Genomic DNA, 143,294 nt, shown 5'->3' with positions numbered 1-143,294 from the left:
CAGATTTGTGTGCTCATTGGAATACACACATGCAGTCTATGCAACTGAAGGTCTGAGCGGAAGACAAAGCTGCTCAGATGAGGTAAGAGTGTTGTTGATTGGAGGGAGGAGAGCGGTGTGGATGGGGGAACAGAAGTGTGTGGATAGAGGGAACACTAAGCAGCACTAATGGGGGGGACAGAGAAACACAGGGGGTAATTCAGACCGCAGCAGCAGCAGCGATTGCAGTCTGAATTAGTTTGTGAGGTGCGCACGTGCAATGGCCGCACTGCGCGTGCGTACCCCAGGAGCCCAGTGAGATGCTATCACCCTGCCTGATTGATAGGCAGAGGTGGTTGCGGGGAAGGAGGGGGGCGTGCAAACAGCGTTAGAATGCCATTGGCAGGGCATGGTCTGCACAACGGAGGCGTTTCCGGACCACTGGGGGGTGGGCTGTGGCGGTTATCCCCCTGCCAAGAGCGCAGGATCCACTAAATTTACCTTCAGGATGTCAGCTACATGAATAGGGTAAGAGTGGTGTGGATAGGGGGTAGATTAAGCAGCAAGTATGGGAAGGGAGACAGAGCGGTGCAGATGGGGGAAATGGTGCAGATGGGTTGAAAACACTGGCATGGATGGGTAGAAAACTGGTGCAGATGGGAGAGAAGACAGTGTGCCATGTACTGGAGGAGGCGGAGTGACGTTGAAGAAGGAAACACTGAGCAGCACAGAGAGAAGGAAACGGTGGTACAGACAATGCACAGGTGGGGAAAGACAGATGGTACAGATAAGTTAGTACAGACTAGCACAGATGGGAGAACACAGCAGTAGGGATTGGGGAAGACCGGGCAGCATGGGGGTGTATAGGGGAAGTAAGTGTAGATGCATAGACCGTAGATGGGGTATTATAGTTTAGCAATTAACCAAGATGTTTGAGGGAGCTAAATGTGTATACTAAGTGAGATGGATGTATGGAGTTAGAAGGATGTTGTAACAAGGTGGCTTTGTTGTGTTGGCTGAATGGGATGGTTGTGGGCACTGTGTGGGATGGGAGCACCACAAAACTGCTCAGACCTTCAGTTGCATAGACTGCATGTGTGTATTCCAATGAGCACACAAATCTGTGAATTAGCAGCTCCACCATTGTGTGAGTGACAGCAATCTCACTCTGTGAGAGTGCTGAATCTGCACTTACCCACAGGCTGTGATGGCATACCATATCTGTATTGCGCAAGGAACACGTCCATTAAGGCGTCAGCCTTAATGATCGGAATTTCATTGCTTTTTGGAGTTTGAGTGGAAGAGTTACAACAGGCTTCTGAAATTTCGATCATGTCTAAGAAGCCTTAATGGGACATGTGAAACCGTAAGGTTTTTTGTCTATGGAATATAAATATATATATATATATATATATATATATATCACAAACATATATGATTCATACATATATCATACATACATATATCACACATACATGATACATACATGAGAAAGACCTGGGATGGTGATGAGGCCAGGGCCCCCTGCTGATGTTGCGTTGAGGTTCAATCCCACCCAGGGACCTAATTGACCTTGTTATCAGATTTTGGTGATCTTTAAGTAGACAAGTCAAATTTCATACCCCCTGTTATGGTGTAGGGTACCTGGCCTTCTCTGATGTAATCAGAGTTAGATTTGATTCAGTGATTTTATAAAAACATCTAGGAAGCACAATTTAGCAGTGGGTTGCAGAGAAAAAGAAATATGCTGGCAAAAAAATCAAATTGCGTGATTAAACAGCTCTTCATTTTCTGGCTTTATTTTTATGCTAACAAATTTGTTCTCTGAAAAGTGTCCACAAAGCCAAGTCTCTGATTAACACCTTTGTAGGGATGGTTTTTCACCTATTACTAAATTAAACTTGCTTCATTGGAAAGGCAGCAAGATGCATCCTCATTTCAATGTCTACTGAAATAATACAGGTTGACACCAGGAAACATTAACGCCACTGCATCCTTGCTGCTTTCTCATGTGGAAGTCTGTTTAATGTGAAAACAAGGTGATATCTAATTAGCACACAGGTAAGGAATTAAGAAAATCTTTATTTAAGGGTGAAGATGTTTCTCACAAAATCGTTGCCCCAATGCATCATTGAAATTCAAGCTGGAAAGATGATTTTAATATATCACTTGTACATTTTGTATTGCTCTTCTGGTGACAATGTAGTTTGTTTTTGTCAATTACCATTTTAATAATAGGGTAAAGAAAATGAAGTGGATTTTTAAAAGAAAACAATACTGTCAATATACTATTAAAACAAATTAAAATGGTAAAAGTTATTGTACTTTAAGTAAAAATAAAAGAGCCAAAATATCAATCCCAGTTTTGGATTACTTTAATTAACAAAAAAAAAATGCATATAGCAGAGGATAGTTTCAATCTGCCTACCTCTGGGTTATGGGCCCAGCATGCTTCCATTGCAGTACTCTGCTGCACATGTAAGTGCAAGAGATCCTGAAGCACTCACTCATCATGGGAAAGTACCAATGTGTTTCTTCGTTGGTTGATGGAAGAAACATCTTACAAAAACTCTCCAGATTATTGACTTTTTAAAGTTTTTCTAGGAAACGTTTTAGATGAATGCTTATTAGCCTTTGTCAGTATGAACTTTTGCAAAGTGTCTCTGTGGCGCAATCAGTTAGTATGTACGGCTATTAACCAAAAGGTTGGTGGTTCAATCCCACCCAGGGACCTAATTGACCTTGTTATCAGATTTTGGTGATCTTTAAGTAGACAAGTCAAATTTCATACCCCCTGTTATGGTGTAGGGTACCTGGCCTTCTCTGATGTAATCAGAGTTAGATTTGATTCAGTGATTTTATAAAAACATCTAGGAAGCACAATTTAGCAGTGGGTTGCAGAGAAAAAGAAATATGCTGGCAAAAAAATCAAATTGCGTGATTAAACAGCTCTTCATTTTCTGGCTTTATTTTTATGCTAACAAATTTGTTCTCTGAAAAGTGTCCACAAAGCCAAGTCTCTGATTAACACCTTTGTAGGGATGGTTTTTCACTTATTACTAAATTAAACTTGCTTCATTGGAAAGGCAGCAAGATGCATCCTCATTTCAATGTCTACTGAAATAATACAGGTTGACACCAGGAAACATTAACGCCACTGCATCCTTGCTGCTTTCTCATGTGGAAGTCTGTTTAATGTGAAAACAAGGTGATATCTAATTAGCACACAGGTAAGAAATTACGAAAATCTTTATTTAAGGGTGAAGATGTTTCTCACAAAATTGTTGCCCCAATGCATCATTGAAATTCAAGCTGGAAAGATGATTTTAATATATCACTTGTACATTTTGTATTGCTCTTCTGTTGACAATGTCGTTTTTTTTTGTCAATTACCATTTTAATAATAGGGTAAAGAAAATTAAGTGGATTTTTGAAAGAAAACTATACTGTCAATATACTATTAAAACAAATTAAAATGGTAAAAGTTATTGTACTTTAAGTAAAAATAAAAGAGCAAAAATATCAATCCCAGTTTTGATTACTTAAATTAACAAAAAAAAATGCATATAGCAAAGGATAGTTTCAAACTGCCTACCTCTGGGTTATGGGTCCAGCATGCTTCCATTGCAGTACTCTGCTGCACACGTAAGTGCAAGAGATCCTGAAGCACTCACTCATCATGGGAAAGTACCAATGTGTTTCTTCATTGGTTGATGGAAGAAACATCTTACAAAAACTCTCCAGATTATTGATTTTTTAATGTTTTTCTAGGAAACGTTCTAGATGTATGCATATTAGCCTTTGTCAGTATGTACTTTTTGCAAAGTGTCTCTGTGGCGCAATCGGTTAGTGTGTTTGACTATTAACCAAAAGGTTGGTGGTTCAATCCCACCCAGGGACGTAATTAACCTTGTGATCAGATTTTGGTGATATTTAAGTAGACAAGTCAAAATTTCAAACCTCCTCTTATGGTGTAGGGTACATGGCCTTCTCTGATGTAATCAGAGTTAGATTTGATTCAGTGATTTTATAAAAAACAGCTAGGTAGCACAATTTAGCAGTGGGTTGCAGAGAAAAAAAATATGCTGGCAGAAAAATCCAATCGAGTGATTAAACAGCTCTTCATTTTCTGGCTTTATTTTTATGCTAACAAATTTGTTCTCTGAAAAGTGTCCACAAAGCCAAGTCTCTGATTAACACCTTTGTAAGGATGGTTTTTCACCTATTACTAAATTAAACTTGCTTCATTGGAAAGGCAGCAAGATGCATCCTCATTTCAATGTCTACTGAAATAATACAAGTTGACACCAGGAAACATTAACGCCACTGCATCCTTGCTGCTTTCTCATGTGGAAGTCTGTTTAATGTGAAAACAAGGTGATATCTAATTAGCACACAGGTAAGGAATTAAGAAAATCTTTATTTAAGGGTGAAGATGTTTCTCACAAAATTGTTGACCCAATGCATCATTGAAATTCAAGCTGGAAAGATGATTTTAATATATCACTTGTACATTTTGTATTGCTCTCCTGGTGACAATGTAGTTTGTTTTTGTCAATTACCATTTTAATAATAGGGTAAAGAAAATGAAGTGGATTTTTAAAAGAAAACAATACTGTCAATATACTATTAAAACAAATTAAAATGGTAAAAGTTATTGTACTTTAAGTAAAAATAAAAGAGACAAAATATCAATCCCAGTTTTGGATTACTTTAATTAACAAAAAAAAAATGCATATAGCAGAGGATAGTTTCAATCTGCCTACCTCTGGGTTATGGGCCCAGCATGCTTCCATTGCAGTACTCTGCTGCACATGTAAGTTCAAGAGATCCTGAAGCACTCACTCATCATGGGAAAGTACCAATGTGTTTCTTCGTTGGTTGATGGAAGAAACATCTTACAAAAACTCTCCAGATTATTGACTTTTTAAAGCAGGGCTGGCCAAACCAGTCCTCGAGATCTACTAACAGTTCACATTTTCTAGACTACCTAGCTGGTGCACAGGTGTAGTCATTACTAATTAAGATGTGCTGCATTCATTCCTAACTGACCATTCTACAGATCTCCAGGAGGCCTGGAAAACATGAACTGTTTGAAGATCTCGAGGACCGGTTTGGCCAGCCCTGTTTTTAAGTTTTTCTAGGAAACGTTTTAGATGAATGCTTATTAGCATTTGTCAGTATGTTCTTTTGCAAAGTGTCTCTGTGGCGCAATCAGTTAGTGTGTACGGCTATTAACCATAAGGTTGGTGGTTCAATCCCACCCAGGGACGTAATTGACCTTGTTATCAGATTTTGGTGATCTTTAAGTAGACAAGTCAAATTTCATACCCCCTGTTATGGTGTAGGGTACCTGGCCTTCTCTGATGTAATCAGAGTTAGATTTGATTCAGTGATTTTATAAAAACATCTAGGAAGCACAATTTAGCAGTGGGTTGCAGAGAAAAAGAAATATGCTGGCAAAAAAATCAAATTGCGTGATTAAACAGCTCTTCATTTTCTGGCTTTATTTTTATGCTAACAAATTTGTTCTCTGAAAAGTGTCCACAAAGCCAAGTCTCTGATTAACACCTTTGTAGGGATGGTTTTTCACCTATTACTAAATTAAACTTGCTTCATTGGAAAGGCAGCAAGATGTATCCTCATTTCAATGTCTACTGAAATAATACAGGTTGACACCAGGAAACATTAACGCCACTGCATCCTTGCTGCTTTCTCATGTGGAAGTCTGTTTAATGTGAAAACAAGGTGATATCTAATTAGCACACAGGTAAGGAATTAAGAAAATCTTTATTTAAGGGTGAAGATGTTTCTCACAAAATCGTTGCCCCAATGCATCATTGAAATTCAAGCTGGAAAGATGATTTTAATATATCACTTGTACATTTTGTATTGCTCTTCTGGTGACAATGTAGTTTGTTTTTGTCAATTACCATTTTAATAATAGGGTAAAGAAAATGAAGTGGATTTTTGAAAGAAAACAATACTGTCAATATACTATTAAAACAAATTAAAATGGTAAAAGTTATTGTACTTTAAGTAAAAATAAAAGAGACAAAATATCAATCCCAGTTTTGGATTACTTTAATTAACAAAAAAAATGCATATAGCAGAGGATAGTTTCAATCTGCCTACCTCTGGGTTATGGGCCCAGCATGCTTCCATTGCAGTACTCTGCTGCACATGTAAGTGCAAGAGATCCTGAAGCACTCACTCATCATGGGAAGGTACCAATGTGTTTCTTCGTTGGTTGATGGAAGAAACATCTTACAAAAACTCTCCAGATTATTGACTTTTTAAAGTTTTTCTAGGAAACGTTTTAGATGAATGCTTATTAGCCTTTGTCAGTGTCTCTGTGGCGCAATCGGTTAGTGTGTTTGGCTATTAACCAAAAGGTTGGTGGTTCAATCCCACCCAGGGACGTAATGAAGAACAAATTTGTTAGCATAAAATTAAAGCCAGAAAATGAAGAGCTGTTTAATCACGCAATTTGATTTTTTTGCCAGCATATTTCTTTTTCTCTGCAACCCACTGCTAAATTGTGCTTCCTAGATGTTTTTATAAAATCACTGAATCAAATCTAACTCTGATTACATCAGAGAAGGCCTGGTACCCTACACCATAACAGGGGGTATGAAATTTGACTTGTCTACTTAAAGATCACCAAAATCTGATAACAAGGTCAATTACGTCCCTGGGTGGGATTAAACCACCAACCTTTTGGTTAATAGCCAAACACACTAACCGATTGCACCACAGAGACACTTTGCAAAAGTCCATACTGACAAAGGCTAATAAGCATTCATCTAAAACGTTTCCTAGAAAACTTTAAAAAGTCAATAATCTGGAGAGTTTTTGTAAGATGTTTCTTCCATCAACCAACGAAGAAACACATTGATACTTTCCCATGATGAGTGAGTGCTTCAGGATCTCTTGAACTTACATGTGCAGCAGAGTACTGCAATGGAAGCATGCTGGGCCCATAACCCAGAGGTAGGCAGATTGAAACTATCCTCTGCTATATGCATTTTTTTTTTGTTAATTAAAGTAATCCAAAACTGGGATTGATATTTTGTCTCTTTTATTTTTACTTAAAGTACAATAACTTTTACCATTTTAATTTGTTTTAATAGTATATTGACAGTATTGTTTTCTTTCAAAAATCCACTTAATTTTCTTTACCCTATTATTAAAATGGTAATTGACAAAAACAAACTACATTGTCACCAGAAGAGCAATACAAAATGTACAAGTGATATATTAAAATCATCTTTCCAGCTTGAATTTCAATGATGCATTGGGGCAACGATTTTGTGAGAAACATCTTCACCCTTAAATAAAGATTTTCTTAATTCCTTACCTGTGTGCTAATTAGATATCACCTTGTTTTCACATTAAACAGACTTCCACATGAGAAAGCAGCAAGGATGCAGTGGCGTTAATGTTTCCTGGTGTCAACCTGTATTATTTCAGTAGACATTGAAATGAGGATACATCTTGCTGCCTTTCCAATGAAGCAAGTTTAATTTAGTAATAGGTGAAAAACCATCCCTACAAAGGTGTTAATCAGAGACTTGGCTTTGTGGACACTTTTCAGAGAACAAATTTGTTAGCATAAAAATAAAGCCAGAAAATAAAGAGCTGTTTAATCACTCAATTGGATTTTTCTGCCAGCATATTTTTTTTCTCTGCAACCCACTGCTAAATTGTGCTTCCTAGCTGTTTTTATAAAATCACTGAATCAAATCTAACTCTGATTACATCAGAGAAGGCCAGGTACCCTACACCATAACAGGGGGTTTGAAATTTTGACTTGTCTACTTAAAGATCACCAAAATCTGATAAGGTCAATTAGGTCCCTGGGTGGGATTGAACCACCAACCTTTTGGTTAATAGCCGTACATACTAACTGATTGTGCCACAGAGACACTTTGCAAAAGTCCATACTGACAAAGGCTAATAAGCATTCATCTAAAACGTTTCCTAGAAAAACTTTAAAACAGGGCTGGCCAAACCGGTCCTCGAGATCTTCCAACAGTTCATGTTTTCCAGGCCTCCTGGAGATCTGTAGAATGGTCAGTTAGGAATGAATGCAGCACATCTTAATTAGTAATGACTACACCTGTGCACCAGCTAGGTAGTCTAGAAAATGTGAACTGTTAGTAGATCTCGAGGACTGGTTTGGCCAGCCCTGCTTTAAAAAGTCAATAATCTGGAGAGTTTTTGTAAGATGTTTCTTCCATCAACCAACGAAGAAACACATTGGTACTTTCCCATGATGAGTGAGTGCTTCAGGATCTCTTGAACTTACATGTGCAGCAGAGTACTGCAATGGAAGCATGCTGGGCCCATAACCCAGAGGTAGGCAGATTGAAACTATCCTCTGCTATATGCATTTTTTTTTTGTTAATTAAAGTAATCCAAAACTGGGATTGATATTTTGTCTCTTTTATTTTTACTTAAAGTACAATAACTTTTACCATTTTAATTTGTTTTAATAGTATATTGACAGTATTGTTTTCTTTCAAAAATCCACTTCATTTTCTTTACCCTATTATTAAAATGGTAATTGACAAAAACAAACTACATTGTCACCAGAAGAGCAATACAAAATGTACAAGTGATATTTTAAAATCATCTTTCCAGCTTGAATTTCAATGATGCATTGGGGCAACGATTTTGTGAGAAACATCTTCACCCTTAAATAAAGATTTTCTTAATTCCTTACCTGTGTGCTAATTAGATATCACCTTGTTTTCACATTAAACAGACTTCCACATGAGAAAGCAGCAAGGATGCAGTGGCGTTAATGTTTCCTGGTGTCAACCTGTATTATTTCAGTAGACATTGAAATGAGGATGCATCTTGCTGCCTTTCCAATGAAGCAAGTTTAATTTAGTAATAGGTGAAAAACCATCCCTACAAAGGTGTTAATCAGAGACTTGGCTTTGTGGACACTTTTCAGAGAACAAATTTGTTAGCATAAAAATAAAGCCAGAAAATGAAGAGCTGTTTAATCACGCAATTTGATTTTTTTGCCAGCATATTTCTTTTTCTCTGCAACCCACTGCTAAATTGTGCTTCCTAGATGTTTTTATAAAATCACTGAATCAAATCTAACTCTGATTACATCAGAGAAGGCCAGGTACCCTACACCATAACAGGGGGTATGAAATTTGACTTGTCTACTTAAAGATCACCAAAATCTGATAACAAGGTCAATTAGGTCCCTGGGTGGGATTGAACCTCAACGCAACATCAGCAGGGGGCCCTGGCCTCATCACCATCCCAGGTCTTTCTCATGTATGTATCATGTATGTGTGTGTGATATATGTATGAATCATATATGTTTGTGATATATATATATATATATATATATATATATTCCATAGACAAAAAACCTTACGGTTTCACATGTCCCATTAAGGCTTCTTAGACATGATCGAAATTTCAGAAGCCTGTTGTAACTCTTCCACTCAAACTCCAAAAAGCAATGAAATTCCGATCATTAAGGCTGACGCCTTAATGGACGTGTTCCTTGCGCAATACAGATATGGTATGCCATCACAGCCTGTGGGTAAGTGCAGATTCAGCACTCTCACAGAGTGAGATTGCTGTCACTCACACAATGGTGGAGCTGCTAATTCACAGATTTGTGTGCTCATTGGAATACACACATGCAGTCTATGCAACTGAAGGTCTGAGCAGTTTTGTGGTGCTCCCATCCCACACAGTGCCCACAACCATCCCATTCAGTCAACACAACAAAGCCACCTTGTTACAACATCCTTCTAACTCCATACATCCATCTCACTTAGTATACACATTTAGCTCCCTCAAACATCTTGGTTAATTGCTAAACTATAATACCCCATCTACGGTCTATGCATCTACACTTACTTCCCCTATACACCCCCATGCTGCCCGGTCTTCCCCAATCCCTACTGCTGTGTTCTCCCATCTGTGCTAGTCTGTACTAACTTATCTGTACCATCTGTCTTTCCCCACCTGTGCATTGTCTGTACTACCGTTTCCTTCTCTCTGTGCTGCTCAGTGTTTCCTTCTTCAACGTCACTCCGCCTCCTCCAGTACATGGCACACTGTCTTCTCTCCCATCTGCACCAGTTTTCTACCCATCCATGCCAGTGTTTTCAACCCATCTGCACCATTTCCCCCATCTGCACCGCTCTGTCTCCCTTCCCATACTTGCTGCTTAATCTACCCCCTATCCACACCACTCTTACCCTATTCATGTAGCTGACATCCTGAAGGTAAATTTAGTGGATCCTGCGCTCTTGGCAGGGGGATAACCGCCACAGCCCACCCCCCAGTGGTCCGGAAACGCCTCCGTTGTGCAGACCATGCCCTGCCAATGGCATTCTAACGCTGTTTGCACGCCCCCCTCCTTCCCCGCAACCACCTCTGCCTATCAATCAGGCAGGGTGATAGCATCTCACTGGGCTCCTGGGGTACGCACGCGCAGTGCGGCCATTGCACGTGCGCACCTCACAAACTAATTCAGACTGCAATCGCTGCTGCTGCTGCGGTCTGAATTACCCCCTGTGTTTCTCTGTCCCCCCCATTAGTGCTGCTTAGTGTTCCCCCATCCACACCTCTCTCCTCCCTCCAATCAACAACACTCTTACCTCATCTGAGCAGCTTTGTCTTCCGCTCAGACCTTCAGTTGCATAGACTGCATGTGTGTATTCCAATGAGCACACAAATCTGTGAATTAGCAGCTCCACCATTGTGTGAGTGACAGCAATCTCACTCTGTGAGAGTGCTGAATCTGCACTTACCCACAGGCTGTGATGGCATACCATATCTGTATTGCGCAAGGAACACGTCCATTAAGGCGTCAGCCTTAATGATTGGAATTTCATTGCTTTTTGGAGTTTGAGTGGAAGAGTTACAACAGGTTTCTGAAATTTCGATCATGTCTAAGAAGCCTTAATGGGACATGTGAAACCGTAAGGTTTTTTGTCTATAGAATTTCATCGCTTTTTTTAAATTTATTTTTTTTATTCAGAAATGTAAAATTTCACTTAAAGAATAAACATTTGATTTTTTAAATGTTTAATGAAAATGTTCGTATAACATCACTGTTCTGTGCAAAATTATTTTATTAACCAAACCAAATTGTTTAAGGTCCGTACACACTTAACGATTTAATGAGCGACGTCGCTCATTTTATCGTTAAGTGTGTATGCAGCCAGCGACAAACGATGCGCGGCCCCGCGGGTCGGCAACAATCTTCGCTGTCGGTAGGGCATGCAGGAAGGATGTGGACTGTCGTCCACGACCTTCATGCAGGGCTGGCGGGGGCGTGACGTCACTGAGCGATATGAGCGGTCATATCGCTCAGTGTGTACAGTCGGCCGCCGGCCGGCCCGGGAGGGGAAACATTAGACGATGTAGCTCACAGAGCGACATCGTTTAATGTGTACGGGCCTTTAGACTTTGGTCAAAATATTTTGCTGCCTTTGCAGCTGATGCAGGGAGGGGGGTAGGCGGCAGCAGCCTGTAACTGAGGCTGGAGGTAGGCGTGAAATGCATTGCTTGTACGTGTGAGTGCGTGGTGTCAGGTGCTGCGCGTGTATATGTGTGTGTGTGTCAGGTGCTGCCTGTGTATGTGTGTGTCAGCTCCTGTGTGTATGTGTGTGTCAGGTGCTGCGTGTATATATGAGTGTGTCTGATGGTGCGTGTGTATGCGTCAGCTGCCGCACGTGTGTGTGTGTGTGTGTGTGTCAGGTGTTGCGGGTGTATATGTGTGTGAGTATCAGGTGCTCCGCGTGTGTACAAGTGTATGTCTGGTGCTGTGCATGAATACGTATGTCTGTGTCAGGTGATGCGCGTGTACATGAGTGTGCGTCAGGTGCTGCGCGTGTACATGAGTGTGCATTAGGTGCTGCGCGTGTACATGAGTGTGCGTCAGGTGCTGCGTGTGTACATGAGTGTGCATCAGGTGCTGCGCGTGTACATGTGTGTGCGTCAGGTGCTGCGCGTGTACATGTGTGTGCCTCAGGTGCTGCACGTGTCTATGTGTGTGTGAGTAAGGCACTGCGTGTGTATGTGTGTGTCTGATGGTGTGCGTGTATATGTATGTGTCAGGTGCTGCGTGTATATGCATGTGTCAGGTGCTGCGTGTATATGCATGTGTCAGGTGCTGCGTGTATATGCATGTGTCAGGTGCTGCGTGTATATGCATGTGTCAGGTGCTGCATGTTTATTTTATTGTGTCTGATGGTACGTGTGTGTGTGTCAGGTGCCGCACGTGTATGTGTGTGTGTGTCAGGTGTTGCGCGTGTATGTGTGGGTCAGGTGCTGCATGTTTATTTTATTGTGTCTGATGCTACGTGTGTGTGTGTCAGGTGCCGCACGTGTATGTGTGTGTGTCAGGTGTTGCGCGTGTATGTGTGGGTCAGGTGCTGCATGTTTATTTTATTGTGTCTGATGCTACGTGTGTGTGTGTCAGGTGCCGCACGTGTATGTGTGTGTGTCAGGTGTTGCGCGTGTATGTGTGTGTCAGGTGCCGCGCGTGTATGTGTGTGTCAGGTGCCGTTCCCCTTCTTCCCATCCCAGCTCTCTCTGTAGAATACAGCTCTGCACCCAGAGAGAGGGAAAGACTAGGGGGCTGATCACTGCACTGCTCACTTTTTGGTCATGAGTTCGGCCTCCTGTTTCTTCCAGTGCTGTGTTCCTGCAGCCTAGCCCTCCCTGTTGTGCCTGAGAATCAGCCCTTCCTTCCCCTGACAGAGAGAGAGAGCCCGAGGCAGATACACTCTTCCCGTAGCTGGCCTACCCCCAGTACTTCAGCACTGGCCATGCGGCAGTCAACAAAGGAGACCAGCAGGGGGTTCTGGCAGCATCAACTGTGGCCGCAGCTGGATCGGGGAGGCCTGCAGTGTCTGAGGTGGGCAACACTTCCTCCGCCGCTGTCACCTTCCCCTGCCGGAGAGAAAGCCAGAGACATACCCTTCCCGCAGCTGGGATACCCCTAGTACCTCAGCGCTGGACAGGCAGAAGTCTATGGAGGGGACCGGCAGGGGTTTCGGGCCGCAGCAGTAGCAGCGGCCGCAGTCAGATCAGGGAGGCCTGCAGGGTCAGAACTGGGCAGCACTTCCACCAACACTGTCACCTCTGTGCTGGGCATGTACACCAGTCCGTATGGACGGAGGTGTCCACAACAGGCAGCAGTATAATGAGTCAGACAAACTCATTACACGCTGCCCACTGCTGCGCCGCATGCCCTCGATGGAGGAAGCCTAGATGCGGTCCCCAGCGGCAGCGAGGGAGAAGGGTGATCACATCACCCTTCAACCCGGCACCTCACAATCAGCTGGGGATCTGCAGTAGCTTCATCTCTCTCTTCCTCTCCCTCTCTGACAGCACAGCAGCCCCTCTGGGTCCCATGTAGCTCTGCCCCCCTGCTCACAGTTCACTCGGCCTCTCCTGATTAAAAAGAAAATAAGAGCCTGACCTGCTGCTCAGATGCGAGGAGGGGACGGGCGGTAGGTCCTCTGTGAGTACACTACACAGTCAAAATTAACTCTGACTCCTCACAACAGTGTGGACTGCAGGCGACGTCAGATGCCAATTTGGGTGTGCTTGCCGCACTACCTGCCCATCAAGCCCAACGTGGCATTTTGTATTAGGAACCCTATAACAGCATTCCGACATCCCTCCCTATGACGCTGCCATCCATACACTGCCGCTCTCATACATCCGTACACCGCCACTCTCATACATCCGCACACTGCCGCTCTCACACAACTGTACACTGTTGCTCTCATACATCCATACACTGCCGCTCTCATACATCCGTACAACCCCGCTCTCATACATCCGTACAACCCCGCTCTCATACATCCGTACAACCCCGCACTCTTACAGCCGCACTCTTACAGCCGCACTCTTACAGCCGCACTCTTACAGCCGTACTCTTACAGCCGCACACTGCCGCACTCTTACAGCCGCACACCGCCGCACGCATACAGCCGCACACCATCGCACTCATACAGCCGCACACCGACGCATTTATACAGCCGTACATTGCCGCTCTCATACATCCGCACACTGCCGCTCTCATACATCCGCACACTTCCGCTCACATCTATACATACATAGCCTCCATACATCTACACATCCAATCCCCGCGCAAGGGAACACTGAAATCACTATCACTTTTCCCCGGGGTGTGACCACAGCCAGCCACTACTCCGGCCACCTTCTTGTGACACCAAAATGCATCTTACCTATCATCAGGGTGGTGCTGCTGCTGGGGGCAGGTTGCTGCCTCAGTCTCCTAGTTGGTGCTGCGATTGGAGGGGGTACTGCTTCCCTGTGCTGCCACTGTCTCCCGGATCATCGTGCCGCTGGCTGAATTGCAGCTTGACGCTACTGCTGCCGGGAGTAACAGCTTCCTGACTGTTGTTGCTGGTGGCTGCCTACTGCTCATTGCCGCCGGAACACTGACCGGCTCGGCAGTGATGCTGGCGGAGGAGTAGTGGCGGTGGGGTGGTGCCTGCTCCCTTCCCTCGAGCATGCCGCAGTGTAAAAAAATAAATAATAGAGAGCATACCAGGGTGAGAGTCTGTATGGATCACAGTGATTACACGGGGCACAGCATAAGGACACCTTGCTGTGAGGGGCTCTGCCCACACAGATTGCTGCACCCTCTCTGATGTCAGCCGCTGCCCTCTCGTTCTCTGGGCGGCCAGTTCCAGAGTGAGGTAGGAGAGGAAGAGAACACACAGGTGTTAGGCGCCGTGGTCCGCGATGTCCTCGCGGCCCGGCGCCTAGCAACTAGGGACGCCGAGTGTGCTAGCCGCCGGCTCCCTAGCAACGCTAGGACGCCGGGCGCGCTGAGCCGCCTGGACCCTAGCAACGGGGACGCCACGGACGGACTGCGCTCCCCTTGCAGGGTCAATCAAGTAAACTACACACACACACTTGCCTTCTGGTCGTGCAGCAAGGCAGCTGCACGGCATTGTGCTAATCAGGCTCTGAACTTCTGATTGAAGGACTCCCTGCTAAATACCTTCTCAGTGCTTCACACAGACGCCGGTAATAGCTTGTCAACCTTCTTGCCCTATGTTCCCTGTCAACGGATGAAGACGCATCATTATCTACCGCAGTCATTTTGGCCCAATAGATATGCAAGAAGTTTAGATTCCCCTTTCTTTGCAGGTAAAGGAAGGAAAAGGAAGAGGTCTGTAGCCTCTTCAAGATCGCATGACCAGAGATTGTCCTCTGCTTCTGCCAAATCCACTGCATGACACTGGGGCTTTCTTGCAGGAGCCCACACCAGTGGGGGCACGTCTAAAACTCTTCAGTCAGTTCTGGATTCATTCGGACCTGGACTCGTGGGTTTTACAAATAGTGTCCCAAGGGTACAAACTGGGGTTTCAAGACGTTCCCCCTCACCGATTGTTCAAATTGGCCTTAGTCAGCAGGGAGAAGGTTTTTATTCAAGCCTCTTCGTGGTCCCGAAGCCGGACGGCTCAGTCAGACCAATCTTAAATCTGAAATCCCTCAATTTCTTCCTAAAGAAATTCAATTTCAAGATGGAATTTCTCAGGGCAGTGATCTCCAGTCCGGAGGACGGAGATTTCATGGTTTTGGTAGACATAAAGGATGCCTACTTACATGTTCCCATTTAGCCACTGCCTCAAGCTACCTAAGGTTTGCAATTCAGGATTGTCATTACCAATTTCAGACATTGCCGTTTGGTCTGTCCACGGCTCTGAGGATTTTCACCAGGGTGATGGCGGAAATTATGGTTCTCCTTCGCAAGCAAGAAGTCACAATTATCCCGTACTTGGATGATCTCCTGATAAAGGCGAGATCCAGGGACCAGTTGGTGCAAAACATTGCACTCTCCCTGACAGTTCTTCAACAACATGGTTGGCTCCTAAACTTGCCAAAATCGCAGTTGGTCCCAATGACGCGGTTGTTGTTTTTGGGAGTCATACTGTTAGGCGCCGGGGTCCACTTGATGGTCTGCGCGGCCCGGCGCCTAGCAACTAGAGACGCCGTGCACGTACAGCCGCCGGCTCCCTAGCAACGCTAGACGCCGGGCGCGCTGAGCCGCACGGACCCTAGCAACGGGGACGCCACTGGCGGACCGCGTTCCCCGTTGCTAGGCTTTAGGAAATTAAGATATTCACCTGCTCTCTGGCATTTATTCTAATCAGCCTTTAGCAGCTGATTGGAGGACTCCTTGTTAAATACACTCCCAGGGCTTCTCACAGACGCCGGTAATAGCTTCCTGCATGCTGCCTTTGTTTGCTGAGAGTCTGTTTCCAGTCCTGCTGTATCCGGTCATTCCAGTCCGCAGAAGTCCGGTATTCGGGAGTTATCATCTCATCCCAAGAGGTCGTTTGGTTCCCTGGAGTCCTGACTGATCACCGTTTTATATCCAGTGGTGTTCGTGAGTTGCGGCTCTGCCGTGTGTTGCGGCTCAGCCGCTTTACCTTTTATATTTTGTGTTTGGAGCATTTGCGGAGGGTTCCGCTTCCACAAGTCCTCTCTGGTACTTGGCGGTGCCGGGTAGGAGAATTGGACAAGTGGATATTTTGGTTGTCCTTTTTCCTGGCGGTTTCTCCGCACATATTATAGTTTTGAGTTTGCTTAGCCCCTGGCCTGGTTGTTTAGTTAGAGGGCCTCTTGTTATCACCCTGTCTCAGGTTTCCCTTTGTCTCTCATTAAGACCGGGGGGCATCGAAGTTGGGCAGACATAATCCGCCCTTCAAACACGGCTGCCAAGGGCTCAAGAAACCATAGTCTCGCAGGGGATTTCTGACAACACGGGTGAGACAACAGAGTTAGGGCGCCAGGGGCTATTTTCCTGTCCTGCTCCCTTCCCCAGCATTCCGTTCCAGTGCTCCAGTCCTTGCCATAAGATCTTCTCTGACCAGAGTGCTGGAATCATAACATTATTACCGGCCATACCAAAACTTAAAATTAAACAGGGTTTAATTTTTTCTCATTCAGTTTTGTGAGAGTTTATCGGCCTCATGAATCCAACAGGTTTAGGGCCAAATCCTGGTCAGCTCTTAGTCAGCCAGATTCTAGAACTTACTCAGATGGTTCAGGATCTTTCTCTTCGGGTGAAGTCGCAGGAAGATCTTTTGCGAGCTTCCCCAAGGGTAGTCCCTGAACCAAAGATGCATTTGCCTGACCGTTTTTCTGGTGATAGAAAAGAGTTTTTTTAATTTTAAAGAATCCTGTAAACTTTATTTTCGTTTAAGACCGACTTCCTCGGGTACTGAATCTCAGCGGGTCGGGTTTATTATTTCTTTGCTCCAGGGGGATCCTCAGACCTGGGCATTTGGTTTAAGAGCAGAGGATCCGGCATTGTTGTCAATTGACGCTTTTTTTGAGTCTTTAGGGCTCTTGTATGATGACCCTGATAGAGAGGCGTCCGCTGAAAGTCAGTTGCGCGCTCTCAGACAGGGTAGAAATCCTGCAGAGGTTTATTGTACGGAGTTTCGCCGTTGGTCGAACGACTGTGGCTGGAATGACCCAGCCCTGCGCAGTCAGTTTCGCCTCGGCTTATCAGAGTCTATAAAAGACAGTCTCCTTCAGTACCCCGCTCCTGAGACTCTCGATAAACTCATGGAGCTTTCTATTAAGATTGATCGTCGTCTCAGAGAGCGGAGGGCTGAAAAAGGAGCACCTGTAAGGTCAAGTCCGTGTGTATATTCCATTCCTGAAGACGTAGAGGAGACCATGCAGATGGGTCTCTTCCGGCTGTCTCCTGAAGAAAGAGCCAGAAGGCAAAATTCTGGTCTTTGTCTGTACTGTGGGGGTAAGGGACATTTTGCTCGTAATTGTCCGAACAAGTCGGGAAACGCTTTGACCAGGTGAATTGTGAGGGGGTTCACCTAGGTCTGCAGCTTATCTCCTCGAATAACTCCCTTTTAGTCCCAGTTAAAGTTTCCTTTGGCAGCCTCAGTTCTTTGGTGTCGGCTTTTGTTGACAGTGGAGCTGCAGGAAACTTTATGGATTTAACTTTGGCTAAGGCCTTAGGCATTCCTCAGTTACCTTTGGGTAGGTGTGTCACCATGCATGGCTTAGATGGGAGTCCGCTGTCTAATGGGATTATTTCTCTCTGTACACCCCCTGTACTACTTACAGTAGGAGCTCTACATTCCGAGAAAATCGAGTTCTTTCTTACACATTGCCCAGCAGTTCCAGTTGTTCTGGGTCACCCTTGGCTGGCCTTTCATAATCCCACCATTGATTGGCGGTCGGGGGAGATTTCACATTGGGGTACTTTTTGTGATAAGGAATGTATCACGTTTCCAGTCAGAGTAGCAGCTATCATTCCAGAACTCATTCCGGTGGAATACCAGGAGTTTGCTGATGTTTTCTCCAAAGGCAATGCGGACATTCTGCCTCCCCATCGGCCTTATGATTGTGCTATTGAGTTAATTCCTGGTGCCGCATTGCCAAAGGGAAGATTATATGCATTATCCGGGCCAGAAACTGCGGCTATGAATGATTATGTAAAGGAGAGCCTTGAGAAAGGATTTATTAGACCATCAAAATCTCCTTTAAGTGCAGGCTTCTTCTTTGTGGAGAAAAAGGATGGCTCGCTTAGACCTTGCATTGATTTTAGAGCCCTGAATAAGATCTCAGTTAAAAACACCTATCCTTTGCCGTTGATTTCTGTACTCTTTGATCAGTTACGTTCTGCTGTGATTTTTTCTAAAATTGACCTTAGAGGAGCGTACAACCTCATCCGAATTAAATCTGGAGATGAGTGGAAAACGGCCTTCAGTACTCAGTCGGGTCACTACGAATACCTGGTGATGCCGTTCGGCCTGTCCAATGCTCCGGCAGTTTTTCAAGACCTCATTAACGATGTGCTCCGTGACTTCCTAGGGAAATTCGTGGTCGTTTACTTAGACGACATCCTGATTTTTTCTAAATCAATGGAACAACATGTTACCCAGGTGCGTCTGGTTCTTCAAAAGTTATGTGAGAATCATTTATATGCCAAGCTGGAGAAGTGTGAGTTTCATGTCACGGAAGTATCTTTTTTAGGGTACATAATTTCCCCTCAGGGATTTTCCATGGAACCAAAGAAACTCCAGGCCATCCTTAGTTGGGCGCAACCCACCAATTTAAAAGCAATTAAGCGTTTTTTAGGGTTTGCGAATTATTATAGGAGGTTCATTCATTCTTTTTCTGACCTGGTTGCTCCCATTGTAGCTCTGACAAAGAAAGGAGCGGATCCTACCAACTGGTCGCGTGAAGCTGAGTTGTCCTTCCGGGCCTAGAAACAAGCCTTTGTCTCGGCTCCAGTCCTCAGACATCCTAATCCGGAATTGCCCTTTGTGGTGGAGGTTGATGCCTCGGAGGTTGGAGTGGGGGCTATCCTTTCTCAAAAGGATCCGGAGTCTCTGGAGTTATATCCTTGTGCCTTTATGTCCAGGAAATTCTCCTCCGCTGAATCCAACTATGACGTTGGTAATCGGGAGTTACTGGCGGTAAAATGGGCTTTCGAGGAGTGGAGGCATTGGCTGGAGGGAGCAAAACATACTATTTCGGTATTGACTGACCATAAGAACCTGCAATAGATTGAATCGGCTAAGCGGCTTAATGCCCGGCAGGCACGTTGGGCATTATTTTTTATGCGTTTCAAATTTATAATCACTTTCAGGCCTGGTTCCAAGAATACTAAGGCTGATGCCCTGTCACATAGCTTTCTTCCGGTTCACAATAACAATCCTGTTACCCCCATACTTCCATCTTCGGTCATCTGGGCGGGCCTCACACAAGATTTATTTACCCAGTTAAAACAGCTTCAACACCAAGCTCCTAGAATTACTCCTGCTGGTCGTCTTTACGTCCCTGAGTTTTTGAGAGTTACTGTTTTAACGGAATTCCATGATAACAAAGTTTCAGGGCATCCAGGAGTCTCTAAGACATTGGAGTTAGTCTCTCGCTCAGTATGGTGGCCTGGTCTTTCTAAAGACGTCAAGGAATTTGTTTATTCATGTCAGGTTTGTGCACAGCATAAGGTTCCCCGTTCCTTGCCCATCGGGCAACTTATGCCCTTAAATGTTCCTCTCAGGCCGTGGTCTCATATTTCCATGGATTTTGTGGTTGACCTTCCCCTTTCAGCCGGATTCCGAGTCATATGGGTGGTAGTGGACCGTTTTAGTAAAATGGCTCATTTTATTGCTCTTCCCCGATTGCCTTCTGCCCAAGGGTTGGCAGTTTTGTTTCTCCGCCATGTATTCAGGCTTCATGGGTTACCTACTGATATTGTTTCTGATCGGGGTCCACAATTCATCGCACAATTCTGGAAATGTTTTTGTGCCTCATTGAAGATGAAATTGTCGTTAACATCCGGTTACCACCCACAATCCAACGGGCAAACCGAACGAGTTAACCAATCATTGAAACAATATTTGCGCTTGTATTCAGCCAAACTCCAGAATGATTGGTCCGAGTTTCTTCCGTTGGCTGAATTTGCTTACAATAATTCTTGTCATTCCTCCACTAAAGAGTCTCCATTCTTTTCAGTTTTTGGTTTTCACCCCAGAGCTAATTCTTTTTTTCATCATTCCTCAGTCTCCTCGCTTACCTTAACCTCCCATCTCAGAGCCATTTGGAAAAAGGTGCACCTTGCTCTCAGAAAAGCGGCCTTTCGAGAGAAGAAATTTTCTGACAGGCTCCGACGTCCTTGCACTTTTAAGGTGGGAGATAGGGTGTGGTTGTCGACTCGCAACATCAGGCTTCGACAATCCTCAGCTAGACTGGGACCCAAATTTATTGGGCCATTTCTTATTATTAAAAGAGTCAACCCAGTTGCCTTTCGGTTACGTTTACCAAAGGTGGGCAGGGAGGGAGGTCAGTGTGATGTGGATGGGGGTGTGGGGAGGTGACAGGGAAGGGAGAGAGGGAGCAGGGCTGAGTTGTGGGGTAGCAGGACCATGGGGCAGAGGTGAATGAAAGTGGGGTAACAGGAAAGGTGGGGGAAGGAAACAGAGGGATGGAGGGGAGACAGAGGAGGGGAGAGAGGAGGAGGTGGAGGAGACTAGTGGGGAAGGATAAAGATACATTATTAGGTAGACACTGAGTGATGTGGGGAGTATAAGAAAACCTTGACATAGTGTTAAGTAGGTAAATAGGTTGAAGTAGTGGAAGTAGGAGAGGAGACTGTAAGGCAATCCGAGCAGAAGAATTGCAGAAATGCAGGTGAGAAAAGCAGTGTAGGCTCAAGGGGTGTAGATTTAGTATGAAATGAGTCAAAAGCGTAGATAAAGTGGGTGCAGAAATGTATTTGGAGTGTAAGAAATGAAAGGATTGTGAGAGGTTTAAGAAGCAATGGTAATTATGTTAGATGTTTTAAGTGTTTGCAGGCAAAATTGCATTGGTGCAGCTGTGCTTAAAAAACAAAATTACAATAATACAGATACAGGCATTTGTAGGTGAAATGGATGGTTTATGAAATGTCCAAGTAAGGTAGTTCTGTGCTATGTAATCAGATGCAACAATCAGGAGGTGAGTGATCTGAGGAGTAAGTGACTCACATTTGTTATTAGTTCTTCAGTTTTCTTTGTTTTGTTAGATTGGTGTGCTTCTGTTTTCCTTCTTTTTCACTTCGATTGAACGCTGATTGAACACTGCTGTTATGTGTCAATTTTATCACGCTTTGATAAAAATGCACGCTTAGATCAATAAATGCACAGCCAAATGGCTTTGCACAGCCTACACCATTGGACTTAAGTAGAAGACTATTACAAGTGAAACCAATAATTGAAATCTGTAACCACACCCCACCCCCTCAAATGCCAGGCAATAAATTACCTTAAAAACAACAACCAGGCATTCCACAAAGATTAAACTGGGTCTATATCATTCAAAACTTTAAAAAAGTACTTCAAAATCACATACTATGCAATAATGTTTCAATTTGCATTACCCAGCAGAATTAGCTTTGCATATATAGATATAGTGCAGCAGAATATATTGGTGGTTGTAGTCAATTGTAATTACCTGGAGGTGACAAGAAGAGAAGAAACGTCAATTCACAATCGATATCAGCTGAAGATAAATTAATGCTGATTGAACACTGCTGTTATGTGTCAATTTTATCACGCTTTGATAAAAATGCACGCTTGGATCAATAAATGCACAGCCAAACGGCTTTGCACAGCCTACACCATTGGACTTAAGTAGAAGACTATTACAAGTAAAACCAATAATTGAAATCTGTAACCAAACCCCCCCCCACCTCAAATGCCAGGCAATAAATTACCTTAAAAACAACAACCAGGCATTCCACAAAGATTAAACTGGGTCTTTATCATTCAAAACTTTAAAAAAGTACTTAAAAATCACATACTATGCAATAATGTTTCAATTTGCATTACCCAGCAGAATTAGCTTTGCATATATAGATATAGTGCAGCAGAATATATTGGTGGTTGTAGTCAATTGTAATTACTCAGCAGAATTAGCTTTGCATATATAGATAGAGTGCAGCAGAATATATTGGTGGTTGTAGTCAATTGTAATTACCCAGCAGAATTAGCTTTGCAAATATAGATATAGTGCAGCAGAATATATTGGTGGTTGTAGTCAATTGTAATTACCCAGCAGAATTAGATCTTCATATATATAGTGCAGCAGAATATATTGGTGGTTGAAGTAAATTGTAATTACCCAGCAGCAGCTCTACTGCACTCAACATCACCAGTGCTCACAATATATATAATGCTATATACTATGCCATAGTGGTGCTTACTATATAACACCTCCTACTGCGTTCCCCCTGGCAATGAGCATGACACCCAGAGAGTGAAACCCCTGGCAATGAGCATGACACCCAGCACGTGAAACTCTTGGCGTTGAGCAGTTTTTGTAAAAGTAATTAGAAGCTTTACTGTAGGGCATAGTGTATCACAGATATTGTGGTGTGTGACATAATATGTTCCAAAGGGCATTAATGTGTGGGGCTTAACATGGTGGAAATTACTGTACTTTTTTCCCTGTGGTGGCCGAGGTCTGTTGGTGCAGGGTCAAGAACTAGGGTGTAAGGTAGTCTTTGCCTGCAAGGCTACGCTCATTTTATGGAGACCATACCCATACATTTAAGTGTGGCATATACCTGCGCTTGCTCGCGGGGTGAGAACATCTCCCTAATTGAATTCAGCGATATGAATAGAGGTTGTGCAGCAGCCACAGAAAGGGTTAATCTCTGCAGCTTGTCACTAAATTACATTGTTGCAATTTTAGCTGGGAGCTGCAATAATTACTCTAATACATAACACAGCCAACACTTCTATATTCACACAATATACTGCATGGTGAATATAGAAGTGGTGCTTGCTAAACAGCACCTCCTACTGCATTCCACATCACCGCTGGTCACACTCATATCAGGCCCATAATGCTGTATACTATGCCATAGTGGTGCTTACTATATAACACCAGGTGCTGTGCAGTGGTCAAAACTAGAGATGAGCGGGTTCGGTTTCTTTGAATCCGAACCCGCACGAACTTCACTTTTTTTTCCACGGGTCCGAGCGACTCGGATCTTCCCGCCTTGCTCGGTTAACCCGAGCGCGCCCGAACGTCATCATGACGCTGTCGGATTCTCGCGAGGCTCGGATTCTATCGCGAGACTCGGATTCTATATAAGGAGCCGCGCGTCGCCGCCATTTTCACTCGTGCATTGAGATTGATAGGGAGAGGACGTGTCTGGCGTCCTCTCCATTAGAATAGAGATAGATAGATTAGATAGAGAGAGATTGTGCAGAGTCGCAGACAGAGTTAGTTTACCACAGTCAGTGACCAGTGCAGTTGCTAGTTAACTTTTATTTAATATAATATATCCGTTCACTTCTCTCTGCTATATCCGTTCTCTGCCTGAAAAAAAAAACGATACACAGCACAGTCAGTCACACAGTGTGACTCAGTCTGTGTGCACTCAGCTCAGCCCAGTGTGCTGCACAGTCATCAATGTATAAATTAAAAGCTTATAATTAATTGTGGGGGAGACTGGGGAGCACTGCAGGTTGTTAGCAGGAGCCAGGAGTACAATTATATTAATTAACAGTGCACACTTTTGCTGCAGGAGTGGTGACCAGTGCCTGACCACCAGTATAGTATTGTTGTATACTACTAATATCTCTTTAAATATCAACCAGTCTATATTAGCAGCAGACACAGTACAGTGCGGTAGTTCACGGCTGTGGCTACCTCTGTGTCGGCACACGGCAGGCAGTCCGTCCGACCAGAATTGTATTATTTATTATTATATACCTACCACCTAACCGTGGTTTTTTTTTCATTCTTTATACCGTCATAGTGTCATCCTAATTGTTACGAGTATACTACTATCTCTTTATCAACCAGTGTACAGTGCGGTAGTTCACGGCTGTGGCTACCTCTGTGTCGGCACACGGCAGGCAGTCCGTCCGACCAGAATTGTATTATTTATTATTATATACCTACCACCTAACCGTGGTTTTTTTTTCATTCTTTATACCGTCATAGTGTCATCCTAATTGTTACGAGTATACTACTATCTCTTTATCAACCAGTGTACAGTGCGGTAGTTCACGGCTGTGGCTACCTCTGTGTCGGCACACGGCAGGCAGTCCGTCCGACCAGAATTGTATTATTTATTATTATATACCTACCACCTAACCGTGGTTTTTTTTTCATTCTTTATACCGTCATAGTGTCATCCTAATTGTTACGAGTATACTACTATCTCTTTATCAACCAGTGTACAGTGCGGTAGTTCACGGCTGTGGCTACCTCTGTGTCGGCACACGGCAGGCAGTCCGTCCGACCAGAATTGTATTATTTATTATTATATACCTACCACCTAACCGTGGTTTTTTTTTCATTCTTTATACCGTCATAGTGTCATCCTAATTGTTACGAGTATACTACTATCTCTTTATCAACCAGTGTACAGTGCGGTAGTTCACGGCTGTGGCTACCTCTGTGTCGGCAGTCGGCAGGCAGTCCGTCCATCCATAATTGTATTATTATTATAATATATACCACCTAACCGTGGTTTTTTTTTCATTCTTTATACCGTCATAGTGTCATACTAGTTGTTACGAGTATACTACTATCTCTTTATCAACCAGTGTACAGTGCGGTAGTTCACGGCTGTGGCTACCTCTGTGTCGGCAGTCGGCAGGCAGTCCGTCCATCCATAATTGTATTATAATATATACCACCTAACCGTGGTTTTTTTTTCATTCTTTATACCGTCATAGTCAGTCATACTAGTTGTTACGAGTATACTACTATCTCTTTATCAACCAGTGTACAGTGCGGTAGTTCACGGCTGTGGCTACCTCTGTGTCGGAACTCGGCAGGCAGTCCGTCCATCCATAATTGTATTATAATATATACCACCTAACCGTGGTTTTTTTTTCGTTCTTTATACCGTCGTCATACTAGTTGTTACGAGTATACTACTATCTCTTTATCAACCAGTGTACAGTGCGGTAGTTCACGGCTGTGGCTACCTCTGTGTCGGCACTCGGCAGGCAGTCCGTCCAACCATAATTGTATTATATACCACCTAACCGTGGTTTTTTTTTCATTCTTTATACCGTCGTCATACTAGTTGTTACGAGTATACTACTATCTCTTTATCAACCAGTGTACAGTGCGGTAGTTCACGGCTGTGGCTACCTCTGTGTCGGCACTCGGCAGGCAGTCCGTCCAACCATAATTGTATTATATACCACCTAACCGTGGTTTTTTTTTCATTCTTTATACCGTCGTCATACTAGTTGTTACGAGTATACTACTATCTCTTTATCAACCAGTGTACAGTGCGGTAGTTCACGGCTGTGGCTACCTCTGTGTCGGCACTCGGCAGCCCGTCCATAATTGTATATACCAGTGACCTAACCGTGGTTTTTTTTTCTTTCTTTATACATACATACTAGTTACGAGTATACTATCTCTTTATCAACCAGTCTATATATTAGCAGCAGACACAGTACAGTGCGGTAGTTCACGGCTGTGGCTACCTCTGTGTCGGCACTCGGCAGCCCGTCCATAATTGTATATACCACCTAACCGTGGTTTTTTTTTTCTTTCTTTATACATACATACTGCAGTGCCACTCCTAGATGGGCCCGGTGTTTGTGTCGGCCACTAGGGTCGCTAATCTTACTCACACAGTCAGCTACCTCATTGCGCCTCTTTTTTTCTTTGCGTCATGTGCTGTTTGGGGAGGGTTTTTTGGAAGGGCCATCCTGCGTGACACTGCAGTGCCACTCCTAGATGGGCCCGGTGTTTGTGTCGGCCACTAGGGTCGCTAATCTTACTCACACAGCTACCTCATTGCGCCTCTTTTTTTCTTTGCGTCATGTGCTGTTTGGGGAGGGTTTTTTGGAAGGGACATCCTGCGTGACACTGCAGTGCCACTCCTAGATGGGCCCGGTGTTTGTGTCGGCCACTAGGGTCGCTTATCTTACTCACACAGCGACCTCGGTGCAAATTTTAGGACTAAAAATAATATTGTGAGGTGTGAGGTATTCAGAATAGACTGAAAATGAGTGTAAATTATGGTTTTTGAGGTTAATAATACTTTGGGATCAAAATGACCCCCAAATTCTATGATTTAAGCTGTTTTTTAGTGTTTTTGGAAAAAAACACCCGAATCCAAAACACACCCGAATCCGACAAAAAAAATTCGGTGAGGTTTTGCCAAAACGCGTTCGAACCCAAAACACGGCCGCGGAACCGAACCCAAAACCAAAACACAAAACCCGAAAAATTTCAGGCGCTCATCTCTAGTCAAAACACACTAACTGGTCCCATGCTGTTGTTGAACTAAAGGCCTATACACACGATGAGATTCGGTCTATGCTAATAGGTTTAAAAAGGTTACATAAAAGCTACTTTATGTATTTATTCATTAAAGTTTTTAAGTTGTATTTTACAACCATACAATGATATGATATATAATGTATCGTATAATCATTACATAATGTTGATGGCATTGAATTGTCTCTGCCTTGACTAGTGGCAGCAGCTTCAGCACTAGGTGGAAGTGGATCTTGATCTTTCCCTATTTTACCCTCCACCTTTTTGTTCTCCATTTTTTAATGTGTGGAATTATATGCCAGTAATATATCTGGAATTAGACGGTGGTAATGTCTGGAATTAGATACCACTAGATAGATACCAGATATCACTGTGACTGGAATGATGACATATGCACAGTGACAGGACACTACCACAGCACCCTACAGCAGCCATATGCGGCACAAGACACTGGAGTATTAGTAATGTACTGTAGTATACTGAGCACCACAAGACAATGAGCAGTGATACGGAGCACTGATGAGATTACTAGAACTGACACTGAGCAGCCAGATGCAGCACTGGACTATTAGTAATGTTCTGTAGTATACTGAGCACCACAATGCAGCACAAGACAATGAGCAGTGATACTGAGCACTGATGAGGATACTAGAACTGACACTGAGCAGCAAGATGCAGCACTGGACTATTAGTAATGTACTCTAGTATACTGAGCACCACATTGCAGCACAAGACAATGAGCAGTGATACTGAGCACTGATGAGGATACTACTGAGAACTGACACTGAGCAGGAGAGACACACTACAATTTCATCTTGCGCCTCTTTTTTTATTTATCTTTGCATCATGTGCTGTTTGGGGCTATTTTTTTAAGTGCCATCCTGTCTGACACTGCAGTGCCACTCCTAGATGGGCCAGGTGTTTGTGCTGCCCACTTGGGTCGCTTAGCTTAGTCATCCAGGGACCTTGGTGCAAATTTTAGGACTAAAAATAATATTGGGAGGTGTGAGGTGTTCAGAATAGACTGGAAAGGAGTAGAAATTATGGTTATTGAGCTTAATACTATAGGATCAAAATTACCCCCAAATTCTATGATTTTAGCTGTTTGAGGTTTTAAAAAAAAATCACCCGAATACAAAACCCGAAAGGGTGGTTTTGCCAAAACGCGTCCGTATCCAAAACACAACTGCGGATCCGAAACCAAAACCAAAACATGAAACACGAAAAATGCCCGCTGCACATCTCTAGTTAGGGGAGAAGCATGTAGCCTTGTAGACTATGCACAGCTATATCTAGAAAAATATACGATCTAATCTTTAACCAACCAATGCAAGAAAGTATTTAATGTGAAAATACGAAACACTAGACTAATTGGAGGTGCGCCCTAAAGCAAATTACAATGTTAGGATTAGGGGGTTCGGAAAGACCTCTAGTGTAAACACTACTATATACATTTTAAGATAGGAAGGTACAAATTACATATTCACATTGCATCTATGGGCTGGATTCAAATGTCCCTTTCCTCCCTCAATCGTGCCCGTCAGCAGCTATTCTAATGTTGCTGCCAACGGGTGCGACATGTTTATTTCAGCTAGCTACCCCCAGGGGAAACAAGCTGAAATGTGTGCAAAGAGACCCATTTGGGCAACCAAACGGTGTCTTTTCATGATCGCGCCCATTACTTTATTCAGGTTTAGGTGCTTTGTGCACCTAAACCAGAGTGTAATGGGCGCAATAATTGAGGGCATTTGAATTTCCCTTATATGTGTGTGTGTGTGATATACACACAGACACACATACTGTATTTCTTTATATAATGGACACCTCAGTTTCTATTCATTCATGTCCTGCCCCCTACTCTGTCAGACCCCTTCCCCTCTACTTTTCTGACCCCAAACGCCACTCATTCTTGTTGAGTGCTGGTGGGCCCATTCAGAATTTTGCTATGGGGCCCACAAAGGTCTAGTTACGCCACTGGGCAGGGTTGTAGAGGAGGCGGTGCAAGGCATCCTGGGAACAGTCAAAGCTTTAGCCTGTTGGTGCCTTGGATCAAGATCCAACTCTACACCCCGATGTTAGTGTAGTGCCTTTTGGGGTTAAGGTTTTACAGAAAGTTACAGGTTTTTTTAATTTAGTAAAATATGCCCCATTTTAAAGATAGGGCATTTACATTTGTTGCACCTGTGCAGTACATAGCAGCCTGCAGGGCATGTACAGTGGCTTCATTTGGGTGCACATACATTGCCGGCTCCTGGTCGCAAACTGAAATTATTGTGTGTAAGTGGAATTAGCGGTGTTTATGTCATACAGGGGGTGGGGGAGGTTTGTGATTGGTGGGGGGCACGCTGTGTGATTATTATCCTGCATCTATACATACATGCGCTAACACCTGGACATACACTGATGTACCCACACCTAATATCCATACATACACGCCCTGACACCTGGACATACACCAACATTCCCACACCTGCATCTATACATACACATGCTGACACCTGGACATACACCAACATACAAGCACCTGCATCTATATATACACGCGCTGACAAATGGACATACACCGACGTACCCACACTTGCATCTATACATACATGCACTGACATCTGGACATACAAGCACCTGCATCTATACATACACGCGCTGACACCTGAACCTACACTGACCTTCCCACACCTGCATCTATACATACACATTCTGACACCTGGACATACACAGACGTACCCACACCTGCATCTATACATACACGCGTTGACACCTGGACGTACACTGACGTACACACACCTACATCTATATATGCATGGATGCAAATGTGGGTACGTCTGTATACGTCCAGGTGTTAGCATGTGTATGTATAGATGTTAGGTGTGGGTACATCAGTGTATGTCCAGGTGTCAGCACATGTATGTATAGATTCACATGTGGGTAAGCCGGTGTACGTCCACGTGTCAGCATGTGTAGGTATAGATGCAGGTGTGGGTACGTTGGTGTACGTTTAGGGGTCAGCGTGTTTATCTATAGATGTTGGTGTGTGTATGTCAGTGTACGTACAGATATAGGTGTGTGTATGTATGTATGTATGTATGTATGTATGTATGTATGTATATAGGAAGGTGTGATACATACATATAACACATACATGATAGATACATACATATATCACACACACGATAGATAGATAGATAGATAGATAGAACACATACATACAAGATAGATACATACATACATACATGATAGATACATATATATACACACACATACGATAGATAGATAGATAGATACATACATACATATATATTTATATATATATCACAAACATATATGATTCATACATATATCACACACACATACATGATACATACATGAGAAAGACCTGGGATGGTGATGAGGCCAGGGCCCCCTGCTGATGTTGCGTTGAGGAAGGCAGTGTTCCAGGGCGGATGCCAGTCGGGGAGAGCGCCGCGCAGCCCGGGAAAAATACTGCTGAGGAGCTACATCTGGAAGAGCCCCTGGGAGGGAGAGTGCCACATGCCCCATCCTGCGTGGCAGACTCTGCAGGCCTGCACATGGGAAAGGAGGTCTCTGGCCACACATACTCACCCTTCTGCTGAAGCCCCGCTGCTGTCCCCATCAGCGCTCTCCAGCGGGGAGCGGGGCCAGGATGAACCTCAACCTGTGAGAACTATCTTCATGATCAAGAGATCTCATATGCAAGATAAGTATGTGTTGGGATAGGGCTGGGGAGGGCGGCTGCTCGGGCACACCCCCGTCAAGTTAAGGAGATTTAACTGAGGAAGCACAAGGGAACTCTCGTCTGGGGACAACAACTGCAGGGAGACCACATCTTTTCAGATGAACATGGGAGGGCGGAAGGCTGCCTAATACTGAAGCACCCTCAGACATTAAACCATATGCAACAACTATTGCAAGCATTCCTGGGGGAAGGTCTGCAGCAGACGGATTTGCATACGGTGATGTCATCCAAGCAGTGGGCCAAAGTTGGCTGGAACCCTCATCTGTATATGAAAAGAGAAAAGGGGCATGCAGGGCATGGCGGCCTTTTGCGGCGCTTGTATAACCCCAAGTTTGCATTAAACACCCCCACCCTCCTTCGGTGTGGGGCTCATGTTGGCCATGCCCAAGCCCCTGAAGCATTCAAGCTGATTTCTTGCAGCAGCTGGGCACTGTAACAGCTTCAGAGCTGCTCTACAAGACAAGTAAAAGGGTGTGGGCCCTGCAGCACCACCTGTAGTTTGCATACACACATATATAGGACAGCATCTCTTATATGCCCCAGGGTCAATAAAATAGTATCCTTGTCTAGGCTATCCATCCCCTCAGATAAGGTATTTGTCCATGCCGCTACAGCACTACACACCCAGGCCGACGCAATTGCCGGTCTGAGTAAGGTACCTGAATGTGTATAAATGGACTTCAGGGTAATCTCCTGTTTGCGGTCAGCACACTCTTTGAAGGTAGCCGTATCCTGGGACGGGAGGGCTACCTTCTTGGATAAGCGTGTTAATGCTTTGTCCACCCTAGGGGAGCATTCCCATCGTAACCTATCCGTTGATGGGAAAGGATACGCCATAAGAATCCTTTTGGAAATCTGCAGTCTTTTATCTGGAGATTCCCAAGCTTTTTCACATAACTCGTTCAGCTCGTGTGAGGGGGGAAAGGTTACCTCAGGCTTCTTTCCCTTGTACATATGTACCCTCTTGTCAGCGACAGGGGGTTCCTCTGTGATGTGCAAAACATCTTTTATTGCCATAATCATAAATCGAATGGATTTTGCCAATTTTGGCTGTAACTTTGCATCATCGTAATCGACACTGGAGTCAGAATCCGTGTCGGTATCTGTGTCAACAATCTGGATAGTGGGCGCTTATGAGACCCTGACAGTCCCTGCAACATAGGATCAGGCATGGGTTGAAACCCTGACTGTCCCAAAGCTTCTGCCTTGTCTAATCTTTTGTGCAATGAGTTTACACTAGCATTTAAAACATTCCACATATCCATCCAATCAGCTGTCTGGCTATCAGAGGATGATCTCTGCTCCTGCGATCTTGAAGAGGATGCAGACCTCTTCTCTCTTCTCCTTCCTCTACCTGCAAAGAAAGGGGAATCTTAACTTCTTGCATATCTATTGGGCCGAAATGACTGCATCAGATAATGATGCGTCTTCATCCGTTGGGAGGGAACATAGGGCAAGAAGGTTGACTTACCTGCGGGAGCTGCCGAGATCAAATTAACTAGGCAGTCACCAAACAAGGCTTCACCTTCATAGGGAAGAGACTCCCTTTCTTCTTGGAGTCAGCATCAGAATTCTCTTGGTGAATCCACAATGCCCTCCTATCCGACACTGCCATGAAATTGGCCCGTGAACTCAAGAGTCCTATATCCCTTGCAGTCTCACGTAAGTATGCTGCAGTGTCCTTGATATGATACAACGTAAGGAGTATCCCATCTCTCCAGGGTATCTATATCGGATGACAAGGTATTCGACCAATTCTTGAATACTACTACTCACCCATGCACATGTAATGGCAGGTCTAAGTAATGTACCCGTGGTTACATAACTAGAAATAATGTAGCTTCCTGCATACGATCCGCTGGATTTGTGACAGGGCCCCGTGCAGAACAGGGGGTGACTCCCACTTTATTCTGTCCGCGGCGGGAAATGAATAAACAACCAGAATCCTTTTGGGGATTTGAAACCATCTTGTCGAGCTGGCCCAGACTTTCTCAAACAGAGATGGAGGAACGTTACATCAGCTTTCATTATATATCTATATATACATACATATAGACCCCTTTGTCAGGAACAGCAGGGTCTTCAGTGATTTTAATATGTCCTTAATATCCACAATCATGTACTGAATGCTCCTTGCCAATATTGGATCTAATCAGGAAACATTATGGTCGACATAAGTATCAGTATCCGTGTCAGTATCAGTGTGTAGTAACTGGGCAAAATAACATTTTTGCGACCCAGCGGGGCCTGAGGGAAAAGAAACATAGCCATGAATATCACATCTATTCTCTACGTCTGTGTCTGGGACACAGATTTATCCAACCTTACTCTGATATTACTGAAACATTTACCAAGTCAGTTATTGGTGGTGCCAACAGGGCCACCATCATATGTCTGCATTCCTAATATAGTTTCCTCTTGGGAAAAACATTCAGCCACCGACATGTTGACACACATATACCAAGTACCCACAGACACACCGGCTTATGGGGGACAGACCGTCAGTAAATCTGTCAGAGGGACACAGAGGATTTTTCAGCTCACAATCCAGCGCCAAAAGTACACAGTCTGGGAAATAATAAACTCTATAGTGATAGACTTGTAATGCTCTAAAGATGTTCTGGTGAGGTGAGGAAGAAGCCCCGCCGCTGTAATGGCGCGTATCTGTCCCGCTCAGAAATAATTAATTACGCTAGTGGGGTAAGGACAGTGCCCAGGCACTAATGTCCACTTTTTCCAGCCTTTTGTGAGGAATTTATGCTGCCCAGGGTGCCCCCCCCCCCCCCCCCTGTGCCCTGCACCCTGCAGTGCCTGTGTTTGTGTGTGAGCATGGCGCGCAGCGTTCCGCTCGCTGCTCGGTACCTCAGAATGCCGTCACTGAAGAAGAAGTCTCTGTTCTTCTGCTACTCACCTGTCTTCTGGCTCTGTAAGGGGGTGACGGCAGGCTTCGGGAGTGTGCATCTAGGCGTACCCAGCGATCAGCACCCTCAGGAGCTAATGGTGTCCTGTCAGCCTGAAGCAGAGCCATTGAACTCACTAGAAGTTGGTCATACTTCTCTCCCCTAAGTCCCACGAAGCAGGGAGACTGTTGCCAGCAGCCTCCCTGAAAATAAAAAAAACTAACAAGTCTTTTCAGAGAAACTCAGTAGAGCTCCCCTGTAGTGCATCCAGTATCACTGCGCACAATACTAAAACTGGAGTCTGGAGGAGGGGCATAGAGGGAGGAGACAGTTCACACCCTTTGAAAGTCTTAAAGTGCCCATGTCTCCTGCGGATCCCGTCTATACCCCATGGTTCTTAATGTGACCCCAGCATCCTCTAGGACGTATGAGAAAACAAATAACGCACACACGAGGAGGAGAGAACTAAGGAAGCTATAAGGAGAAGAGGGGAGGGAGGGGGGGTTGAAAGGTAAGGTAGTAAAGGCATATTGGATAAACTACAACCTTATAGATATTCATTAATGTACCAGTAGTTAGAAGTAGAAGAGCTCTAACAGAAACCACAAAGCTTATCTAAAGCCACACCACACTGGATATGCCCAATCTCATTTGATTTTTGAAGCAAAGCAGTATTGGACTTTGTTAATACATGGATGGGAGACTGCTTGGTAGTATCAGATTCTTTAGGTGTTTTTAAACTACCAACACCATTTTCTTGGTACATTTAATTTTTACATGTATTCTTTTATGTACCAGAAGTTAGAAGTAGAAGAGCTGTAACAGAAACCACCAGCTCATCTACAGCCACAGCACACTGGATTTGCCCAATCTTTCCTGATCATGGAAGCTGAGCAGTGTTGGTCCTGGTTTTAGTACTTGGATGGGAGACCACAAGGAAATACCAGGAGCTGTGTGTATTTTTTCAATACTAACTAGAGATGAGCGCCTGAAATTTTTCGGGTTTTGTGTTTTGGTTTTGGGTTCGGTTCCGCGGCCGTGTTTTGGGTTCGAACGCGTTTTGGCAAAACCTCACCGAATTTTTTTTGTCGGATTCGGGTGTGTTTTGGATTCGGGTGTTTTTTTCAAAAAACACTAAAAAACAGCTTAAATCATAGAATTTGGGGGTCATTTTGATCCCAAAGTATTATTAACCTCAAAAACCATAATTTACACTCATTTTCAGTCTATTCTGAATACCTCACACCTCACAATATTATTTTTAGTCCTAAAATTTGCACCGAGGTCGCTGTGTGAGTAAGATAAGCGACCCTAGTGGCCGACACAAACACCGGGCCCATCTAGGAGTGGCACTGCAGTGTCACGCAGGATGTCCCTTCCAAAAAACCCTCCCCAAACAGCACATGACGCAAAGAAAAAAAGAGGCGCAATGAGGTAGCTGTGTGAGTAAGATTAGCGACCCTAGTGGCCGACACAAACACCGGGCCCATCTAGGAGTGGCACTGCAGTGTCACGCAGGATGTCCCTTCCAAAAAACCCTCCCCAAACAGCACATGACGCAAAGAAAAAATGAGGCGCAATGAGGTAGCTGTGTGAGTAAGATTAGCGACCCTAGTGCAGAAGAAGACACAAACACCGGGCCCATCTAGGAGTGGCACTGCAGTGTCACGCAGGATGTCCCTTCCAAAAAACCCTCCCCAAACAGCACATGACGCAAAGAAAAAAAGAGGCGCAATGAGGTAGCTGTGTGAGTAAGATTAGCGACCCTAGTGGCCGACACAAACACCGGGCCCATCTAGGAGTGGCACTGCAGTGTCACGCAGGATGTCCCTTCCAAAAAACCCTCCCCAAACAGCACATGACGCAAAGAAAAAAAGAGGCGCAATGAGGTAGCTGACTGTGTGAGTAAGATTAGCGACCCTAGTGGCCGACACAAACACCGGGCCCATCTAGGAGTGGCACTGCAGTGTCACGCAGGATGGCCCTTCCAAAAAACCCTCCCCAATCAGCACATGATGCAAAGAAAAAGAAAAGAAAAAAGAGGTGCAAGATGGAATTGTCCTTGGGCCCTCCCACCCACCCTTATGTTGTATAAACAAAACAGGACATGCACACTTTAACCAACCCATCATTTCAGTGACAGGGTCTGCCACACGACTGTGACTGATATGACGGGTTGGTTTGGACCCCCCCCAAAAAAGAAGCAATTAATCTCTCATTGCACAAACTGGCTCTACAGAGGCAAAATGTCCACCTCATCTTCACCCTCCGATATATCACCGTGTACATCCCCCTCCTCACAGATTATCAATTCGTCCCCACTGGAATCCACCATCTCAGCTCCCTGTGTACTTTGTGGAGGCAATTGCTGCTGGTCAATGTCTCCGCGGAGGAATTGATTATAATTCATTTTAATGAACATCATCTTCTCCACATTTTCTGGATGTAACCTCGTACGCCGATTGCTGACAAGGTGAGCGGCGGCACTAAACACTCTTTCGGAGTACACACTTGTGGGAGGGCAACTTAGGTAGAATAAAGCCAGTTTGTGCAAGGGCCTCCAAATTGCCTCTTTTTCCTGCCAGTATAAGTACGGACTGTGTGACGTGCCTACTTGGATGCGGTCACTCATATAATCCTCCACCATTCTATCAATGTTGAGAGAATCATATGCAGTGACAGTAGACGACATGTCCGTAATCGTTGTCAGGTCCTTCAGTCCGGACCAGATGTCAGCATCAGCAGTCGCTCCAGACTGCCCTGCATCACCGCCAGCGGGTGGGCTCGGAATTCTGAGCCTTTTCCTCGCACCCCCAGTTGCGGGAGAATGTGAAGGAGGAGATGTTGACAGGTCGCGTTCCGCTTGACTTGACAATTTTGTCACCAGCAGGTCTTTCAACCCCAGCAGACTTGTGTCTGCCGGAAAGAGAGATCCAAGGTAGGCTTTAAATCTAGGATCGAGCACGGTGGCCAAAATGTAGTGCTCTGATTTCAACAGATTGACCACCCGTGAATCCTTGTTAAGCGAATTAAGGGCTCCATCCACAAGTCCCACATGCCTAGCGGAATCGCTCCGTGTTAGCTCCTCCTTCAATGTCTCCAGCTTCTTCTGCAAAAGCCTGATGAGGGGAATGACCTGACTCAGGCTGGCAGTGTCTGAACTGACTTCACGTGTGGCAAGTTCAAAGGGCATCAGAACCTTGCACAACGTTGAAATCATTCTCCACTGCGCTTGAGACAGGTGCATTCCACCTACTATATCGTGCTCAATTGTATAGGCTTGAATGGCCTTTTGCTGCTCCTCCAACCTCTGAAGCAAATAGAGGGTTGAATTCCACCTCGTTACCACTTCTTGCTTCAGATGATGGCAGGGCAGGTTCAGTAGTTTTTGGTGGTGCTCCAGTCTTCTGTACGTGGTGCCTGTACGCCGAAAGTGTCCCGCAATTCTTCTGGCCACCGACAGCATCTCTTGCACGCCCCTGTCGTTTTTTAAAAAATTCTGCACCACCAAATTCAAGGTATGTGCAAAACATGGGACGTGCTGGAATTTGCCCATATTTAATGCACACACAATATTGCTGGCGTTGTCCGATGCCACAAATCCACAGGAGAGTCCAATTGGGGTAAGCCATTCCGCGATGATCTTCCTCAGTTGCCGTAAGAGGTTTTCAGCTGTGTGCGTATTCTGGAAAGCGGTGATACAAAGCGTAGCCTGCCTAGGAAAGAGTTGGCGTTTGCGAGATGCTGCTACTGGTGCCGCCGCTGCTGTTCTTGCGGCGGGAGTCCATACATCTACCCAGTGGGCTGTCACAGTCATATAGTCCTGACCCTGCCCTGCTCCACTTGTCCACATGTCCGTGGTTAAGTGGACATTGGGTACAACTGCATTTTTTAGGACACTGGTGAGTCTTTTTCTGACGTCCGTGTACATTCTCGGTATCGCCTGCCTAGAGAAGTGGAACCTAGATGGTATTTGGTAACGGGGGCACACTGCCTCAATAAATTGTCTAGTTCCCTGTGAACTAACGGCGGATACCGGACGCACGTCTAACACCAACATAGTTGTCAAGGCCTCAGTTATCCGCTTTGCAGTAGGATGACTGCTGTGATATTTCATCTTCCTCGCAAAGGACTGTTGAACAGTCAATTGCTTACTGGAAGTAGTACAAGTGGGCTTACGACTTCCCCTCTGGGATGACCATCGACTCCCAGCGGCAACAACAGCAGCGCCAGCAGCAGTAGGCGTTACACGCAAGGATGCATCGGAGGAATCCCAGGCAGGAGAGGACTCGTCAGAATTGCCAGTGACATGGCCTGCAGGACTATTGGCATTCCTGGGGAAGGAGGAAATTGACACTGAGGGAGTTGGTGGGGTGGTTTGCGTGAGCTTGGTTACAAGAGGAAGGGATTTACTGGTCAGTGGACTGCTTCCGCTGTCACCCAAAGTTTTTGAACTTGTCACTGACTTATTATGAATGCGCTGCAGGTGACGTATAAGGGAGGATGTTCCGAGGTGGTTAACGTCCTTACCCCTACTTATTACAGCTTGACAAAGGGAACACACGGCTTGACACCTGTTGTCCGCATTTCTGGTGAAATACCTCCACACCGAAGAGCTGATTTTTTTGGTATTTTCACCTGGCATGTCAACGGCTATATTCCTCCCACGGACAACAGGTGTCTCCCCGGGTGCCTGACTTAAACAAACCACCTCACCATCAGAATCCTCCTGGTCAATTTCCTCCCCAGCGCCAGCAACACCCATATCCTCCTCATCCTGGTGTACTTCAACACTGACATCTTCAATCTGACTATCAGGAACTGGACTGCGGGTGCTCCTTCCAGCACTTGCAGGGGGCGTGCAAATGGTGGAAGGCGCATGCTCTTCACGTCCAGTGTTGGGAAGGTCAGGCATCGCAACCGACACAATTGGACTCTCCTTGTGGATTTGGGATTTCGAAGAATGCACAGTTCTTTGCTGTGCTGCTTTTGCCAGCTTGAGTCTTTTCATTTTTCTAGCGAGAGGCTGAGTGCTTCCATCCTCATGTGAAGCTGAACCACTAGCCATGAACATAGGCCAGGGCCTCAGCCGTTCCTTGCCACTCCGTGTGGTAAATGGCATATTGGCAAGTTTACGCTTCTCCTCCGACAATTTTATTTTAGGTTTTGGAGTCCTTTTTTTTCTGATATTTGGTGTTTTGGATTTGACATGCTCTGTACTATGACATTGGGCATCGGCCTTGGCAGACGACGTTGCTGGCATTTCATCGTCTCGGCCATGACTAGTGGCAGCAGCTTCAGCACGAGGTGGAAGTGGATCTTGATCTTTCCCTAATTTTGGAACCTCAACATTTTTGTTCTCCATATTTTAATAGGCACAACTAAAAGGCACCTCAGGTAAACAATGGAGATGGATACTAGTATACAATTATGGACTGCCTGCCGACTGCAGACACAGAGGTAGCCACAGCCGTGAACTACCGTACTGTACTGTGTCTGCAGCTAATATAGACTGGTTGATAAAGAGAAGATGTCTATGTAACTATGTATGTATAAAGAAGACTGAAAAAAATCCACGGTTAGGTGGTATACAATTATGGACGGACTGCCTGCCGAGTGCAGACACAGAGGTAGCCACAGCCGTGAACTACCGTACTGTACTGTGTCTGCAGCTAATATAGACTGGTTGATAAAGAGAAGATGTCTATGTAACTATGTATGTATAAAGAAGAATGAAAAAAAACCACGGTTAGGTGGTATACAATTATGGACGGACTGCCTGCCGAGTGCAGACACAGAGGTAGCCACAGCCGTGAACTACCGTACTGTACTGTGTCTGCAGCTAATATAGACTGGTTGATAAAGAGAAGATGTCTATGTAACTATGTATGTATAAAGAAGAATGGAAAAAATCCACGGTTAGGTGGTATTACAATTATGGACGGACTGCCTGCCGAGTGCAGAGACACAGAGGTAGCCACAGCCGTGAACTACCGTACTGTGTCTGCTGCGACTGGATGATAAATGATATAAAAAATATATATATATCACTACTGCAGCCGGACAGGTATATATTATATATTATATAATGACGGACCTGCTGGACACTGTCTGTCAGCAGAATGAGTTTTATTTTTATAGAATAAAAAAAAAAAAACACACAAGTGAAGTCACACGACGAGTGTTTAACTTTTTCAGGCAATCACAATATAAGTATACTACTAACTATACTGGTGGTCAGTGTGGTCAGGTCACTGGTCAGTCACACTGGCAGTGGCACTCCTGCAGCAAAAGTGTGCACTGTTTAATTTTAATATAATATGTACTCCTGGCTCCTGCTATAACCTATAACTGGCACTGCAGTAGTGCTCCCCAGTCTCCCCCACAATTATAAGCTGTGTGAGCTGAGCAGTCAGACAGATATATAATATATATAGATGATGCAGCACACTGGCCTGAGCCTGAGCAGTGCACACAGATATGGTATGTGACTGACTGAGTCACTGTGTGTATCGCTTTTTTCAGGCAGAGAACGGATATATTAAATAAACTGCACTGTGTGTCTGGTGGTCACTCACTATATAATATATTATGTACTCCTGGCTCCTGCTATAACCTATAACTGGCACTGCAGTAGTGCTACCCAGTCTCCCCCACAATTATAAGCTGTGTGAGCTGAGCAGTCAGACAGATATATATAATATTATATATAGATAATAGATGATGCAGCACACTGGCCTGAGCCTGAGCAGTGCACACAGATATGGTATGTGACTGACTGAGTCACTGTGTGTATCGCTTTTTTCAGGCAGAGAACGGATATATTAAATAAACTGCACTGTGTGTCTGGTGGTCACTCACTATATAATATATTATGTACTCCTGGCTCCTGCTATAACCTATAACTGCAAATTCTGCTAAGTAACAGAATTTGCAATCCTTTGGTTCGCATGCTGGGGCCACCCATCACAGGGCATGGCCACCCAGCATGCCGCCTCCCTTCTTGACCACGCTGAAATTGCAGTCCCAGTGCAGTTCAGCGTGATCATAAAAAATGGGTTAGCCTCCTGTTGGTGCAGACTGTACGTGTGCGCAGGAAGCCGCCACCATTTTTGTGATCGCAACGGCTGCATGTGATGTCATGCAGCCGCTCTGACCACGCCTCCTGTTTCTCCGTTGAAGCCCTGCCCCCGCACCGCTCCATCTCCGACTTTGAAATGGAGTGTTGCTGACCCCCCCCCGCACCGATTGACAGTCACAGAAAATGCAGGCGCATGCGTATGCTCTTAGCAATTTTTGCAGTTGAATTGCTTATTGTGATTGCAATCCAACCTGAATCAGGCTCTATTACCTATCACAATGCACTGCAGGTAGTACAAAATGGGGTTAATATAGGAGAAAACCCCCCAGAGCTGTGCTCCTTAACTGTCCCTGGTGGCTAGTGGAGCGGCTGCCCAGTAATCAGTGTCCACGCCAGTGCGCACACGGCCCGCCCCCTACAGCCATGCTGGATCACGGTATAGTGTGGGCACAGAAGCCCCTTACCTCCCTTTCATCAGCGGCCTCGTGATCCCGGAGGGCGGTGTGTGTGTGACTGACCTTAGGAAGAAACCGGAGCCTCCGCTGCAGTGACCCAGCAACCAGGGCACGGGAGTATACTGCGCCGCTGGGAGTGACGGAGCTGCAGTAAAGATGTCTATTAGACCTAGCCTGCTGCAGCCCTTGTACATTCTTATAAAAAAAGTTCTTCTTTTCTTGTCAAAATTAATAGCTAAGTATAGGCTGCCTGAGGCAGCCCCCTGTTAAGTGTCCTGCTACTGAAGGCACCAACTACAAACTGAGCTCCCTGTTCATGGAAGCGAGGTTATAGAGCAGGGGGCGCTGAGCATCTTGGGAACAGTCAAAAGCTTTGAGCCTGTTGGTGCCTCAGATCAAGATCCTACTCTACACCACAATGTGAATCCTTGCGGAGTCCAGTGTACCCCACAGAAGAAATGAATGTGTCACACCCATTGGCAGCAACATTAGAATAGCTGCTGATGGGCACAATTGAGAAAGGAAGGGGGGAAAACATTTGAATCCAGCACATATATGTAATTTGAATATGTAATTTGTACCTTCCTACTTTAAAATGTAATGGATGAACCTCACCCTGTGAGAACTATCTTCATGATCAAGAGATCTCATATGCAAGATAAGTATGTGTTGGCAGAGGCGCTCACTGGGCAGAGATGCTGATCGCATCTCTGGCATGTGCAGGTGCACTGCGGCACCAGCACACACACACACACTTCAGACCTGATCTCCTGTTGTGTGAATATGCACAGCAGAGATCAGGTCTGAATACAGCTGTCAGTAAGGCAGGGATCTGCTGCTGCCAGTGAGGCAGGGATGTGCTGATGTCAGTGAAGCAGTGATCTGCTGCTGCCAGTGAGGCAGGGATCTGCTGCTGCCAGTGAGGCAGGGATGTGCTGCTATAAGTGAGGCAGGTATGTGCTGCTGTCAATGAGGCAGGGATGTGCTGCTGTCAGTGAAGCAGGGATGTGCTGCTGTCAGCGAGGCAGTGATCTGCTGCCCACTATCTCCCTATCACCCCTGCCTGAGTCACACACTTTCCCTGTCACCCCTGCCCCAGTTACCCACTATCTCCCAGTCACCGCTGCCTCAGTTAACCACTATACCTGCGACCCCTGCCTCAGTCACCCACTATACCAGTCACCCCTGCTTTAGTCACCCACTATCTCTGTCACCCCTGCCTCAGTCAACCACTATCTCCATATCACCCCTACCTCAGTCACCCACTATCCCTGTCACCTCTGCCTCAGTCACCCACTGTCACTCTATCACCCCTGCCTCAGTCACCCACTATCCCTGTCACCCCTGCCTCAGTCTCCTACTGTCCCTGTCACCCCTGCCACAGTCATCCACTATATCCCTATCACCCCTGCCTTAGTCACTGACTATCTCCCAGTCACCCCGGCCTCAGTCACCCACTATCTCCCAGTCATACATGCTTCAGTCACCCACTATCTCCCAGTCATCCCTGCCTCAGTCACCTACTGACACCAGTGCAGACATTTCTGCTGCGGCCTCTCCACTCTCCAGCGTGAACGTACTGACGACTGAGGAAATCCGCTTCCCAGTTGAGGACTCCGGGAATGAACACTGCCGATATTGCTGGCAGATGACGTTCTACCCAACTGAGGATTTTTGATACTTCCAGCTTTGCCATGCAATTTCGAGTGCCGCCTTGATGATTTGTGTACACTACCGTGGTGTCGTTGTCCGATTGTACTTGAACAGGCCTGTTCTGTACTAGAGGCAGGGCCAGTGTCAATGAATTGAACACTGCCCGCAATTCCAGAATGTTTATCGGGAGGAGAGATTCCTCCCTGGTCCACCGATGGTGAAGGGTCGTCATCACGGCCATGACCTTGGTGAATTTCCGAGGTGCCATGGCCAAACCAGAAGGCAGGACCTGAAATCCAAAAACTAACCAGGCACAACACTGCTTAGCTTCCAACATCAGATGAGATTGGACATATCCAGTGTGATGCGGCTGTAGATGATTTTTGCTGTTTCTAACTTCTACTTCTAACTACTGGTACATCAATGAATAAGTTTCAAAATATAATGCATCAAGAGAACGGTGTTGGTAGTATAAAACTACCTACAGCACCTGGTATTCCCAGGTGGTCTCACATCCAAGAACAAACCAGGCCTAAAATCAGGTGATATTGGGCATATACAGTGTGGTGTGGCTGTAGATGAGCTTAGTGGTTTCTGTTAGAGTTCTTCTACTTCTAACTACTCGTACATAAATGAGTAAGCAGCCGATTTATTAAACCTGGTGAAATGATAATTTGCATGGTGATAAAGTACCAGCCAATCAGCTCCTAATTGCCATGTCACAGGCTGGGTTTGAAAAATGACAGTTAGGAGCTGACTGGCTGGTACTTTATCACCTTGCACTTTATCAGTTCACCAGGCTTAATAGATCTGCCCCAATGTTTCAAAATGGAATGCATCAAGAGAACGGTGTTAGTATTAGAGATGAGCGGGTTCGGTTTCTCTGAATCCGAACCCGCCAGAACTTCATGGTTTTTTTCACGGGTCCGAGCAGACTCGGATCTTCCCGCCTTGCTCGGTTAACCCGAGCGCGCCCGAACGTCATCATGACGCTGTCGGATTCTCGCGAGGCTCGGATTCTATCGCGAGACTCGGATTCTATATAAGGAGCCGCGCGTCGCCGCCATTTTCACACGTGCATTGAGATTGATAGGGAGAGGACGTGGCTGGCGTCCTCTCCATTTAGATTATAAGAGACTGAGAGAGATTTACTGGAGCTGACTAGGAGGAGTACTGTTACTGTAGAAGTGTAGAGACTGAGTGGAGAGAGTTTACTAGTGAGGACAGTGCAGTTTACTTTATAATCCGTTCTCTGCCTGAAAAAAGCGATACACAGCACACAGTGACTCAGTCACATACCATATCTGTGTGCACTGCTCAGGCTCAGGCCAGTGTGCTGCATCATCTATTATCTATATATAATATTATATATATCTGTCTGACTGCTCAGCTCACACAGCTTATAATTGTGGGGGAGACTGGGGAGCACTACTGCAGTGCCAGTTATAGGTTATAGCAGGAGCCAGGAGTACATAATATATTATATAGTGAGTGACCACCAGACACACAGTGCAGTTTATTTAATATATCCGTTCTCTGCCTGAAAAAAGCGATACACACAGTGACTCAGTCAGTCACATACCATATCTGTGTGCACTGCTCAGGCTCAGGCCAGTGTGCTGCATCATCTATTATCTATATATAATATTATATATATCTGTCTGACTGCTCAGCTCACACAGCTTATAATTGTGGGGGAGACTGGGGAGCACTACTGCAGTGCCAGTTATAGGTTATAGCAGGAGCCAGGAGTACATAATATATTATATAGTGAGTGACCACCAGACACACAGTGCAGTTTATTTAATATATCCGTTCTCTGCCTGAAAAAAGAGATACACACAGTGACTCAGTCAGTCACATACCATATCTGTGTGCACTGCTCAGGCTCAGGCCAGTGTGCTGCATCATCTATTATCTATATATAATATTATATATATCTGTCTGACTGCTCAGCTCACACAGCTTATAATTGTGGGGGAGACTGGGGAGCACTACTGCAGTGCCAGCTTTGGGTAAAATCACTGGCCACAGTTTATTAATATACCACCTTACTAGGTTGCAGGGCATGGACAGAAAGTGGTGGGCAAGGTGGAATGTGTTACCCACTCATTCCATTTTTCCTGGGGCGTGCCCTGCCTACCCAGTAGGCACCGCGGCAACGCCCCCCTTGGGAACCAGCCCCTGTGGTGCATATCACGCTCGCCTGGCGTGCAGCCCACGGGCCCAACCGTCCACGGCTGGAGCCGGGCGTGCGTCCATTCACCGAGGGTGAATCTGCATACCTCAGCTGGCTCCCCCCTTCACCATGCCTTGCGCACCGCTTTTTCCCGCCACACAAGGTTCTCAGACATGCCTGAGCACCGAAGCCCCCACCCTGCAACCCGCCCTACCCCTCTGCCTTCTTGCACTTCCTGCCTCGGGTTATTTTACTTGTCAGTGCCAGTATCTGACAAATGCCCCCTGACCCCCCTGTACCTGCCCTATGTTTTATTTCTGATGTCTTTGTGCGGTACGCCCCTTTGCATTCCTGGCAGCGCTGCACCTCATTTTACGGCTGCACCCCCTATTTTTTTCTGGGCTCCCTCTCAGCCCGCTCCTCTCCAGGCTCCCTGCCAAGGCAACCTGGAGTCATGGTGCACCGTAAACCATTTTGCAGCATGCCCTTACTCTTTTCCCACGATCCTGGTCCCCCCTTATAACCGATTAGGTCCAGGGACTCTCCTAAGGTCGCCTCCCGTAGGTATAGCAATAACCTCCTTTTTCTGCCTGTACCGCTACCGCTAAAGCCCCTTGCAATCATGCCACAGGACCTTTGGTGCGGACCTGTCGCCTGCTATGTAAATATTGCACTCCGCCCGAATGCTGTAATCCTCTACCTAGCATCCCTTTCTAGCTGCTGATATTGCAGCCTCAGTCCCAAGCGATCGAGCACCATATTATGACCTGACAATTGTCCCTGGGCAGCTGGATGTGTCCAGCTACCAACATGGCTGCTGCAGTCACGTGTTGCTCGACTGTACTCTGCTGTTTTTTGGGAGGGGAGGGGTCAGGGCTTACCCTCCCCGTAGATTGGAACTGGTGCCTTTTCCAGAGTCGCATACTTTTTCCGTATCCTACTGTCCTCTTGAATGGACTTTGTCCTGATCGTGATACTGTGGCACCAACGCTAGCCTTCTAAGCAGTTTGCCTACCGGCGGGGTGATGCACGCTGCTTGTTTACCATCTGCACTCCCCTCACACTCCTGTAGCATAATTGGATATTCCTGTTGGCCATCCTGTGGGCCCATATTCCCATGGCCTCTGCTACTGAGAACACATCTACTATCGCCACATCCTTGGTTAGCTCATTGATTGGCATAATGTAGAAATTATACATTCAAAAAAGGGGTGGGTGGGATTCCCATTACTTGGCACCGCCGCGCTCTCTCCTGCGGGAGTCCAGTTTCCTTACCCGGGATGGGGGGGGGGGGGGGGAAGGGGACACACTCCGACTGCCCTGGTTCCCAACCTGCCAGTTCAAGTATTTGATTCACACTGAACTTGATGCTGCTGCGCAGGCGCCCTGCCGCCAGCCCCCTCCTCGCTTGCTGGCACTTGGCTCCCTTGTTCCTCTGTCTGGCTTCGCCATACAAGCTGGCCAGCCTGTGGCCCCTTATGCCGCCAGCCCGCCTGTTGACGGCCACCATCATGCCGCCTTCTCCCGGCCAGCTTCTTGGCCAGATAAACTGCTTTGGCCCCTGCTGGACACTCCCTGATTCCTGCATCTCTGCCAGCTGCCTGTGCTTCAAATGTCACCAAACTGCCAAACCTGACCAGGTGCCCTGGCTGTTTCTGAATGTGCCTTGCACTGTTCCTGACTAAGAAACCGCAGTGATAAATTTCATGCTGTCGCAGCTTATCTCCCTGCCCCCGCCCGGGCCTAACTCACGAGAAATAGCTAGAAGAGGCAAACGGTTCTATCCTCCTAACATCTGATGCTAACATCAATGGTTGCCCCCCATTGGATCCTGCTGCATTTCCATTGACTTCTGCTAACAAAACCAGTAGCACGCTAAATGCGAACCTCAATGGTTACGAACCCTCGGGAACCAGCTGCCTCTATGCATCTCCGCTGCCGGCAGACCGTGGCCCAACGCTTCAAAGCAGTTAGTTAGGAAAAACCTTCCTAGCCTCCTATTGTATGCCAACATCGATGCTTTGAACCCTTGGATGCTAAAACTGTCTTGGGCCCTCAGTTTTTCTGGTGCGATAGGCACGCTGAATACCTCCAGCATGACCTGTAGTTCGCGCAGCAATTGGCTGAGCTGACACAGAGGTAGCCACAGCCGTGAACTACCGCACTGTACTGTGTCTGCTGCTAATATATAGACTGGTTGATAAAGAGATAGTATACTCGTAACTAGTATGTATGTATAAAGAAAGAAAAAAAAACCACGGTTAGGTGGTATATACAATTATGGACGGGCTGCCGAGTGCCGACACAGAGGTAGCCACAGCCGTGAACTACCGCACTGTACTGTGTCTGCTGCTAATATAGACTGGTTGATAAAGAGATAGTATACTCGTAACTAGTATGTATGTATAAAGAAAGAAAAAAAAACCACGGTTAGGTGGTATATACAATTATGGACGGGCTGCCGAGTGCCGACACAGTGGTAGCCACAGCCGTGAACTACCGCACTGTACTGTGTCTGCTGCTAATATAGACTGGTTGATAAAGAGATAGTATACTCGTAACTAGTATGACTATAAAGAAAGAAAAAAAAACCACGGTTAGGTGGTATATACAATTATGGACGGGCTGCCGAGTGCCGACACAGAGGTAGCCACAGCCGTGAACTACCGCACTGTACTGTGTCTGCTGCTAATATAGACTGGTTGATAAAGAGATAGTATACTACTAATATTATATATACTGGTGGTCAGGTCACTGGTCACTAGTCACACTGGCAGTGGCACTCCTGCAGCAAAAGTGTGCACTGTTTAATTTTAATATAATATTATGTACTCCTGGCTCCTGCTATAACCTATAACTGGCACTGCAGTGCTCCCCAGTCTCCCCCACAATTATAAGCTGTGTGAGCTGAGCACAGTCAGATATATATATACATTGATGCAGCACACTGGGCTGAGCAGTGCACACAGATATGGTATGTGACTGAGTCACTGTGTGTATCGTTTTTTTCAGGCAGAGAACGGATATATTAAATAAAACAAACAACTGCACTGTCTGGTGGTCACTGTGGTCGTCAGTCACTAAACTCTGCACTCTCTTCTACAGTATCACAGCCTCAGGTCAATCTCTCTCTCTCTCTCTCAACCCTAATCTAAATGGAGAGGACGCCAGCCACGTCCTCTCCCTATCAATCTCAATGCACGTGTGAAAATGGCGGCGACGCGCGGCTCCTTATATAGAATCCGAGTCTCGCGATAGAATCCGAGCCTCGCGAGAATCTGACAGCGTCATGATGACGTTCGGGCGCGCTCGGGTTAACCGAGCAAGGCGGGAAGATCCGAGTCGCTCGGATCCGTGTAAAAAAAGCTGAAGTTCGGGCGGGTTCGGATTCCGAGGAACCGAACCCGCTCATCTCTAATTCAAGGTATGTGCAAAACATTGGACGTGCTGGAATTTGCCCATATTTAATGCACACACAATATTGCTGGCGTTGTCCGATGCCACAAATCCACAGGAGAGTCCAATTGGGGTAAGCCATTCCGCGATGATCTTCCTCAGTTGCCGTAAGAGGTTTTCAGCTGTGTGCGTATTCTGGAAACCGGTGATACAAAGCGTAGCCTGCCTAGGAAAGAGTTGGCGTTTGCGAGATGCTGCTACTGGTGCCGCCGCTGCTGTTCTTGCGGCGGGAGTCCATACATCTACCCAGTGGGCTGTCACAGTCATATAGTCCTGACCCTGCCCTGCTCCACTTGTCCACATGTCCGTGGTTAAATGGACATTGGGTACAACTGCATTTTTTAGGACACTGGTGAGTCTTTTTCTGACGTCCGTGTACATTCTCGGTATCGCCTGCCTAGAGAAGTGGAACCTAGATGGTATTTGGTAACGGGGGCACACTACCTCAAGAAATTGTCTAGTTCCCTGTGAACTAACGGCGGATACCGGACGCACGTCTAACACCAACATAGTTGTCAAGGCCTCAGTTATCCGCTTTGCAACAGGATGACTGCTGTGATATTTCATCTTCCTCGCAAAGGACTGTTGGACAGTCAATTGCTTGGTGGAAGTAGTAAAAGTGGGCTTACGACTTCCCCTCTGGGATGACCATCGACTCCCAGCAGCAACAACAGCAGCGCCAGCAGCAGTAGGCGTTACACGCAAGGATGCATCGGAGGAATCCCAGGCAGGAGAGGACTCGTCAGAATTGCCAGTGACATGGCCTGCAGGACTATTGGCATTCCTGGGGAAGGAGGAAATTGACACTGAGGGAGTTGGTGGGGTGGTTTGCGTGAGCTTGGTTACAAGAGGAAGGGATTTACTGGTCAGTGGACTGCTTCCGCTGTCGCCCAAAGTTTTTGAACTTGTCACTGACTTATTATGAATGCGCTGCAGGTGACGTATAAGGGAGGATGTTCCGAGGTGGTTAACGTCCTTACCCCTACTTATTACAGCTTGACAAAGGCAACACACGGCTTGACACCTGTTGTCCGCATTTCTGTTGAAATACTTCCACACCGAAGAGCTGATTTTTGGGGTATTTTCACCAGGCATGTCAATGGCCATATTCCTCCCACGGACAACAGGTGTCTCCCCGGGTGCCTGACTTAAACAAACCACCTCACCATCAGAATCCTCCTGGTCAATTTCCTCCCCAGCGCCAGCAACACCCATATCCTCCTCATCCTGGTGTACTTCAACACTGACATCTTCAATCTGACTATCAGGAACTGGACTGCGGGTGCTCCTTCCAGCACTTGCAGGGGGCGTGCAAATGGTGGAAGGCGCATGCTCTTCACGTCCAGTGTTGGGAAGGTCAGGCATCGCAACCGACACAATTGGACTCTCCTTGTGGATTTGGGATTTCAAAGAACGCACAGTTCTTTGCTGTGCTTTTGCCAGCTTGAGTCTTTTCATTTTTCTAGCGAGAGGCTGAGTGCTTCCATCCTCATGTGAAGCTGAACCACTAGCCATGAACATAGGCCAGGGCCTCAGCCGTTCCTTGCCACTCCGTGTGGTAAATGGCATATTGGCAAGTTTACGCTTCTCCTCCGACAATTTTATTTTAGATTTTTGAGTCCTTTTTTTACTGATATTTGGTGTTTTGGATTTTACATGCTCTGTACTATGACATTGGGCATCGGCCTTGGCAGACAACGTTGCTGGCATTTCATCGTCTCGGCCATGACTAGTGGCAGCAGCTTCAGCACGAGGTGGAAGTCGATCTTGATCTTTCCCTATTTTTGGAACCTCAACATTTTTGTTCTCCATATTTTAATAGGCACAACTAAAAGGCACCTCAGGTAAACAATGGAGATGGATGGATACTAGTATACTTATGGATGACGAGCGACTGCCGACACAGAGGTAGCTACAGCCGTGGACTACCGTACTGTGTCTGCTGCTAATATAGACTGGATGATAATGAGATAAAATTAAAATATATATATATATATCACACTAGTACTGCAGCCGGACAGGTATATATTATGTAATGACGGACCTTCTGGACACTGTCTGTCAGCACTGCAGACTCCTAAAGTAAGCTACTAGTATCAAGAAGATAGAAAAAAAAAAACCACGGGTAGGTGGTATACAATTATGGATGGACGAGCGACTGCCGACACAGAGGTAACTACAGCCGTGGACTACCGTACTGTGTCTGCTGCTAATATAGACTGGATGATAATGAGATAAAATTAAAATATATATATATATCACACTAGTACTGCAGCCGGACAGGTATATATTATGTAATGACGGGCCTGCTGGACACTGTCTGTCAGCACTGCAGACTCCTAAAGTAAGCTACTAGTATCAAGAAGATAGAAAAAAAAAAAACACGGGTAGGTGGTATACAATTATGGATGGACGAGCGACTGCCGACACAGAGGTAGCTACAGCCGTGGACTACCGTACTGTGTCTGCTGCTAATATAGACTGGATGATAATGAGATAAAATTAAAATATATATATATATCACACTAGTACTGCAGCCGGACAGGTATATATTATGTAATGACGGACCTGCTGGACACTGTCTGTCAGCACTGCAGACTCCTAAAGTAAGCTACTAGTATCAAGAAGATAGAAAAAAAAAAAAACACGGGTAGGTGGTATACAATTATGGATGGACGAGCGACTGCCGACACAGAGGTAGCTACTACAGCCGTGGACTACCGTACTGTGTCTGCTGCTAATATAGACTGGATGATAATGAGATAAAATTAAAATATATATATATATATATATATCACACTAGTACTGGCGCCGGACAGGTATATATTATGTAATGACGGACCTGCTGGACACTGTCTGTCAGCACTGCAGACTCCTAAAGTAAGCTACTAGTATCAAGAAGATAGAAGAAAAGAAAAAACACGGGTAGGTGGTATACAATTATGGATGGACGAGCGACTGCCGACACAGAGGTAGCTACAGCCGTGGACTACCGTACTGTGTCTGCTGCTAATATAGACTGGATGATAATGAGATAAAATTAAAATATATATATATTATATATCACACTAGTACTGCAGCCGGACAGGTATATATTATGTAATGACGGACCTGCTGGACACTGTCTGTCAGACTCAGCACTGCAGACTCCTAAAGTAAGCTACTAGTATCAAGAAGATAGAAAAAAAAAACCACGGGTAGGTGGTATACAATTATGGATGGACGAGCGACTGCCGACACAGAGGTAGCTACAGCCGTGGACTACCGTACTGTGTCTGCTGCTAATATAGACTGGATGATAGTGAGATAAAATTAAAATATATATATATATCACACTAGTACTGCAGCCGGACAGGTATATATTATGTAATGACGGACCTGCTGGACACTGTCTGCAGAATGCGTTTATAAAAACACCACACGACGAGTGTTTAACTTTTTCAGGCAGACAATCACAATATACTGGTGGTCAGCAGACAATCACAATACTGGTGGTCAGTGGTCACTGGTCAGTCACACTGGCAGTGGCACTCTGGCAGCAAAAGTGTGCACTGTACTTAAAATATGTACTCCTGCTATAACTGCTCCCCAGTCTCCCCCACAATTAAGCTGTGTGAGCAGTGAGCACTCAGCACAGTCAGATAATGATATACAGTATTACATATAATGCAGCACACTGGGCTGAGCACAGATATGGTATGTGACTGTGTCACACTGTGTATCGTTTTTTTTCAGGCAGAGAACGGATTAATTAAACTGGTGGTCACTGGTCACACTATCAGCAGCAAGTAGTACTCCTCCTAATAATATGCTCCCCAAAATTTGTGTCTCTCTCTAGTACTCTAGTCTAAACGGAGAGGACGCCAGCCACGTCCTCTCCCTATCAATCTCAATGCACGTGTGAAAATGGCGGCGACGCGCGGCTCCTTATATAGAATCCGAGTCTCGCGATAGAATACGAGCCTCGCGAGAATCCGACAGCGGGATGATGACGTTCGGGCGCGCTCGGGTTAACCGAGCAAGGCGGGAAGATCCGAGTCGCTCGGCCCCGTGTAAAAAAACCTGAAGTTCGGGCGGGTTCGGATTCCGAGGAACCGAACCCGCTCATCTCTACCCTCTATACAGTACACTGACCTCTATATACCTGCTAGTACATCCCTGATGCCTATATTTCCTAAGCTAAATCCCTGACGCCTCTATTCCCTACGCTACATCCCTGACGCCTCTATTCCCTATGCTACATCCCTGACGCCTCTATACCCTACGCTACATCCCTGATGCCTCTATTCCCTACGCTACATTCCTGATGCCTCTATAACCTACGCTACATCCCTGACGCCTCTATACCCTACGCTACATCCCTGACGCCTCTATACAGTACAATGCATTACTGATCCCTCTAGACCATACATCCTCATTACATCAGAGAGATAGTGAAACACTGGAAAAAATAAGGATAAAGTGGACTACAGAAACTGATGCTCTAAACAAAGGAGAGAGAGAGAGAGAGAAAAGCACAAGGGAAAGTGGGCAATCGGAACACCATAGAGAGAGGAGAGATAGAAATGCCTGAAAAAGTAAAGGGGGTTGGGTATGGCATCCGGCGCTCGGGATTCCAGCAGTCATATGATACCTAATCCTAACCCTCTGGGGGGGTGGCGGATAGGGCTAACCCTCAGGGGGTGGCAGCTAGGACTAACCCCCCCCCCCTAGTGCCTTCCCTAACACCCCCTCCCCCGGTCCTAACCCTCCCTCCAATACTCGCCTTCGGGATGTTGGCTGTCAGCAAGATGCATCCTCATTTCAATGTCTACTGAAATAATTCAGGTTGACACCAGGAAACATTAACGCCACTGCATCCTTGCTGCTTTCTCATGTGGAAGTCTGTTTAATGTGAAAACAAGGTGATATCTAATTATCTAATTAGCACACAGGTAAGGAATTAAGAAAATCTTTATTTAAGGGTGAAGATGTTTCTCACAAAATCGTTGCCCCAATGCATCATTGAAATTCAAGCTGGAAAGATGATTTTAATATATCACTTGTACATTTTGTATTGCTCTTCTGGTGACAATGTAGTTTGTTTTTGTCAATTACCATTTTAATAATAGGGTAAATAAAATTAAGTGGATTTTTGAAAGAAAACAATACTGTCAATATACTATTAAAACAAATTAAAATGGTAAAAGTTATTGTACTTTAAGTAAAAATAAAAGAGCCAAAATATCAATCCCAGTTTTGGATTACTTTAATTAACAAAAAAAAAAGCATACAGCAGAGAATAGTTTCAATCTGCCTACCTCTGGGTTATGGGTCCAGCATGCTTCCATTGCAGTACTCTGCTGCACATGTAAGTGCAAGAGATCCTGAAGCACTCACTCATCATGGGAAAGTACCAATGTGTTTCTTCGTTGGTTGATGGAAGAAACATCTTACAAAAACTCTCCAGATTATTGACTTTTTAAAGTTTTGCTAGGAAACGTTTTAGATGAATGCTTATTAGCCTTTGTCAGTATGGACTTTTGCAAAGTGTCTCTGTGGCGCAATCAGTTAGTATGTACGGCTATTAACCAAAAGGTTGGTGGTTCAATCCCACCCAGGGACCTAATTGACCTTGTTATCAGATTTTGGTGATCTTTAAGTAGACTAGTCAAAATTTCAAACCCCCTGTTATGGTGTAGGGTACTTGGCCTTCTCTGATGTAATCAGAGTTAGATTTGATTCAGTGATTTTATAAAAACAGCTAGGAAGCACAATTTAGCAGTGGGTTGCAGAGAAAAAAAATATGCTGGCAGAAAAATCCAATTGAGTGATTAAACAGTTTTTTATTTTCTGGCTTTATTTTTATGCTAACAAATTTGTTCTCTGAAAAGTGTCCACAAAGCCAAGTCTCTGATTAACACCTTTGTAAGGATGGTTTTTCACCTATTACTAAATTAAACTTGCTTCATTGGAAAGGCAGCAAGATGCATCCTCATTTCAATGTCTACTGAAATAATACAGGTTGACACCAGGAAACATTAACGCCACTGCATCCTTGCTGCTTTCTCATGTGGAAGTCTGTTTAATGTGAAAACAAGGTGATATCTAATTAGCACACAGGTAAGGAATTAAGAAAATCTTTATTTAAGGGTGAAGATGTTTCTCACAAAATCGTTGCCCCAATGCATCATTGAAATTATAGCTGGAAAGATGATTTTAATATATCACTTGTACATTTTGTATTGCTCTTCTGGTGACAATGTAGTTTGTTTTTGTCAATTACCATTTTAATAATAGGGTAAAGAAAATGAAGTGGATTTTTGAAAGAAAACAATACTGTCAATATACTATTAAAACAAATTAAAATGGTAAAAGTTATTGTACTTTAAGTAAAAATAAAAGAGACAAAATATCAATCCCAGTTTTGGATTACTTTAATTAACAAACAAAAAAATGCATATAGCAGAGGATAGTTTCAATCTGCCTACCTCTGGGTTATGGGCCCAGCATGCTTCCATTGCAGTACTCTGCTGCACATGTAAGTGCAAGAGATCCTGAAGCACTCACTCATCATGGGAAAGTACCAATGTGTTTCTTCGTTGGTTGATGGAAGAAACATCTTACAAAAACTCTCCTGATTATTGACTTTTTAAAGTTTTTCTAGGAAACGTTTTAGATGAATGCTTATTAGCCTTTGTCAGTATGAACTTTTGCAAAGTGTCTCTGTGGCGCAATCAGTTAGTATGTACGGCTATTAACCAAAAGGTTGGTGGTTCAATCCCACCCAGGGACCTAATTGACCTTGTTATCAGATTTTGGTGATCTTTAAGTAGACAAGTCAAATTTCATACCCCCTGTTATGGTGTAGGGTACCTGGCCTTCTCTGATGTAATCAGAGTTAGATTTGATTCAGTGATTTTATAAAAACATCTAGGAAGCACAATTTAGCAGTGGGTTGCAGAGAAAAAGAAATATGCTGGCAAAAAAATCAAATTGCGTGATTAAACAGCTCTTCATTTTCTGGCTTTATTTTTATGCTAACAAATTTGTTCTCTGAAAAGTGTCCACAAAGCCAAGTCTCTGATTAACACCTTTGTAAGGATGGTTTTTCACCTATTACTAAATTAAACTTGCTTCATTGGAAAGGCAGCAAGATGCATCCTCATTTCAATGTCTACTGAAATAATACAGGTTGACACCAGGAAACATTAACGCCACTGCATCCTTGCTGCTTTCTCATGTGGAAGTCTGTTTAATGTGAAAACAAGGTGATATCTAATTAGCACACAGGTAAGAAATTACGAAAATCTTTATTTAAGGGTGAAGATGTTTCTCACAAAATTGTTGCCCCAATGCATCATTGAAATTCAAGCTGGAAAGATGATTTTAATATATCACTTGTACATTTTGTATTGCTCTTCTGGTGACAATGTAGTTTTTTTTGTCAATTACCATTTTAATAATAGGGTAAAGAAAATGAAGTGGATTTTTGAAAGAAAACAATACTGTCAATATACTATTAAAACAAATTAAAATGGTAAAAGTTATTGTACTTTAAGTAAAAATAAAAGAGACAAAATATCAATCCCAGTTTTGGATTACTTTAATTAACAAAAAAAAAAAGCATACAGCAGAGGATAGTTTCAATCTGCCTACCTCTGGGTTATGGGTCCAGCATGCTTCCATTGCAGTACTCTGCTGCACATGTAAGTGCAAGAGATCCTGAAGCACTCACTCATCATGGGAAAGTACCAATGTGTTTCTTCGTTGGTTGATGGAAGAAACATCTTACAAAAACTCTCCAGATTATTGACTTTTTAAAGTTTTGCTAGGAAACGTTTTAGATGAATGCTTATTAGCCTTTGTCAGTATGGACTTTTGCAAAGTGTCTCTGTGGCGCAATCAGTTAGTATGTACGGCTATTAACCAAAAGGTTGGTGGTTCAATCCCACCCAGGGACCTAATTGACCTTGTTATCAGATTTTGGTGATCTTTAAGTAGACAAGTCAAAATTTCAAACCCCCTGTTATGGTGTAGGGTACTTGGCCTTCTCTGATGTAATCAGAGTTAGATTTGATTCAGTGATTTTATAAAAACAGCTTGGAAGCACAATTTAGCAGTGGGTTGCAGAGAAAAAAAATATGCTGGCAGAAAAATCCAATTGAGTGATTAAACAGTTTTTTATTTTCTGGCTTTATTTTTATGCTAACAAATTTGTTCTCTGAAAAGTGTCCACAAAGCCAAGTCTCTGATTAACACCTTTGTAAGGATGGTTTTTCACCTATTACTAAATTAAACTTGCTTCATTGGAAAGGCAGCAAGATGCATCCTCATTTCAATGTCTACTGAAATAATACAGGTTGACACCAGGAAACATTAACGCCACTGCATCCTTGCTGCTTTCTCATGTGGAAGTCTGTTTAATGTGAAAACAAGGTGATATCTAATTAGCACACAGGTAAGGAATTAAGAAAATCTTTATTTAAGGGTGAAGATGTTTCTCACAAAATCGTTGCCCCAATGCATCATTGAAATTATAGCTGGAAAGATGATTTTAATATATCACTTGTACATTTTGTATTGCTCTTCTGGTGACAATGTAGTTTGTTTTTGTCAATTACCATTTTAATAATAGGGTAAAGAAAATGAAGTGGATTTTTGAAAGAAAACAATACTGTCAATATACTATTAAAACAAATTAAAATGGTAAAAGTTATTGTACTTTAAGTAAAAATAAAAGAGACAAAATATCAATCCCAGTTTTGGATTACTTTAATTAACAAACAAAAAAATGCATATAGCAGAGGATAGTTTCAATCTGCCTACCTCTGGGTTATGGGCCCAGCATGCTTCCATTGCAGTACTCTGCTGCACATGTAAGTGCAAGAGATCCTGAAGCACTCACTCATCATGGGAAAGTACCAATGTGTTTCTTCGTTGGTTGATGGAAGAAACATCTTACAAAAACTCTCCAGATTATTGACTTTTTAAAGTTTTTCTAGGAAACGTTTTAGATGAATGCTTATTAGCCTTTGTCAGTATGAACTTTTGCAAAGTGTCTCTGTGGCGCAATCAGTTAGTATGTACGGCTATTAACCAAAAGGTTGTTGGTTCAATCCCACCCAGGGACCTAATTGACCTTGTTATCAGATTTTGGTGATCTTTAAGTAGACAAGTCAAATTTCATACCCCCTGTTATGGTGTAGGGTACCTGGCCTTCTCTGATGTAATCAGAGTTAGATTTGATTCAGTGATTTTATAAAAACATCTAGGAAGCACAATTTAGCAGTGGGTTGCAGAGAAAAAGAAATATGCTGGCAAAAAAATCAAATTGCGTGATTAAACAGCTCTTCATTTTCTGGCTTTATTTTTATGCTAACAAATTTGTTCTCTGAAAAGTGTCCACAAAGCCAAGTCTCTGATTAACACCTTTGTAGGGATGGTTTTTCACCTATTACTAAATTAAACTTGCTTCATTGGAAAGGCAGCAAGATGCATCCTCATTTCAATGTCTACTGAAATAATACAGGTTGACACCAGGAAACATTAACGCCACTGCATCCTTGCTGCTTTCTCATGTGGAAGTCTGTTTAATGTGAAAACAAGGTGATATCTAATTAGCACACAGGTAAGAAATTACGAAAATCTTTATTTAAGGGTGAAGATGTTTCTCACAAAATTGTTGCCCCAATGCATCATTGAAATTCAAGCTGGAAAGATGATTTTAATATATCACTTGTACATTTTGTATTGCTCTTCTGGTGACAATGTAGTTTTTTTTGTCAATTACCATTTTAATAATAGGGTAAAGAAAATTAAGTGGATTTTTGAAAGAAAACTATACTGTCAATATACTATTAAAACAAATTAAAATGGTAAAAGTTATTGTACTTTAAGTAAAAATAAAAGAGCAAAAATATCAATCCCAGTTTTGATTACTTAAATTAACCAAAAAAAATGCATATAGCAAAGGATAGTTTCAATCTGCCTACCTCTGGGTTATGGGTCCAGCATGCTTCCATTGCAGTACTCTGCTGCACATGTAAGTGCAAGAGATCCTGAAGCACTCCCTCATCATGGGAAAGTACCAATGTGTTTATTCATTGGTTGATGGAAGAAACATCTTACAAAAACTCTCCAGATTATTGATTTTTTAATATTTTTCTAGGAAACGTTCTAGATGTATGCTTATTAGCCTTTGTCAGTATGTACTGTTTGCAAAGTGTCTCGGTGGCGCAATCGGTTAGTGTGTTCGGCTATTAACCAAAAGGTTGGTGGTTCAATCCCACCCAGGGACGTAATTGACCTTGTGATCAGATTTTGGTGATATTTAAGTAGACAAGTCAAAATTTCAAACCCCCTCTTATTGTGTAGGGTACCTGGCCTTCTCTGATGTAATCAGAGTTAGATTTGATTCAGTGATTTTATAAAAAACAGCTAGGAAGCACAATTTAGCAGTGGGTTGCAGAGAAAAAAAATATGCTGGCAGAAAAATCCAATTGAGTGATTAAACAGCTCTTCATTTTCTGGAATTTATTTTTATGCTAACAAATTTGTTCTCTGAAAAGTGTCCACAAAGCCAAGTCTCTGATTAACACCTTTGTAAGGATGGTTTTTCACCTATTACTAAATTAAACTTGCTTCATTGGAAAGGCAGCAAGATGCATCCTCATTTCAATGTCTACTGAAATAATACAGGTTGACACCAGGAAACATTAACGCCACTGCATCTTTGCTGCTTTCTCACATGGAAGTCTGTTTAATGTGAAAACAAGGTGATATCTAATTAGCACACAGGTAAGGAATTACGAAAATCTTTATTTAAGGGTGAAGATGTTTCTCACAAAATTGTTGCCCCAATGCGTCATTGAAATTCAAGCTGGAAAGATGATTTTAATATATCACTTGTACATTTTGTATTGCTCTTCTGGTGACAATGTAGTTTTTTTGTCAATTACCATTTTAATAACAGGGTAAAGAAAATTAAGTGGATTTTTGAAAGAAAACTATACTGTCAATATACTATTAAAACAAATTAAAATGGTAAAAGTTATTGTACTTTAAGTAAAAATAAAAGAGCAAAAATATCAATCCCAGTTTTGATTACTTAAATTAACAAAAAAAATGCATATAGCAAAGGATAGTTTCAATCTGCCTACCTCTGGGTTATGGGTCCAGCATGCTTCCATTGCAGTACTCTGCTGCCCATGTAAGTGCAAGAGATCCTGAAGCACTCACTCATCATGGGAAAGTACCAATGTGTTTATTCGTTGGTTGATGGAAGAAACATCTTACAAAAACTCTCCAGATTATTGATTTTTTAATGTTTTTCTAGGAAACGTTCTAGATGTATGCTTATTAGCCTTTGTCAGTATGTACTTTTTGCAAAGTGTCTCTGTGGCGCAATCGGTTAGTGTGTTTGGCTGTTAACCAAAAGGTTGGTGGTTCAATCCCACCCAGGGATGTAATTAACCTTGTGATCAGATTTTGGTGATATTTAAGTAGACAAGTCAAAATTTCAAACCTCCTCTTATGGTGTAGGGTACATGGCCTTCTCTGATGTAATCAGAGTTAGATTTGATTCAGTGATTTTATAAAAAACAGCTAGGAAGCACAATTTAGCAGTGGGTTGCAGAGAAAAAAAATTTGCTGGCAGAAAAATCCAATCGAGTGATTAAACAGCTCTTCATTTTCTGGCTTTATTTTTATGCTAACAAATTTGTTCTCTGAAAAGTGTCCACAAAGCCAAGTCTCTGATTAACACCTTTGTAAGGATGGTTTTTCACCTATTACTAAATTAAACTTGCTTCATTGGAAAGGCAGCAAGATGCATCCTCATTTCAATGTCTACTGAAATAATACAAGTTGACACCAGGAAACATTAACGCCACTGCATCCTTGCTGCTTTCTCATGTGGAAGTCTGTTTAATGTGAAAACAAGGTGATATCTAATTAGCACACAGGTAAGGAATTAAGAAAATCTTTATTTAAGGGTGAAGATGTTTCTCACAAAATTGTTGACCCAATGCATCATTGAAATTCAAGCTGGAAAGATGATTTTAATATATCACTTGTACATTTTGTATTGCTCTTCTGGTGACAATGTAGTTTGTTTTTGTCAATTACCATTTTAATAATAGGGTAAAGAAAATGAAGTGGATTTTTGAAAGAAAACAATACTGTCAATATACTATTAAAACAAATTAAAATGGTAAAAGTTATTGTACTTTAAGTAAAAATAAAAGAGACAAAATATCAATCCGAGTTTTGGATTACTTTAATTAACAAAAAAAAATGCATATAGCAGAGGATAGTTTCAATCTGCCTACCTCTGGGTTATGGGCCCAGCATGCTTCCATTGCAGTACTCTGCTGCACATGTAAGTGCAAGAGATCCTGAAGCACTCACTCATCATGGGAAAGTACCAATGTGTTTCTTCGTTGGTTGATGGAAGAAACATCTTACAAAAACTCTCCAGATAATTGACATTTTAAAGTTTTTCTAGGAAACGTTTTAGATGAATGCTTATTAGCCTTTGTCAGTATGAACTTTTGCAAAGTGTCTCTGTGGCGCAATCAGTTAGTATGTACGGCTATTAACCAAAAGGTTGGTGGTTCAATCCCACCAATTGACCTTGTTATCAGATTTTGGTGATATTTAAGTAGACAAGTCAAATTTCATACCCCCTGTTATGGTGTAGGGTACCTGGCCTTCTCTGATGTAATCAGAGTTAGATTTGATTCAGTGATTTTATAAAAACATCTAGGAAGCACAATTTAGCAGTGGGTTGCAGAGAAAAAGAAATATGCTGGCAAAAAAATCAAATTGCGTGATTAAACAGCTCTTCATTTTCTGGCTTTATTTTTATGCTAACAAATTTGTTCTCTGAAAAGTGTCCACAAAGCCAAGTCTCTGATTAACACCTTTGTAGGGATGGTTTTTCACCTATTACTAAATTAAACTTGCTTCATTGGAAAGGCAGCAAGATGCATCCTCATTTCAATGTCTACTGAAATAATACAAGTTGACACCAGGAAACATTAACGCCACTGCATCCTTGCTGCTTTCTCATGTGGAAGTCTGTTTAATGTGAAAACAAGGTGATATCTAATTAGCACACAGGTAAGAAATTCCGAAAATCTTTATTTAAGGGTGAAGATGTTTCTCACAAAATTGTTGCCCCAATGCATCTTTGAAATTCAAGCTGGAAAGATGATTTTAATATATCACTTGTACATTTTGTATTGCTCTTCTGGTGACAATGTAGTTTTTTTTGTCAATTACCATTTTAATAATAGGGTAAAGAAAATTAAGCGGATTTTTGAAAGAAAACTATACTGTCAATATACTATTAAAACAAATTAAAATGGTAAAAGTTATTGTACTTTAAGTAAAAATAAAAGAGCAAAAATATCAATCCCAGTTTTGATTACTTAAATTAACAAAAAAAAATGCATATAACAAAGGATAGTTTCAATCTGCCTACCTCTGGGTTATGGGTCCAGCATGCTTCCATTGCAGTACTCTGCTGCACATGTAAGTGCAAGAGATCCTGAAGCACTCACTCATCATGGGAAAGTACCAATGTGTTTATTCATTGGTTGATGGAAGAAACATCTTACAAAAACTCTCCAGATTATTGATTTTTTAATGTTTTTCTAGGAAACGTTCTAGATGTATGCTTATTAGCCTTTGTCAGTATGTACTGTTTGCAAAGTGTCTCTGTGGCGCAATCGGTTAGTGTGTTCGGCTATTAACCAAAAGGTTGGTGGTTCAATCCCACCCAGGGACGTAATTAACCTTGTGATCAGATTTTGGTGATATTTAAGTAGACAAGTCAAAATTTCAAACCTCCTCTTATGGTGTAGGGTACATGGCCTTCTCTGATGTAATCAGAGTTAGATTTGATTCAGTGATTTTATAAAAAACAGCTAGGAAGCACAATTTAGCAGTGGGTTGCAGAGAAAAAAAATATGCTGGCAGAAAAATCCAATCGAGTGATTAAACAGCTCTTCATTTTCTGGCTTTATTTTTATGCTAACAAATTTGTTCTCTGAAAAGTGTCCACAAAGCCAAGTCTCTGATTAACACCTTTGTAAGGATGGTTTTTCACCTATTACTAAATTAAACTTGCTTCATTGGAAAGGCAGCAAGATGCATCCTCATTTCAATGTCTACTGAAATAATACAAGTTGACACCAGGAAACATTAACGCCACTGCATCCTTGCTGCTTTCTCATGTGGAAGTCTGTTTAATGTGAAAACAAGGTGATATCTAATTAGCACACAGGTAAGGAATTAAGAAAATCTTTATTTAAGGGTGAAGATGTTTCTCACAAAATTGTTGACCCAATGCATCATTGAAATTCAAGCTGGAAAGATGATTTTAATATATCACTTGTACATTTTGTATTGCTCTTCTGGTGACAATGTAGTTTGTTTTTGTCAATTACCATTTTAATAATAGGGTAAAGAAAATTAAGTGGATTTTTGAAAGAAAACAATACTGTCAATATACTATTAAAACAAATTAAAATGGTAAAAGTTATTGTACTTTAAGTAAAAATAAAAGAGACAAAATATCAATCCCAGTTTTGGATTACTTTAATTAACAAAAAAAAATGCATATAGCAGAGGATAGTTTCAATCTGCCTACCTCTGGGTTATGGGCCCAGCATGCTTCCATTGCAGTACTCTGCTGCACATGTAAGTTCAAGAGATCCTGAAGCACTCACTCATCATGGGAAAGTACCAATGTGTTTCTTCGTTGGTTGATGGAAGAAACATCTTACAAAAACTCTCCAGATTATTGACTTTTTAAAGTTTTGCTAGGAAACGTTTTAGATGAATGCTTATTAGCCTTTGTCAGTATGGAAATTTGCAAAGTGTCTCTGTGGCGCAATCAGTTAGTATGTACGGCTTTTAACCAAAAGGTTGGTGGTTTAATCCCACCTAGGGACCTAATTGACCTTGTTATCAGATTTTGGTGATCTTTAAGTAGACAAGTCAAAATTTCAAACCCCCTGTTAAGGTGTAGGGTACTTGGCCTTCTCTGATGTAATCAGAGTTAGATTTGATTCAGTGATTTTATAAAAACAGCTAGGAAGCACAATTTAGCAGTGGGTTGCAGAGAAAAAAAATATGCTGGCAGAAAAATCCAATTGAGTGATTAAACAGCTCTTTATTTTCTGGCTTTATTTTTATGCTAACAAATTTGTTCTCTGAAAAGTGTCCACAAAGCCAAGTCTCTGATTAACACCTTTGTAAGGATGGTTTTTCACCTATTACTAAATTAAACTTGCTTCATTGGAAAGGCAGCAAGATGCATCCTCATTTCAATGTCTACTGAAATAATACAGGTTGACACCAGGAAACATTAACGCCACTGCATCCTTGCTGCTTTCTCATGTAAAAGTCTGTTTAATATGAAAACAAGGTGATATCTAATTAGCACACAGGTAAGGAATTAAGAAAATCTTTATTTAAGGGTGAAGATGTTTCTCACAAAATCGTTGCCCCAATGCATCATTGAAATTCAAGCTGGAAAGATGATTTTAATATATCACTTGTACATTTTGTATTGCTCTTCTGGTGACAATGTAGTTTGTTTTTGTCAATTACCATTTTAATAATAGGGTAAAGAAAATGAAGTGGATTTTTGAAAGAAAACAATACTGTCAATATACTATTAAAACAAATTAAAATGGTAAAAGTTATTGTACTTTAAGTAAAAATAAAAGAGCCAAAATATCAATCCCAGTTTTGGATTACTTTAATTAACAAAAAAAAATGCATATAGCAGAGGATAGTTTCAATCTGCCTACCTCTGGGTTATGGGCCCAGCATGCTTCCATTGCAGTACTCTGCTGCACATGTAAGTGCAAGAGATCCTGAAGCACTCACTCATCATGGGAAAGTACCAATGTGTTTCTTCGTTGGTTGATGGAAGAAACATCTTACAAAAACTCTCCAGATTATTGACTTTTTAAAGTTTTTCTAGGAAACGTTTTAGATGAATGCTTATTAGCCTTTGTCAGTATGAACTTTTGCAAAGTGTCTCTGTGGCGCAATCAGTTAGTATGTACGGCTATTAACCAAAAGGTTGGTGGTTCAATCCCACCCAGGGACCTAATTGACCTTGTTATCAGATTTTGGTGATCTTTAAGTAGACAAGTCAAATTTCATACCCCCTGTTATGGTGTAGGGTACCTGGCCTTCTCTGATGTAATCAGAGTTAGATTTGATTCAGTGATTTTATAAAAACATCTAGGAAGCACAATTTAGCAGTGGGTTGCAGAGAAAAAGAAATATGCTGGCAAAAAAATCAAATTGCGTGATTAAACAGCTCTTCATTTTCTGGCTTTATTTTTATGCTAACAAATTTGTTCTCTGAAAAGTGTCCACAAAGCCAAGTCTCTGATTAACACCTTTGTAGGGATGGTTTTTCACCTATTACTAAATTAAACTTGCTTCATTGGAAAGGCAGCAAGATGCATCCTCATTTCAATGTCTACTGAAATAATACAGGTTGACACCAGGAAACATTAACGCCACTGCATCCTTGCTGCTTTCTCATGTGGAAGTCTGTTTAATGTGAAAACAAGGTGATATCTAATTAGCACACAGGTAAGAAATTACGAAAATCTTTATTTAAGGGTGAATATGTTTCTCACAAAATTGTTGCCCCAATGCATCATTGAAATTCAAGCTGGAAAGATGATTTTAATATATCACTTGTACATTTTGTATTGCTCTTCTGGTGACAATGTAGTTTTTTTTGTCAATTACCATTTTAATAATAGGGTAAAGAAAATTAAGTGGATTTTTGAAAGAAAACTATACTGTCAATATACTATTAAAACAAATTAAAATGGTAAAAGTTATTGTACTTTAAGTAAAAATAAAAGAGCAAAAATATCAATCCCAGTTTTGATTACTTAAATTAACAAAAAAAAATGCATATAGCAAAGGATAGTTTCAATCTGCCTACCTCTGGGTTATGGGTCCAGCATGCTTCCATTGCAGTACTCTGCTGCACATGTAAGTGCAAGAGATCCTGAAGCACTCCCTCATCATGGGAAAGTACCAATGTGTTTATTCATTGGTTGATGGAAGAAACATCTTACAAAAACTCTCCAGATTATTGATTTTTTAATATTTTTCTAGGAAACGTTCTAGATGTATGCTTATTAGCCTTTGTTAGTATGTACTGTTTGCAAAGTGTCTTGGTGGCGCAATCGGTTAGTGTGTTCGGCTATTAACCAAAAGGTCGGTGGTTCAATCCCACCCAGGGACGTAATTGACCTTGTGATCAGATTTTGGTGATATTTAAGTAGACAAGTCAAAATTTCAAACCCCCTCTTATTGTGTAGGGTACCTGGCCTTCTCTGATGTAATCAGAGTTAGATTTGATTCAGTGATTTTATAAAAAACAGCTAGGAAGCACAATTTAGCAGTGGGTTGCAGAGAAAAAAAATATGCTGGCAGAAAAATCCAATTGAGTGATTAAACAGCTCTTCATTTTCTGGAATTTATTTTTATGCTAACAAATTTGTTCTCTGAAAAGTGTCCACAAAGCCAAGTCTCTGATTAACACCTTTGTAAGGATGGTTTTTCACCTATTACTAAATTAAACTTGCTTCATTGGAAAGGCAGCAAGATGCATCCTCATTTCAATGTCTACTGAAATAATACAGGTTGACACCAGGAAACATTAACGCCACTGCATCTTTGCTGCTTTCTCACATGGAAGTCTGTTTAATGTGAAAACAAGGTGATATCTAATTAGCACACAGGTAAGGAATTACGAAAATCTTTATTTAAGGGTGAAGATGTTTCTCACAAAATTGTTGCCCCAATGCATCATTGAAATTCAAGCTGGAAAGATGATTTTAATATATCACTTGTACATTTTGTATTGCTCTTCTGGTGACAATGTAGTTTTTTTGTCAATTACCATTTTAATAACAGGGTAAAGAAAATTAAGTGGATTTTTGAAAGAAAACTATACTGTCAATATACTATTAAAACAAATTAAAATGGTAAAAGTTATTGTACTTTAAGTAAAAATAAAAGAGCAAAAATATCAATCCCAGTTTTGATTACTTAAATTAACAAAAAAAATGCATATAGCAAAGGATAGTTTCAATCTGCCTACCTCTGGGTTATGGGTCCAGCATGCTTCCATTGCAGTACTCTGCTGCCCATGTAAGTGCAAGAGATCCTGAAGCACTCACTCATCATGGGAAAGTACCAATGTGTTTATTCGTTGGTTGATGGAAGAAACATCTTACAAAAACTCTCCAGATTATTGATTTTTTAATGTTTTTCTAGGAAACGTTCTAGATGTATGCTTATTAGCCTTTGTCAGTATGTACTTTTTGCAAAGTGTCTCTGTGGCGCAATCGGTTAGTGTGTTTGGCTGTTAACCAAAAGGTTGGTGGTTCAATCCCACCCAGGGACGTAATTAACCTTGTGATCAGATTTTGGTGATATTTAAGTAGACAAGTCAAAATTTCAAACCTCCTCTTATGGTGTAGGGTACATGGCCTTCTCTGATGTAATCAGAGTTAGATTTGATTCAGTGATTTTATAAAAAACAGCTAGGAAGCACAATTTAGCAGTGGGTTGCAGAGAAAAAAAATATGCTGGCAGAAAAATCCAATCGAGTGATTAAACAGCTCTTCATTTTCTGGCTTTATTTTTATGCTAACAAATTTGTTCTCTGAAAAGTGTCCACAAAGCCAAGTCTCTGATTAACACCTTTGTAAGGATGGTTTTTCACCTATTACTAAATTAAACTTGCTTCATTGGAAAGGCAGCAAGATGCATCCTCATTTCAATGTCTACTGAAATAATACAAGTTGACACCAGGAAACATTAACGCCACTGCATCCTTGCTGCTTTCTCATGTGGAAGTCTGTTTAATGTGAAAACAAGGTGATATCTAATTAGCACACAGGTAAGGAATTAAGAAAATCTTTATTTAAGGGTGAAGATGTTTCTCACAAAATTGTTGACCCAATGCATCATTGAAATTCAAGCTGGAAAGATGATTTTAATATATCACTTGTACATTTTGTATTGCTCTTCTGGTGACAATGTAGTTTGTTTTTGTCAATTACCATTTTAATAATAGGGTAAAGAAAATGAAGTGGATTTTTGAAAGAAAACAATACTGTCAATATACTATTAAAACAAATTAAAATGGTAAAAGTTATTGTACTTTAAGTAAAAATAAAAGAGACAAAATATCAATCCCAGTTTTGGATTACTTTAATTAACAAAAAAAAATGCATATAGCAGAGGATAGTTTCAATCTGCCTACCTCTGGGTTATGGGCCCAGCATGCTTCCATTGCAGTACTCTGCTGCACATGTAAGTGCAAGAGATCCTGAAGCACTCACTCATCATGGGAAAGTACCAATGTGTTTCTTCGTTGGTTGATGGAAGAAACATCTTACAAAAACTCTCCAGATTATTGACATTTTAAAGTTTTTCTAGGAAACGTTTTAGATGAATGCTTATTAGCCTTTGTCAGTATGGAAATTTGCAAAGTGTCTCTGTGGCGCAATCAGTTAGTATGTATGGCTTTTAACCAAAAGGTTGGTGGTTCAATCCCACCAATTGACCTTGTTATCAGATTTTGGTGATATTTAAGTAGACAAGTCAAATTTCATACCCCCTGTTATGGTGTAGAGTACCTGGCCTTCTCTGATGTAATCAGAGTTAGATTTGATTCAGTGATTTTATAAAAACATCTAGGAAGCACAATTTAGCAGTGGGTTGCAGAGAAAAAGAAATATGCTGGCAAAAAAATCAAATTGCGTGATTAAACAGCTCTTCATTTTCTGGCTTTATTTTTATGCTAACAAATTTGTTCTCTGAAAAGTGTCCACAAAGCCAAGTCTCTGATTAACACCTTTGTAGGGATGGTTTTTCACCTATTACTAAATTAAACTTGCTTCATTGGAAAGGCAGCAAGATGCATCCTCATTTCAATGTCTACTGAAATAATACAAGTTGACACCAGGAAACATTAACGCCACTGCATCCTTGCTGCTTTCTCATGTGGAAGTCTGTTTAATGTGAAAACAAGGTGATATCTAATTAGCACACAGGTAAGAAATTCCGAAAATCTTTATTTAAGGGTGAAGATGTTTCTCACAAAATTGTTGCCCCAATGCATCTTTGAAATTCAAGCTGGAAAGATGATTTTAATATATCACTTGTACATTTTGTATTGCTCTTCTGGTGACAATGTAGTTTTTTTTGTCAATTACCATTTTAATAATAGGGTAAAGAAAATTAAGCGGATTTTTGAAAGAAAACTATACTGTCAATATACTATTAAAACAAATTAAAATGGTAAAAGTTATTGTACTTTAAGTAAAAATAAAAGAGCAAAAATATCAATCCCAGTTTTGATTACTTAAATTAACAAAAAAAAATGCATATAACAAAGGATAGTTTCAATCTGCCTACCTCTGGGTTATGGGTCCAGCATGCTTCCATTGCAGTACTCTGCTGCACATGTAAGTGCAAGAGATCCTGAAGCACTCACTCATCATGGGAAAGTACCAATGTGTTTATTCATTGGTTGATGGAAGAAACATCTTACAAAAACTCTCCAGATTATTGATTTTTTAATGTTTTTCTAGGAAACGTTCTAGATGTATGCTTATTAGCCTTTGTCAGTATGTACTGTTTGCAAAGTGTCTCTGTGGCGCAATCGGTTAGTGTGTTCGGCTATTAACCAAAAGGTTGGTGGTTCAATCCCACCCAGGGACGTAATTAATCTTGTGATCAGATTTTGGTGATATTTAAGTAGACAAGTCAAAATTTCAAACCTCCTCTTATGGTGTAGGGTACATGGCCTTCTCTGATGTAATCAGAGTTAGATTTGATTCAGTGATTTTATAAAAAACAGCTAGGAAGCACAATTTAGCAGTGGGTTGCAGAGAAAAAAAATATGCTGGCAGAAAAATCCAATCGAGTGATTAAACAGCTCTTCATTTTCTGGCTTTATTTTTATGCTAACAAATTTGTTCTCTGAAAAGTGTCCACAAAGCCAAGTCTCTGATTAACACCTTTGTAAGGATGGTTTTTCACCTATTACTAAATTAAACTTGCTTCATTGGAAAGGCAGCAAGATGCATCCTCATTTCAATGTCTACTGAAATAATACAAGTTGACACCAGGAAACATTAACGCCACTGCATCCTTGCTGCTTTCTCATGTGGAAGTCTGTTTAATGTGAAAACAAGGTGATATCTAATTAGCACACAGGTAAGGAATTAAGAAAATCTTTATTTAAGGGTGAAGATGTTTCTCACAAAATTGTTGACCCAATGCATCATTGAAATTCAAGCTGGAAAGATGATTTTAATATATCACTTGTACATTTTGTATTGCTCTTCTGGTGACAATGTAGTTTGTTTTTGTCAATTACCATTTTAATAATAGGGTAAAGAAAATTAAGTGGATTTTTGAAAGAAAACAATACTGTCAATATACTATTAAAACAAATTAAAATGGTAAAAGTTATTGTACTTTAAGTAAAAATAAAAGAGACAAAATATCAATCCCAGTTTTGGATTACTTTAATTAACAAAAAAAAAATGCATATAGCAGAGGATAGTTTCAATCTGCCTACCTCTGGGTTATGGGCCCAGCATGCTTCCATTGCAGTACTCTGCTGCACATGTAAGTTCAAGAGATCCTGAAGCACTCACTCATCATGGGAAAGTACCAATGTGTTTCTTCGTTGGTTGATGGAAGAAACATCTTACAAAAACTCTCCAGATTATTGACTTTTTAAAGTTTTGCTAGGAAACGTTTTAGATGAATGCTTATTAGCCTTTGTCAGTATGGAAATTTGCAAAGTGTCTCTGTGGCGCAATCAGTTAGTATGTACGGCTTTTAACCAAAAGGTTGGTGGTTTAATCCCACCTAGGGACCTAATTGACCTTGTTATCAGATTTTGGTGATCTTTAAGTAGACAAGTCAAAATTTCAAACCCCCTGTTAAGGTGTAGGGTACTTGGCCTTCTCTGATGTAATCAGAGTTAGATTTGATTCAGTGATTTTATAAAAACAGCTAGGAAGCACAATTTAGCAGTGGGTTGCAGAGAAAAAAAATATGCTGGCAGAAAAATCCAATTGAGTGATTAAACAGCTCTTTATTTTCTGGCTTTATTTTTATGCTAACAAATTTGTTCTCTGAAAAGTGTCCACAAAGCCAAGTCTCTGATTAACACCTTTGTAAGGATGGTTTTTCACCTATTACTAAATTAAACTTGCTTCATTGGAAAGGCAGCAAGATGCATCCTCATTTCAATGTCTACTGAAATAATACAGGTTGACACCAGGAAACATTAACGCCACTGCATCCTTGCTGCTTTCTCATGTAAAAGTCTGTTTAATATGAAAACAAGGTGATATCTAATTAGCACACAGGTAAGGAATTAAGAAAATCTTTATTTAAGGGTGAAGATGTTTCTCACAAAATCGTTGCCCCAATGCATCATTGAAATTCAAGCTGGAAAGATGATTTTAATATATCACTTGTACATTTTGTATTGCTCTTCTGGTGACAATGTAGTTTGTTTTTGTCAATTACCATTTTAATAATAGGGTAAAGAAAATGAAGTGGATTTTTGAAAGAAAACAATACTGTCAATATACTATTAAAACAAATTAAAATGGTAAAAGTTATTGTACTTTAAGTAAAAATAAAAGAGCCAAAATATCAATCCCAGTTTTGGATTACTTTAATTAACAAAAAAAAATGCATATAGCAGAGGATAGTTTCAATCTGCCTACCTCTGGGTTATGGGCCCAGCATGCTTCCATTGCAGTACTCTGCTGCACATGTAAGTGCAAGAGATCCTGAAGCACTCACTCATCATGGGAAAGTACCAATGTGTTTCTTCGTTGGTTGATGGAAGAAACATCTTACAAAAACTCTCCAGATTATTGACTTTTTAAAGTTTTTCTAGGAAACGTTTTAGATGAATGCTTATTAGCCTTTGTCAGTATGGACTTTTGCAAAGTGTCTCTGTGGCGCAATCAGTTAGTATGTACGGCTATTAACCAAAAGGTTGGTGGTTCAATCCCACCCAGGGACCTAATTGACCTTGTTATCAGATTTTGGTGATCTTTAAGTAGACAAGTCAAATTTCATACCCCCTGTTATGGTGTAGGGTACCTGGCCTTCTCTGATGTAATCAGAGTTAGATTTGATTCAGTGATTTTATAAAAACATCTAGGAAGCACAATTTAGCAGTGGGTTGCAGAGAAAAAGAAATATGCTGGCAAAAAAATCAAATTGCGTGATTAAACAGCTCTTCATTTTCTGGCTTTATTTTTATGCTAACAAATTTGTTCTCTGAAAAGTGTCCACAAAGCCAAGTCTCTGATTAACACCTTTGTAGGGATGGTTTTTCACCTATTACTAAATTAAACTTGCTTCATTGGAAAGGCAGCAAGATGCATCCTCATTTCAATGTCTACTGAAATAATACAGGTTGACACCAGGAAACATTAACGCCACTGCATCCTTGCTGCTTTCTCATGTGGAAGTCTGTTTAATGTGAAAACAAGGTGATATCTAATTAGCACACAGGTAAGAAATTACGAAAATCTTTATTTAAGGGTGAATATGTTTCTCACAAAATTGTTGCCCCAATGCATCATTGAAATTCAAGCTGGAAAGATGATTTTAATATATCACTTGTACATTTTGTATTGCTCTTCTGGTGACAATGTAGTTTTTTTTGTCAATTACCATTTTAATAATAGGGTAAAGAAAATTAAGTGGATTTTTGAAAGAAAACTATACTGTCAATATACTATTAAAACAAATTAAAATGGTAAAAGTTATTGTACTTTAAGTAAAAATAAAAGAGCAAAAATATCAATCCCAGTTTTGATTACTTAAATTAACAAAAAAAAATGCATATAGCAAAGGATAGTTTCAATCTGCCTACCTCTGGGTTATGGGTCCAGCATGCTTCCATTGCAGTACTCTGCTGCACATGTAAGTGCAAGAGATCCTGAAGCACTCCCTCATCATGGGAAAGTACCAATGTGTTTATTCATTGGTTGATGGAAGAAACATCTTACAAAAACTCTCCAGATTATTGATTTTTTAATATTTTTCTAGGAAACGTTCTAGATGTATGCTTATTAGCCTTTGTTAGTATGTACTGTTTGCAAAGTGTCTTGGTGGCGCAATCGGTTAGTGTGTTCGGCTATTAACCAAAAGGTCGGTGGTTCAATCCCACCCAGGGACGTAATTGACCTTGTGATCAGATTTTGGTGATATTTAAGTAGACAAGTCAAAATTTCAAACCCCCTCTTATTGTGTAGGGTACCTGGCCTTCTCTGATGTAATCAGAGTTAGATTTGATTCAGTGATTTTATAAAAAACAGCTAGGAAGCACAATTTAGCAGTGGGTTGCAGAGAAAAAAAATATGCTGGCAGAAAAATCCAATTGAGTGATTAAACAGCTCTTCATTTTCTGGAATTTATTTTTATGCTAACAAATTTGTTCTCTGAAAAGTGTCCACAAAGCCAAGTCTCTGATTAACACCTTTGTAAGGATGGTTTTTCACCTATTACTAAATTAAACTTGCTTCATTGGAAAGGCAGCAAGATGCATCCTCATTTCAATGTCTACTGAAATAATACAGGTTGACACCAGGAAACATTAACGCCACTGCATCTTTGCTGCTTTCTCACATGGAAGTCTGTTTAATGTGAAAACAAGGTGATATCTAATTAGCACACAGGTAAGGAATTACGAAAATCTTTATTTAAGGGTGAAGATGTTTCTCACAAAATTGTTGCCCCAATGCATCATTGAAATTCAAGCTGGAAAGATGATTTTAATATATCACTTGTACATTTTGTATTGCTCTTCTGGTGACAATGTAGTTTTTTTGTCAATTACCATTTTAATAACAGGGTAAAGAAAATTAAGTGGATTTTTGAAAGAAAACTATACTGTCAATATACTATTAAAACAAATTAAAATGGTAAAAGTTATTGTACTTTAAGTAAAAATAAAAGAGCAAAAATATCAATCCCAGTTTTGATTACTTAAATTAACAAAAAAAATGCATATAGCAAAGGATAGTTTCAATCTGCCTACCTCTGGGTTATGGGTCCAGCATGCTTCCATTGCAGTACTCTGCTGCCCATGTAAGTGCAAGAGATCCTGAAGCACTCACTCATCATGGGAAAGTACCAATGTGTTTATTCGTTGGTTGATGGAAGAAACATCTTACAAAAACTCTCCAGATTATTGATTTTTTAATGTTTTTCTAGGAAACGTTCTAGATGTATGCTTATTAGCCTTTGTCAGTATGTACTTTTTGCAAAGTGTCTCTGTGGCGCAATCGGTTAGTGTGTTTGGCTGTTAACCAAAAGGTTGGTGGTTCAATCCCACCCAGGGACGTAATTAACCTTGTGATCAGATTTTGGTGATATTTAAGTAGACAAGTCAAAATTTCAAACCTCCTCTTATGGTGTAGGGTACATGGCCTTCTCTGATGTAATCAGAGTTAGATTTGATTCAGTGATTTTATAAAAAACAGCTAGGAAGCACAATTTAGCAGTGGGTTGCAGAGAAAAAAAATATGCTGGCAGAAAAATCCAATCGAGTGATTAAACAGCTCTTCATTTTCTGGCTTTATTTTTATGCTAACAAATTTGTTCTCTGAAAAGTGTCCACAAAGCCAAGTCTCTGATTAACACCTTTGTAAGGATGGTTTTTCACCTATTACTAAATTAAACTTGCTTCATTGGAAAGGCAGCAAGATGCATCCTCATTTCAATGTCTACTGAAATAATACAAGTTGACACCAGGAAACATTAACGCCACTGCATCCTTGCTGCTTTCTCATGTGGAAGTCTGTTTAATGTGAAAACAAGGTGATATCTAATTAGCACACAGGTAAGGAATTAAGAAAATCTTTATTTAAGGGTGAAGATGTTTCTCACAAAATTGTTGACCCAATGCATCATTGAAATTCAAGCTGGAAAGATGATTTTAATATATCACTTGTACATTTTGTATTGCTCTTCTGGTGACAATGTAGTTTGTTTTTGTCAATTACCATTTTAATAATAGGGTAAAGAAAATGAAGTGGATTTTTGAAAGAAAACAATACTGTCAATATACTATTAAAACAAATTAAAATGGTAAAAGTTATTGTACTTTAAGTAAAAATAAAAGAGACAAAATATCAATCCCAGTTTTGGATTACTTTAATTAACAAAAAAAAATGCATATAGCAGAGGATAGTTTCAATCTGCCTACCTCTGGGTTATGGGCCCAGCATGCTTCCATTGCAGTACTCTGCTGCACATGTAAGTGCAAGAGATCCTGAAGCACTCACTCATCATGGGAAAGTACCAATGTGTTTCTTCGTTGGTTGATGGAAGAAACATCTTACAAAAACTCTCCAGATTATTGACATTTTAAAGTTTTTCTAGGAAACGTTTTAGATGAATGCTTATTAGCCTTTGTCAGTATGGAAATTTGCAAAGTGTCTCTGTGGCGCAATCAGTTAGTATGTATGGCTTTTAACCAAAAGGTTGGTGGTTTAATCCCACCCAGGGACCTAATTGACCTTGTTATCAGATTTTGGTGATCTTTAAGTAGACAAGTCAAAATTTCAAACCCCCTGTTATGGTGTAGGGTACTTGGCCTTCTCTGATGTAATCAGAGTTAGATTTGATTCAGTGATTTTATAAAAACAGCTAGGAAGCACAATTTAGCAGTGGGTTGCAGAGAAAAAAAATATGCTGGCAGAAAAATCCAATTGAGTGATTAAACAGCTCTTTATTTTCTTGCTTTATTTTTATGCTAACAAATTTGTTCTCTGAAAAGTGTCCACAAAGCCAAGTCTCTGATTAACACCTTTGTAAGGATGGTTTTTCACCTATTACTAAATTAAACTTGCTTCATTGGAAAGGCAGCAAGATGCATCCTCATTTCAATGTCTACTGAAATAATACAGGTTGACACCAGGAAACATTAACGCCACTGCATCCTTGCTGCTTTCTCATGTAAAAGTCTGTTTAATATGAAAACAAGGTGATATCTAATTAGCACACAGGTAAGGAATTAAGAAAATCTTTATTTAAGGGTGAAGATGTTTCTCACAAAATCGTTGCCCCAATGCATCATTGAAATTCAAGCTGGAAAGATGATTTTAATATATCACTTGTACATTTTGTATTGCTCTTCTGGTGACAATGTAGTTTTTTTTGTCAATTACCATTTTAATAATAGGGTAAAGAAAATTAAGTGGATTTTTGAAAGAAAACTATACTGTCAATATACTATTAAAACAAATTAAAATGGTAAAAGTTATTGTACTTTAAGTAAAAATAAAAGAGCAAAAATATCAATCCCAGTTTTGATTACTTAAATTAACAAAAAAAATGCATATAGCAAAGGATAGTTTCAATCTGCCTACCTCTGGGTTATGGGTCCAGCATGCTTCCATTGCAGTACTCTGCTGCACATGTAAGTGCAAGAGATCCTGAAGCACTCACTCATCATGGGAAAGTACCAATGTGTTTATTCATTGGTTGATGGAAGAAACATCTTACAAAAACTCTCCAGATTATTGATTTTTTAATATTTTTCTAGGAAACGTTCTAGATGTATGCTTATTAGCCTTTGTCAGTATGTACTGTTTACAAAGTGTCTCGGTGGCGCAATCGGTTAGTGTGTTCGGCTATAAACCAAAAGGTTGGTGGTTCAATCCCACCCAGGGACGTAATTGACCTTGTGATCAGATTTTGGTGATATTTAAGTAGACAAGTCAAAATTTCAAACCCCCTCTTATTGTGTAGGGTACCTGGCCTTCTCTGATGTAATCAGAGTTAGATTTGATTCAGTGATTTTATAAAAAACAGCTAGGAAGCACAATTTAGCAGTGGGTTGCAGAGAAAAAAAATATGCTGGCAGAAAAATCCAATCGAGTGATTAAACAGCTCTTCATTTTCTGGCTTTATTTTTATGCTAACAAATTTGTTCTCTGAAAAGTGTCCACAAAGCCAAGTCTCTGATTAACACCTTTGTAAGGATGGTTTTTCACCTATTACTAAATTAAACTTGCTTCATTGGAAAGGCAGCAAGATGCATCCTCATTTCAATGTCTACTGAAATAATTCAAGTTGACACCAGGAAACATTAACGCCACTGCATCCTTGCTGCTTTCTCATGTGGAAGTCTGTTTAATGTGAAAACAAGGTGATATCTAATTAGCACACAGGTAAGGAATTAAGAAAATCTTTATTTAAGGGTGAAGATGTTTCTCACAAAATTGTTGACCCAATGCAACATTGAAATTCAAGCTGGAAAGATGATTTTAATATATCACTTGTACATTTTGTATTGCTCTTCTGGTGACAATGTAGTTTGTTTTTGTCAATTACCATTTTAATAATAGGGTAAAGAAAATGAAGTGGATTTTTGAAAGAAAACAATACTGTCAATATACTATTAAAACAAATTAAAATGGTAAAAGTTATTGTACTTTAAGTAAAAATAAAAGAGACAAAATATCAATCCCAGTTTTGGATTACTTTAATTAACAAAAAAAAAATGCATATAGCAGAGGATAGTTTCAATCTGCCTACCTCTGGGTTATAGGCCCAGCATGCTTCCATTGCAGTACTCTGCTGCACATGTAAGTTCAAGAGATCCTGAAGCACTCACTCATCATGGGAAAGTACCAATGTGTTTCTTCGTTGGTTGATGGAAGAAACATCTTACAAAAACTCTCCAGATTATTGACTTTTTAAAGTTTTTCTAGGAAACGTTTTAGATGAATGCTTATTAGCCTTTGTCAGTATGGACTTTTGCAAAGTGTCTCTGTGGCGCAATCAGTTAGTATGTACGGCTATTAACCAAAAGGTTGGTGGTTCAATCCCACCCAGGGACCTAATTGACCTTGTTATCAGATTTTGGTGATCTTTAAGTAGACAAGTCAAAATTTCAAACCCCCTGTTATGGTGTAGGGTACCTGGCCTTCTCTGATGTAATCAGAGTTAGATTTGATTCAGTGATTTTATAAAAACAGCTAGGAAGCACAATTTAGCAGTGGGTTGCAGAGAAAAAAAATATGCTGGCAGAAAAATCCAATTGAGTGATTAAACAGCTCTTTATTTTCTGGCTTTATTTTTATGCTAACAAATTTGTTCTCTGAAAAGTGTCCACAAAGCCAAGTCTCTGATTAACACCTTTGTAGGGATGGTTTTTCACCTATTACTAAATTAAACTTGCTTCATTGGAAAGGCAGCAAGATGTATCCTCATTTCAATGTCTACTGAAATAATACAGGTTGACACCAGGAAACATTAACGCCACTGCATCCTTGCTGCTTTCTCATGTGGAAGTCTGTTTAATGTGAAAACAAGGTGGTATCTAATTAGCACACAGGTAAGGAATTACGAAAATCTTTATTTAAGGGTGAAGATGTTTCTCACAAAATTGTTGCCCCAATGCATCATTGAAATTCAAGCTGGAAAGATGATTTTAATATATCACTTGTACATTTTGTATTGCTCTTCTGGTGACAATGTAGTTTTTTTGTCAATTACCATTTTAATAACAGGGTAAAGAAAATTAAGTGGATTTTTGATAGAAAACTATACTGTCAATATACTATTAAAACAAATTAAAATGGTAAAAGTTATTGTACTTTAAGTAAAAATAAAAGAGCCAAAATATCAATCCCAGTTTTGGATTACTTTAATTAACAAACAAAAAAATGCATATAGCAGAGGATAGTTTCAATCTGCCTACCTCTGGGTTATGGGCCCAGCATACTTCCATTGCAGTACTCTGCTGCACATGTAAGTGCAAGAGATCCTGAAGCACTCACTCATCATGGGAAAGTACCAATGTGTTTCTTCGTTGGTTGATGGAAGAAACATCTTACAAAAACTCTCCAGATTATTGACTTTTTAAAGTTTTTCTAGGAAACGTTTTAGATGAATGCTTATTAGCCTTTGTCAGTATGGACTTTTGCAAAGTGTCTCTGTGGTGCAATCGGTTAGTGTGTTTGGCTATTAACCAAAAGGTTGGTGGTTCAATCCCACCCAGGGACATAATTAACCTTGTGATCAGATTTTGGTGATATTTAAGTAGACAAGTCAAAATTTCAAACCTCATCTTATGGTGTAGGGTACATGGCCTTCTCTGATGTAATCAGAGTTAGATTTGATTCAGTGATTTTATAAAAAACAGCTAGGAAGCACAATTTAGCAGTGGGTTGCAGAGAAAAAAAATATGCTGGCAGAAAAATCCAATCGAGTGATTAAACAGCTCTTCATTTTCTGGCTTTATTTTTATGCTAACAAATTTGTTCTCTGAAAAGTGTCCACAAAGCCAAGTCTCTGATTAACACCTTTGTAAGGATGGTTTTTCACCTATTACTAAATTAAACTTGCTTCATTGGAAAGGCAGCAAGATGCATCCTCATTTCAATGTCTACTGAAATAATACAAGTTGACACCAGGAAACATTAACGCCACTGCATCCTTGCTGCTTTCTCATGTGGAAGTCTGTTTAATGTGAAAACAAGGTGATATCTAATTAGCACACAGGTAAGGAATTAAGAAAATCTTTATTTAAGGGTGAAGATGTTTCTCACAAAATTGTTGACCCAATGCAACATTGAAATTCAAGCTGGAAAGATGATTTTAATATATCACTTGTACATTTTGTATTGCTCTTCTGGTGACAATGTAGTTTGTTTTTGTCAATTACCATTTTAATAATAGGGTAAAGAAAATGAAGTGGATTTTTGAAAGAAAACAATACTGTCAATATACTATTAAAACAAATTAAAATGGTAAAAGTTATTGTACTTTAAGTAAAAATAAAAGAGACAAAATATCAATCCCAGTTTTGGATTACTTTAATTAACAAAAAAAAAAATGCATATAGCAGAGGATAGTTTCAATCTGCCTACCTCTGGGTTATGGGCCCAGCATGCTTCCATTGCAGTACTCTGCTGCACATGTAAGTTCAAGAGATCCTGAAGCACTCACTCATCATGGGAAAGTACCAATGTGTTTCTTCGTTGGTTGATGGAAGAAACATCTTACAAAAACTCTCCAGATTATTGACTTTTTAAAGTTTTTCTAGGAAACGTTTTAGATGAATGCTTATTAGCCTTTGTCAGTATGGACTTTTGCAAAGTGTCTCTGTGGCGCAATCAGTTAGTATGTACAGCTATTAACCAAAAGGTTGGTGGTTCAATCCCACCCAGGGACCTAATTGACCTTGTTATCAGATTTTGGTGATCTTTAAGTAGACAAGTCAAATTTCATATCCCCCTGTTATGGTGTAGGGTACCTGGCCTTCTCTGATGTAATAAGAGTTAGATTTGATTCAGTGATTTTATAAAAACATCTAGGAAGCACAATTTAGCAGTGGGTTGCAGAGAAAAAGAAATATGCTGGCAAAAAAATCAAATTGCGTGATTAAACAGCTCTTCATTTTCTGGCTTTATTTTTATGCTAACAAATTTGTTCTCTGAAAAGTGTCCACAAAGCCAAGTCTCTGATTAACACCTTTGTAGGGATGGTTTTTCACCTATTACTAAATTAAACTTGCTTCATTGGAAAGGCAGCAAGATGCATCCTCATTTCAATGTCTACTGAAATAATACAGGTTGACACCAGGAAACATTAACGCCACTGCATCCTTGCTGCTTTCTCATGTGGAAGTCTGTTTAATGTGAAAACAAGGTGATATCTAATTAGCACACAGGTAAGAAATTACGAAAATCTTTATTTAAGGGTGAAGATGTTTCTCACAAAATTGTTGCCCCAATGCATCATTGAAATTCAAGCTGGAAAGATGATTTTAATATATCACTTGTACATTTTGTATTGCTCTTCTGGTGACAATGTAGTTTTTTTTGTCAATTACCATTTTAATAATAGGGTAAAGAAAATTAAGTGGATTTTTGAAAGAAAACTATACTGTCAATATACTATTAAAACAAATTAAAATGGTAAAAGTTATTGTACTTTAAGTAAAAATAAAAGAGCAAAAATATCAATCCCAGTTTTGATTACTTAAATTTACAAAAAAAAAATGCATATAGCAAAGGATAGTTTCAATCTGCCTACCTCTGGGTTATGGGTCCAGCATGCTTCCATTGCAGTACTCTGCTGCACATGTAAGTGCAAGAGATCCTGAAGCACTCACTCATCATGGGAAAGTACCAATGTGTTTATTCATTGGTTGATGGAAGAAACATCTTACAAAAACTCTCCAGATTATTGATTTTTTAATATTTTTCTAGGAAACGTTCTAGATGTATGCTTATTAGCCTTTGTCAGTATGTACTGTTTGCAAAGTGTCTCGGTGGCGCAATCGGTTAGTGTGTTTGGCTATTAACCAAAAGGTTGGTGGTTCAATCCCACCCAGGGACGTAATTGACCTTGTGATCAGATTTTGGTGATATTTAAGTAGACAAGTCAAAATTTCAAACCCCCTCTTATTGTGTAGGGTACCTGGCCTTCTCTGATGTAATCAGAGTTAGATTTGATTCAGTGATTTTATAAAAAAACAGCTAGGAAGCACAATTTAGCAGTGGGTTGCAGAGAAAAAAAATATGCTGGCAGAAAAATCCAATTGAGTGATTAAACAGCTCTTCATTTTCTGGAATTTATTTTTATGCTAACAAATTTGTTCTCTGAAAAGTGTCCACAAAGCCAAGTCTCTGATTAACACCTTTGTAAGGATGGTTTTTCACCTATTACTAAATTAAACTTGCTTCATTGGAAAGGCAGCAAGATGCATCCTCATTTCAATGTCTACTGAAATAATACAGGTTGACACCAGGAAACATTAAAGCCACTGCATCCTTGCTGCTTTCTCATGTGGAAGTCTGTTTAATGTGAAAACAAGGTGATATCTAATTAGCACACAGGTAAGAAATTACGAAAATCTTTATTTAAGGGTGAAGATGTTTCTCACAAAATTGTTGCCCCAATGCATCATTGAAATTCAAGCTGGAAAGATGATTTTAATATATCACTTGTACATTTTGTATTGCTCTTCTGGTGACAATGTAGTTTTTTTTGTCAATTACCATTTTAATAATAGGGTAAAGAAAATTAAGTGGATTTTTGAATGAAAACTATACTGTCAATATACTATTAAAACAAATTAAAATGGTAAAAGTTATTGTACTTTAAGTAAAAATAAAAGAGCAAAAATATCAATCCCAGTTTTGATTACTTAAATTAACAAAAAAAAATGCATATAGCAAAGGATAGTTTCAATCTGCCTACCTCTGGGTTATGGGTCCAGCATGCTTCCATTGCAGTACTCTGCTGCACATGTAAGTGCAAGAGATCCTGAAGCACTCACTCATCATGGGAAAGTACCAATGTGTTTATTCATTGGTTGATGGAAGAAACATCTTACAAAAACTCTCCAGATTATTGATTTTTTAATATTTTTCTAGGAAACGTTCTAGATGTATGCTTATTAGCCTTTGTCAGTATGTACTTTTTGCAAAGTGTCTCGGTGGCGCAATCGGTTAGTGTGTTTGGCTATTAACCAAAAGGTTGGTGGTTCAATCCCACCCAGGGACGTAATTGACCTTGTGATCAGATTTTGGTGATATTTAAGTAGACAAGTCAAAATTTCAAACCCCCTCTTATTGTGTAGGGTACCTGGCCTTCTCTGATGTAATCAGAGTTAGATTTGATTCAGTGATTTTATAAAAAAACAGCTAGGAAGCACAATTTAGCAGTGGGTTGCAGAGAAAAAGAAATATGCTGGCAGAAAAATCCAATCGAGTGATTAAACAGCTCTTCATTTTCTGGCTTTATTTTTATGCTAACAAATTTGTTCTCTGAAAAGTGTCCACAAAGCCAAGTCTCTGATTAACACCTTTGTAAGGATGGTTTTTCACCTATTACTAAATTAAACTTGCTTCATTGGAAAGGCAGCAAGATGCATCCTCATTTCAATGTCTACTGAAATAATACAAGTTGACACCAGGAAACATTAACGCCACTGCATCCTTGCTGCTTTCTCATGTGGAAGTCTGTTTAATGTGAAAACAAGGTGATATCTAATTAGCACACAGGTAAGGAATTAAGAAAATCTTTATTTAAGGGTGAAGATGTTTCTCACAAAATTGTTGACCCAATGCATCATTGAAATTCAAGCTGGAAAGATGATTTTAATATATCACTTGTACATTTTGTATTGCTCTTCTGGTGACAATGTAGTTTGTTTTTGTCAATTACCATTTTAATAATAGGGTAAAGAAAATTAAGTGGATTTTTGAAAGAAAACAATACTGTCAATATACTATTAAAACAAATTAAAATGGTAAAAGTTATTGTACTTTAAGTAAAAATAAAAGAGACAAAATATCAATCCCAGTTTTGGATTACTTTAATTAACAAAAAAAAATGCATATAGCAGAGGATAGTTTCAATCTGCCTACCTCTGGGTTATGGGCCCAGCATGCTTCCATTGCAGTACTCTGCTGCACATGTAAGTTCAAGAGATCCTGAAGCACTCACTCATCATGGGAAAGTACCAATGTGTTTCTTCGTTGGTTGATGGAAGAAACATCTTACAAAAACTCTCCAGATTATTGACTTTTTAAAGTTTTGCTAGGAAACGTTTTAGATGAATGCTTATTAGCCTTTGTCAGTATGGAAATTTGCAAAGTGTCTCTGTGGCGCAATCAGTTAGTATGTACGGCTTTTAACCAAAAGGTTGGTGGTTTAATCCCACCTAGGGACCTAATTGACCTTGTTATCAGATTTTGGTGATCTTTAAGTAGACAAGTCAAAATTTCAAACCCCCTGTTAAGGTGTAGGGTACTTGGCCTTCTCTGATGTAATCAGAGTTAGATTTGATTCAGTGATTTTATAAAAACAGCTAGGAAGCACAATTTAGCAGTGGGTTGCAGAGAAAAAAAATATGCTGGCAGAAAAATCCAATTGAGTGATTAAACAGCTCTTTATTTTCTGGCTTTATTTTTATGCTAACAAATTTGTTCTCTGAAAAGTGTCCACAAAGCCAAGTCTCTGATTAACACCTTTGTAAGGATGGTTTTTCACCTATTACTAAATTAAACTTGCTTCATTGGAAAGGCAGCAAGATGCATCCTCATTTCAATGTCTACTGAAATAATACAGGTTGACACCAGGAAACATTAACGCCACTGCATCCTTGCTGCTTTCTCATGTAAAAGTCTGTTTAATATGAAAACAAGGTGATATCTAATTAGCACACAGGTAAGGAATTAAGAAAATCTTTATTTAAGGGTGAAGATGTTTCTCACAAAATTGTTGCCCCAATGCGTCATTGAAATTCAAGCTGGAAAGATGATTTTAATATATCACTTGTACATTTTGTATTGCTCTTCTGGTGACAATGTAGTTTGTTTTTGTCAATTACCATTTTAATAATAGGGTAAAGAAAATGAAGTGGATTTTTGAAAGAAAACAATACTGTCAATATACTATTAAAACAAATTAAAATGGTAAAAGTTATTGTACTTTAAGTAAAAATAAAAGAGCCAAAATATCAATCCCAGTTTTGGATTACTTTAATTAACAAAAAAAAATGCATATAGCAGAGGATAGTTTCAATCTGCCTACCTCTGGGTTATGGGCCCAGCATGCTTCCATTGCAGTACTCTGCTGCACATGTAAGTGCAAGAGATCCTGAAGCACTCACTCATCATGGGAAAGTACCAATGTGTTTCTTCGTTGGTTGATGGAAGAAACATCTTACAAAAACTCTCCAGATTATTGACTTTTTAAAGTTTTTCTAGGAAACGTTTTAGATGAATGCTTATTAGCCTTTGTCAGTATGGACTTTTGCAAAGTGTCTCTGTGGCGCAATCAGTTAGTATGTACGGCTATTAACCAAAAGGTTGGTGGTTCAATCCCACCCAGGGACCTAATTGACCTTGTTATCAGATTTTGGTGATCTTTAAGTAGACAAGTCAAATTTCATACCCCCTGTTATGGTGTAGGGTACCTGGCCTTCTCTGATGTAATCAGAGTTAGATTTGATTCAGTGATTTTATAAAAACATCTAGGAAGCACAATTTAGCAGTGGGTTGCAGAGAAAAAGAAATATGCTGGCAAAAAAATCAAATTGCGTGATTAAACAGCTCTTCATTTTCTGGCTTTATTTTTATGCTAACAAATTTGTTCTCTGAAAAGTGTCCACAAAGCCAAGTCTCTGATTAACACCTTTGTAGGGATGGTTTTTCACCTATTACTAAATTAAACTTGCTTCATTGGAAAGGCAGCAAGATGCATCCTCATTTCAATGTCTACTGAAATAATACAGGTTGACACCAGGAAACATTAACGCCACTGCATCCTTGCTGCTTTCTCATGTGGAAGTCTGTTTAATGTGAAAACAAGGTGATATCTAATTAGCACACAGGTAAGAAATTACGAAAATCTTTATTTAAGGGTGAATATGTTTCTCACAAAATTGTTGCCCCAATGCATCATTGAAATTCAAGCTGGAAAGATGATTTTAATATATCACTTGTACATTTTGTATTGCTCTTCTGGTGACAATGTAGTTTTTTTTGTCAATTACCATTTTAATAATAGGGTAAAGAAAATTAAGTGGATTTTTGAAAGAAAACTATACTGTCAATATACTATTAAAACAAATTAAAATGGTAAAAGTTATTGTACTTTAAGTAAAAATAAAAGAGCAAAAATATCAATCCCAGTTTTGATTACTTAAATTAACAAAAAAAAATGCATATAGCAAAGGATAGTTTCAATCTGCCTACCTCTGGGTTATGGGTCCAGCATGCTTCCATTGCAGTACTCTGCTGCACATGTAAGTGCAAGAGATCCTGAAGCACTCCCTCATCATGGGAAAGTACCAATGTGTTTATTCATTGGTTGATGGAAGAAACATCTTACAAAAACTCTCCAGATTATTGATTTTTTAATATTTTTCTAGGAAACGTTCTAGATGTATGCTTATTAGCCTTTGTTAGTATGTACTGTTTGCAAAGTGTCTTGGTGGCGCAATCGGTTAGTGTGTTCGGCTATTAACCAAAAGGTCGGTGGTTCAATCCCACCCAGGGACGTAATTGACCTTGTGATCAGATTTTGGTGATATTTAAGTAGACAAGTCAAAATTTCAAACCCCCTCTTATTGTGTAGGGTACCTGGCCTTCTCTGATGTAATCAGAGTTAGATTTGATTCAGTGATTTTATAAAAAACAGCTAGGAAGCACAATTTAGCAGTGGGTTGCAGAGAAAAAAAATATGCTGGCAGAAAAATCCAATTGAGTGATTAAACAGCTCTTCATTTTCTGGAATTTATTTTTATGCTAACAAATTTGTTCTCTGAAAAGTGTCCACAAAGCCAAGTCTCTGATTAACACCTTTGTAAGGATGGTTTTTCACCTATTACTAAATTAAACTTGCTTCATTGGAAAGGCAGCAAGATGCATCCTCATTTCAATGTCTACTGAAATAATACAGGTTGACACCAGGAAACATTAACGCCACTGCATCTTTGCTGCTTTCTCACATGGAAGTCTGTTTAATGTGAAAACAAGGTGATATCTAATTAGCACACAGGTAAGGAATTACGAAAATCTTTATTTAAGGGTGAAGATGTTTCTCACAAAATTGTTGCCCCAATGCATCATTGAAATTCAAGCTGGAAAGATGATTTTAATATATCACTTGTACATTTTGTATTGCTCTTCTGGTGACAATGTAGTTTTTTTGTCAATTACCATTTTAATAACAGGGTAAAGAAAATTAAGTGGATTTTTGAAAGAAAACTATACTGTCAATATACTATTAAAACAAATTAAAATGGTAAAAGTTATTGTACTTTAAGTAAAAATAAAAGAGCAAAAATATCAATCCCAGTTTTGATTACTTAAATTAACAAAAAAAATGCATATAGCAAAGGATAGTTTCAATCTGCCTACCTCTGGGTTATGGGTCCAGCATGCTTCCATTGCAGTACTCTGCTGCCCATGTAAGTGCAAGAGATCCTGAAGCACTCACTCATCATGGGAAAGTACCAATGTGTTTATTCGTTGGTTGATGGAAGAAACATCTTACAAAAACTCTCCAGATTATTGATTTTTTAATGTTTTTCTAGGAAACGTTCTAGATGTATGCTTATTAGCCTTTGTCAGTATGTACTTTTTGCAAAGTGTCTCTGTGGCGCAATCGGTTAGTGTGTTTGGCTGTTAACCAAAAGGTTGGTGGTTCAATCCCACCCAGGGACGTAATTAACCTTGTGATCAGATTTTGGTGATATTTAAGTAGACAAGTCAAAATTTCAAACCTCCTCTTATGGTGTAGGGTACATGGCCTTCTCTGATGTAATCAGAGTTAGATTTGATTCAGTGATTTTATAAAAAACAGCTAGGAAGCACAATTTAGCAGTGGGTTGCAGAGAAAAAAAATATGCTGGCAGAAAAATCCAATCGAGTGATTAAACAGCTCTTCATTTTCTGGCTTTATTTTTATGCTAACAAATTTGTTCTCTGAAAAGTGTCCACAAAGCCAAGTCTCTGATTAACACCTTTGTAAGGATGGTTTTTCACCTATTACTAAATTAAACTTGCTTCATTGGAAAGGCAGCAAGATGCATCCTCATTTCAATGTCTACTGAAATAATACAAGTTGACACCAGGAAACATTAACGCCACTGCATCCTTGCTGCTTTCTCATGTGGAAGTCTGTTTAATGTGAAAACAAGGTGATATCTAATTAGCACACAGGTAAGGAATTAAGAAAATCTTTATTTAAGGGTGAAGATGTTTCTCACAAAATTGTTGACCCAATGCATCATTGAAATTCAAGCTGGAAAGATGATTTTAATATATCACTTGTACATTTTGTATTGCTCTTCTGGTGACAATGTAGTTTGTTTTTGTCAATTACCATTTTAATAATAGGGTAAAGAAAATGAAGTGGATTTTTGAAAGAAAACAATACTGTCAATATACTATTAAAACAAATTAAAATGGTAAAAGTTATTGTACTTTAAGTAAAAATAAAAGAGACAAAATATCAATCCCAGTTTTGGATTACTTTAATTAACAAAAAAAAATGCATATAGCAGAGGATAGTTTCAATCTGCCTACCTCTGGGTTATGGGCCCAGCATGCTTCCATTGCAGTACTCTGCTGCACATGTAAGTGCAAGAGATCCTGAAGCACTCACTCATCATGGGAAAGTACCAATGTGTTTCTTCGTTGGTTGATGGAAGAAACATCTTACAAAAACTCTCCAGATTATTGACATTTTAAAGTTTTTCTAGGAAACGTTTTAGATGAATGCTTATTAGCCTTTGTCAGTATGGAAATTTGCAAAGTGTCTCTGTGGCGCAATCAGTTAGTATGTATGGCTTTTAACCAAAAGGTTGGTGGTTCAATCCCACCAATTGACCTTGTTATCAGATTTTGGTGATATTTAAGTAGACAAGTCAAATTTCATACCCCCTGTTATGGTGTAGGGTACCTGGCCTTCTCTGATGTAATCAGAGTTAGATTTGATTCAGTGATTTTATAAAAACATCTAGGAAGCACAATTTAGCAGTGGGTTGCAGAGAAAAAGAAATATGCTGGCAAAAAAATCAAATTGCGTGATTAAACAGCTCTTCATTTTCTGGCTTTATTTTTATGCTAACAAATTTGTTCTCTGAAAAGTGTCCACAAAGCCAAGTCTCTGATTAACACCTTTGTAGGGATGGTTTTTCACCTATTACTAAATTAAACTTGCTTCATTGGAAAGGCAGCAAGATGCATCCTCATTTCAATGTCTACTGAAATAATACAAGTTGACACCAGGAAACATTAACGCCACTGCATCCTTGCTGCTTTCTCATGTGGAAGTCTGTTTAATGTGAAAACAAGGTGATATCTAATTAGCACACAGGTAAGAAATTCCGAAAATCTTTATTTAAGGGTGAAGATGTTTCTCACAAAATTGTTGCCCCAATGCATCTTTGAAATTCAAGCTGGAAAGATGATTTTAATATATCACTTGTACATTTTGTATTGCTCTTCTGGTGACAATGTAGTTTTTTTTGTCAATTACCATTTTAATAATAGGGTAAAGAAAATTAAGCGGATTTTTGAAAGAAAACTATACTGTCAATATACTATTAAAACAAATTAAAATGGTAAAAGTTATTGTACTTTAAGTAAAAATAAAAGAGCAAAAATATCAATCCCAGTTTTGATTACTTAAATTAACAAAAAAAAATGCATATAACAAAGGATAGTTTCAATCTGCCTACCTCTGGGTTATGGGTCCAGCATGCTTCCATTGCAGTACTCTGCTGCACATGTAAGTGCAAGAGATCCTGAAGCACTCACTCATCATGGGAAAGTACCAATGTGTTTATTCATTGGTTGATGGAAGAAACATCTTACAAAAACTCTCCAGATTATTGATTTTTTAATGTTTTTCTAGGAAACGTTCTAGATGTATGCTTATTAGCCTTTGTCAGTATGTACTGTTTGCAAAGTGTCTCTGTGGCGCAATCGGTTAGTGTGTTCGGCTATTAACCAAAAGGTTGGTGGTTCAATCCCACCCAGGGACGTAATTAACCTTGTGATCAGATTTTGGTGATATTTAAGTAGACAAGTCAAAATTTCAAACCTCCTCTTATGGTGTAGGGTACATGGCCTTCTCTGATGTAATCAGAGTTAGATTTGATTCAGTGATTTTATAAAAAACAGCTAGGAAGCACAATTTAGCAGTGGGTTGCAGAGAAAAAAAATATGCTGGCAGAAAAATCCAATCGAGTGATTAAACAGCTCTTCATTTTCTGGCTTTATTTTTATGCTAACAAATTTGTTCTCTGAAAAGTGTCCACAAAGCCAAGTCTCTGATTAACACCTTTGTAAGGATGGTTTTTCACCTATTACTAAATTAAACTTGCTTCATTGGAAAGGCAGCAAGATGCATCCTCATTTCAATGTCTACTGAAATAATACAAGTTGACACCAGGAAACATTAACGCCACTGCATCCTTGCTGCTTTCTGATGTGGAAGTCTGTTTAATGTGAAAACAAGGTGATATCTAATTAGCACACAGGTAAGGAATTAAGAAAATCTTTATTTAAGGGTGAAGATGTTTCTCACAAAATTGTTGACCCAATGCATCATTGAAATTCAAGCTGGAAAGATGATTTTAATATATCACTTGTACATTTTGTATTGCTCTTCTGGTGACAATGTAGTTTGTTTTTGTCAATTACCATTTTAATAATAGGGTAAAGAAAATTAAGTGGATTTTTGAAAGAAAACAATACTGTCAATATACTATTAAAACAAATTAAAATGGTAAAAGTTATTGTACTTTAAGTAAAAATAAAAGAGACAAAATATCAATCCCAGTTTTGGATTACTTTAATTAACAAAAAAAAAATGCATATAGCAGAGGATAGTTTCAATCTGCCTACCTCTGGGTTATGGGCCCAGCATGCTTCCATTGCAGTACTCTGCTGCACATGTAAGTTCAAGAGATCCTGAAGCACTCACTCATCATGGGAAAGTACCAATGTGTTTCTTCGTTGGTTGATGGAAGAAACATCTTACAAAAACTCTCCAGATTATTGACTTTTTAAAGTTTTGCTAGGAAACGTTTTAGATGAATGCTTATTAGCCTTTGTCAGTATGGAAATTTGCAAAGTGTCTCTGTGGCGCAATCAGTTAGTATGTACGGCTTTTAACCAAAAGGTTGGTGGTTTAATCCCACCTAGGGACCTAATTGACCTTGTTATCAGATTTTGGTGATCTTTAAGTAGACAAGTCAAAATTTCAAACCCCCTGTTAAGGTGTAGGGTACTTGGCCTTCTCTGATGTAATCAGAGTTAGATTTGATTCAGTGATTTTATAAAAACAGCTAGGAAGCACAATTTAGCAGTGGGTTGCAGAGAAAAAAAATATGCTGGCAGAAAAATCCAATTGAGTGATTAAACAGCTCTTTATTTTCTGGCTTTATTTTTATGCTAACAAATTTGTTCTCTGAAAAGTGTCCACAAAGCCAAGTCTCTGATTAACACCTTTGTAAGGATGGTTTTTCACCTATTACTAAATTAAACTTGCTTCATTGGAAAGGCAGCAAGATGCATCCTCATTTCAATGTCTACTGAAATAATACAGGTTGACACCAGGAAACATTAACGCCACTGCATCCTTGCTGCTTTCTCATGTAAAAGTCTGTTTAATATGAAAACAAGGTGATATCTAATTAGCACACAGGTAAGGAATTAAGAAAATCTTTATTTAAGGGTGAAGATGTTTCTCACAAAATCGTTGCCCCAATGCATCATTGAAATTCAAGCTGGAAAGATGATTTTAATATATCACTTGTACATTTTGTATTGCTCTTCTGGTGACAATGTAGTTTGTTTTTGTCAATTACCATTTTAATAATAGGGTAAAGAAAATGAAGTGGATTTTTGAAAGAAAACAATACTGTCAATATACTATTAAAACAAATTAAAATGGTAAAAGTTATTGTACTTTAAGTAAAAATAAAAGAGCCAAAATATCAATCCCAGTTTTGGATTACTTTAATTAACAAAAAAAAATGCATATAGCAGAGGATAGTTTCAATCTGCCTACCTCTGGGTTATGGGCCCAGCATGCTTCCATTGCAGTACTCTGCTGCACATGTAAGTGCAAGAGATCCTGAAGCACTCACTCATCATGGGAAAGTACCAATGTGTTTCTTCGTTGGTTGATGGAAGAAACATCTTACAAAAACTCTCCAGATTATTGACTTTTTAAAGTTTTTCTAGGAAACGTTTTAGATGAATGCTTATTAGCCTTTGTCAGTATGGACTTTTGCAAAGTGTCTCTGTGGCGCAATCAGTTAGTATGTACGGCTATTAACCAAAAGGTTGGTGGTTCAATCCCACCCAGGGACCTAATTGACCTTGTTATCAGATTTTGGTGATCTTTAAGTAGACAAGTCAAATTTCATACCCCCTGTTATGGTGTAGGGTACCTGGCCTTCTCTGATGTAATCAGAGTTAGATTTGATTCAGTGATTTTATAAAAACATCTAGGAAGCACAATTTAGCAGTGGGTTGCAGAGAAAAAGAAATATGCTGGCAAAAAAATCAAATTGCGTGATTAAACAGCTCTTCATTTTCTGGCTTTATTTTTATGCTAACAAATTTGTTCTCTGAAAAGTGTCCACAAAGCCAAGTCTCTGATTAACACCTTTGTAGGGATGGTTTTTCACCTATTACTAAATTAAACTTGCTTCATTGGAAAGGCAGCAAGATGCATCCTCATTTCAATGTCTACTGAAATAATACAGGTTGACACCAGGAAACATTAACGCCACTGCATCCTTGCTGCTTTCTCATGTGGAAGTCTGTTTAATGTGAAAACAAGGTGATATCTAATTAGCACACAGGTAAGAAATTACGAAAATCTTTATTTAAGGGTGAATATGTTTCTCACAAAATTGTTGCCCCAATGCATCATTGAAATTCAAGCTGGAAAGATGATTTTAATATATCACTTGTACATTTTGTATTGCTCTTCTGGTGACAATGTAGTTTTTTTTGTCAATTACCATTTTAATAATAGGGTAAAGAAAATTAAGTGGATTTTTGAAAGAAAACTATACTGTCAATATACTATTAAAACAAATTAAAATGGTAAAAGTTATTGTACTTTAAGTAAAAATAAAAGAGCAAAAATATCAATCCCAGTTTTGATTACTTAAATTAACAAAAAAAAATGCATATAGCAAAGGATAGTTTCAATCTGCCTACCTCTGGGTTATGGGTCCAGCATGCTTCCATTGCAGTACTCTGCTGCACATGTAAGTGCAAGAGATCCTGAAGCACTCCCTCATCATGGGAAAGTACCAATGTGTTTATTCATTGGTTGATGGAAGAAACATCTTACAAAAACTCTCCAGATTATTGATTTTTTAATATTTTTCTAGGAAACGTTCTAGATGTATGCTTATTAGCCTTTGTTAGTATGTACTGTTTGCAAAGTGTCTTGGTGGCGCAATCGGTTAGTGTGTTCGGCTATTAACCAAAAGGTCGGTGGTTCAATCCCACCCAGGGACGTAATTGACCTTGTGATCAGATTTTGGTGATATTTAAGTAGACAAGTCAAAATTTCAAACCCCCTCTTATTGTGTAGGGTACCTGGCCTTCTCTGATGTAATCAGAGTTAGATTTGATTCAGTGATTTTATAAAAAACAGCTAGGAAGCACAATTTAGCAGTGGGTTGCAGAGAAAAAAAATATGCTGGCAGAAAAATCCAATTGAGTGATTAAACAGCTCTTCATTTTCTGGAATTTATTTTTATGCTAACAAATTTGTTCTCTGAAAAGTGTCCACAAAGCCAAGTCTCTGATTAACACCTTTGTAAGGATGGTTTTTCACCTATTACTAAATTAAACTTGCTTCATTGGAAAGGCAGCAAGATGCATCCTCATTTCAATGTCTACTGAAATAATACAGGTTGACACCAGGAAACATTAACGCCACTGCATCTTTGCTGCTTTCTCACATGGAAGTCTGTTTAATGTGAAAACAAGGTGATATCTAATTAGCACACAGGTAAGGAATTACGAAAATCTTTATTTAAGGGTGAAGATGTTTCTCACAAAATTGTTGCCCCAATGCATCATTGAAATTCAAGCTGGAAAGATGATTTTAATATATCACTTGTACATTTTGTATTGCTCTTCTGGTGACAATGTAGTTTTTTTGTCAATTACCATTTTAATAACAGGGTAAAGAAAATTAAGTGGATTTTTGAAAGAAAACTATACTGTCAATATACTATTAAAACAAATTAAAATGGTAAAAGTTATTGTACTTTAAGTAAAAATAAAAGAGCAAAAATATCAATCCCAGTTTTGATTACTTAAATTAACAAAAAAAATGCATATAGCAAAGGATAGTTTCAATCTGCCTACCTCTGGGTTATGGGTCCAGCATGCTTCCATTGCAGTACTCTGCTGCCCATGTAAGTGCAAGAGATCCTGAAGCACTCACTCATCATGGGAAAGTACCAATGTGTTTATTCGTTGGTTGATGGAAGAAACATCTTACAAAAACTCTCCAGATTATTGATTTTTTAATGTTTTTCTAGGAAACGTTCTAGATGTATGCTTATTAGCCTTTGTCAGTATGTACTTTTTGCAAAGTGTCTCTGTGGCGCAATCGGTTAGTGTGTTTGGCTGTTAACCAAAAGGTTGGTGGTTCAATCCCACCCAGGGACGTAATTAACCTTGTGATCAGATTTTGGTGATATTTAAGTAGACAAGTCAAAATTTCAAACCTCCTCTTATGGTGTAGGGTACATGGCCTTCTCTGATGTAATCAGAGTTAGATTTGATTCAGTGATTTTATAAAAAACAGCTAGGAAGCACAATTTAGCAGTGGGTTGCAGAGAAAAAAAATATGCTGGCAGAAAAATCCAATCGAGTGATTAAACAGCTCTTCATTTTCTGGCTTTATTTTTATGCTAACAAATTTGTTCTCTGAAAAGTGTCCACAAAGCCAAGTCTCTGATTAACACCTTTGTAAGGATGGTTTTTCACCTATTACTAAATTAAACTTGCTTCATTGGAAAGGCAGCAAGATGCATCCTCATTTCAATGTCTACTGAAATAATACAAGTTGACACCAGGAAACATTAACGCCACTGCATCCTTGCTGCTTTCTCATGTGGAAGTCTGTTTAATGTGAAAACAAGGTGATATCTAATTAGCACACAGGTAAGGAATTAAGAAAATCTTTATTTAAGGGTGAAGATGTTTCTCACAAAATTGTTGACCCAATGCATCATTGAAATTCAAGCTGGAAAGATGATTTTAATATATCACTTGTACATTTTGTATTGCTCTTCTGGTGACAATGTAGTTTGTTTTTGTCAATTACCATTTTAATAATAGGGTAAAGAAAATGAAGTGGATTTTTGAAAGAAAACAATACTGTCAATATACTATTAAAACAAATTAAAATGGTAAAAGTTATTGTACTTTAAGTAAAAATAAAAGAGACAAAATATCAATCCCAGTTTTGGATTACTTTAATTAACAAAAAAAAATGCATATAGCAGAGGATAGTTTCAATCTGCCTACCTCTGGGTTATGGGCCCAGCATGCTTCCATTGCAGTACTCTGCTGCACATGTAAGTGCAAGAGATCCTGAAGCACTCACTCATCATGGGAAAGTACCAATGTGTTTCTTCGTTGGTTGATGGAAGAAACATCTTACAAAAACTCTCCAGATTATTGACATTTTAAAGTTTTTCTAGGAAACGTTTTAGATGAATGCTTATTAGCCTTTGTCAGTATGGAAATTTGCAAAGTGTCTCTGTGGCGCAATCAGTTAGTATGTATGGCTTTTAACCAAAAGGTTGGTGGTTTAATCCCACCCAGGGACCTAATTGACCTTGTTATCAGATTTTGGTGATCTTTAAGTAGACAAGTCAAAATTTCAAACCCCCTGTTATGGTGTAGGGTACTTGGCCTTCTCTGATGTAATCAGAGTTAGATTTGATTCAGTGATTTTATAAAAACAGCTAGGAAGCACAATTTAGCAGTGGGTTGCAGAGAAAAAAAATATGCTGGCAGAAAAATCCAATTGAGTGATTAAACAGCTCTTTATTTTCTTGCTTTATTTTTATGCTAACAAATTTGTTCTCTGAAAAGTGTCCACAAAGCCAAGTCTCTGATTAACACCTTTGTAAGGATGGTTTTTCACCTATTACTAAATTAAACTTGCTTCATTGGAAAGGCAGCAAGATGCATCCTCATTTCAATGTCTACTGAAATAATACAGGTTGACACCAGGAAACATTAACGCCACTGCATCCTTGCTGCTTTCTCATGTAAAAGTCTGTTTAATATGAAAACAAGGTGATATCTAATTAGCACACAGGTAAGGAATTAAGAAAATCTTTATTTAAGGGTGAAGATGTTTCTCACAAAATCGTTGCCCCAATGCATCATTGAAATTCAAGCTGGAAAGATGATTTTAATATATCACTTGTACATTTTGTATTGCTCTTCTGGTGACAATGTAGTTTTTTTTGTCAATTACCATTTTAATAATAGGGTAAAGAAAATTAAGTGGATTTTTGAAAGAAAACTATACTGTCAATATACTATTAAAACAAATTAAAATGGTAAAAGTTATTGTACTTTAAGTAAAAATAAAAGAGCAAAAATATCAATCCCAGTTTTGATTACTTAAATTAACAAAAAAAATGCATATAGCAAAGGATAGTTTCAATCTGCCTACCTCTGGGTTATGGGTCCAGCATGCTTCCATTGCAGTACTCTGCTGCACATGTAAGTGCAAGAGATCCTGAAGCACTCACTCATCATGGGAAAGTACCAATGTGTTTATTCATTGGTTGATGGAAGAAACATCTTACAAAAACTCTCCAGATTATTGATTTTTTAATATTTTTCTAGGAAACGTTCTAGATGTATGCTTATTAGCCTTTGTCAGTATGTACTGTTTACAAAGTGTCTCGGTGGCGCAATCGGTTAGTGTGTTCGGCTATAAACCAAAAGGTTGGTGGTTCAATCCCACCCAGGGACGTAATTGACCTTGTGATCAGATTTTGGTGATATTTAAGTAGACAAGTCAAAATTTCAAACCCCCTCTTATTGTGTAGGGTACCTGGCCTTCTCTGATGTAATCAGAGTTAGATTTGATTCAGTGATTTTATAAAAAACAGCTAGTAAGCACAATTTAGCAGTGGGTTGCAGAGAAAAAAAATATGCTGGCAGAAAAATCCAATCGAGTGATTAAACAGCTCTTCATTTTCTGGCTTTATTTTTATGCTAACAAATTTGTTCTCTGAAAAGTGTCCACAAAGCCAAGTCTCTGATTAACACCTTTGTAAGGATGGTTTTTCACCTATTACTAAATTAAACTTGCTTCATTGGAAAGGCAGCAAGATGCATCCTCATTTCAATGTCTACTGAAATAATTCAAGTTGACACCAGGAAACATTAACGCCACTGCATCCTTGCTGCTTTCTCATGTGGAAGTCTGTTTAATGTGAAAACAAGGTGATATCTAATTAGCACACAGGTAAGGAATTAAGAAAATCTTTATTTAAGGGTGAAGATGTTTCTCACAAAATTGTTGACCCAATGCAACATTGAAATTCAAGCTGGAAAGATGATTTTAATATATCACTTGTACATTTTGTATTGCTCTTCTGGTGACAATGTAGTTTGTTTTTGTCAATTACCATTTTAATAATAGGGTAAAGAAAATGAAGTGGATTTTTGAAAGAAAACAATACTGTCAATATACTATTAAAACAAATTAAAATGGTAAAAGTTATTGTACTTTAAGTAAAAATAAAAGAGACAAAATATCAATCCCAGTTTTGGATTACTTTAATTAACAAAAAAAAAATGCATATAGCAGAGGATAGTTTCAATCTGCCTACCTCTGGGTTATAGGCCCAGCATGCTTCCATTGCAGTACTCTGCTGCACATGTAAGTTCAAGAGATCCTGAAGCACTCACTCATCATGGGAAAGTACCAATGTGTTTCTTCGTTGGTTGATGGAAGAAACATCTTACAAAAACTCTCCAGATTATTGACTTTTTAAAGTTTTTCTAGGAAACGTTTTAGATGAATGCTTATTAGCCTTTGTCAGTATGGACTTTTGCAAAGTGTCTCTGTGGCGCAATCAGTTAGTATGTACGGCTATTAACCAAAAGGTTGGTGGTTCAATCCCACCCAGGGACCTAATTGACCTTGTTATCAGATTTTGGTGATCTTTAAGTAGACAAGTCAAAATTTCAAACCCCCTGTTATGGTGTAGGGTACCTGGCCTTCTCTGATGTAATCAGAGTTAGATTTGATTCAGTGATTTTATAAAAACAGCTAGGAAGCACAATTTAGCAGTGGGTTGCAGAGAAAAAAAATATGCTGGCAGAAAAATCCAATTGAGTGATTAAACAGCTCTTTATTTTCTGGCTTTATTTTTATGCTAACAAATTTGTTCTCTGAAAAGTGTCCACAAAGCCAAGTCTCTGATTAACACCTTTGTAAGGATGGTTTTTCACCTATTACTAAATTAAACTTGCTTCATTGGAAAGGCAGCAAGATGTATCCTCATTTCAATGTCTACTGAAATAATACAGGTTGACACCAGGAAACATTAACGCCACTGCATCCTTGCTGCTTTCTCATGTGGAAGTCTGTTTAATGTGAAAACAAGGTGGTATCTAATTAGCACACAGGTAAGGAATTACGAAAATCTTTATTTAAGGGTGAAGATGTTTCTCACAAAATTGTTGCCCCAATGCATCATTGAAATTCAAGCTGGAAAGATGATTTTAATATATCACTTGTACATTTTGTATTGCTCTTCTGGTGACAATGTAGTTTTTTTGTCAATTACCATTTTAATAACAGGGTAAAGAAAATTAAGTGGATTTTTGATAGAAAACTATACTGTCAATATACTATTAAAACAAATTAAAATGGTAAAAGTTATTGTACTTTAAGTAAAAATAAAAGAGCCAAAATATCAATCCCAGTTTTGGATTACTTTAATTAACAAACAAAAAAATGCATATAGCAGAGGATAGTTTCAATCTGCCTACCTCTGGGTTATGGGCCCAGCATACTTCCATTGCAGTACTCTGCTGCACATGTAAGTGCAAGAGATCCTGAAGCACTCACTCATCATGGGAAAGTACCAATGTGTTTCTTCGTTGGTTGATGGAAGAAACATCTTACAAAAACTCTCCAGATTATTGACTTTTTAAAGTTTTTCTAGGAAACGTTTTAGATGAATGCTTATTAGCCTTTGTCAGTATGGACTTTTGCAAAGTGTCTCTGTGGTGCAATCGGTTAGTGTGTTTGGCTATTAACCAAAAGGTTGGTGGTTCAATCCCACCCAGGGACATAATTAACCTTGTGATCAGATTTTGGTGATATTTAAGTAGACAAGTCAAAATTTCAAACCTCATCTTATGGTGTAGGGTACATGGCCTTCTCTGATGTAATCAGAGTTAGATTTGATTCAGTGATTTTATAAAAAACAGCTAGGAAGCACAATTTAGCAGTGGGTTGCAGAGAAAAAAAATATGCTGGCAGAAAAATCCAATCGAGTGATTAAACAGCTCTTCATTTTCTGGCTTTATTTTTATGCTAACAAATTTGTTCTCTGAAAAGTGTCCACAAAGCCAAGTCTCTGATTAACACCTTTGTAAGGATGGTTTTTCACCTATTACTAAATTAAACTTGCTTCATTGGAAAGGCAGCAAGATGCATCCTCATTTCAATGTCTACTGAAATAATACAAGTTGACACCAGGAAACATTAACGCCACTGCATCCTTGCTGCTTTCTCATGTGGAAGTCTGTTTAATGTGAAAACAAGGTGATATCTAATTAGCACACAGGTAAGGAATTAAGAAAATCTTTATTTAAGGGTGAAGATGTTTCTCACAAAATTGTTGACCCAATGCAACATTGAAATTCAAGCTGGAAAGATGATTTTAATATATCACTTGTACATTTTGTATTGCTCTTCTGGTGACAATGTAGTTTGTTTTTGTCAATTACCATTTTAATAATAGGGTAAAGAAAATGAAGTGGATTTTTGAAAGAAAACAATACTGTCAATATACTATTAAAACAAATTAAAATGGTAAAAGTTATTGTACTTTAAGTAAAAATAAAAGAGACAAAATATCAATCCCAGTTTTGGATTACTTTAATTAACAAAAAAAAAAATGCATATAGCAGAGGATAGTTTCAATCTGCCTACCTCTGGGTTATGGGCCCAGCATGCTTCCATTGCAGTACTCTGCTGCACATGTAAGTTCAAGAGATCCTGAAGCACTCACTCATCATGGGAAAGTACCAATGTGTTTCTTCGTTGGTTGATGGAAGAAACATCTTACAAAAACTCTCCAGATTATTGACTTTTTAAAGTTTTTCTAGGAAACGTTTTAGATGAATGCTTATTAGCCTTTGTCAGTATGGACTTTTGCAAAGTGTCTCTGTGGCGCAATCAGTTAGTATGTACAGCTGTTAACCAAAAGGTTGGTGGTTCAATCCCACCCAGGGACCTAATTGACCTTGTTATCAGATTTTGGTGATCTTTAAGTAGACAAGTCAAATTTCATATCCCCCTGTTATGGTGTAGGGTACCTGGCCTTCTCTGATGTAATAAGAGTTAGATTTGATTCAGTGATTTTATAAAAACATCTAGGAAGCACAATTTAGCAGTGGGTTGCAGAGAAAAAGAAATATGCTGGCAAAAAAATCAAATTGCGTGATTAAACAGCTCTTCATTTTCTGGCTTTATTTTTATGCTAACAAATTTGTTCTCTGAAAAGTGTCCACAAAGCCAAGTCTCTGATTAACACCTTTGTAGGGATGGTTTTTCACCTATTACTAAATTAAACTTGCTTCATTGGAAAGGCAGCAAGATGCATCCTCATTTCAATGTCTACTGAAATAATACAGGTTGACACCAGGAAACATTAACGCCACTGCATCCTTGCTGCTTTCTCATGTGGAAGTCTGTTTAATGTGAAAACAAGGTGATATCTAATTAGCACACAGGTAAGAAATTACGAAAATCTTTATTTAAGGGTGAAGATGTTTCTCACAAAATTGTTGCCCCAATGCATCATTGAAATTCAAGCTGGAAAGATGATTTTAATATATCACTTGTACATTTTGTATTGCTCTTCTGGTGACAATGTAGTTTTTTTTGTCAATTACCATTTTAATAATAGGGTAAAGAAAATTAAGTGGATTTTTGAAAGAAAACTATACTGTCAATATACTATTAAAACAAATTAAAATGGTAAAAGTTATTGTACTTTAAGTAAAAATAAAAGAGCAAAAATATCAATCCCAGTTTTGATTACTTAAATTTACAAAAAAAAATGCATATAGCAAAGGATAGTTTCAATCTGCCTACCTCTGGGTTATGGGTCCAGCATGCTTCCATTGCAGTACTCTGCTGCACATGTAAGTGCAAGAGATCCTGAAGCACTCACTCATCATGGGAAAGTACCAATGTGTTTATTCATTGGTTGATGGAAGAAACATCTTACAAAAACTCTCCAGATTATTGATTTTTTAATATTTTTCTAGGAAACGTTCTAGATGTATGCTTATTAGCCTTTGTCAGTATGTACTGTTTGCAAAGTGTCTCGGTGGCGCAATCGGTTAGTGTGTTTGGCTATTAACCAAAAGGTTGGTGGTTCAATCCCACCCAGGGACGTAATTGACCTTGTGATCAGATTTTGGTGATATTTAAGTAGACAAGTCAAAATTTCAAACCCCCTCTTATTGTGTAGGGTACCTGGCCTTCTCTGATGTAATCAGAGTTAGATTTGATTCAGTGATTTTATAAAAAAACAGCTAGGAAGCACAATTTAGCAGTGGGTTGCAGAGAAAAAAAATATGCTGGCAGAAAAATCCAATTGAGTGATTAAACAGCTCTTCATTTTCTGGAATTTATTTTTATGCTAACAAATTTGTTCTCTGAAAAGTGTCCACAAAGCCAAGTCTCTGATTAACACCTTTGTAAGGATGGTTTTTCACCTATTACTAAATTAAACTTGCTTCATTGGAAAGGCAGCAAGATGCATCCTCATTTCAATGTCTACTGAAATAATACAGGTTGACACCAGGAAACATTAAAGCCACTGCATCCTTGCTGCTTTCTCATGTGGAAGTCTGTTTAATGTGAAAACAAGGTGATATCTAATTAGCACACAGGTAAGAAATTACGAAAATCTTTATTTAAGGGTGAAGATGTTTCTCACAAAATTGTTGCCCCAATGCATCATTGAAATTCAAGCTGGAAAGATGATTTTAATATATCACTTGTACATTTTGTATTGCTCTTCTGGTGACAATGTAGTTTTTTTTGTCAATTACCATTTTAATAATAGGGTAAAGAAAATTAAGTGGATTTTTGAATGAAAACTATACTGTCAATATACTATTAAAACAAATTAAAATGGTAAAAGTTATTGTACTTTAAGTAAAAATAAAAGAGCAAAAATATCAATCCCAGTTTTGATTACTTAAATTAACAAAAAAAAATGCATATAGCAAAGGATAGTTTCAATCTGCCTACCTCTGGGTTATGGGTCCAGCATGCTTCCATTGCAGTACTCTGCTGCACATGTAAGTGCAAGAGATCCTGAAGCACTCACTCATCATGGGAAAGTACCAATGTGTTTATTCATTGGTTGATGGAAGAAACATCTTACAAAAACTCTCCAGATTATTGATTTTTTAATATTTTTCTAGGAAACGTTCTAGATGTATGCTTATTAGCCTTTGTCAGTATGTACTTTTTGCAAAGTGTCTCGGTGGCGCAATCGGTTAGTGTGTTTGGCTATTAACCAAAAGGTTGGTGGTTCAATCCCACCCAGGGACGTAATTGACCTTGTGATCAGATTTTGGTGATATTTAAGTAGACAAGTCAAAATTTCAAACCCCCTCTTATTGTGTAGGGTACCTGGCCTTCTCTGATGTAATCAGAGTTAGATTTGATTCAGTGATTTTATAAAAAAAACAGCTAGGAAGCACAATTTAGCAGTGGGTTGCAGAGAAAAAGAAATATGCTGGCAGAAAAATCCAATTGAGTGATTAAACAGCTCTTCATTTTCTGGAATTTATTTTTATGCTAACAAATTTGTTCTCTGAAAAGTGTCCACAAAGCCAAGTCTCTGATTAACACCTTTGTAGGGATGGTTTTTCACCTATTACTAAATTAAACTTGCTTCATTGGAAAGGCAGCAAGATGTATCCTCATTTCAATGTCTACTGAAATAATACAGGTTGACACCAGGAAACATTAACGCCACTGCATCCTTGCTGCTTTCTCATGTGGAAGTCTGTTTAATGTGAAAACAAGGTGATATCTAATTAGCACACAGGTAAGGAATTAAGAAAATCTTTATTTAAGGGTGAAGATGTTTCTCACAAAATTGTTGACCCAATGCAACATTGAAATTCAAGCTGGAAAGATGATTTTAATATATCACTTGTACATTTTGTATTGCTCTTCTGGTGACAATGTAGTTTGTTTTTGTCAATTACCATTTTAATAATAGGGTAAAGAAAATGAAGTGGATTTTTGAAAAAAAACAATACTGTCAATATACTATTAAAACAAATTAAAATGGTAAAAGTTATTGTACTTTAAGTAAAAATAAAAGAGACAAAATATCAATCCCAGTTTTGGATTACTTTAATTAACAAAAAAAAAATGCATATAGCAGAGGATAGTTTCAATCTGCCTACCTCTGGGTTATGGGCCCAGCATGCTTCCATTGCAGTACTCTGCTGCACATGTAAGTGCAAGAGATCCTGAAGCACTCACTCATCATGGGAAAGTACCAATGTGTTTCTTCGTTGGTTGATGGAAGAAACATCTTACAAAAACTCTCCAGATTATTAACTTTTGAAAGTTTTTCTAGGAAACGTTTTAGATGAATGCTTATTAGCCTTTGTCAGTATGTGCTTTTGCAAAGTGTCTCTGTGGCGCAATCAGTTAGTGTGTACGGCTATTAACCAAAAGGTTGGTGGTTCAATCCCACCCAGGGACCTAATTGACCTTGTTATCAGATTTTGGTGATCTTTAAGTAGACAAGTCAAAATTTCAAACCCCCTGTTATGGTGTAGGGTACCTGGCCTTCTCTGATGTAATCAGAGTTAGATTTGATTCAGTGATTTTATAAAAACAGCTAGGAAGCACAATTTAGCAGTGGGTTGCAGAGAAAAAAAATATGCTGGCAGAAAAATCCAATTGAGTGATTAAACAGCTCTTCATTTTCTGGCTTTATTTTTATGCTAACAAATTTGTTCTCTGAAAAGTGTCCACAAAGCCAAGTCTCTGATTAACACCTTTGTAGGGATGGTTTTTCACCTATTACTAAATTAAACTTGCTTCATTGGAAAGGCAGCAAGATGCATCCTCATTTCAATGTCTACTAAAATAATACAAGTTGACACCAGGAAACATTAACGCCACTGCATCCTTGCTGCTTTCTCATGTGGAAGTCTGTTTAATATGAAAACAAGGTGATATCTAATTAGCACACAGGTAAGGAATTAAGAAAATCTTTATTTAAGGGTGAAGATGTTTCTCACAAAATCGTTGCCCCAATGCATCATTGAAATTCAAGCTGGAAATGTGATTTTAATATATCACTTGTACATTTTGTATTGCTCTTCTGGTGACAATGTAGTTTGTTTTTGTCAATTACCATTTTAATAATAGGGTAAAGAAAATGAAGTGGATTTTTGAAAGAAAACAATACTGTCAATATACTATTAAAACAAATTAAAATGGTAAAAGTTATTGTACTTTAAGTAAAAATAAAAGAGACAAAATATCAATCCCAGTTTTGGATTACTTTAATTAACAAAAAAAAAATGCATATAGCAGAGGATAGTTTCAATCTGCCTACCTCTGGGTTATGGGCCCAGCATGCTTCCATTGCAGTACTCTGCTGCACATGTAAGTTCAAGAGATCCTGAAGCACTCACTCATCATGGGAAAGTACCAATGTGTTTCTTCGTTGGTTGATGGAAGAAACATCTTACAAAAACTCTCCAGATTATTGACTTTTTAAAGTTTTTCTAGGAAACGTTTTAGATGAATGCTTATTAGCCTTTGTCAGTATGGACTTTTGCAAAGTGTCTCTGTGGCGCAATCAGTTAGTATGTACGGCTATTAACCAAAAGGTTGGTGGTTCAATCCCACCCAGGGACCTAATTGACCTTGTTATCAGATTTTGGTGATCTTTAAGTAGACAAGTCAAAATTTCAAACCCCCTGTTATGGTGTAGGGTACCTGGCCTTCTCTGATGTAATCAGAGTTAGATTTGATTCAGTGATTTTATAAAAACAGCTAGGAAGCACAATTTAGCAGTGGGTTGCAGAGAAAAAAAATATGCTGGCAGAAAAATCCAATTGAGTGATTAAACAGCTCTTTATTTTCTGGCTTTATTTTTATGCTAACAAATTTGTTCTCTGAAAAGTGTCCACAAAGCCAAGTCTCTGATTAACACCTTTGTAAGGATGGTTTTTCACCTATTACTAAATAAAACTTGCTTCATTGGAAAGGCAGCAAGATGCATCCTCATTTCAATGTCTACTGAAATAATACAGGTTGACACCAGGAAACATTAACGCCACTGCATCCTTGCTGCTTTCTCATGTGGAAGTCTGTTTAATGTGAAAACAAGGTGATATCTAATTAGCACACAGGTAAGGAATTAAGAAAATCTTTATTTAAGGGTGAAGATGTTTCTCACAAAATCGTTGCCCCCATGCATCATTGAAATTCAAGCTGGAAAGATGATTTTAATATATCACTTGTACATTTTGTATTGCTCTTCTGGTGACAATGTAGTTTGTTTTTGTCAATTACCATTTTATTATAGGGTAAAGAAAATTAAGTGGATTTTTGAAAGAAAACAATACTGTCAATATACTATTAAAACAAATTAAAATGGTAAAAGTTATTGTACTTTAAGTAAAAATAAAAGAGCCAAAATATCAATCCCAGTTTTGGATTACTTTAATTAACAAACAAAAAAATGCATATAGCAGAGGATAGTTTCAATCTGCCTACCTCTGGGTTATGGGCCCAGCATGCTTCCATTGCAGTACTCTGCTGCACATGTAAGTGCAAGAGATCCTGAAGCACTCACTTATCATGGGAAAGTACCAATGTGTTTCTTCGTTGGTTGATGGAAGAAACATCTTACAAAAACTCTCCAGATTATTGACTTTTTAAAGTTTTTCTAGGAAACGTTTTAGATGAATGCTTATTAGCCTTTGTCAGTATGGACTTTTGCAAAGTGTCTCTGTGGCGCAATCGGTTAGTGTGTTTGGCTATTAACCAAAAGGTTGGTGGTTCAATCCCACCCAGGGACGTAATTAACCTTGTGATCAGATTTTGGTGATATTTAAGTAGACAAGTCAAAATTTCAAACCTCCTCTTATGGTGTAGGGTACATGGCCTTCTCTGATGTAATCAGAGTTAGATTTGATTCAGTGATTTTATAAAAAACAGCTAGGAAGCACAATTTAGCAGTGGGTTGCAGAGAAAAAAAATATGCTGGCAGAAAAATCCAATCGAGTGATTAAACAGCTCTTCATTTTCTGGCTTTATTTTTATGCTAACAAATTTGTTCTCTGAAAAGTGTCCACAAAGCCAAGTCTCTGATTAACACCTTTGTAAGGATGGTTTTTCACCTATTACTAAATTAAACTTGCTTCATTGGAAAGGCAGCAAGATGCATCCTCATTTCAATGTCTACTGAAATAATACAAGTTGACACCAGGAAACATTAATGCCACTGCATCCTTGCTGCTTTCTCATGTGGAAGTCTGTTTAATGTGAAAACAAGGTGATATCTAATTAGCACACAGGTAAGGAATTAAGAAAATCTTTATTTAAGGGTGAAGATGTTTCTCACAAAATTGTTGACCCAATGCAACATTGAAATTCAAGCTGGAAAGATGATTTTAATATATCACTTGTACATTTTGTATTGCTCTTCTGGTGACAATGTAGTTTGTTTTTGTCAATTACCATTTTAATAATAGGGTAAAGAAAATGAAGTGGATTTTTGAAAGAAAGCAATACTGTCAATATACTATTAAAACAAATTAAAATGGTAAAAGTTATTGTACTTTAAGTAAAAATAAAAGAGACAAAATATCAATCCCAGTTTTGGATTACTTTAATTAACAAAAAAAAAATGCATATAGCAGAGGATAGTTTCAATCTGCCTACCTCTGGGTTATGGGCCCAGCATGCTTCCATTGCAGTACTCTGCTGCACATGTAAGTTCAAGAGATCCTGAAGCACTCACTCATCATGGGAAAGTACCAATGTGTTTCTTCGTTGGTTGATGGAAGAAACATCTTACAAAAACTCTCCAGATTATTGACTTTTGAAAATTTTTCTAGGAAACGTTTTAGATGAATGCTTATTAGCCTTTGTCAGTATGGACTTTTGCAAAGTGTCTCTGTGGCGCAATCAGTTAGTATGTACGGCTATTAACCATAAGGTTGGTGGTTCAATCCCACCCAGGGACCTAATTGACCTTGTTATCAGATTTTTGTGATCTTTAAGTAGACAAGTCAAAATTTCAAACCCCCTGTTATGGTGTAGGGTACCTGGCCTTCTCTGATGTAATCAGAGTTAGATTTGATTCAGTGATTTTATAAAAACAGCTAGGAAGCACAATTTAGCAGTGGGTTGCAGAGAAAAAAAATATGCTGGCAGAAAAATCCAATTGAGTGATTAAACAGCTCTTTATTTTCTGGCTTTATTTTTATGCTAACAAATTTGTTCTCTGAAAAGTGTCCACAAAGCCAAGTCTCTGATTAACACCTTTGTAAGGATGGTTTTTCACCTATTACTAAATTAAACTTGCTTCATTGGAAAGGCAGCAAGATGCATCCTCATTTCAATGTCTACTGAATTAATACAGGTTGACACCAGGAAACATTAACGCCACTGCATCCTTGCTGCTTTCTCTTGTGTAAGTCTGTTTAATGTGAAAACAAGGTGATATCTAATTAGCACACAGGTAAGGAATTAAGAAAATCTTTATTTAAGGGTGAAGATGTTTCTCACAAAATCGTTGCCCCAATGCATCATTGAAATTCAAGCTGGAAAGATGATTTTAATATATCACTTGTACATTTTGTATTGCTCTTCTGGTGACAATGTAGTTTGTTTTTGTCAATTACCATTTTAATAATAGGGTAAAGAAAATTAAGTGGATTTTTGAAAGAAAACAATACTGTCAATATACTATTAAAACAAATTAAAATGGTAAAAGTTATTGTACTTTAAGTAAAAATAAAAGAGCCAAAATATCAATCCCAGTTTTGGATTACTTTAATTAACAAACAAAAAAATGCATATAGCAGAGGATAGTTTCAATCTGCCTACCTCTGGGTTATGGGCCCAGCATGCTTCCATTGCTGTACTCTGCTGCACATGTAAGTGCAAGAGATCCTGAAGCACTCACTCATCATGGGAAAGTACCAATGTGTTTCTTCGTTGGTTGATAGAAGAAACATCTTACAAAAACTCTCCAGATTATTGACTTTTTTAAGTTTTTCTAGGAAACGTTTCAGATGAATGCTTATTAGCATTTGTCAGTATGTACTTTTGCAAAGTGTCTCTGTGGCGCAATCAGTTAGTGTGTACGGCTATTAACCAAAAGGTTGGTGGTTTAATCCCACCCAGGGACGTAATTGACCTTGTTATCAGATTTTGGTGATCTTTAAGTAGACAAGTCAAATTTCATACCCCCTGTTATGGTGTAGGGTACCTGGCCTTCTCTGATGTAATCAGAGTTAGATTTGATTCAGTGATTTTATAAAAACATCTAGGAAGCACAATTTAGCAGTGGGTTGCAGAGAAAAAGAAATATGCTGGCAAAAAAATCAAATTGCGTGATTAAACAGCTCTTCATTTTCTGGCTTTATTTTTATGCTAACAAATTTGTTCTCTGAAAAGTGTCCACAAAGCCAAGTCTCTGATTAACACCTTTGTAGGGATGGTTTTTCACCTATTACTAAATTAAACTTGCTTCATTGGAAAGGCAGCAAGATGTATCCTCATTTCAATGTCTACTGAAATAATACAGGTTGACACCAGGAAACATTAACGCCACTGCATCCTTGCTGCTTTCTCATGTGGAAGTCTGTTTAATGTGAAAACAAGGTGATATCTAATTAGCACACAGGTAAGGAATTAAGAAAATCTTTATTTAAGGGTGAAGATGTTTCTCACAAAATTGTTGACCCAATGCATCATTGAAATTCAAGCTGGAAAGATGATTTTAATATATCACTTGTACATTTTGTATTGCTCTTCTGGTGACAATGTAGTTTGTTTTTGTCAATTACCATTTTAATAATAGGGTAAAGAAAATGAAGTGGATTTTTGAAAGAAAACAATACTGTCAATATACTATTAAAACAAATTAAAATGGTAAAAGTTATTGTACTTTAAGTAAAAATAAAACAGACAAAATATCAATCCCAGTTTTGGATTACTTTAATTAACAAACAAAAAAATGCATATAGCAGAGGATAGTTTCAATCTGCCTACCTCTGGGTTATGGGCCCAGCATGCTTCCATTGCAGTACTCTGCTGCACATGTAAGTTCAAGAGATCCTGAAGCACTCACTCATCATGGGAAAGTACCAATGTGTTTCTTCGTTGGTTGATGGAAGAAACATCTTACAAAAACTTTCCAGATTATTGACTTTTTAAAGTTTTTCTAGGAAACGTTTTAGATGAATGCTTATTAGCCTTTGTCAGTATGGACTTTTGCAAAGTGTCTCTGTGGCGCAATCAGTTAGTATGTACGGCTATTAACCAAAAGGTTGGTGGTTCAATCCCACCCAGGGACCTAATTGACCTTGTTATCAGATTTTGGTGATCTTTAAGTAGACAGTCAAAATTTCATACCCCCTTTTATGGTGTAGGGTACCTGGCCTTCTCTGATGTAATCAGAGTTAGATTTGATTCAGTGATTTTATAAAAACAGCTAGGAAGCACAATTTAGCAGTGGGTTGCAGAGAAAAAAAATATGCTGGCAGAAAAATCCAATTGAGTGATTAAACAGCTCTTTATTTTCTGGCTTTATTTTTATGCTAACAAATTTGTTCTCTGAAAAGTGTCCACAAAGCCAAGTCTCTGATTAACACCTTTGTAAGGATGGTTTTTCACCTATTACTAAATTAAACTTGCTTCATTGGAAAGGCAGCAAGATGCATCCTCATTTCAATGTCTACTGAAATAATACAGGTTGACACCAGGAAACATTAACGCCACTGCATCCTTGCTGCTTTCTCATGTGGAAGTCTGTTTAATGTGAAAACAAGGTGATATCTAATTAGCACACAGGTAAGGAATTAAGAAAATCTTTATTTAAGGGTGAAGATGTTTCTCACAAAATCGTTGCCCCAATGCATCATTGAAATTCAAGCTGGAAAGATGATTTTAATATATCACTTGTACATTTTGTATTGCTCTTCTGGTGACAATGTAGTTTGTTTTTGTCAATTACCATTTTAATAATAGGGTAAAGAAAATGAAGTGGATTTTTGAAAGAAAACAATACTGTCAATATACTATTAAAACAAATTAAAATGGTAAAAGTTATTGTACTTTAAGTAAAAATAAAAGAGACAAAATATCAATCCCAGTTTTGGATTACTTTAATTAACACAAAAAAAATGCATATAGCAGAGGATAGTTTCAATCTGCCTACCTCTGGGTTATGGGCCCAGCATCACTGTATGCAAATCCGTCTTCTGCAGACCTTCCCCCAGGAATGCTTGTACTAGTTGTTGCATTTGGTTTGTTGTTTGGGGGTGCTTCAGTATTAGGCAGCCTTCTGCCCTCCCATGTTCATTTGAAAATATGTGTTCTCCCTGCAGTTGTTGTCCCCAGATGAGAGTTCCCTTGTGCTGCCTCAGTTGAATCGCCTTTACTTGACAGAGATGTGCCTGAGCAGCGGCCCTCCCCAGCCCTATCCCAAATCATACTTATTTTGCATAGGAGATATCATGGTCATGAAGATTGTTCTCCCAGGGTGAGGTTCATTCATTGCATTCTGGGTATGATGACCCCTGTGATTTCCCCAAATATGGGAAACTCGACTGCATTATTTGTGGTAGTGGGGGACTGTGTTTGTGCTTTCCTCTGGTCAGCTCTGGTAAAAGTCAGATTTCTTTGTCTCAGATCTTCCTCTAGCCTTGTTCTTCTTTCGAGAGTTCCCTTGTGCTGCCTCAGTTGGATCTCCTTCACTTGACAGGGGGGTGCCCGAGCAGCGACCCTCCCCAGCTCTAGCCCAACTCCTACTTACCTGCCAGGTGAGATACTATGATCAGGAAGGTGCTTCTCCCAGGGCAAGGCTCACCCATTGCACTCTGGGTGTGCTGCCCCTTTGATTTCCCCAAATGTGGGACACTTGACTGCATAATTTGTGTTTCCCCTGGTCGGCTCTCATATAATTCAGATCTCTTTGTCTCAGGTCTCTCTTCAGCCTAGTTTGCTGTCTGTTTCCACTTCTCTTTTCTTGAGCCGCTCCCTTCTATGCCCTTGCACACTAGCCTGACTTCTCCCATCTGCTTACTTTGTGCCTTCCAACGCACAATGCGAACTACAGGTAGTGCTGCAGGGCCCACACCCTTTTACTTGCCTTACAGAGCAGCTCTGGAGCTGTTACAGTGCCCAGCTGCTGCAAGAAATCAGCTTGAATGCTTCAGGGGCTGGGGCATAGCCAACATGAGCCCCACACCGAAGGAGGGTGGAGGTGTTTAATGCGAACTAGGGGTCATCCAAGCGCCGCAAAAGGCCGCCATGCCCTGCATGCCCCTTTTCTCTTTTCATATGCAGACGAGGGTTGAAGCCAACTTTGACCCACTGCTTGGATGACATCACCATATGCAAATCCATCTGCTGCAGGCCTTCCCCCAGGAATGCTTGCACTAGTTGTTGCATTTGGTTTGTTGTTTGGGGGTGCTTCAGTATTAGGCAGCCTTCTGCCCTCCCATGTTCATCTGAAAATATGTGTTCTCCCTGCAGTTGTTGTCCCCAGATGAGAGTTCCCTTGTGCTGCCTCAGTTGAATCTCCTTTACTTGACAGAGATGTGCCTGAGCAGCGGCCCTCCCCAGCCCTATCCCAAATCATACTTATTTTGCATAGGAGATACCATGGTCATGAAGATTGTTCTCCCAGGGTGAGGTTCATTCATTGCATTCTGGGTATGCTGACCCCTGTGATTTCCCCAAATGTGGGAAACTCGACTGCATTATTTGTGGTAGTGGGGGACTGTGTTTGTGCTTTCCTCTGGTCAGCTCTGGTAAAAGTCAGATTTCTTTGTCTCAGATCTTCCTCTAGCCTTGTTCTTCTTTCGAGAGTTCCCTTGTGCTGCCTCAGTTGGATCTCCTTCACTTGACAGGGGGGTGCCCGAGCAGCGACCCTCCCCAGCTCTAGCCCAACTCCTACTTACCTGCCAGGTGAGATACTATGATCATGAAGGTGCTTCTCCCAGGGCAAGGCTCATCCATTGCACTCTGGGTGTGCTGCTCCTGTGATTTCCCCAAATGTGGGAAACTTGACTGCATAATTTGTGTTTCCACTGGTCGGCTTTCATATAATTCAGATCTCTTTGTCTCAGGTCTCTCTCCAGCCTAGTTTGCTGTCTGTTTCCACTTCTTTTTTTTTGAGCCCCTCCCTTCTATACCCTTGTGCACTATCCTGACTTCTACTCCTGTCTGCTTACTTTGTGCCTTCCAATGCACAATGCAAACTACAGGTAGTGCTGCAGGGCCCACAACCTTTTACTTGCCTTACAGAGCAGCTCTGGAGCTGTTACAGTGCCAAGCTGCTGCAAGAAATCAGCTTGAATGCTGGGGCATTGCCAATATGAGCCCCACACCGAAGGATGGTGGGGGTGTTTAATGCGAACTAAGGGTCATCCAAGCGCCGCAAAAGGCCGCCATGCCCTGCATACCCCTTTTCTCTTTTCATATGCAGATGAGGGTTCCAGCCAACTTTGGCCCACTGCTTGGATGACATCACTGTATGCAAATCCGTCTTCTGCAGACCTTCCCCCAGGAATGCTTGTACTAGTTGTTGCATTTGGTTTGTTGTTTGGGGGTGCTTCAGTATTAGGCAGCCTTCTGCCCTCCCATGTTCATTTGAAAATATGTGTTCTCCCTGCAGTTGTTGTCCCCAGATGAGAGTTCCCTTGTGCTGCCTCAGTTGAATCTCCTTTACTTGACAGAGATATGCCTGAGCAGCGGCCCTCCCCAGCCCTATCCCAAATCATACTTATTTTGCATAGGAGATACCATGGTCATGAAGATTGTTCTCCCAGGGTGAGGTTCATTCATTGCATTCTGGGTATGCTGACCCCTGTGATTTCCCCAAATGTGGGAAACTCGACTGCATTATTTGTGGTAGTGGGGGACTGTGTTTGTGCTTTCCTCTGGTCAGCTCTGGTAAAAGTCAGATTTCTTTGTCTCAGATCTTCCTCTAGCCTTGTTCTTCTTTCGAGAGTTCCCTTGTGCTGCCTCAGTTGGATCTCCTTCACTTGACAGGGGGGTGCCCGAGCAGCGACCCTCCCCAGCTCTAGCCCAACTCCTACTTACCTGCCAGGTGAGATACTATGATCAGGAAGGTGCTTCTCCCAGGGCAAGGCTCACCCATTGCACTCTGGGTGTGCTGCTCCTGCGATTTCCCCAAATGTGGGACACTTGACTGCATAATTTGTGTTTCCTCTGGTCGGCTCTCGTATAATTCAGATCTCTTTGTCTCAGGTCTCTCTCCAGCCTAGTTTGCTGTCTGTTTCCACTTCTCTTTTCTTGAGCCGCTCCCTTCTATGCCCTTGCGCACTATCCTGACTTCTCCCGTCTGCTTACTTTGTGCCTTCCAACGCACAATGCGAACTACAGGTAGTGCTGCAGGGCCCACACCCTTTTAGTTGCCTTACAGAGCAGCTCTGGAGCTGTTACAGTGCCCAGCTGCTGCAAGAAATCAGCTGGAATGCTTCAGGGGCTGGGGCATTGCCAACATGAGCCCCACACCGAAGGAGGGTGGGGGTGTTTAATGCGAACTGAGGGTCATCCAAGCGCCGCAAAAGGCCGCCATGCCCTGCATACCCCTTTTCTCTTTTCATATGCAGATGAGGGTTCCAGCCAACTTTGGCCCACTGCTTGGATGACATCACTGTATGCAAATCCGTCTTCTGCAGACCTTCCCCCAGGAATGCTTGTACTAGTTGTTGCATTTGGTTTGTTGTTTGGGGGTGCTTCAGTATTAGGCAGCCTTCTGCCCTCCCATGTTCATTTGAAAATATGTGTTCTCCCTGCAGTTGTTGTCCCCAGATGAGAGTTCCCTTGTGCTGCCTCAGATGAATCTCCTTTACTTGACAGATATATGCCTGAGCAGCGGCCCTCCCCAGCCCTATCCCAAATCATACTTATTTTGCATAGGAGATACCATGGTCATGAAGATTGTTCTCCCAGGGTGAGGTTCATTCATTGCATTCTGGGTATGCTGACCCCTGTGATTTCCCCAAATGTGGGAAACTCAACTGCATTATTTGTGGTAGTGGGGGACTGTGTTTGTGCTTTCCTCTGCTCAGCTCTGGTAAAAGTCAGATTTCTTTGTCTCAGATCTTCCTCTAGCCTTGTTCTTCTTTCGAGAGTTCCCTTGTGCTGCCTCAGTTGGATCTCCTTCACTTGACAGGGGGGTGCCCTAGCAGCGACCCTCCCCAGCTCTAGCCCAACTCCTACTTACCTGCCTGGTGAGATATTATGATCAGGAAGGTGCTTCTCCCAGGGCAAGGCTCACCCATTGCACTCTGGGTGTGCTGCTCCTGCGATTTCCCCAAATGTGGGGCACTTGACTGCATAATTTGTGTTTCCTCTGGTCGGCTCTCGTATAATTCAGATCTCTTTGTCTCAGGTCTCTCTCCAGCCTAGTTTGCTGTCTGTTTCCACTTCTCTTTTCTTGAGCCGCTCCCTTCTATGCCCTTGCGCACTATCCTGACTTCTCCCGTCTGCTTACTTTGTGCCTTCCAACGCACAATGCGAACTACAGGTAGTGCTGCAGGGCCCACACCCTTTTACTTGCCTTACAGAGCAGCTCTGGAGCTGTTACAGTGCCCAGCTGCTGCAAGAAATCAGCTTGAATGCTTCAGGTGCTGGGGCATAGCCAACATGAGCCCCACACCGAAGGAGGGTGGAGGTGTTTAATGCGAATTAGGGGTCATGCAAGCGCCGCAAAAGGCCGCCATGCCCTGCACATCCCTTTTTTCTTTTCATATGCAGACGAGGGTTGAAGCCAACTTTGACCCACTGCTTGGATGACATCACCATATGCAAATCCATCTGCTGCAGGCCTTCCCCCAGGAATGCTTGCACTAGTTGTTGCATTTGGTTTGTTGTTTTTTGGGTGCTTCAGTATTAGGCAGCCTTCTGCCCTCCCATGTTCATCTGAAAATATGTGTTCTCCCTGCAGTTGTTGTCCCCAGATGAGAGTTCCCTTGTGCTGCCTCAGTTGAATCGCCTTTACTTGACAGAGATGTGCCTGAGCAGCGGCCCTCCCCAGCCCTATACCAAATCATACTTATTTTGCATAGGAGATATCATGGTCATGAAGATTGTTCTCCCAGGGTGAGGTTCATTCATTGCATTCTGGGTATGATGACCCCTGTGATTTCCCCAAATGTGGGAAACTCGACTGCATTATTTGTGGTAGTGGGGGACTGTGTTTGTGCTTTCCTCTGGTCAGCTCTGGTAAAAGTCAGATTTCTTTGTCTCAGATCTTCCTCTAGCCTTGTTCTTCTTTCGAGAGTTCCCTTGTGCTGCCTCAGTTGGATCTCCTTCACTTGACAGGGGGGTGCCCGAGCAGCGACCCTCCCCAGCTCTAGCCCAACTCCTACTTACCTGCCAGGTGAGATACTATGATGATGTAGGTGCTTCTCCCAGGGCAAGGCTCACCCATTGCACTCTGGGTGTGCTGCCCCTTTGATTTCCCCAAATGTGGGAAACTTGACTGCATAATTTGTGTTTCCCCTGGTCGGCTCTCATATAATTCAGATCTCTTTGTCTCAGGTCTCTCTTCAGCCTAGTTTGCTGTCTGTTTCCACTTCTCTTTTCTTGAGCCGCTCCCTTCTATGCCCTTGCGCACTATCCTGACTTCTCCCATCTGCTTACTTTGTGCCTTCCAACGCACAATGCGAACTACAGGTAGTGCTGCAGGGCCCACACCCTTTTACTTGCCTTACAGAGCAGCTCTGGAGCTGTTACAGTGCCCAGCTGCTGCAAGAAATCAGCTTGAATGCTTCAGGGGCTGGGGCATAGCCAACATGAGCCCCACACCGAAGGAGGGTGGAGGTGTTTAATGCGAACTAGGGGTCATCCAAGCGCCGCAAAAGGCCGCCATGCCCTGCACGCCCCTTTTCTCTTTTCATATGCAGATGAGGGTTGAAGCCAACTTTGACCCACTGCTTGGATGACATCACCATATGCAAATCCATCTGCTGCAGGCCTTCCCCCAGGAATGCTTGTACTAGTAGTTGCATTTGGTTTGTTGTTTGGGGGTGCTTCAGTATTAGGCAGCCTTCTGCCCTCCCATGTTCATCTGAAAATATGTGTTCTCCCTGCAGTTGTTGTCCCCAGATGAGAGTTCCCTTGTGCTGCCTCAGTTGAATCTCCTTTACTTGACAGAGATGTGCCTGAGCAGCGGCCCTCCCCAGCCCTATCCCAAATCATACTTATTTTGCATAGGAGATACCATGGTCATGAAGATTGTTCTCCCAGGGTGAGGTTCATTCATTGCATTCTGAGTATGCTGACCCCTGTGATTTCCCCAAATGTGGGAAACTCGACTGCATTATTTGTGGTAGTGGGGGACTGTGTTTGGGCTTTCCTCTGCTCAGCTCTGGTAAAAGTCAGATTTCTTTGACTCAGATCTTCCTCTAGCCTTGTTCTTCTTTCGAGAGTTCCCTTGTGCTGCCTCAGTTGGATCTCCTTCACTTGACAGGGGGGTGCCCGAGCAGCGACCCACCCCAGCTCTAGCCCAACTCCTACTTACCTGCCAGGTGAGATACTATGATCAGGAAGGTGCTTCTCCCAGGGCAAGGCTCACCCATTGCACTCTGGGTGTGCTGCTCCTGTGATTTCCCCAAATGTGGGAAACTTGACTGCATAATTTGTGTTTCCTCTGGTCGGCTCTCGTATAATTCAGATCTCTTTGTCTCAGGTCTTTCTCCAGCCTAGTTTGCTGTCTGTTTCCACTTCTCTTTTCTTGAGCCGCTCCCTTCTATGCCCTTGCGCACTATCCTGACCTCTCCCGTCTGCTTACTTTGTGCCTTCCAACGCACAATGCATACTACAGGTAGTGCTGCAGGGCCCACACCCTTTTACATGCTTTACAGAACAGCTCTGGAGCTGTTACAGTGCCCAGCTGCTGCAAGAAATCATCTTGAATGCTTCAGGGGCTGGGGCAAAGCCAACATGAGCCCCACACCGAAGGAGGGTGGAGATGTTTAATGCGAATTAAGGGTCATCCAAGCGCCACAAAAGGACGCCATGCCCTGCACATCCCTTTTTTGTTTTCATATGCAGACGAGGGTTGAAGCCAACTTTGACCCACTGCTTGGATGACATCACCATATGCAAATCCATCTGCTGCAGGCCTTCCCCCAGGAATGCTTACACTAGTTGTTGCATTTGGTTTGTTGTTTGGGGGTGCTTCAGTATTAGGCAGCCTTCTGCCCTCCCATGTTCATCTGAAAATATGTGTTCTCCCTGCAGTTGTTGTCCCCAGATGAGAGTTCCCTTGTGCTTCCTCAGTTGAATCTCCTTTACTTGACAGAGCTGTGCCTGAGCAGCGGCCCTCCCCAGCCCTATCCCAAATCATACTTATTTTGCATAGGAGATACCATGGTCATGAAGATTGTTCTCCCAGGGTGAGGTTCATTCATTGCATTCTGGGTATGCTGACCCCTGTGATTTCCCCAAATGTGGGAAACTCGACTGCATTATTTGTGGTAGTGGGGGACTGTGTTTGTGCTTTCTTCTGGTCAACTCTGGTAAAAGTCAGATTTCTTTGTCTCAGATCTTCCTCTAGCCTTGTTCTTCTTTCGAGAGTTCCCTTGTGCTGCCTCAGTTGGATCTCCTTCACTTGACAGGGGGGTGCCCGAGCAGCGACCCTCCCCAGCTCTAGCCCAACTCCTACTTACCTGCCAGGTGAGATACTATGATCAGGAAGGTGCTTCTCCCAGGGCAAGGCTCACCCATTGCACTCTGGGTGTGCTGCTCCTGCGATTTCCCCAAATGTGGGACACTTGACTGCATAATTTGTGTTTCCTCTGGTCGGCTCTCGTATAATTCAGATCTCTTTGTCTCAGGTCTCTCTCCAGCCTAGTTTGCTGTCTGTTTCCACTTCTCTTTTCTTGAGCCGCTCCCTTCTATGCCCTTGCGCACTATCCTGACTTCTCCCGTCTGCTTACTTTGTGCCTTCCAACGCACAATGCGAACTACAGGTAGTGCTGCAGGGCCCACACCCTTTTAGTTGCCTTACAGAGCAGCTCTGGAGCTGTTACAGTGCCCAGCTGCTGCAAGAAATCAGCTTGAATGCTTCAGGTGCTGGGGCATAGCCAACATGAGCCCCACACCTAAGGAGGGTGGAGGTGTTTAATGCGAATTAGGGGTCATGCAAGCGCCGAAAAAGGCCGCCATGCCCTGCACATCCCTTTTTTCTTTTCATATGCAGACGAGGGTTGAAGCCAACTTTGACCCACTGCTTGGATGACATCACCATATGCAAATCCATCTGCTGCAGGCCTTCCCCCAGGAATGCTTGCACTAGTTGTTGCATTTGGTTTGTTGTTTGGGGGTGCTTCAGTATTAGGCAGCCTTCTGCCCTCCCATGTTCATCTGAAAATATGTGTTCTCCCTGCAGTTGTTGTCCCCAGATGAGAGTTCCCTTGTGCTGCCTCAGTTGAATCTCCTTTACTTGACAGAGATGTGCCTGAGCAGCGGCCCTCCCCAGCCCTATCCCAAATCATACTTATTTTGCATAGGAGATACCATGGTCATGAAGATTGTTCTCCCAGGGTGAGGTTCATTCATTGCATTCTGGGTATGATGACCCCTGTGATTTCCCCAAATGTGGGAAACTCGACTGCATTATTTGTGGTAGTGGGGGACTGTGTTTGTGCTTTCTTCTGGTCAACTCTGGTAAAAATCAGATTTCTTTGTCTCAGATCTTCCTCTAGCCTTGTTCCTCTTTCGAGAGTTCCCTTGTGCTGCCTCAGTTGGATCTCCTTCACTTGACAGGGGGGTACCCGAGCAGCGACCCTCCCCAGCTCTAGCCCAACTCCTACTTACCTGCCAGGTGAGATACTATGATCATGTAGGTGCTTCTCCCAGGGCAAGGCTCACCCATTGCACTCTGGGTGTGCTGCCCCTGTGATTTCCCCAAATGTGGGAAACTTGACTGCATAATTTGTGTTTCCCCTGGTCGTCTCTCGTATAATTCAGATCTCTTTGTCTCAGGTCTCTCTCCAGCCTAGTTTGCTGTCTGTTTCCACTTCTCTTTTCTTGAGCCGCTCCCTTCTATGCCCTTGCGCACTATCCTGACTTCTCCCGTCTGCTTACTTTGTGCCTTCCAACACACAATGCAAACTACAGGTAGTGCTGCAGGGCCCACACCCTTTTACTTGCCTCACAGAGCAGCTCTGGAGCTGTTACAGTACCCAGCTGCTGCAAGAAATCAGCTTGAATGCTTCAGGGGCTGGGGCATTGCCAACATGAGCCCCACACCGAAGGAGGGTGGAGGTGTTTAATGCGAACTAAGGGTCACCCAAGCGCCGCAAAAGGCCGCCATGCCCTGCACGCCCCTTTTCTCTTTTCATATGCAGACGAGGGTTGAAGCCAACTTTGACCCACTGCTTGGATGGCATTACCATATGCAAATCAATCTGCTGCAGGCCTTCCCCCAGGAATGCTTGCACTAGTTGTTGCATTTGGTTTGTTGTTTGGGGGTGCTTCGGTATTAGGCAGCCTTCTGCCCTCCCATGTTCATCTGAAAATATGTGTTCTCCCTGCAGTTGTTGTCCCCAGATGAGAGTTCCCTTGTGCTGCCTCAGTTGAATCTCCTTTACTTGACAGAGATGTGCCTGAGCAGCGGCCCTCCCCAGCCCTATCCCAAATCATACTTATTTTGCATAGGAGATATCATGGTCATGAAGATTGTTCTCCCAGGGTGAGGTTCATTCATTGCATTCTGGGTATGCTGACCCCTGTGATTTCCCCAAATGTGGGAAACTCGACTGCATTATTTGTGGTAGTGGGGGACTGTGTTTGTGCTTTCCTCTGCTCAGCTCTGGTAAAAGTCAGATTTCTTTGTCTCAGATCTTCCTCTAGCCTTGTTCTTCTTTCGAGAGTTCCCTTGTGCTGCCTCAGTTGGATCTCCTTCACTTGACAGGGGGGTGCCCGAGCAGCGACCCTCCCCAGCTCTAGCCCAACTCCTACTTACCTGCCAGGTGAGATACTATGATCAGGAAGGTGCTTCTCCCAGGGCAAGGCTCACCCATTGCACTCTGGGTGTGCTGCTACTGCGATTTCCCCAAATGTGGGAAACTTGACTGCATAATTTGTGTTTCCTCTGGTCGGCTCTCGTATAATTCAGATCTCTTTGTCTCAGGTCTTTCTCCAGCCTAGTTTGCTGTCTGTTTCCACTTCTCTTTTCTTGAGCCGCTCCCTTCTATGCCCTTGCGCACTATCCTGACCTCTCCCGTCTGCTTACTTTGTGCCTTCCAACGCACAATGCATACTACAGGTAGTGCTGCAGGGCCCACACCCTTTTACATGCTTTAAAGAACAGCTCTGGAGCTGTTACAGTGCCCAGCTGCTGCAAGAAATCATCTTGAATGCTTCAGGGGCTGGGGCATAGCCAACATGAGCCCCACACCGAAGGAGGGTGGAGATGTTTAATGCGAATTAAGGGTCATCCAAGCGCCACAAAAGGACGCCATGCCCTGCACATCCCTTTTTTCTTTTCATATGCAGACGAGGGTTGAAGCCAACTTTGACCCATTGCTTGGATGACATCACCATATGCAAATCCATCTGCTGCAGGCCTTCCCCCAGGAATGCTTACACTAGTTGTTGCATTTGGTTTGTTGTTTGGGGGTGCTTCAGTATTAGGCAGCCTTCTGCCCTCCCATGTTCATCTGAAAATATGTGTTCTCCCTGCAGTTGTTGTCCCCAGATGAGAGTTCCCTTGTGCTGCCTCAGTTGAATCTCCTTTACTTGACAGAGATGTGCCTGAGCAGCGGCCCTCCCCAGCCCTATCCCAAATCATACTTATTTTGCATAGGAGATACCATGGTCATGAAGATTGTTCTCCCAGGGTGAGGTTCATTCATTGCATTCTGGGTATGCTGACCCCTGTGATTTCCCCAAATGTGGGAAACTCGACTGCATTATTTGTGGTAGTGGGGGACTGTGTTTGTGCTTTCTTCTGGTCAACTCTGGTAAAAGTCAGATTTCTTTGTCTCAGATCTTCCTCTAGCCTTGTTCTTCTTTCGAGAGTTCCCTTGTGCTGCCTCAGTTGGATCTCCTTCACTTGACAGGGGGGTGCCCGAGCAGCGACCCTCCCCAGCTCTAGCCCAACTCCTACTTATCTGCCAGGTGAGATACTATGATCAGGAAGGTGCTTCTCCCAGGGCAAGGCTCACCCATTGCACTCTGGGTGTGCTGCTCCTGCGATTTCCCCAAATGTGGGACACTTGACTGCATAATTTGTGTTTCCTCTGGTCGGCTCTCGTATAATTCAGATCTCTTTGTCTCAGGTCTCTCTCCAGCCTAGTTTGCTGTCTGTTTCCACTTCTCTTTTCTTGAGCCGCTCCCTTCTATGCCCTTGCGCACTATCCTGACTTCTCCTGTCTGCTTACTTTGTGCCTTCCAACGCACAATGCGAACTACAGGTAGTGCTGCAGGGCCCACACCCTTTTAGTTGCCTTACAGAGCAGCTCTGGAGCTGTTACAGTGCCCAGCTGCTGCAAGAAATCAGCTTGAATGCTTCAGGTGCTGGGGCATAGCCAACATGAGCCCCACACCTAAGGAGGGTGGAGGTGTTTAATGCGAATTAGGGGTCATGCAAGCGCCGCAAAAGGCCGCCATGCCCTGCACATCCCTTTTTTCTTTTCATATGCAGACGAGGGTTGAAGCCAACTTTGACCCACTGCTTGGATGACATCACCATATGCAAATCCATCTGCTGCAGGCCTTCCCCCAGGAATGCTTGCACTAGTTGTTGCATTTGGTTTGTTGTTTGGGGGTGCTTCAGTATTAGGCAGCCTTCTGCCCTCCCATGTTCATCTGAAAATATGTGTTCTCCCTGCAGTTGTTGTCCCCAGATGAGAGTTCCCTTGTGCTGCCTCAGTTGAATCGCCTTTACTTGACAGAGATGTGCCTGAGCAGCGGCCCTCCCCAGCCCTATCCCAAATCATACTTATTTTGCATAGGAGATATCATGGTCATGAAGATTGTTCTCCCAGGGTGAGGTTCATTCATTGCATTCTGGGTATGATGACCCCTGTGATTTCCCCAAATGTGGGAAACTCGACTGCATTATTTGTGGTAGAGGGGGACTGTGTTTGTGCTTTCCTCTGGTCAGCTCTGGTAAAAGTCAGATTTCTTTGTCTCAGATCTTCCTCTAGCCTTGTTCTTCTTTCGAGAGTTCCCTTGTGCTGCCTCAGTTGGATCTCCTTCACTTGACAGGGGGGTGCCCGAGCAGCGACCCTCCCCAGCTCTAGCCCAACTCCTACTTACCTGCCAGGTGAGATACTATGATCAGGAAGGTGCTTCTCCCAGGGCAAGGCTCACCCATTGCACTCTGGGTGTGCTGCTCCTGCGATTTCCCCAAATGTGGGACACTTGACTGCATAATTTGTGTTTCCTCTGGTCGGCTCTCGTATAATTCAGATCTCTTTGTCTCAGGTCTCTCTCCAGCCTAGTTTGCTGTCTGTTTCCACTTCTCTTTTCTTGAGCCGCTCCCTTCTATGCCCTTGCGCACTATCCTGACTTCTCCCGTCTGCTTACTTTGTGCCTTCCAACGCACAATGCGAACTACAGGTAGTGCTGCAGGGCCCACACCCTTTTACTTGCCTTACAGAGCAGCTCTGGAGCTGTTACAGTGCCCAGCTGCTGCAAGAAATCAGCTTGAATGCTTCAGGTGCTGGGGCATAGCCAACATGAGCCCCACACCTAAGGAGGGTGGAGGTGTTTAATGCGAATTAGGGGTCATGCAAGCGCCGCAAAAGGCCGCCATGCCCTGCACATCCCTTTTTTCTTTTCATATGCAGACGAGGGTTGAAGCCAACTTTGACCCACTGCTTGGATGACATCACCATATGCAAATCCATCTGCTGCAGGCCTTCCCCCAGGAATGCTTGCACTAGTTGTTGCATTTGGTTTGTTGTTTGGGGGTGCTTCAGTATTAGGCAGCCTTCTGCCCTCCCATGTTCATCTGAAAATATGTGTTCTCCCTGCAGTTGTTGTCCCCAGATGAGAGTTCCCTTGTGCTGCCTCAGTTGAATCTCCTTTACTTGACAGAGATGTGCCTGAGCAGCGGCCCTCCCCAGCCCTATCCCAAATCATACTTATTTTGCATAGGAGATACCATGGTCATGAAGATTGTTCTCCCAGGGTGAGGTTCATTCATTGCATTCTGGGTATGCTGACCCCTGTGATTTCCCCAAATGTGGGAAACTCGACTGCATTATTTGTGGTAGTGGGGGACTGTGTTTGTGCTTTCCTCTGGTCAGCTCTGGTAAAAGCCAGATTTCTGTGTCTCAGATCTTCCTCTAGCCTTGTTCTTCTTTCGAGAGTTCTCTTGTGCTGCCTCAGTTGGATCTCCTTCACTTGACAGGGGGGTGCCCGAGCAGCGACCCTCCTCAGCTCTTGCCCAACTCCTACTTACCTGCCAGGTGAGATACTATGATCATGAAGGTGCTTCTCCCAGGGCAAGGCTCACCCATTGCACTCTGTGTGTGCTGCTCCAGCTATTTCCCCAAATGTGGGAAACTCGACTGCATAATTTGTGTTTCCCCTGGTCGGCTCTCGTATAATTCAGATCTCTTTGTCTCAGGTCTCTCTCCAGCCTAGTTTGCTGTCAGTTTCCACTTCTCTTTTCTTGAGCCGCTCCCTTCTATGCCCTTGCGCACTATCCTGACTTCTCCCGTCTGCTTACTTTGTGCCTTCCAACGCACAATGCGAACTACAGGTAGTGCTGCAGGGCCCACACCCTTTTAGTTGCCTTACAGAGCAGCTCTGGAGCTGTTACAGTGCCCAGCTGCTGCAAGAAATCAGCATGAATGTTCTTCGTTGATTGATGGAAGAAACATCTTACAAAAACTCTCCAGATTATTGACTTTTTAAAGTTTTTCTAGGAAACGTTCTAGATGAATGCTTATTAGCGTTTGTCAGAATGTAAGTTTGCAAAGTGTCTCTGTGGCGCAATCAGTTAGCGTGTTCGGTTATTATCTAAAAGGTTGGTGGTTCAATCCCACCCAGGGACGTAATTTACCTTGTGATCAGATTTTGGTGATCTTAAAGTAGACAAGTCAAAATTTCAAACCCCCTGTTATGGTGTGGGTACCTGGCCTTCCCTGATGTAATCAGAGTTAGATTTGATTCAGTGATTTTATAAAAACAGCTAGGAAGCACAATTTAGCAGTAGGTTGCAGAGAAAAAAAAAATATGCTGGCAGAAAAATCCAATTGAGTGAATAAACAGCTCTTCATTTTCTGGCTTTATTTTTATGCTAACAAATTTGTTCTCTGAAAAGTGTCCACAAAGCCAAGTCTCTGATTAACACCTTTGTAAGGATGGTTTTTCACCTATTACTAAATTAAACTTGCTTCATTGGAAAGGCAGCAAGATGCATCCTCATTTCAATGTCTACTGAAATAATACAGGTTGACACCAGGAAACATTAACGGCACTGCATCCTTGCTGCTTTCTCATGTGGAAGTCTGTTTAATGTGAAAACAAGGTGATATCTAATTAGCACACAGGTAAGCAATTAAGAAAATCTTTATTTAAGGGTGAAGATGTTTCTCACAAAATCGTTGCCCCAATGCATCATTGAAATTCAACCTGGAAAGATGATTTTAATATATCACTTGTACATTTTGTATTGCTCTTCTGGTGACAATGTAGTTTGTTTTTGTCAATTACCATTTTAATAATAGGGTAAAGAAAATTAAGTGGATTTTTGAAAGAAAACAATACTGTCAATATACTATTAAAACAAATTAAAATGGTAAAAGTTATTGTACTTTAAGTAAAAATAAAAGAGCAAAAATATCCATCCCAGTTTTGGATTACTTTAATTAACAAAAAAAATGCATATAGCAAAGGATAGTTTCAATCTGCCTACCTCTGGGTTATGGGCCCAGCATGCTTCCATTGCAGTACTCTGCTGCACATGTAAGTGCAAGAGATCCTGAAGCACTCACTCATCATGGGAAAGTACCAATGTGTTTCTTTGTTGGTTGATGGAAGAAACATCTTACAAAAACTCTCCAGATTATTGACTTTTTAAAGTTTTTCTAGGAAACGTTCTAGATGAATGCTTATTAGCCTTTGTCAGTATGTACTTTTTGCAAAGTGTCTCTGTGGCGCAATTGGTTAGTGTGTACGGCTATTAACCAAAAGGTTGGTGGTTAAATCCTACCCAGGGACGTAATTGACCTTGTGATCAGATTTTGGTAATATTTAAGTAGACAAGTCAAAATTTCAAACCCCCTCTTATTGTGTAGGGTACCTAGCCTTCTCTGATGTAATCAGAGTTAGATTTGATTCAGTGATTTTATAAAAACAGCTAGGAAGCACAATTTAGCAGTGGGTTGCAGAGAAAAAGAAATATGCTGGCAAAAAAATCCAATTGAGTGATTAAACAGCTCTTCATTTCTGGCTTTATTTTTATGCTAACAAATTTGTTCTCTGAAAAGTGTCCACAAAGCCAAGTCTCTGATTAACACCTTTGTAGGGATGGTTTTTCACGTATTACTAAATTAAACTTGCTTCATTGGAAAGGCAGCAAGATGCATCCTCATTTCAATGTCTACTGAAATAATACAAGTTGACACCAGGAAACATTAACGCCACTGCATCCTTGCTGCTTTCTCATGTGGAAGTCTGTTTAATGTGAAAACAAGGTGATATCTAATTAGCACACAGGTAAGGAATTAAGAAAATCTTTATTTAAGGGTGAAGATGTTTCTCACAAAATCGTTGCCCCAATGCATCATTGAAATTCAAGCTGGAAAGATGATTTTAATATATCACTTGTACATTTTGTATTGCTCTTCTGGTGACAATGTAGTTTGTTTTTGTCAATTACCATTTTAATAATAGGGTAAAGAAAATTAAGTGGATTTTTGAAAGAAAACAATACTGTCAATATACTATTAAAACAAATTAAAATGGTAAAAGTTATTGTACTTTAAGTAAAAATAAAAGAGCAAAAATATCAATCCCAGTTTTGGATTACTTTAATTAACAAAAAAAAATGCATATAGCAAAGGATAGTTTCAATCTGCCTACCTCTGGGTTATGGGCCCAGCATGCTTCCATTGCAGTACTCTGCTGCACATGTAAGTGCAAGAGATCCTGAAGCACTCACTCATCATGGGAAAGTACCAATGTGTTTCTTCGTTGGTTGATGGAAGAAACATCTTACAAAAACTCTCCAGATTATTGACTTTTTAAAGTTTTTCTAGGAAACGTTCTAGATGAATGCTTATTAGCCTTTGTCAGTATGTACTTTTGCAAAGTGTCTCTGTGGCGCAATTAGTTAGTGTGTAAGGCTATTAATCAAAAGGTTGGTGGTTCAATCTCACCCAGGAATGTAATTGACCTTGTGATCAGATTTTGGTGATATTTAAGTAGACAAGTCAAAATTTCAAACCCCCTCTTATTGTGTAGGGTACCTGGCCTTCTCTGATGTAATCAGAGTTAGATTTGATTCAGTGATTTTATAAAAAACAGCTAGGAAGCACAATTTAGCAGTGGGTTGCAGATAAAAAAAATATGCTGGCAGAAAAATCCAATTGAGTGATTAAACAGCTCTTCATTTTCTGGCTTTATTTTTATGCTAACAAATTTGTTCTCTGAAAAGTGTCCACAAAGCCATGTCTCTGATTAACACCTTTGTAGGGATGGTTTTTCACCTATTACTAAATTAAACTTGCTTCATTGGAAAGGCAGCAAGATGCATCCTCATTTCAATGTCTACTGAAATAATACAGGTTGACACCAGGAAACATTAACGCCACTGCATCCTTGCTGCTTTCTCATGTGGAAGTTTGTTTAATGTGAAAACAATGTGATATCTAATTAGCACACAGGTAAGGAATTAAGAAAATCTTTATTTAAGGGTGAAGATGTTTCTCACAAAATCGTTGCCCCAATGCATCATTGAAATTCAAGCTGGAAAGATGATTTTAATATATCACTTGTACATTTTGTATTGCTCTTCTGGTGACAATGTAGTTTGTTTTTGTCAATTACCATTTTAATAATAGGGTAAAGAAAATTAAGTGGATTTTTGAAAGAAAACAATACTGTCAATATACTATTAAAACAAATTAAAATGGTAAAAGTTATTGTACTTTAAGTAAAAATAAAAGAGCAAAAATATCAATCCCAGTTTTGGATTACTTTAATTAACAAAAAAAAATGCATATAGCAAAGGATAGTTTCAATCTGCCTACCTCTGGGTTATGGGCCCAGCATGCTTCCATTGCAGTACTCTGCTGCACATGTAAGTGCAAGAGATCCTGAAGCACTCACTCATCATGGGAAAGTACCAATGTGTTTCTTCATTGGTTGATGGAAGAAACATCTTACAAAAACTCTCCAGATTATTGACTTTTTAAAGTTTTTCTAGGAAACGTTCTAGATGAATGCTTATTAGCCTTTGTCAGTATGGACTTTTGCAAAGTGTCTCTGTGGCGCAATTGGTTAGTGTGTAAGGCTATTAACCAAAAGGTTGGTGGTTCAATCCCACCCAGGGACGTAATTGACCTTGTGATCAGATTTTGGTGATATTTAAGTAGACAAGTCAAAATTTCAAACCCCATCTTATTGTGTAGGGTACCTGGCCTTCTCTGATGTTATCAGAGTTAGATTTGATTCAGTGGTTTTATAAAAAACAGCTAGGAAGCACAATTTAGCAGTGGGTTGCAGAGAAAAAAAATATGCTGGCAAAAAAATCCAATTGAGTGATTAAACAGCTCTTCATTTTCTGGTTTATTTTTATGCTAACAAATTTGTTCTCTGAAAAGTGTCCACAAAGCCAAGTCTCTGATTAACACCTTTGTAGGGATGGTTTTTCACCTATTACTAAATTAAACTTGCTTCATTGGAAAGGCAGCAAGATGCATCCTCATTTCAATGTCTACTGAAATAATACAGGTTGACACCAGGAAACATTAACGCCACTGCATCCTTGCTGCTTTCTCATGTGGAAGTCTGTTTAATGTGAAAACAAGGTGATATCTAATTAGCACACAGGTAAGGAATTAAGAAAATCTTTATTTAAGGGTGAAGATGTTTCTCACAAAATCGTTGCCCCAATGCATCATTGAAATTCAAGCTGGAAAGATGATTTTAATATATCACTTGTACATTTTGTATTGCTCTTCTGGTGACAATGTAGTTTGTTTTTGTCAATTACCATTTTAATAATAGGGTAAAGAAAATTAAGTGGATTTTTGAAAGAAAACAATACTGTCAATATACTATTAAAACAAATTAAAATGGTAAAAGTTATTGTACTTTAAGTAAAAATAAAAGAGCAAAAATATCAATCCCAGTTTTGGATTACTTTAATTAACAAAAAAAAATGCATATAGCAAAGGATAATTTCAATCTGCCTACCTCTGGGTTATGAGCCCAGCATGCTTCCATTGCAGTACTCTGCTGCACATGTAAGTGCAAGAGATCCTGAAGCACTCACTCATCATGGGAAAGTACCAATGTGTTTCTTCGTTGGTTGATGGAAGAAACATCTTAAAAAACTCTCCAGATTATTGACTTTTTAAAGTTTTTCTAGGAAACGTTCTAGATGAATGCTTATTAGCCTTTGTCAGTGTGTACTTTTGCAAAGTGTCTCTGTGGCGCAATTGGTTAGTGTGTAAGGCTATTAACAAAAGGTTGGTGGTTCAATCCCACCCAGGAATGTAATTGACCTTGTGATCAGATTTTGGTGATATTTAAGTAGACAAGTCAAAATTTCAAACCCCCTCTTATTGTGTAGGGTACCTGGCCTTCTCTGATGTAATCAGAGTTAGATTTGATTCAGTGATTTTATAAAAAACAGCTAGGAAGCACAATTTAGCAGTGGGTTGCAGATAAAAAAAATATGCTGGCAAAAAAATACAATTGAGTGATTAAACAGCTCTTCATTTTCTGGCTTTATTTTTATGCTAACAAATTTGTTCTCTGAAAAGTGTCCACAAAGCCAAGTCTCTGATTAACACCTTTGTAGGGATGGTTTTTCACCTATTACTAAATTAAACTTGCTTCATTGGAAAGGCAGCAAGATGCATCCTCATTTCAATGTCTACTGATATAATACAGGTTGACACCAGGAAACATTAACGCCACTGCATCCTTGCTGCTTTCTCATGTGGAAGTCTGTTTAATGTGAAAACAAGGTGATATCTAATTAGCACACAGGTAAGGAATTAAGAAAATCTTTATTTAAGGGTGAAGATGTTTCTCACAAAATCGTTGCCCCAATGCATCATTGAAATTCAAGCTGGAAAGATGATTTTAATATATCACTTGTACATTTTGTATTGCTCTTCTGGTGACAATGTAGTTTGTTTTCGTCAATTACCATTTTAATAATAGGGTAAAGAAAATTAAGTGGATTTTTGAAAGAAAACAATACTGTCAATATACTATCAAAACAAATTAAAATGGTAAAAGTTATTGTACTTTAAGTAAAAATAAAAGAGCCAAAATATCAATCCCAGTTTTGGATTACTTTAATTAACAAAAAAAATGCATATAGCAAAGGATAGTTTCAATCTGCCTACCTCTGGGTTATGGGCCCAGCATGCTTCTATTGCAGTACTCTGCTGCACATGTAAGTGCAAGAGATCCTGAAGCACTCACTCATCATGGGAAAGTACCAATGTGTTTCTTCATTGGTTGATGGAAGAAACATCTTACAAAAACTCTCCAGATTATTGACTTTTTAAAGTTTTTCTAGGAAACGTTCTAGATGATTGCTTATTAGCCTTTGTCAGTATGTACTTTTGCAAAGTGTCTCTGTGGCGCAATTGGTTAGTGTGTAAGGCTATTAACCAAAAGGTTGGTGGTTCAATCCCACCCAGGGACGTAATTGACCTTGTGATCAGATTTTGGTGATATTTAAGTAGACAAGTCAAAATTTCAAACCCCATCTTATTGTGTAGGGTACCTGGCCTTCTCTGATGTAATCAGAGTTAGATTTGATTCATTGATTTTATAAAAACAGCTAGGAAGCACAATTTAGCAGTGGTTTGCAGAGAAAAAAAATATGCTGGCAGAAAAATCCAATTGAGTGATTAAACAGCTCTTCATTTTCTGGCTTTATTTTTATGCTAACAAATTTGTTCTCTGAAAAGTGTCCACAAAGCCAAGTCTCTGATTAACACCTTTGTAAGGATGGTTTTTCACCTATTACTAAATTAAACTTGCTTCATTGGAAAGGCAGCAAGATGCATCCTCATTTCAATGTCTACTGAAATAATACAAGTTGACACCAGGAAACATTAACGCCACTGCATCCTTGCTGCTTTCTCATGTGGAAGTCTGTTTAATGCGAAAACAAGGTGATATCTAATTATCACACAGGTAAGGAATTAAGAAAATCTTTATTTAAGGGTGAAGATGTTTCTCACAAAATCGTTGCCCTAATGCATCATTGAAATTCAAGCTGGAAAGATGATTTTAATATATCACTTGTACATTTTGTATTGCTCTTCTGGTGACAATGTAGTTTGTTTTTGTCAATTACCATTTTAATAATAGGGTAAAGAAAATTAAGTGGATTTTTGAAAGAAAACAATACTGTCAATATACTATCAAAACAAATTAAAATGGTAAAAGTTATTGTACTTTAAGTAAAAATAAAAGAGCCAAAATATCAATCCCAGTTTTGGATTACTTAAATTAAAAAAAAAAAGCATACAGCAGAGGATAGTTTCAATCTGCCTACCTCTGGGTTATGAGCCCAGCATGCTTCCATTGCTGTACTCTGCTGCACATGTAAGTGCAAGAGATCCTGAAGCACTCACTCATCATGGGAAAGTACCAATGTGTTTCTTCGTTGGTTGATGGAAGAAACATCTTACAAAAACTCTCCAGATTATTGACTTTTTAAAGTTTTTCTAGGAAACGTTTTAGATGAATGTTTATTAGCCTTTGTCAGTATGCACTTTCGCAAAGTGTCTCTGTGGCGCAATCAGTTAGTGTGTACGGCTATTAACTAAAAGGTTGGTGGTTCAATCCCACCCAGAGATGTAATTGATCTTGTTATCAGATTTTGGTGATCTTTCAGTAGACAAGTCAAAATTTCAAACCCCCTCTTATGGTGTAGGGTACCTGGCCTTCTCTGATGTAATCAGAGTTAGATTTGATTCATTGATTTTATAAAAACAGCTAGGAAGCACAATTTAGCAGTGGGTTGCAGAGAAAAAGAAATATGCTGGCAAAAAAATCAAATTGCGTGATTAAACAGCTCTTCATTTTCTGGCTTTATTTTTATGCTAACAAATTTGTTCTCTGAAAAGTGTCCACAAAGCCAAGTCTCTGATTAACACCTTTGTATGGATGGTTTTTCACCTATTACTAAATTAAACTTGCTTCATTGGAAAGGCAGCAAGATGCATCCTCATTTCAATGTCTACTGAAATAATACAGGTTGAAACCAGGAAACATTAACGCCACTGCATCCTTGCTGCTTTCTCATGTGGAAGTCTGTTTAATGTGAAAACAAGGTGATATCTAATTAGCACACAGGTAAGGAATTACGAAAATCTTTATTTAAGGGTGAAGATGTTTCTCACAAAATTGTTGCCCCAATGCATCATTGAAATTCAAGCTGGAAAGATGATTTTAATATATCACTTGTACATTTTGTATTGCTCTTCTGGTGACAATGTAGTTTTTTTTGTCAATTACCATTTTAATAATAGGGTAAAGAAAATGAAGTGGATTTTTGAAAGAAAACAATACTGTCAATATACTATTAAAACAAATTAAAATGGTAAAAGTTATTGTACTTTAAGTAAAAATAAAAGAGCAAAAATATCAATCCCAGTTTTGATTACTTAAATTAACAAAAAAAAATGCATATAGCAAAGAATAGTTTCAATCTGCCTACCTCTGGGTTATGGGTCCAGCATGCTTCCATTGCAGTACTCTGCTGCACATGTAAGTGCAAGAGATCCTGAAGCACTCACTCATCATGGGAAAGTACCAATGTGTTTATTTGTTGGTTGATGGAAGAAACATCTTACAAAAACTCTCCAGATTATTGATTTTTTAATGTTTTTCTAGGAAACGTTCTAGATGTATGCTTATTAGCCTTTGTCAGTATGTACTTTTCGCAAAGTGTCTCTGTGGCGCAATCGGTTAGTGTGTTCGGCTATTAACCAAAAGGTTGGTGGTTCAATCCCACCCAGGGACGTAATTGACCTTGTGGTCAGATTTTGGTGATATTTAAGTAGACAAGTCAAATTTCAAACCCCCTCTTATTGTGTAGGGTACCTGGCCTTCTCTGATGTAATCAGAGTTAGATTTGATTCAGTGATTTTATAAAAAACAGCTAGGAAGCACAATTTAGCAGTGGGTTGCAGAGAAAAAAAATATGCTGGCAGAAAAATCCAATTGAGTGATTAAACAGCTCTTCATTTTCTGGCTTTATTTTTATGCTAACAAATTTGTTCTCTGAAAAGTGTGCACAAAGCCAAGTCTCTGATTAACACCTTTGTAAGGATGGTTTTTCACCTATTACTAAATTAAACTTGCTTCATTGGAAAGGCAGCAAGATGCATCCTCATTTCAATGTCTACTGAAATAATACAAGTTGACACCAGGAAACATTAACGCCACTGCATCCTTGCTGCTTTCTCATGTGGAAGTCTGTTTAATGTGAAAACAAGGTGATATCTAATTAGCACACGGGTAAGGAATTAAGAAAATCTTTATTTAAGGGTGAAGATGTTTCTCACAAAATTGTTGACCCAATGCATCATTGAAATTCATGCTGGAAAGATGAATTTAATATATCACTTGTACATTTTGTATTGCTCTTCTGGTGACAATGTAGTTTGTTTTTGTCAATTACCATTTTAATAATAGGGTAAAGAAAATGAAGTGGATTTTTGAAAGAAAACAATACTGTCAATATACTATTAAAACAAATTAAAATGGTAAAAGTTATTGTACTTTAAGTAAAAATAAAAGAGCCAAAATATCAATCCCAGTTTTGGATTACTTTAATTAACAAAAAAAAATGCATATAGCAGAGGATAGTTTCAATCTGCCTACCTCTGGGTTATGGGCCCAGCATGCTTCCATTGCTGTACTCTGCTGCACATGTAAGTGCAAGAGATCCTGAAGCACTCACTCATCATGGGAAAGTACCAATGTGTTTCTTCGTTGGTTGATAGAAGAAACATCTTACAAAAACTCTCCAGATTATTGACTTTTTTAAGTTTTTCTAGGAAACGTTTTAGATGAATGCTTATTAGCATTTGTCAGTATGTACTTTTGCAAAGTGTATCTGTGGCGCAATCAGTTAGTGTGTACGGCTATTAACCAAAAGGTTGGTGGTTCAATCCCACCCAGGGACGTAATTGACCTTGTTATCAGATTTTGGTGATCTTTAAGTAGACAAGTCAAATTTCATACCCCCTGTTATTGTGTAGGGTACCTGGCCTTCTCAGATGTAATCAGAGTTAGATTTGATTCAGTGATTTTATAAAAACATCTAGGAAGCACAATTTAGCAGTGGGTTGCAGAGAAAAAGAAATATGCTGGCAAAAAAATCAAATTGCGTGATTAAACAGCTCTTCATTTTCTGGCTTTATTTTTATGCTAACAAATTTGTTCTCTGAAAAATGTCCACAAAGCCAAGTCTCTGATTAACACCTTTGTAGGGATGGTTTTTCACCTATTACTAAATTAAACTTGCTTCATTGGAAAGGCAGCAAGATGCATCCTCATTTCAATGTCTACTGAAATAATACAGGTTGAAACCAAGAAACATTAACGCCACTGCATCCTTGCTGCTTTCTCATGTGGAAGTCTGTTTAATGTGAAAACAAGGTGATATCTAATTAGCACACAGGTAAGGAATTACGAAAATCTTTATTTAAGGGTGAAGATGTTTCTCACAAAATTGTTGCCCCAATGCATCATTGAAATTCAAGCTGGAAAGATGATTTTAATATATCACTTGTACATTTTGTATTGCTCTTCTGGTGACAATGTAGTTTTTTTTGTCAATTACCATTTTAATAATAGGGTAAAGAAAATTAAGTGGATTTTTGAAAGAAAACTATACTGTCAATATACTATTAAAACAAATTAAAATGGTAAAAGTTATTGTACTTTAAGTAAAAATAAAAGAGCAAAAATATCAATCCCAGTTTTGATTACTTAAATTAACAAAAAAAAATGCATATAGCAAAGAATAGTTTCAATCTGCCTACCTCTGGGTTATGGGTCCAGCATGCTTCCATTGCAGTACTCTGCTGCACATGTAAGTGCAAGAGATCCTGAAGCACTCACTCATCATGGGAAAGTACCAATGTGTTTATTTGTTGGTTGATGGAAGAAACATCTTACAAAAACTCTCCAGATTATTGATTTTTTAATGTTTTTCTAGGAAACGTTCTAGATGTATGCTTATTAGCCTTTGTCAGTATGAACTTTTCACAAAGTGTCTCTGTGGCGCAATCGGTTAGTGTGTTCGGCTATTAACCAAAAGGTTGGTGGTTCAATCCCACCCAGGGACGTAATTGACCTTGTGGTCAGATTTTGGTGATATTTAAGTAGACAAGTCAAAATTTCAAACCCCCTCTTATTGTGTAGGGTACCTGGCCTTCTCTGATGTAATCAGAGTTAGATTTGATTCAGTGATTTTATAAAAACAGCTAGGAAGCACAATTTAGCAGTGGGTTGCAGAGAAAAAAAATATGCTGGCAGAAAAATCCAATTGAGTGATTAAACAGCTCTTCATTTTCTGGCTTTATTTTTATGCTAACAAATTTGTTCTCTGAAAAGTGTCCACAAAGCCAAGTCTCTGATTAACACCTTTGTAAGGATGGTTTTTCACCTATTACTAAATTAAACTTGCTTCATTGGAAAGGCAGCAAGATGCATCCTCATTTCAATGTCTACTGAAATAATACAAGTTGACACCAGGAAACATTAACGCCACTGCATCCTTGCTGCTTTCTCATGTGGAAGTCTGTTTAATGTGAAAACAAGGTGATATCTAATTAGCACACAGGTAAGGAATTAAGAAAATCTTTATTTAAGGGTGAAGATGTTTCTCACAAAATTGTTGACCCAATGCATCATTGAAATTCATGCTGGAAAGATGAATTTAATATATCACTTGTACATTTTGTATTGCTCTTCTGGTGACAATGTAGTTTGTTTTTGTCAATTACCATTTTAATAATAGGGTAAAGAAAATGAAGTGGATTTTTGAAAGAAAACAATACTGTCAATATACTATTAAAACAAATTAAAATGGTAAAAGTTATTGTACTTTAAGTAAAAATAAAAGAGACAAAATATCAATCCCAGTTTTGGATTACTTTAATTAACAAAAAAAAATGCATATAGCAGAGGATAGTTTCAATCTGCCTACCTCTGGGTTATGGGCCCAGCATGCTTCCATTGCAGTACTCTGCTGCACATGTAAGTGCAAGAGATCCTGAAGCACTCACTTATCATGGGAAAGTACCAATGTGTTTCTTTGTTGGTTGATGGAAGAAACATCTTACAAAAACTCTCCAGATTATTGACTTTTTAAAGTTTTTCTAGGAAACGTTCTTGATGAATGCTTATTAGCCTTTGTCAGTATGTACTTCTTGCAATGTGTCTCTGTGGTGCAATTGGTTAGTGTGTAAGGCTAATAACCAAAAGGTTGGTGGTTCAATCCCACCCAGGAACGTAATTGACCTTGTGATCAGATTTTGGTGATATTTAAGTAGACAAGTCAAAATTTCAAACCCCCTCTTATTGTGTAGGGTACCTGGCCTTCTTTGATGTAATCAGAGTTAGATTTGATTCAGTGATTTTATAAAAAACAGCTAGGAAGCACAATTTAGCAGTGGGTTGCAGAGAAAAAAAATATGCTGGCAAAACAAATCCAATTGAGTGATTAAACAGCTCTTCATTTTCTGGCTTTATTTTTATGCTAACAAATTTGTTCTCTGAAAAGTGTCCACAAAGCCAAGTCTCTGATTAACACCTTTGTAGGGATGGTTTTTCACCTATTACTAAATTAAACTTGCTTCATTGGAAAGGCAGCAAGATGCATCCTCATTTCAATGTCTACTGAAATAATACAAGTTGACACCAGGAAACATTAACGCCACTGCATCCTTGCTGCTTTCTCATGTGGAAGTCTGTTTAATGCGAAAACAAGGTGATATCTAATTAGCACACAGGTAAGGAATTAAGAAAATCTTTATTTAAGGGTGAAGATGTTTCTCACAAAATCGTTGCCCCAATGCATCATTGAAATTCAAGCTGGAAAGATGATTTTAATATATCACTTGTACATTTTGTATTGCTCTTCTGGTGACAATGTAGTTTGTTTTTGTCAATTACCATTTTAATAATAGGGTAAAGAAAATTAAGTGTATTTTTGAAAGAAAACAATACTGTCAATATACTATTAAAACAAATTAAAATGGTAAAAGTTATTGTACTTTAAGTAAAAATAAAAGAGCCAAAATATCAATCCCAGTTTTGGATTACTTTAATTAAAAAAAAAAGCATACAGCAGAGGATAGTTTCAATCTGCCTACCTCTGGGTTATGAGCCCAGCATGCTTCCATTGCTGTACTCTGCTGCACATGTAAGTGCAAGAGATCCTGAAGCACTCACTCATCATGGGAAAGTACCAATGTGTTTCTTCGTTGGTTGATGGAAGAAACATCTTACAAAAACTCTCCAGATTATTGACTTTTTAAAGTTTTTCTAGGAAACGTTTTAGATGAATGCTTATTAGCCTTTGTCAGTATGCACTTTCGCAAAGTGTCTCTGTGGCACAATCAGTTAGTGTGTACGGCTATTAACTAAAAGGTTGGTGGTTAAATCCCACCCAGGGATGTAATTGATCTTGTTATCAGATTTTGGTGATCTTTAAATTGACAAGTCAAAATTTCAAACCCCCTCTTATGGTGTAGGGTACCTGGCCTTCTCTGATGTAATCAGAGTTAGATTTGATTCATTGATTTTATAAAAACAGCTAGGAAGCACAATTTAGCAGTGGTTTGCAGAGAAAAAAAATATGCTGGCAGAAAAATTCAATTGAGTGATTAAACAGCTCTTCATTTTCTGGCTTTATTTTTATGCTAACAAATTTGTTCTCTGAAAAGTGTCCACAAAGCCAAGTCTCTGATTAACACCTTTGTAAGGATGGTTTTTCACCTATTACTAAATTAAACTTGCTTCATTGGAAAGGCAGCAAGATGCATCCTCATTTCAATGTCTACTGAAATAATACAAGTTGACACCAGGAAACATTAACGCCACTGCATCCTTGCTGCTTTCTCATGTGGAAGTCTGTTTAATGCGAAAACAAGGTGATATCTAATTATCACACAGGTAAGGAATTAAGAAATCTTTATTTAAGGGTGAAGATGTTTCTCACAAAATCGTTTCCCCAATGCATCATTGAAATTCAAGCTGGAAAGATGATTTTAATATATCACTTGTACATTTTGTATTGCTCTTCTGGTGACAATGTAGTTTGTTTTTGTCAATTACCATTTTAATAATAGGGTAAAGAAAATTAAGTGGATTTTTGAAAGAAAACAATACTGTCAATATACTATTAAAACAAATTAAAATGGTAAAAGTTATTGTACTTTAAGTAAAAATAAAAGAGCCAAAATATCAATCCCAGTTTTGGATTACTTTAATTAACAAAAAAAATGCATATAGCAGAGGATAGTTTCAATCTGCCTACCTCTGGGTTATGGGCCCAGCATGCTTCCATTGCTGTACTCTGCTGCACATGTAAGTGCAAGAGATCCTGAAGCACTCACTCATCATGGGAAAGTACCAATGTGTTTCTTCGTTGGTTGATAGAAGAAACATCTTACAAAAACTCTCCAGATTATTGATTTTTTAATGTTTTTCTAGGAAACGTTCTAGATGTATGCTTATTAGCCTTTGTCAGTATGCACTTTTTGCAAAGTGTCTCTGTGGCGCAATCGGTTAGTGTGTTTGGCTATTAACCGAAAGGTTGGTGGTTCAATCCCACCTAGGGACGTAATTAAACTTGTGATCAGATTTTGGTGATATTTAAGTAGACAAGTCAAAATTTCAAACCCCCTCTTATGGTGTAGGGTACATGGCCTTCTCTGATGTAATCAGAGTTAGATTTTATTCAGTGATTTTATAAAAAAACAGCTAGGAAGCACAATTTAGCAGTGGGTTGCAGAGAAAAAAAATATGCTGGCAGAAAAATCCAATCCAGTGATTAAACAGCTCTTCATTTTCTGGCTTTATTTTTATGCTAACAAATTTGTTCTCTGAAAAGTGTCCACAAAGCCAAGTCTCTGATTAACACCTTTGTAAGGATGGTTTTTCACCTATTACTAAATTAAACTTGCTTCATTGGAAAGGCAGCAAGATGCATCCTCATTTCAATGTCTACTGAAATAATACAAGTTGATACCAGGAAACATTAACGCCACTGCTTCCTTGCTGCTTTCTCATGTGGAAGTCTGTTTAATGTGAAAACAAGGTGATATCTAATTAGCACACAGGTAAGGAATTAAGAAAATCTTTATTTAAGGGTGAAGATGTTTCTCACAAATTTGTTGACCCAATGCATCATTGAAATTCAAGCTGGAAAGATGATTTTAATATATCACTTGTACATTTTGTATTGCTCTTCTGGTGACAATGTAGTTTGTTTTTGTCAATTACCATTTTAATAATAGGGTAAAGAAAATGAAGTGGATTTTTGAAAGAAAACAATACTGTCAATATACTATTAAAACAAATTAAAATGGTAAAAGTTATTGTACTTTAAGTAAAAATAAAAGAGCCAAAATATCAATCCCAGTTTTGGATTACTTTAATTAACAAAAAAAAAATGCATATAGCAGAGGATAGTTTCAATCTGCCTACCTCTGGGTTATGGGCCCAGCATGCTTCCATTGCTGTACTCTGCTGCACATGTAAGTGCAAGAGATCCTGAATCACTCATTCATCATGGGAAAGTACCAATGTGTTTCTTCGTTGGTTGATAGAAGAAACATCTTACAAAAACGCTCCAGATTATTGACTTTTTTAAGTTTTTCTAGGAAACGTTTTAGATGAATGCTTATTAGCATTTGTCAGTATGTACTTTTGAAAAGTGTCTCTGTGGCGCAATCAGTTAGTGTGTACGGCTATTAACCAAAAGGTTGGTGGTTCAATCCCACCCAGGGACGTAATTGACCTTGTTATCAGATTTTGGTGATCTTTAAGTAGACAAGTCAAATTTCATACCCCCTGTTATGGTGTAGGGTACCTCGCCTTCTCTGATGTAATCAGAGTTAGATTTGATTCAGTGATTTTATAAAAACAGCTAGGAAGCACAATTTAGCAGTGGGTTGCAGAGAAAAAGAAATATGCTGGCAAAAAAATCAAATTGCGTGATTCAACAGCTCTTCATTTTCTGGCTTTATTTTTATGCTAACAAATTTGTTCTCTGAAAAGTGTCCACAAAGCCAAGTCTCTGATTAACACCTTTGTAGGGATGGTTTTTCACCTATTACTAAATTAAACTTGCTTCATTGGAAAGGCAGCAAGATGTATCCTCATTTCAATGTCTACTGAAATAATACAGGTTGACACCAGGAAACATTAACGCCACTGCATCCTTGCTGCTTTCTCATGTGGAAGTCTGTTTAATGTGAAAACAAGGTGATATCTAATTAGCACACAGGTAAGGAATTAAGAAAATCTTTATTTAAGGGTGAAGATGTTTTCTCACAAAATCGTTGCCCCAATGCATCATTGAAATTCAAGCTGGAAAGATGATTTTAAAATATCACTTGTACATTTTGTATTGCTCTTCTGGTGACAATGTAGTTTGTTTTTGTCAATTACCATTTTAATAATAGGGTAAAGAAAATGAAGTGGATTTTTGAAAGAAAACAATACTGTCAATATACTATTAAAACAAATTAAAATGGTAAAAGTTATTGTACTTTAAGTAAAAATAAAAGACAAAATATCAGTCCCAGTTTTGGATTACTTTAATTAACAAAAAAAAATGCATATAGCAGAGGATAGTTTCAATCTGCCTACCTCTGGGTTATGGGCCCAGCATGCTTCCATTGCAGTACTCTGCTGCACATGTAAGTGCAAGAGATCCTGAAGCACTCACTCATCATGGGAAAGTACCAATGTGTTTCTTCATTGGTTGATGGAAGAAACATCTTACAAAAACTCTCCAGATTATTGACTTTTTAAAGTTTTTCTAGGAAACGTTTTAGATGAATGCTTATTAGCCTTTGTCAGTAAGGACTTTTGCAAAGTGTCTCTGTGGCGCAATCAGTTAGTATGTACGGCTATTTACCATAAGGTTGGTGGTTCAATCCCACCCAGGGACCTAATTTCCCTTGTTATCAGATTTTGGTGATCTTTAAGTAGACAAGTCAAAATTTCAAACCCCCTGTTACGGTGTAGGGTACCTGGCCTTCTCTGATGTAATCAGAGTTAGATTTGATTCAGTGATTTTATAAAAACAGCTAGGAAGCACAATTTAGCAGTGGGTTGCAGAGAAAAAAAATATGCTGGCAGAAAAATCCAATTGAGTGATTAAACAGCTCTTCATTTTCTGGCTTTATTTTTATGCTAACAAATTTGTTCTCTGAAAAGTGTCCACAAAGCCAAGTCTCTGATTAACACCTTTGTAAGGATGGTTTTTCACCTATTACTAAATTAAACTTGCTTCATTGGAAAGGCAGCAAGATGCATCCTCATTTCAATGTCTACTGAAATAATACAGGTTGACACCAGGAAACATTAACGCCACTGCATCCTTGCTGCTTTCTCATGTGGAAGTCTGTTTAATGTGAAAACAAGGTGATATCTAATTAGCACACAGGTAAGGAATTAAGAAAATCTTTATTTAAGGGTGAAGATGTTTCTCACAAAATCGTTGCCCCAATGCATCATTGAAATTCAAGCTGGAAAGATGATTTTAATATATCACTTGTACATTTTGTATTGCTCTTCTGGTGACAATGTAGTTTGTTTTTGTCAATTACCATTTTAATAATAGGGTAAAGAAAATGAAGTGGATTTTTGAAAGAAAACAATACTGTCAATATACTATTAAAACAAATTAAAATGGTAAAAGTTATTGTACTTTAAGTAAAAATAAAAGAGCCAAAATATCAATCCCAGTTTTGGATTACTTTAATTAACAAAAAAAATGCATATAGCAGAGGATAGTTTCAATCTGCCTACCTCTGGGTTATGGGCCCAGCATGCTTCCATTGCTGTACTCTGCTGCACATGTAAGTGCAAGAGATCCTGAAGCACTCACTCATCATGGGAAAGTACCAATGTGTTTCTTCGTTGGTTGATAGAAGAAACATCTTACAAAAACTCTCCAGATTATTGATTTTTTAATGTTTTTCTAGGAAACGTTCTAGATGTATGCTTATTAGCCTTTGTCAGTATGCACTTTTTGCAAAGTGTCTCTGTGGCGCAATCGGTTAGTGTGTTTGGCTATTAACCGAAAGGTTGGTGGTTCAATCCCACCTAGGGACGTAATTAAACTTGTGATCAGATTTTGGTGATATTTAAGTAGACAAGTCAAAATTTCAAACCCCCTCTTATGGTGTAGGGTACATGGCCTTCTCTGATGTAATCAGAGTTAGATTTTATTCAGTGATTTTATAAAAAAACAGCTAGGAAGCACAATTTAGCAGTGGGTTGCAGAGAAAAAAAATATGCTGGCAGAAAAATCCAATCCAGTGATTAAACAGCTCTTCATTTTCTGGCTTTATTTTTATGCTAACAAATTTGTTCTCTGAAAAGTGTCCACAAAGCCAAGTCTCTGATTAACACCTTTGTAAGGATGGTTTTTCACCTATTACTAAATTAAACTTGCTTCATTGGAAAGGCAGCAAGATGCATCCTCATTTCAATGTCTACTGAAATAATACAAGTTGATACCAGGAAACATTAACGCCACTGCTTCCTTGCTGCTTTCTCATGTGGAAGTCTGTTTAATGTGAAAACAAGGTGATATCTAATTAGCACACAGGTAAGGAATTAAGAAAATCTTTATTTAAGGGTGAAGATGTTTCTCACAAATTTGTTGACCCAATGCATCATTGAAATTCAAGCTGGAAAGATGATTTTAATATATCACTTGTACATTTTGTATTGCTCTTCTGGTGACAATGTAGTTTGTTTTTGTCAATTACCATTTTAATAATAGGGTAAAGAAAATGAAGTGGATTTTTGAAAGAAAACAATACTGTCAATATACTATTAAAACAAATTAAAATGGTAAAAGTTATTGTACTTTAAGTAAAAATAAAAGAGCCAAAATATCAATCCCAGTTTTGGATTACTTTAATTAACAAAAAAAAAATGCATATAGCAGAGGATAGTTTCAATCTGCCTACCTCTGGGTTATGGGCCCAGCATGCTTCCATTGCTGTACTCTGCTGCACATGTAAGTGCAAGAGATCCTGAATCACTCATTCATCATGGGAAAGTACCAATGTGTTTCTTCGTTGGTTGATAGAAGAAACATCTTACAAAAACGCTCCAGATTATTGACTTTTTTAAGTTTTTCTAGGAAACGTTTTAGATGAATGCTTATTAGCATTTGTCAGTATGTACTTTTGAAAAGTGTCTCTGTGGCGCAATCAGTTAGTGTGTACGGCTATTAACCAAAAGGTTGGTGGTTCAATCCCACCCAGGGACGTAATTGACCTTGTTATCAGATTTTGGTGATCTTTAAGTAGACAAGTCAAATTTCATACCCCCTGTTATGGTGTAGGGTACCTGGCCTTCTCTGATGTAATCAGAGTTAGATTTGATTCAGTGATTTTATAAAAACAGCTAGGAAGCACAATTTAGCAGTGGGTTGCAGAGAAAAAGAAATATGCTGGCAAAAAAATCAAATTGCGTGATTCAACAGCTCTTCATTTTCTGGCTTTATTTTTATGCTAACAAATTTGTTCTCTGAAAAGTGTCCACAAAGCCAAGTCTCTGATTAACACCTTTGTAGGGATGGTTTTTCACCTATTACTAAATTAAACTTGCTTCATTGGAAAGGCAGCAAGATGTATCCTCATTTCAATGTCTACTGAAATAATACAGGTTGACACCAGGAAACATTAACGCCACTGCATCCTTGCTGCTTTCTCATGTGGAAGTCTGTTTAATGTGAAAACAAGGTGATATCTAATTAGCACACAGGTAAGGAATTAAGAAAATCTTTATTTAAGGGTGAAGATGTTTTCTCACAAAATCGTTGCCCCAATGCATCATTGAAATTCAAGCTGGAAAGATGATTTTAAAATATCACTTGTACATTTTGTATTGCTCTTCTGGTGACAATGTAGTTTGTTTTTGTCAATTACCATTTTAATAATAGGGTAAAGAAAATGAAGTGGATTTTTGAAAGAAAACAATACTGTCAATATACTATTAAAACAAATTAAAATGGTAAAAGTTATTGTACTTTAAGTAAAAATAAAAGACAAAATATCAGTCCCAGTTTTGGATTACTTTAATTAACAAAAAAAAATGCATATAGCAGAGGATAGTTTCAATCTGCCTACCTCTGGGTTATGGGCCCAGCATGCTTCCATTGCAGTACTCTGCTGCACATGTAAGTGCAAGAGATCCTGAAGCACTCACTCATCATGGGAAAGTACCAATGTGTTTCTTCATTGGTTGATGGAAGAAACATCTTACAAAAACTCTCCAGATTATTGACTTTTTAAAGTTTTTCCAGGAAACGTTTTAGATGAATGCTTATTAGCCTTTGTCAGTAAGGACTTTTGCAAAGTGTCTCTGTGGCGCAATC

At 40.1% G+C, this 143,294-nt stretch overlaps 32 non-coding genes and 2 pseudogenes across 32 annotated transcripts; all 34 read left to right on the top strand.

Annotated features, from left to right (window-relative positions):
* The first annotated feature begins 6,328 nt into the window (after positions 1-6,328).
* Positions 6,329-6,402, top strand: TRNAN-AUU (transfer RNA asparagine (anticodon AUU)). The gene has a single exon. It is a non-coding gene; the product is annotated as a tRNA-Asn (tRNA).
* Positions 6,403-66,660: 60,258 nt separating this feature from the next.
* Positions 66,661-66,734, top strand: TRNAN-GUU (transfer RNA asparagine (anticodon GUU)). Its single transcript has one exon. It is a non-coding gene; the product is annotated as a tRNA-Asn (tRNA).
* A 6,925-nt stretch (positions 66,735-73,659) lies between these two features.
* Positions 73,660-73,733, top strand: TRNAN-GUU (transfer RNA asparagine (anticodon GUU)). The gene has a single exon. It is a non-coding gene; the product is annotated as a tRNA-Asn (tRNA).
* A 2,261-nt stretch (positions 73,734-75,994) lies between these two features.
* Positions 75,995-76,068, top strand: TRNAY-AUA (transfer RNA tyrosine (anticodon AUA)). Its single transcript has one exon. It is a non-coding gene; the product is annotated as a tRNA-Tyr (tRNA).
* Positions 76,069-78,332: 2,264 nt separating this feature from the next.
* TRNAN-AUU (transfer RNA asparagine (anticodon AUU)) lies at positions 78,333-78,406 on the top strand. The gene has a single exon. It is a non-coding gene; the product is annotated as a tRNA-Asn (tRNA).
* Positions 78,407-86,515: 8,109 nt separating this feature from the next.
* Positions 86,516-86,589, top strand: TRNAN-GUU (transfer RNA asparagine (anticodon GUU)). The gene has a single exon. It is a non-coding gene; the product is annotated as a tRNA-Asn (tRNA).
* A 6,925-nt stretch (positions 86,590-93,514) lies between these two features.
* On the top strand, positions 93,515-93,588 carry TRNAN-GUU (transfer RNA asparagine (anticodon GUU)). Its single transcript has one exon. It is a non-coding gene; the product is annotated as a tRNA-Asn (tRNA).
* A 2,261-nt stretch (positions 93,589-95,849) lies between these two features.
* On the top strand, positions 95,850-95,923 carry TRNAY-AUA (transfer RNA tyrosine (anticodon AUA)). Its single transcript has one exon. It is a non-coding gene; the product is annotated as a tRNA-Tyr (tRNA).
* Positions 95,924-98,187: 2,264 nt separating this feature from the next.
* Positions 98,188-98,261, top strand: TRNAN-AUU (transfer RNA asparagine (anticodon AUU)). Its single transcript has one exon. It is a non-coding gene; the product is annotated as a tRNA-Asn (tRNA).
* A 6,947-nt stretch (positions 98,262-105,208) lies between these two features.
* On the top strand, positions 105,209-105,282 carry TRNAN-AUU (transfer RNA asparagine (anticodon AUU)). Its single transcript has one exon. It is a non-coding gene; the product is annotated as a tRNA-Asn (tRNA).
* Positions 105,283-109,928: 4,646 nt separating this feature from the next.
* Positions 109,929-110,092, top strand: LOC135035859 (U1 spliceosomal RNA). Its single transcript, XR_010230772.1, has one exon. It is a non-coding gene; the product is annotated as a U1 spliceosomal RNA (small nuclear RNA).
* Positions 110,093-110,244: 152 nt separating this feature from the next.
* On the top strand, positions 110,245-110,386 carry LOC135035870 (U1 spliceosomal RNA; annotated as a pseudogene).
* Positions 110,387-111,078: 692 nt separating this feature from the next.
* Positions 111,079-111,242, top strand: LOC135035848 (U1 spliceosomal RNA). Its single transcript, XR_010230762.1, has one exon. It is a non-coding gene; the product is annotated as a U1 spliceosomal RNA (small nuclear RNA).
* A 152-nt stretch (positions 111,243-111,394) lies between these two features.
* Positions 111,395-111,557, top strand: LOC135035867 (U1 spliceosomal RNA). The gene has a single exon (XR_010230780.1). It is a non-coding gene; the product is annotated as a U1 spliceosomal RNA (small nuclear RNA).
* A 665-nt stretch (positions 111,558-112,222) lies between these two features.
* On the top strand, positions 112,223-112,386 carry LOC135035847 (U1 spliceosomal RNA). The gene has a single exon (XR_010230761.1). It is a non-coding gene; the product is annotated as a U1 spliceosomal RNA (small nuclear RNA).
* Positions 112,387-112,538: 152 nt separating this feature from the next.
* On the top strand, positions 112,539-112,701 carry LOC135035862 (U1 spliceosomal RNA). The gene has a single exon (XR_010230775.1). It is a non-coding gene; the product is annotated as a U1 spliceosomal RNA (small nuclear RNA).
* Positions 112,702-113,372: 671 nt separating this feature from the next.
* Positions 113,373-113,536, top strand: LOC135035845 (U1 spliceosomal RNA). Its single transcript, XR_010230759.1, has one exon. It is a non-coding gene; the product is annotated as a U1 spliceosomal RNA (small nuclear RNA).
* A 152-nt stretch (positions 113,537-113,688) lies between these two features.
* LOC135035868 (U1 spliceosomal RNA) lies at positions 113,689-113,851 on the top strand. Its single transcript, XR_010230781.1, has one exon. It is a non-coding gene; the product is annotated as a U1 spliceosomal RNA (small nuclear RNA).
* A 672-nt stretch (positions 113,852-114,523) lies between these two features.
* LOC135035855 (U1 spliceosomal RNA) lies at positions 114,524-114,687 on the top strand. Its single transcript, XR_010230769.1, has one exon. It is a non-coding gene; the product is annotated as a U1 spliceosomal RNA (small nuclear RNA).
* Positions 114,688-114,839: 152 nt separating this feature from the next.
* Positions 114,840-114,981, top strand: LOC135035873 (U1 spliceosomal RNA; annotated as a pseudogene).
* A 692-nt stretch (positions 114,982-115,673) lies between these two features.
* On the top strand, positions 115,674-115,837 carry LOC135035851 (U1 spliceosomal RNA). Its single transcript, XR_010230765.1, has one exon. It is a non-coding gene; the product is annotated as a U1 spliceosomal RNA (small nuclear RNA).
* Positions 115,838-115,989: 152 nt separating this feature from the next.
* LOC135035863 (U1 spliceosomal RNA) lies at positions 115,990-116,152 on the top strand. Its single transcript, XR_010230776.1, has one exon. It is a non-coding gene; the product is annotated as a U1 spliceosomal RNA (small nuclear RNA).
* A 671-nt stretch (positions 116,153-116,823) lies between these two features.
* LOC135035853 (U1 spliceosomal RNA) lies at positions 116,824-116,987 on the top strand. Its single transcript, XR_010230767.1, has one exon. It is a non-coding gene; the product is annotated as a U1 spliceosomal RNA (small nuclear RNA).
* A 152-nt stretch (positions 116,988-117,139) lies between these two features.
* On the top strand, positions 117,140-117,302 carry LOC135035861 (U1 spliceosomal RNA). Its single transcript, XR_010230774.1, has one exon. It is a non-coding gene; the product is annotated as a U1 spliceosomal RNA (small nuclear RNA).
* A 671-nt stretch (positions 117,303-117,973) lies between these two features.
* LOC135035857 (U1 spliceosomal RNA) lies at positions 117,974-118,137 on the top strand. The gene has a single exon (XR_010230771.1). It is a non-coding gene; the product is annotated as a U1 spliceosomal RNA (small nuclear RNA).
* Positions 118,138-118,289: 152 nt separating this feature from the next.
* On the top strand, positions 118,290-118,452 carry LOC135035869 (U1 spliceosomal RNA). The gene has a single exon (XR_010230782.1). It is a non-coding gene; the product is annotated as a U1 spliceosomal RNA (small nuclear RNA).
* A 671-nt stretch (positions 118,453-119,123) lies between these two features.
* Positions 119,124-119,287, top strand: LOC135035850 (U1 spliceosomal RNA). Its single transcript, XR_010230764.1, has one exon. It is a non-coding gene; the product is annotated as a U1 spliceosomal RNA (small nuclear RNA).
* Positions 119,288-119,439: 152 nt separating this feature from the next.
* LOC135035865 (U1 spliceosomal RNA) lies at positions 119,440-119,602 on the top strand. The gene has a single exon (XR_010230778.1). It is a non-coding gene; the product is annotated as a U1 spliceosomal RNA (small nuclear RNA).
* A 671-nt stretch (positions 119,603-120,273) lies between these two features.
* Positions 120,274-120,437, top strand: LOC135035852 (U1 spliceosomal RNA). Its single transcript, XR_010230766.1, has one exon. It is a non-coding gene; the product is annotated as a U1 spliceosomal RNA (small nuclear RNA).
* Positions 120,438-120,589: 152 nt separating this feature from the next.
* On the top strand, positions 120,590-120,752 carry LOC135035866 (U1 spliceosomal RNA). Its single transcript, XR_010230779.1, has one exon. It is a non-coding gene; the product is annotated as a U1 spliceosomal RNA (small nuclear RNA).
* Positions 120,753-121,423: 671 nt separating this feature from the next.
* Positions 121,424-121,587, top strand: LOC135035856 (U1 spliceosomal RNA). The gene has a single exon (XR_010230770.1). It is a non-coding gene; the product is annotated as a U1 spliceosomal RNA (small nuclear RNA).
* A 152-nt stretch (positions 121,588-121,739) lies between these two features.
* LOC135035860 (U1 spliceosomal RNA) lies at positions 121,740-121,902 on the top strand. The gene has a single exon (XR_010230773.1). It is a non-coding gene; the product is annotated as a U1 spliceosomal RNA (small nuclear RNA).
* A 671-nt stretch (positions 121,903-122,573) lies between these two features.
* Positions 122,574-122,737, top strand: LOC135035846 (U1 spliceosomal RNA). The gene has a single exon (XR_010230760.1). It is a non-coding gene; the product is annotated as a U1 spliceosomal RNA (small nuclear RNA).
* A 152-nt stretch (positions 122,738-122,889) lies between these two features.
* LOC135035871 (U1 spliceosomal RNA) lies at positions 122,890-123,052 on the top strand. The gene has a single exon (XR_010230783.1). It is a non-coding gene; the product is annotated as a U1 spliceosomal RNA (small nuclear RNA).
* Positions 123,053-143,294: the final 20,242 nt, after the last annotated feature.

The sequence above is a fragment of the Pseudophryne corroboree genome, unplaced genomic scaffold, assembly GCF_028390025.1.
Source record: "Pseudophryne corroboree isolate aPseCor3 unplaced genomic scaffold, aPseCor3.hap2 scaffold_619, whole genome shotgun sequence".
In the NCBI taxonomy this organism is placed as follows: Eukaryota; Metazoa; Chordata; class Amphibia; order Anura; family Myobatrachidae; genus Pseudophryne; species Pseudophryne corroboree.
This window is presented reverse-complemented; position numbering and strand designations above follow the sequence as displayed.